At 39.2% G+C, this 123,596-nt stretch overlaps 3 protein-coding genes across 3 annotated transcripts; 1 reads left to right on the top strand and 2 right to left on the bottom strand.

Annotated features, from left to right (window-relative positions):
- Nucleotides 1-6,016: 6,016 nt before the first annotated feature.
- LOC103702696 (SUMO-conjugating enzyme SCE1-like) lies at nucleotides 6,017-18,047 on the bottom strand. Its single transcript, XM_008785232.3, has 5 exons — nucleotides 17,904-18,047; nucleotides 17,724-17,807; nucleotides 6,592-6,744; nucleotides 6,392-6,505; nucleotides 6,017-6,300 (listed from the first exon to the last, which is right to left on the bottom strand). Exons 1-5 carry the CDS (start codon nucleotides 17,970-17,972, stop codon nucleotides 6,238-6,240), a joined length of 483 nt encoding a protein of 160 aa, XP_008783454.1. The 5' UTR covers nucleotides 17,973-18,047; the 3' UTR covers nucleotides 6,017-6,237.
- Nucleotides 18,048-35,449: 17,402 nt separating this feature from the next.
- LOC103702697 (MADS-box transcription factor 50-like) lies at nucleotides 35,450-100,522 on the top strand. Its single transcript, XM_008785233.3, has 8 exons — nucleotides 35,450-35,596; nucleotides 35,699-35,915; nucleotides 98,724-98,805; nucleotides 99,340-99,401; nucleotides 99,526-99,631; nucleotides 99,712-99,753; nucleotides 99,852-99,893; nucleotides 100,195-100,522. Exons 2-8 carry the CDS (start codon nucleotides 35,734-35,736, stop codon nucleotides 100,336-100,338), a joined length of 660 nt encoding a protein of 219 aa, XP_008783455.1. The 5' UTR covers nucleotides 35,450-35,596; nucleotides 35,699-35,733; the 3' UTR covers nucleotides 100,339-100,522.
- A 2,834-nt stretch (nucleotides 100,523-103,356) lies between these two features.
- Nucleotides 103,357-104,232, bottom strand: LOC103702748. The gene has a single exon (XM_008785303.1). It carries the CDS (start codon nucleotides 104,230-104,232, stop codon nucleotides 103,357-103,359), a length of 876 nt encoding a protein of 291 aa, XP_008783525.1.
- Nucleotides 104,233-123,596: the final 19,364 nt, after the last annotated feature.

Below are 123,596 nucleotides of genomic sequence, written 5' to 3'. Positions count from 1 at the left end.
TGCGGACTGGGTCGCCTCCTATGCAGCCCACCATTCTGGTTTTATATTTTGGGGTCTCTCCGATCATGTGCCGCAGGCATTAGATCGTGTTTTACTTTGCGATAGTTCTGGGCTTTCTCATCGTCGTATGTAGTGAGAAGCCGGTTTACCAAAAAAAAAAAGGCATACACAAGAGACTCCTGATTTAATGTGGTTTGGCATATAGACTATATCCATGGGTCATGCTCCGATCAAACTTCTACTATAATAAACAAATTACAATCATTTCTACTCAAGTGTCAACATATATCACTTGAGCCAACACAACAAAAAAAAGAGGAGAAAGACAAGGGTTTCCTCATGAGCTTGAACAAGCCAACTCCAACACCAAATCTTTGAAACTACTTGTTGGAAGAAACTCCAATACACCCTTAAAAATATAAGCTTCAATGAGTATCAATGAATATAAGAGTAGGACCAACAAGCTCACCCCAAACTCTAGCTACTTTCCCACACAAAGAGCTCTCTCTCCTTTTTTTCTACTTGGATTTTCGTGCTTCTATTTCTTTCTAGAAAAATTCGGCGCCCAAGCTTTAAAGTTGGACTTAAAATGATTTAAAGAGCCCTTATGGGCTTGGACCAAAAGAAAAAAAGGCCCAAACCACATAACACTTTCGCACATAGCGAAAAAATCGCCAGTCGAGATAAGAGAACTCAAGTCGTCCTGAGGTAGGCACTGAGCTAGAAAAGTATCCACCCAAGTTGCATAACTTCATATCGGATGCAACCTCGGAGGTCTTCTAGTTTGTTTGTCTAGCTCCTCTTCATGATCGAGGTGAGTTTGATTCAACCATGCAGGGCTGGCTCGAGTATTAGTCAACTGAGGCAGTCGCCTAAGGCCCCCGGCCCAAGAAAGGCCCTGCTCTACCACGCTACATAGTGTTTTTTTTTTTTGCTTAACGCTGCACAGCTTTCACATCCAAAAGCTAGCAGGAGTGCAGGACAATGAGCTACCGCCGCTATAGTGCATCCCCGGCGGCTATAGGTGACTGAGGTGAGGTAACAGGGTTACAGGCGGGCAACGACTATGACAATTGACAAACAACGAACTTCTACTCCCTCCTTCTCTCCCCCCTTCTCTGTCGGTGTTTTTTTTTTTTTTGCTAAACCTTCTCGGCTTCTTTAGTGCTCCTCTCCCCCTAGACTCTAGTCAATTCTTCGGCCCTTCCTTCTCGAAATCCTGGCTCGACCGTTGACGACTTGAGGGCCGCCCCTGCTTAGAAGTCCGGATCTCCTCTCCAGCCCTCCTCGGCTCCTCCGACCTTCGGGCTCCGGCCTCCGCGGCTCCGCTCTAAAGTCTAATCCTCCTCTGCTCCTCTCGATCTCGTCAGCGGTCCACAGTCCACCGTCCTTCGGCTCTAAGAAGGCAAGAACCCGGCGACCCGCCGGCTGCCACCGTCCTTCTGGTTCTACCGAGTGCCGACTGCCATTCTGGACCTTGACGGCGGCGGGCGGCCACCTGGCCCACCTTCCGATTGACTGGACGGTCCGAACCACAGTCCACAGGTAGTTATGTCCAAGGCTCCAACAGTGCTGGTCTCTTTTCTTTTTTGATCTCTAATCTTGTTCTAGTTTTTTTGTTTGTTTGTTTGTGGTTGATTAGCTTTTCCTCTTTTTTTTTTTTATATTATATTGTGTGGTTTAATCTTGGCGTGGTAATGAGCGTTGGGCTGCCTGGTTCCACAAAGCCCAGCTAATCCAATTTTTTAGTTAATCTAAGCTTTGAAATATTTTTCAGTGAATATATTCGCCAATCCTTTCATTCTAGAATCTTTTACAAATATTTCTAGGCACAATAGCAATTTTTTTTTTTCTATTTTCATAGAGAGTTCGAGATGCATTTTCAAATAATTCAACTTCGAACCTCATGCTGCTGAGAAAAAAACAAAGTTGGTCTAGTCATGTTTTGTCATATTTTTATTCTCATTTGTCTAGTTCAAATCATATCCATCACACATACAAACATACTCTTAATTTTCACAGTTAATGGATTAGTATTAGTTGAAGCAAATAATTTGTGAGGTGATGCATGACAATGTACCTATGACCCTATCCTATGAAGATTTGACAAATGACTTTGATCACAGCAAGCTGGAAATTTCTCAAATATTGGAATAATTTCAGTACATAATGTTCATTCCAGTAATTTTAAGCCATGATCCTAGTTTTAACCCTGCACATGCTGCTGCTAAAATCACCTATATCCTACCAAATTGCTAAAGAAAAACTCTAAGATAATCATAGAGAAAGAAATTGCCAAGATAACATAGGCTACAAAAGAAAGTTAAGATGCTTCGGCTCATTAACTTTCAAAAAGTCCCGATATACCAATCACTTTGAGAATGAAAGTACTGACATCCACAGAATACAAATGAAGGTTGAGATGTTTTAGCTCATTAAATTTAAAAAAGTCTAGAATGTCAAATTGTCAATATAGCAATCACTTTGAGAATAAACATACTAAAAGACATTCCACTGAGAATTCTTTACTCATGTTACCATATGCTTGACTAGTACAGTACGCAGGGCATGGATTTGGCACAAACTATTCCAAGGAATGATTCCTAGAACTGATTTCACTAGTATTCAAAGTTCCTTACCTTCTCCGTGTCAAATTTTTTTTCTTCTTTTCTGTTTCTTCTCTATTGCTTAAATCTCATGCCTAACCATCTTTATCTACGGCCCCAAAAAATTAAAGTTAATAAAATCTTATTTACGATCAACTATGATACAAAAAAGATTAAATGAATTAGCTATACTATCGATTGAAAATAGTATTTTAATGGATCTTGGGTACAAAAGTTTAATTAGTAATTTTGCATCTCAAAAAACTAGACGGATTATTTTTAAATAAAATTATAAAGTATTTTATATTTATTAAAAAAAATTATCATTTAAATAAATAAAAAAAGTCTTTTCCAGTGAGTTCGTCTTAGGCCCCTAAATGTATTGGGCCGCCTTTACAACCATGTGGAACATCACATTAGCTTACTCAGTTCTGAGTTTGATCAATGAGGTTATGCTCTATCATTAGACTCATTTTTCACCCTAACAGTACTCATGATGCCTCTGGACGGCGTCCTTAACGAAGATGGGCTCATAGCAAAGTTTCGTTTTTTTCCTCCACGTACATAAAAGTTGGCATGAGTAGGAACGGAAAGTTCCCCAAGAGTCTGCAATGCTGATTTTTTTTTTTTCCTTTTCCTTTCACTCTCCTCGATATACATAAATAACAGTGCAGCTCTTGAGAGGTCTTCTATGAGATCGTCCTTTCAAATTGCCTACCTGGCCACGGCGATATCGGACCACAAGGAGGCGCAATACCAAAGCAGGAAGCCAGGGACCCATCCCTAATACGTGGCATGAGACCACATGTCACATCATATCTATTGAAGTCCTTTCACATCGACCGTTGGATCTCCCGTACCGTGTCGCCTATGGTTCGGATATCAGGCAGTCACTTTGTAAACCTAAAACAAGTGCTTGATGTTACAACTTGCAGGCGCCTTCCCCCTTTCCCGGCCATACGGCATGGATGCGGGCTACGTCTGACGTTCGGTAACGTCGCTCTTCGTAGATGCAGTCAATAGTCATGCGTCCAATGAACCGTTATGATAGAATGGTCGTGATGGACCCCTTTTTTTCAGCAAAAAAAGAAAAAAAGCAAAGAAGTACAAGGTTCCAGCTGTGTTATTGCAGGTTTTTGGGCTGCCAAGCTGCCATGCCATGGGGCATAATGGAAGGCTGGTGTCATACCGCAAAAGAATCTTACCACTTCAAAACAGTGCTACGTGGTAAGCCATCTGTACAGTGAAAGTTCAGTAATGTTTTAAAAAGCAACATATGCATTTATTCATTTATGATGATTTTATTCCTGCATAAATGGATGTTATAAACGACAGCAACATGTAAGCAGGAAATAAAGAGAGCAGTCCAAAAAAGAACAGAAGAAAAGTGCCCAATTTGAGCGAGAAATGAGAATCAAGGACTCGAAACTCTTGGAAATTTGTTGACAGCAAACATAAAGAAAACTAGAACTATAAGAAAGTTAATTTCTTTTCTTAAAAATGGGGTTAAGGGTCTAAGGGGCTTTCTTTGGTTTTTCTTTTGTCTTTTACGTTGTCCAAACTATTTTTCTTTTAAAAAAATCAAAAAATAAAACAATGGCGAAATCTATGTTTAGACCTTCTTTTCTTTCATCGATGAATAATCAAACAGAGTTACAAAATTTCTATTTATACAAGTAAGATCCGTCTTTACATAATTTAGCTAGATTTCTCTTCTAATTGAAAAAGAATACAATTATTATGACTAGTGGAAATAATTATGATAAGGCTAAAATTCCAAAATTCTATAGTTTTCGACTTTTACATCGATTTTGTTTTCAGCCTCTCCATCTAATTCTTTTTTGATGGGGTCATCTACTCGGTCAAAACCTAGAAAAAAAATTTTTGTCTTGATCGGCCTATTTTGAGGCTCAAATGATGGAATTTAACTCTGATCACTTGTTGTGCTACACCGTTAAAAGATGATGCCATATCATAAATCTCCAAAAGTTACATATTTTTTTTTAAAAAAAAGACCACCTTAGTTGAATATTGTACAAATAAGTTAAGACCTCAAAAATACCAGCATTTGGTTCGACTTTGACTTCCTGATGTGGTGGACTTTATTTGTGGACCCTATTTTTCAAGTTTTGCTATTGCCACCATGAAATTTTGATATTTGTAAAGCAGTGGCCATTACCATCAAACTCAAGATACTCGATAATTTGAGTATTCAACTTTTCAAAGACTAGCTATTCCTGCTACCTCCGTACCTTATATAACATGTTTGATTACGAGAGTCATCCTAAGAGGCACAGAATTGCCAAAAGTTAAACAAATATGCAACCACCGGCTCCAGTATTTCTTAATACGATATCAGAAAATATTGTGTTTTAATCCTGCTCAGAGGCTTAATGGAAGCTCCGCAAATACATGCGTGTATAGATGATATACAGGAGACAATATATTACGATGCATTCCAAACCCAAATCACTTTTTAGATGGATGACGTGTGTAAAATTTTGATATGTAGATTCTTAGCTGACGAGACATGTAGCTTATGTGACAGAGCAAATACTTGATATGGTAGAATCATGGCAACCACATATCTCTGAATGTTATTGTCTTAGCTTGGATTGGGGATTATCATTATGAGACCTTTCAAGAGATACGACTTGTATTAAATGACCCGATTGAATCATTGCTTGGAGCACCCCTAAGTTGCAAGAATGTCATCATATATGCATTTGGAATGTCACCAACAAACTTATTCCATAAAATATATAATCTAAGCAGCCTTTCACCAATTAGTGAACTTGCAGATGACTTTCACCAATCTATAGGAGAAACCTCATCAGATTGATTTCTTGGACTAGTAACCATTTCGACCTCCCCAAGTCTTCAAACTAGCTTTAAGAATACTTCGGTGCTCGAAATGGAAGTTTTGTAGCTGGCTTGGAAGGCTGACACTCCATTCTAAAGAAGGTTAAAGCAACCAGTAATCAACTTTAAATGCCAGAAACTTCATGAACTTAATTGACATTTCATCCTTGATGCCCCTTTTTTTTGGGGGGGGGGGGGGGGGGGGCTGTATGTCTAGATAACAGTGTCCATCTTGCTCCTGAACAGATGATATTTAATGCCTTGAAATCATTCAGCCCATTCCCAATGACCATGATGCTAACATCAACCGACAATCAGTGTACTATTTTCTGTGAACCGTCCAGGGCGATGACTTCGAAAGATGATTCTGTGAAAACAGGAATCAATGTCTAGGATAAAAGTCAAATTATCATATGGGTCATAGTTCAGCTAAGGGTACTGACTCCTGAGAGGGTGGTTCTCTAAATGTGGTTGCCAATTTCTTAATTCATTTTCCTAATCATCAATCCATAATGATGCCAACTAAAAAATGCAGCAAGCAAACCAACTGCATCAAAATAACATTAGAATCACAGATGAACCTCTTTATAAACACCATGAACAACGATATCAGTAAAAGTTTGAACCAAACCGAACAAGCAAGTTGATATAACAGAGGTGTTGGCAACCAAATTTAACATTTATGGTCCAGTCCAGACAGGCATAAACAAAAGAAAAGTATACGAGTATTGACAGATGCGCAACATCAACTCCCCACTTTAGGGCAATATTAGATCAGCGGGGGGTACTGCTTGGCCTGCTGTCGAACCCGTCTCTTATACTCTGCTGGATCCTGCAAATTCAATAGTTCATATAAATTGATGCATCAATAGAAACAATTGAAGCTGCCAATGTACTCAAAGATGAGTTATTAATCCACAGACCTGGATAAATAGGTGATAACCATCAGTCTGGGCAGGATCAGCAGGATTTGGCTGATCAAGTAAGTCCTGTATTCCCACAAGAATTTGTTTCACAGTGATGGCTGGTCTCCAACCCTGCAAATAACAATTGTGTGATCCAACACTGTGATCAAACTACATTGACAATGGTCTGAAGCTGGCTTCATGGCTTATTCACTTACACTGTCCTCATTAAGAATTGATAGGCATACTGTTCCAGAAGGGTAGACATTTGGATGGAAGAAACCTTGCGGGAACTTGCACTTGGGAGGTTTGCTGGGGTAGTCTTCACTGAAATGGAGTGTCAGAGGGAAGTAACCACCCTCCCAATCAGTCTGCAGCATCAAAAATTAGGGCATTCATGCTTCCATTTAATTCTCTCAATAAAGGTTCACAAAGCAGGAAGAAAGGTAGCAATGGCATCAGGTCCAATGGAAGTGTTAGGGGAGAGTTAACAATTAGAAAGCAGAAAGACCTACAATATCACTTGGTAGGAAGCAGAAGATTAAAATGCCATCAAAGCTATATCTCAAAAGCACTCTACATCCAGAAAAGGAACAAAAATATATGTTGTCAAAAGATCTTACTTAAGAAATAAAACAGTAGCATGGACACCTTAAAATGCCTCTCAACAGGAAGATCTAACAATTTGAAGAAGAAAACATAATTGATGCACCAGTAGTTATATTTCACCCACCCACTGTGAATCTTAAATGAATCCTTCCACATGCATAGACTATTCATTATTCCCACTCTTGGCAAAACATTGTAAAACTAACTCAGCATATTCCTGTTGACCCAACGACAGGCAGAGTTTCCACATTGATCTCTAACAGCCCCTTGCAAAAAATCTGCAACATCTTTCAGCTTAGAGGATAAACTCTTCCTCCTTCAGAGCATTTATTCTTCTTATTGCCATTAACTTCTGATATAAGAATTTTTCTGTGGCTCCAGCAAAGATTCCTCATCATTAGGGATTATAACGTCTGCTATTCAGATAATTGATTCTTCTATCAATCTTTCAATATCCTGGCAGGTCAGCCTGGTTAACCAGCCCAACTCATCACCCCTAGCTATTGAGGGTTGGGTCACCTCACAACTTTGACTCATGATAAATTTGTTCAAACAACTGAAGCAAGAGCTTCAACCTTCCAAACAGCCTTTGCTAGTGGCTTGTTGGACCATACAAAGTATATATGCACATACATATTTGCATAGTCGCATATGCATGCACGCATGATAAATTTTCATAATTTATCATTTTTGTCTTATAGATGATACATAAATATTTTTAGGATTTTTTACATGAATACCTCCTTATTATCAAATTTTGCATGAATACCCTCCCAAAATTGATATTTGCGTGTATACCCTCGGAAAACACTTGTTTTATTATTCTACCTTTTTTACCTTTGTTTTTGCATATGTACCCACACCATCTAATGCCATTAAAAAATTAACGGTTTTAAATTAAAATGACTAAAATATCCTTAATAGGTAGATGTACGAAAAGAAACATTTATAAGACGATCGCGATGGAGGACAAAAAAATAATTTAAAATTCTATTTTATTTTTAATTAAAATAAATATGGTTTTTACTAACGGTGTTAGAAGAACTGTTATATTAGGGGCATTTGTGCAAAAATAGTATTTTATGAGGGTACAGAAATAAATATAAATTTTAAGAGGGTATTCACGCAAATTTAAATTTTTAGAAGGATATTCATGCAAAAAAAATCCATATTTTTATTATTACAAAATTTCATCCAATTTTTACATTTTTTTAAGTTTTCCTACTATCATCCTATCTATTTATAGCTTCTTGCAATAATGGCTGACTGGCAATTCAATTTACAGCCTCAGACTTCTTTCATGTTCTTACCAATCTGGCGCTAGACCAGTCCTCTGACAACTTATAAGGTCTGTGTTTTCAGATCAGAAATGAAACATCAAGATAAGGTGCAGAAAAATCTGCATAACGGGAATGTAACACCCTAGATGCAAAAAACAAGCCTCGGGGTGAAGCAAACAACCAAAGGAAAAGAAATAAACTGGAAGGAATATAGAAACAAACTAGATTTTTTTTTTCCATAAAACTATGCACTACTGAACTCAGTTTACAACAAACCCTTCCTTTATAAAAGTTAGAATGCCTTAGTACTCCTAAAATAGGACTTCTAAAAGAACAAGAACTCTTCCCTACAATTTCCTAACAAACGCTTTCCTAAAACAATGAAATTTGTAACACAGTAGGACCCCACATAAAATTCCTGAAAATCTCTTCAAAACACAATCCTTATATATCTTAAAGTTTCCTAATCAAACTAGGATCCAAGTAGGACCCTTCCATGATAGTCCTACTCAAAAAATGGCTCCAAAACATATTACAAAATTAGGCCCAAAATTAAGTACGAAAATATCTAGAAAATAAGAAAATCTAGATTTCTCCTAATGACTTAGATACATGACTTCTACTAACTAAAAATCAAAATTCCTTTGCCCAAATTGCCTATGCTTCATCATGAATATCCTATCTTCAACTTGGACTATACAATCCCCTTATTTGACATTTTCAGGAAAAGATACCTCTCCTACCAGGAGGTTAGGGGCTACGGTGCGCATGTTTTGTATCAAGCAGCAAATGCTCAAATTTACTCCCCCAATCAACTGCTAAGTCTTGTGTGACTACACATAGTTCAAATAACTCTTGTTTGGTGGCATCCATACAACTAACGAGATTACTAATATGAACCCAAGAAGTGTATTTTTCATGTCTCTAGTTGTCAAGACTTAGACAATTATCAAAAAAAGTTCTTAGGAATGCCTATACTGCTTGTCTGCCACAAGGAAATAGTAACACATGCACTTAATCAAGAAAACTACAGTCAAATGACGCATTCAGTTGTAGTATGCTTCCATAACTGACAATTTATCTTGCAGTTTAGGGATATTTGCTGCAAGCTAATATCAGAATGCCGATTTTTGCATATTAATGCGCTCTGCTTGTGTTTGTTTCTCTGCCACATATTCGGAGTGTTTCCATCAATTCCCCATTAGAAAACCTACATTGAAATGTTTTTTCCCAGTCAGCTCTTACATCAGCTCCAGATGCATAGCAACACTTGGATCCATCTCCATGATCAAAGACCTGTCGCCCAAATGTCTGAACCAAAAAGGCTTCTATCTTCTGTCCATAGTGTTACATACATTTGTTTTACCAAGATAAACCATGCTACCAGGAACTTACAGTTTCCTTTACTCAATACACTTGCAATTTTGCAAGATATATATGCATGCATGTGACCATGTTCTCTGATCTTATTTTGGTCCATAAAATATGATACCACACACGTTGAAAACTAAAAACTCCAGTAAAAAAATAACTCAATGCTTCTGTACGGCAAAGGCTGCTTCCTGCTAACACTAAATGCCCAAAGGTGTTACCCCGTGAGTTCACTAGAATTGATCAATTTATAAGCAAGAAAAACTGGCAAGTGAGCAAGCGAGTGTACATGTATGTGTAGGTTGATAAGAAAAGAACATATATATATATATATATATAAGCTTTGAATGAGAATGTTTTCAGCTTACACCTGTTCTAGTAGGAACTCTAAAGGTGGTAAGCAGTTCACAAAATAGGTAAAGCACTGCTGATGCTCGTTTATGTAGAAAAGAAACCCGGTATAAATGCCGAGACATGTCCACCTTTGCCGGCAAAAATCAAAATTACTTAGGCCTTGTTTAGCATTGTTGTACGTAGTAAAGCTTTTACCTATAGAGCTTTAGATAAAAAGTTGCTTGCTACTTGGCAACTACACTTCTGAAGGCTATGAAACTTTAACATTTGTTTGGTAGCCAATCTTAAAAAAGTGCTTTTAGTATCAGTAGATGATAATAAAGGATATTATAGAGTGCTTTTAATTGTTTTACAATTTATAATATCAAATACTATTATTATAAAATATTCTTAATTTTTAAATTATTTATTCTGACATTTAAAATACATAATATAATAAATAATAATAATTTTTATTTACTATAAAAATATAACAATATTTTTATAATACTATTATGATACAACATGATATTATTATTTTACTATATAACAAAAGTACTATATTAAGATCTTATTATAGTATAAAATATTATATTATTATAATATGATTATTATGGTACAATAACAATGATGGTAATAATATGATATTAATATAATATCATTTTATAATAATATTATTATTATATCATTATTATGTTACACTATCAAAATCTGTTATTACAAAGTATTGTTAACTTATATGTTTTTTTAAATTATTTAAAAAAAAATTATTACCAAAACTCGAACCTAGGTCTCTTATCCAAAAAAACAACCTCCCAGTATATCTGAAGTAGAACTTTTGCCTAAAAGCTCAAAATTGGAGGAGCTGGAAAGCTATTTCAAATTTTTACCAAATATTTCAAAATCTTCCAAAAGAGCTTCTAACTCTCGAAGTACTTTTTAGCCCTTTAAAAGCAATACCAAGCGTGGCCCTACAATCAACATTCAAAATTTCAACTCACAAACATTCAAATTTCAAATTGTGTGCCACCATCTGCTGAAACATATCACAAGGATATACATGAGAGCATAGATTTAAATAACAACTAACATCAATGCGGTACTCATGGATATCATTCTAATATCTCTAGGATATTGAGGATATTTGTTAAACCCTAAAGACATGACTGTCCAACGGAAGAAGCAAAAAGGTTAACAAAATATTTTGACAATTCCATAGATTAAAATGCAATTGATTTTGAATTTTTGAGAAATCAGAAATGGCCAAATGTTAAAAACCAGATGCATTATCATTTTTATTTTACTAAGCCTTTCTTTTTGAGTGATCCAATATATGGCAAGAAATGTCTACAAGTTGACAATTCAAGTCTGAGTGTCATTGCATCAGGTGCCCAACACTGGATACCATGTCACAAGTTTCTAACAAACATCACTCATCCACATTATATTAAACAGGGTAAGCTGGGGCCTGTGGGTCTGCAAATTTGCCCTCCAAAGTAAAAACTATCTAGCTGGCATACAAGAACTTTATAGCATAACAACTTTAATCATGTGGAAACCTGGTAATAAAGAACTATATATTGCACCCACATCCGAATCTACAAAAGCCCTCTCTCGCTTTCTCTTCATGTTATCTGCAAAAGAGAGACCTTATTGTTGTCTCTCATTGTATCTCTTTCTCTATTCCCTTATTATCCCAATTAACATGGGATCAGATTCTCTCTTCCATTCATATCTTGATAACCCATTACCCAACCCACCAGCATATATTCTCTTTCTCCATCATATAAATGCCCCACTCTGTCTAATCACTCTCTTCTTTGCTTCTCTCATTCTATCCCTCCCCAATTCACTCTCCAACTTGCCCAATCTCCCTTCCATCAAAACCCTAATAAAATTCCCCTCATTGACTTTCAATTATAACCTCTCCCACAACTCCCTCTCTACCCATGGACTCTCTCTCTCTCTCTCTCTCTCTCTCTCTCTCTCTCTCTCTCTCTTCATGTTAGGAGAATGGCACAATTAAATCAGAAAGAGAAAACATTAATAACAAAAAGAAAAACATGATCAAGTAAAGGTACTCAATTTTTTCTTATAATATATTATTATTTTCCTATTAATCGGTGCATCTCTGCTATCTTATTCCCTGCATAGGAAATATTGATAGTATTCCAAGTAATTTACAAAGGTTCACTTATAATATATATATTCTGAACAATCTACCATGCCAGCAGGCTTCACAAATTGAATATTGAAATTTTCTTTCTTACTATTGACACATCCAAAAGATGCAGATTGCCAAATAAAAGTCCTGGCTATTAAACAAACCAAAAGACTAGGTGACCGATGGCTGTAACCAACATAGAAACTCCATTTAACTATGTATAGTCACTTAAGAAATATTGAAAAGTAGCTAAAATAAGAAAATGGTAGCACCCAATATATCACATTATGAAATAAGCATGTCCTTTGGCCAAGGCTCATGGTCCTTATCCTGTTTCGTTGGGGTAGCCATACAAATCCAACACCCTTCAAACCTTTCAACAGCCATATCCACTATCATAATCCTCTTTGATCAAATCAAAGGAAATAAATATTAAAATATTCAAAATGTTTGATCAGAAAGGAAGCTATGTTTATATACTTTCCCAAGAATGTCAGTTTTAAGTATAGGATGCAGATAATAATGATAAGAAATTTGTACATAATAGTGAAACATGTGAAAGTAACGTTGTAGTTCTAGACACCAATATGATGTCTATTAAGACAATTAGGGAAATGGTCGTAGCAGATGTAGCAAATGGAAAAAAATTAATGGAAAAACAAAAATATTTGACGATGGTGTTGTAAAGAATCTAGAGTGGAAAGAAAATCCAGCAACCACAAGACTAAAGGATGTCTACATTTTTAGTCGACATTATCAAAATAATGAAATGATCAGAACAGTAACCGACGCACACCTGAAGAGTACAACAAAGGAGAACAAGATTATCATGTTTGCCTCAAGTACTGAACTAAACAACTACTCATCAAGATAAAGTTAGACAATAAAAGAGCTCCAATCAAAAGGCTTTGCTAAGTAAATATTGAAAATATTATGATCAACTGTCAACATACTGTCTATCTCCAATGGATGGTGCATGGTGTCAACCCTCCAACAGATACTGTAGACATCCTTGGCTTATGCCAGATGGCTGGTAGAAGGGAGCTCCAAAAAAAGGAAAAATCCACGCATAACATGACTAAAGCTGAATTACTACAACTACACCTTACTGCTAAGTACTGCTGCAACATATACTCCATCACCAGCACAATTACATCAATTGTACACCAAAGGTTCTAGACTTGTCATATTAGGATCCTTCTGCACCATTTATTTCTACTAAAAGGCCAGGTTCACAATTAATTTGAGCAGCACGATACTTTCATCCAAATGATCTCGGGAAGTTAGGCATCCCCCCTTTCTGCCCTCCAAGTCTTAGGAAGCTTGAAGCATTGTAATTCTTCGTCAATTGAAGCTATATAGTTTAACTACAGTACAACCTTCCTCCACACTAATTACCTCTTGAGGTTTTAAAGACACCATAATCTTGCCACCAGTCTTGTTGGCCATATATCTGGTACGATTATTAGATTCTTTACAGACGCTTGTTGGCACCAAACAATAAAACTTAAAATACATAAGATCAAAATTCATCAAGCTTGGATATCTTCACACCAGATATCAATTTAAATTTATGTAGACAATTCAAGTTATATATTTTTATATATTTTTAACCACTTAATGCATAAAAAGTCATCCACATAGGACATGAACCATGCATATACTTTTGATAGGGGCCCCAGAAAGAATTTGAGGCAGCCACAATTCATAAAGCATGATAGTTTTCATATACATAAAAATGTAGGTCTAGCACTCCTCTAATAGATAGTTATACGCAAACTCACTCATAGTTGGAAGAAACCCATGCTGACCAGCATAATGCAAACATTTTTCTGTATTCTATGCAGCTTGCAGTTTCCCCAATATTGTCCCAAGTTACAGATAATGAGATCAAGCCACAACTTTAAGTTTTCATCTAATAATAGCCTTGCTGAACCAACAAATACAAACTGGGTCATGTAAATGCTCAGTGGATATTCTAGTGCTTAGAACACCCCAGTCCATCCTCAACATAATTCTAGATGGAAAGAACCATCCTACTATAGGGTTCAAGCAAATAAATAAGGAGGGAGAGCATAATGCTACTAGCACACTTACAAAACAAGGCCCACTAAAACATGCAACCAGGTCAACTTGACAACTCGCTTTAACTTTAACCAGACTACTATTCAATCATTTAAATATCATAGTCTGATCTGAGGGACAAGTCAACAACTCAGCCTCCTTAAAAAGATGTTAAGTGGTATATGCCTCCAAATCATTCCTTGCCTTCTTCACTCTTCATTTTGGTTCCTTCCTCGTATACAGTGGAAGGTTATACTCCACCATCCCTACTTGTCTGCTGGCTGCTTTATTACCTACAATTTGCCTTGATCAAAAAATTCAGCAATAGTTCACAAAGGGATGAATGTCACTTCAAGAGCCAGTATAGTAACCTACATGAGCCAACTACGTAATAGGCAAAATATCTATCAAAGAACTAGCTTTCTCTCATACAATGATAAAGTCTCTATCTTTCAACTCATACAAGCAGCCACAGAACACCCCCTACCAACTTTGCAGCTGCATATTCCCTAACACGACCATCAGCACATTATCATCAAACATTGCATTCTGAAGTTTATTGACACATATCTATAGACACATGAATTGATAAGCCACAACAAACCAAAACCTGTTTCAAATAGACAATAATAAAATAAAAGACAATAGCAGGCTAATAATATGAAAGCTAGATCTTCTTTACATGCATTATTAAGGCCTAAAACATATACCATCAGAAGATGCTTGCTCAGACCAGAATGATGTGAACTTCAATAGAAAAATAATTATTTCATTAAAGTTTATTGCCTAAAAGGATCATAAAATGCATTACTACAAGAGAATAAAGCAAGAAGAAATCCACTGAAGTTAAGATGCAATCCCACAGTTTACTTACATCTGCCATTAGCCTATGAAAAATATGCAACATTAGGACAAAGTGCTTTATATATATATAATTAAGGCTCATAAGAACTGACCAAATTGAACATCAATTTTATCTAACAAGAAGATAATGGCATGCTGAGCTTCATGGGAGTATCGGAGCATAACTTTGATAATGGATTAAAATTATTCATGAATTGAATATCTAGTAACACATTTGCTTGCAATATAAATGTTAATGTAAAAGAATTTTGTGAAATAATTGTTGCTGCATAATCATTGATAAGTAGTGAAAACATAAGGGATAATACTGAAAATTTGAATCTTACTAAGATAATTGTTTAGGTAGTAAAAACTTAAAGATCATATTATTTAACATTGGTTTTGAGGCATGTTGTTCGAGTAGTTGTTTCATATACTGGTAAAATGTAATTTAATTTGATAGTAGGCCTGCAGCTTTACTCGCATATTTCATCTATTCTGATGTTTGCTCCTTGTGCATCCCTCAACAGGTAGGCTAAGAGATTTTTCTCTTTATGCAACAAAAGTATACTAAATTTTTTTTTAAAAAAAAAAACAGAGAAATAGCATTAAGGAAGAACATCTATCTCATTAGCTGTGCAGCAATAAGATAGCTACTTCAAGAAAAGGAGGAAAATTAGGAGAAAGAGAAAAGATAGCATATACACAATACTCTAACCCCACCCTACCCCCCAACCAAAAATAAAAAATAAAAAAAATGTGTTAACCGAAGCTAGTCTAGAAGAATAACATACAAGCAATACTGATGAGTTAATAATCCAGAGTCTCTAAGTTTTGTTGAAAACCTCTCCAAATATATCCATCTGAACTAAAAGCTCTTAGCTTTAATACTCTGCAGAACTGTTAACTGCAGTGCTTGTATTGCAGTCCGTACAGCTACCCCATTATCTACTTCTAATAACAGACGACAATAGACTAGGCCCCTTAGCCCCCTGAGTTCCCAAAATCCCGTATCAAGCAACATCCTAGCCATCTCCTTAAGTTTATTTGTTCCTAATCCTTCCCTCCATGACCCTATCTTGCAAAAAATGCGGACCTGCTCTACCCAAGTCACATATAGACACAAAAAAAAAGTCTTACTGCTCTTCAATCTAATAACCAATAAAGCAAAGATCTTACAAACAGGAAAAATACCCCAAACTAAAGTATTTTCCCTCCTTGTAAACATAGCATGTCTTTTATAAGAGCATCCTAATCATGCTTGGTTGACTTAACCAGACCTACATTGTTCAAGTGTTTAATTGCAAAGGATCCCTAATCGACCAAGTTTTTTGGCAGCCAACAATAAGTTATCTCATCTACCAAAAGCCCATTAACAAAAACTTAATACTGTGCAACTTCTGCAGGACACACCAAAAGAGTTCTAATGGAGAAATATTGGAAGCTTAACTCTAGCAGGCATGCATACAATTTCACAAAGAAACAGCATTTTATGTTTATGCTTCAAATCATCTTGAGGACCTCAACTTTGGCTCTACATTCAATATAAAGGACTCGACTAGTTATTATGTTTATCACAAGGATAAGCAATTTATTTCATAAATAATATGCTTGCTTTCAAGTTTCCAATTTGCAAGAAGAAATAGAAGATGCCATGAGAGGCCATCTTGCAGTGGCAAATAACAGTAGCTATCACAAATTCTTAGAAATTTCATTTTCTTCCCACAATATATGGAATCTGGCTAATGATTTTGATCCATAGATTCAAAAATTTATGAAATAAATTGATCCATTCATTAGTGGAGCTAAGCTCTCCCAGGCCATGGAGAAACAATGCAAAAGTTGGCCACAGAATGCATCAGCCGAAGGAGAGAAAGATGTTGAAGGTGATGAAAATCAAGAAGATTGAAAGGAAAAAAAAAAGCGGGGGAATGGTTAAATTCCCATGGTTCAGTGACAATTAGCTAAATCACTTATCTGAGTAGGAGTAAACCCCTTATACTCCTATTGTTCTCATTAGGTCGATCGAATTAACTAGGTCTAGTTATGGGATCGGATCTGCTTGTCTGTGAAAAGCAACAGTTTTCCAGTAATATCTGACAGCTTCGGCATGTTCCCTCCATAGTCATGACTCCATAAACGCTGAATGGTCACTCCTAGAATCATTCGTGACAACGGTTCCTAAAAAAAAAATCCTTTCCACTTGATTTCTTGCTGGTTAGTGCATCGAACCTTCTCCTTTTGGCTTAGCCCATCCAAACAGTTTCCTGATCGACACCTCCAAAGAACCGCCACTCAAATCCCAAACCTCTAGAAACCTTCCGATTGTTTAAATTATTTCCCACCCAAAACTCAATTAAAACACCAAAAAATATATATAGATCAGCAAAAAAAAATCTCCGATGGCAGAAAAGCACGCACTTGCTATCTTACCAGTAAACCTAATCCGACCCATCAGTACCAGTAAAATATCACTAAAAACCACTCTCATCAGAAATTCAAGACAGCTGCAAAGCCAATTCGGTAAAGGCAACAAAAAAACCCCAATCACCACATAGGTAAAGACAACAAGAAACCCCGATCATAGCAACTGTAATATTAGCCAAAACAGTTCGAACTTCACAAAATCAGGAGAGAAAAAAAAGATCGAAGTATAACAATAAAACATGAGGAGGCGACTTCTTACCCCTTGCTTGCCGGGTATGGTGCAGTGCCAGATCATGAGGTTTACGGAGCCATCGGGCAAGGTCTCAGGCTTCGCCACAAAACCCTGTCAAGAACCCAAAGGAAGGGCGATCAAACACCGAAAGAAAGAGAAAGGGGAGTAAGAGAGAGAAATTCAGAGACAGAGGAAAAAGATACGGACGTGCGGATGGTTCCTCCGCCACGCTTTGCGCTCCTCCGCGAGGCGCCCGCGAGCTATCCCTCCCGACATTGCTTCTTTCCCCTTCTCGCCGACCCGGCTTCTCCTCCTTTTTTAAGGCTGCTGCGGGCCTTTTTTTTAATATTTTCTCCGGACTTTTTCGCTAGGGGTTCATAAATGACCGCAGTTAAAACACATATAAGTTTTTTTTAACGGTCAAGGATTGGCTTCCCAATTGGACCTTACTCTTCATGACGGTGTTCCGATTGGCTTGAGAATATGACATCATTCAAATTGATTGAAGGATGATTTGATAGCATGAGTTGATAGGGTTGGGGGTGAATCTTTTTTTTGTAATGCATGTTCCATGCGCATGGTTCTACACCATCGATCATTTGATGCTTCTCCATTCTTGAAGTGGAAATTTGCCCGCTGGTTACCTTCACAGCATTTTCTTTGTAAACGTTGGTCAGACTTTCTAAATATTGCAAATTGCGGCGCTCTCTTTTCTGAGCACTGCCTCTCTCTCTCGGATATGACAGAAGCGTCAACTTAGAGAGAGGAGGGAATTTGATCCTCCTTAAAACCTGAATGGTTTTAATTTGAGAATAGAAAAATAAGAACCATACTTACTCATCCCAGGATCTCGCAATTAAATTAAGATTTTCTTAATGCCCAAACACCATAAAGAAGTTGCCCAAATTTTGATACTATATGGAAGTTAAAATGTATTGCTAAAACTGATGGTGATATATAAGATGATAAAATAAAAGTTTAGAGCATAGTTGTTGGTGCCCAGTACTTCGACAGCTATGCCTTTTTATAAGAAGAATTTTTAGGATTTTGTAGTTGCAATAAGAGAGGGATGTAAAACTGAAATATATAGACTTCTATTTACTGTCCGCACCCATCATACAACTTGAACAATGTATTTATAACTTTATGCTATACCTACTAGCAACAGGACCCAAAGGTGACTGCGGACCGAGAAGGAGGAGCTCCGGCAGGAAATGTGACGGTGGACAGCTTTTTCGGAGGATCTGTAAGAAGCCGGTGGCCGGGGGCTCCGGCACCGGCCCTCCGATGCTTAAGTCGGAGGGGATTTTTTGGTGGAGCAAGTAGAGAGGTTACGTAAAAAAAAAGATCTCCCCCCAGAAGGAAGAAGACTCCCTTTTTATAAGAGGAGTGTAAGGGTTACTTGTGACATAACTATGCGAATTAATGAGTTACCGTAGTGATTGGCTGTGATCGTGTGAATTAATAAGTTACTGTGGATGGCCGGAGATTTTGGGCTGGCTGACAATCCGTTAAGATCATGTGCATTTAATTGTTGGCAGTCGTTGAGACGGAGATCGTGGGATTGGACTCCGGATGAGGAAGAGGGGGACTTGATTTTCGGTGGAGTGGAGGGGTCTGCTTCTTCCTTTGACTGGATCTCCTTTGGGCTTGAGGTCGATCGGGCTCAACTTAACCGAAATCAAGGCTGCAAGATCTGAGGCCGGGCGCTCTGAGGTTCGGCGCCTTGAGGGTTGCCGCCATCGCGCTCGCCATCAAGTACCGGCGATATATCCACGTGTTTTGAGCAATCCATTTTTCCTCCAACACCTACAACTAGACTTATGGATCTTATCTTTCTCAAATACTTGGTTTAATTAGCTATACCTACAACTAAGCCATACATACAATCCAAGTTGTAGAAGATGAGATATTGCTAGACCACTTAGTTCAAAAATTCAACAATCAATATGGTTTTTAGTTACGAAAAATTCGAGCATACAATTCTCTTGATAGAATTCAAGGGCAATTCATGTTGCACCTTCAACTTCTATATAGGATTTCAAATACTCAAGGAGTCAGAATCCTCCTATTTTGCATTACACATGATGATGCTTTTTCTTTTTTTTTTTTTTGCTGAGGCATGTGGGTCATACCGGCGAGTACAAATATACATAATAAAATAAAAAAAATACCTCGAAGTGTCGGGGTAACTCTCCATCGCCAATCTATAAGGTACTATCGGAGTGGCTAGCTAAATAACTAGCCACTCAGTCCGCAGCTTCATTAGTTTTATGAAAAATATGCTTGGCTTGGAAGGCCTCTCCGTCCCTCTAAAATGATGCATCTTTGGACGGCAATGCATTGCCTATCTCGAAAATGGAAAGCATTATCCATCTCTCAACTTGCCGTATTTGGTACGGAAGTTATATTCAGCATGCCAAAAGCTGTCTATTTTGAGATAGACAATGTGTTGTCGGTCAAAATATGCATTATTTTTTATAGTGCAAAACATGCATCCATGCTCAACAGCATAGGAAACAAAATGCAAAGAAAGGAACTTGGAAATTGGCTACTTTGACCAAACGTACATGCAGCCATTATCAATGTCAAGTTGGATCAGATGCTAGTAGTGGTCAGATTGGATTTTTCTTGGTTTTTTTTTCCAGTGCTTGCCCTATTAACTTTGACTCGGACTACCAAGGCCTAGAGCTGGGAATTGGTACATACGCCACAGCATCAATTCTTGTTACAAATCAACTCGCAATAAAACTCTAAACTGACTTTTGGGATTGTTCGCACCAGGTAATGTCGAATTAATGCCAGGAGTCTAAGTCCTATCTACTTCAGCGTTAGATCGCATTGCCTAGATTAGCATCATATCCCAAGTCTGCCCATAGTTCACGGCAAGCAGCATGACGGAAAAAGGGAGAGAGTTGCTAGAACACGGCATGGACTTGGAACATGAGAACTTGATGAAGGTTGAGTTAGTTTTAGAGTTTTAATTTATAAAAATTTTTATTTTATTTTTATAATTAAACTCTCTTATATCTTGGCTTGGTGGCAAAGAAAGATTGTCCCCATTTTGTGGATCTAGTTTTGGTTTTAGATTGAAACCCGAGAATTTATTTTACGAGACAATAACTATACTATATTATTTTAATTTTTTGAATAAATATATGCTATATGGGCAGGTAAATTGCCAAAAAAGTCACATCAGTTGTGGCTTTTTTTTTAAAAAAAAATGATTTTTTTTTACCCCAAACAGGCACAACCATTAAGGAAGTATCCTCATTATCATACTTGAGATTATCTGAAATCTTCTGAGAAATTAATCCCACCCCTGTGATTTAGACTTCCTTCATTGATGTTAGTTGGAAATTTTTTCTGCACTGGGGCCAGCAACGCAAGTGGGTTGGCTGGATCGGCATAGTTGCAGTCCAAGCATAATCCATATTTGAATAGGGTCGAAGTATCAAATTTAAACATAATCCAATTTCCACCGTGCTGGATAAAATATGATTAAATATCAATTCTATCAGATTTTCTGATCTAATTTAGCTTTAAATAATTTAAACACAAAGCATGACATATATATAATTATAGCATAAACAGGTTCGGCTATAAAATAATAGTAAGCAGTATGTATCAAAAACATATGCTACGTAAGTTTGATTCATAGCCATGCATAATTAAAATCAGCAATATAAATTATTGATAAATTATATTATTAGAAGAGGGCAAATATTTAAAAAAAGTTTTGAAATATATAGGATGCCATTTTCGAATCGATTTGGGCCGGTTTGGTAAAGCCAATCTATATATAAAACTATGTTGTGTTTTTGAATCCAAATCTAATCCAGCTGATTCTAATTCCAATTAGATTGGTTTAGCTTTGTATCAGTCTCATGGTCGATCTAATCTACTTTCGGTCCAAACTGTACAGCTTCTTTTGCTGTAACTGTGCTGTGTTGTCTGAATCAAAGGCTTGGGGGTTCTCCAAACTCCCCGATATTTTTAGTCACATCACCTTCCACTTTCTTTTTTTTTTGGTAACATCACCATCCACTTTGAATGACCACAAGAGTCCGGATTCGTTTAGCCTAGCATGCTGCTACCTAGTCCGTATGCCCCTCCCACCTCGGGAAAAAGAAAGAAAATTACTAGTACACGATCGATGGTGCAGAGTACCATAGAACAGGTGAAAAAAGTGAGTTATTTTTCCAATGCTCTTCTTTTTCTTGGATGCACCCACCTCACTGGCCCGGCCAAACTAAATTGCTACTTGCAGGACTGGGCCTTAATATGATGAGAGATCGAAGTAAGGGCTAACGCCTTGCAAAATCGAACCTTTACCGCTTGTCTGCCAAGCGCAGTAAGGACCATACCATCTAAATCAAAATTTTGGTGACATAAAAGGCTAGATCAACTGTCACAATGATATGCTGTATCGATTCGATCTGAACGATATGGAACGTATCGTATAATATCAGTTCGATACCGATATCTAATACATATGGTATATTGATACTTGGTATGTCTAAAAAATTTTGCACCGTACCGTATCGACATTATTCTAGTGTGACATCGGTATGGAGTCTGATATTGAGACGGCAAATCTTGACCACAATAGTTACAAAATAGATAGAAAGGGCAAATTAAAGCTTCCTCGAAGCATATAAAAGAGCATTCTATGATGCCTTATATTCAGACAATGGCAAGGAATAAGGTCTTCTTTTTTTTTTTTGGTCTGCATTTCTTATGGCTTTGCTTGTTCTAAATTTTTCAATATATTTGTATCTTCAATCATGACGTTTAGGGTAGAATTGATCGTGGACTAGGCACTGGATCGGGCCTATTTAAAATTTAATATTTATGTGCCCAAGCCTGTCTTATGATCAGCTTCGATCGCGAGACATTAGGATATCTTCTTTATATTTGGATTTCAGATAATGGTAAGCTAGTATTTGTCAGATATTAGAACACATATAATAGCATCAAACCCTTTGATTTATCTATTTGCTGCAACATGATAATTGACTCGTTAATTCATAATTAACCAAGATCTACCATTGCAAATTGCTTGGGAAAGTCTTCGACAAGTTGTACCTACAAAGTCTTTGTTTTTTTGGATACATGGTTCGACTGATGATGCTCAGCTCACGGCCCTCTCCTACTTGATAATTCGGTCGGCCAAAAGTACGTGCACCTCCAAAACATTTTGTCCCCTTAATGGATGCCAGCCGGGCTAATTGTACTTTTTTTTAGATACCAAACAAATGTGAGAACAGGCCTCCCTCCCCTCAACACCCCCACCCCCAACCCCACTCTTTTTTTTTTTTTTTTTTTTTTTTTGCTAAAACAGGTGTTTCATACAAGTCGGGTACGAATACACTCAGACGAATCTGCAAACAAAATGTCCCGGAATGCACCGGACAAGTCATCCTCACCAACCCATAGGGTGTCTCCCGAGTGGCTAGCCACATACGCCGCCACCCAGTCCGCGGCTCCGTTGGCCTCCCGATATGTATGCATAGCCCGAAAGGTGATCCCCTCCCTTACTATCGATCCTATATCACGAAACAAAGGATGCACTCCTCCTCCATCACTGTGGGGGCCCTGCTAGGCCCAGCTGATCACCGTGGACGAGTCGCCCTCCAGGAGGATAGAGCTCGCCCGAAGCACTCGTCGCACATGTCGCAATCCCAGCCAAACCGCTCGCAGCTCTGCCCTTGGGACCGAGGTGTCAAAGATCTGGCACCCCCCCCCCCCCCCGCTGCCACCATGGTAGAGCTCGGTCCCCTGATAACAAATCCTGCCCCTCCTCTCCTACCTCCATTCAGGACCAAACCATCAAAATTGACCTTGAGGAAACTCGGGGGTGGGGGCTTCCAGGTGAAAAACATCGTGTGAGGAGCTGCCAAAGCAGTATGGGGGCCCCAGATGTCCTGAGCTATCAAAGATCTATCATCCAACCCTGCATGAAGAAGCTCTGCTGCCTGTGTCCGAGCCCGCTCCATCACAAACCGTGGGGACGGATGGAGCTCGCCAAAAACTCGGGCGTTCCTGGCCAGCCATACATGGTACGCTGTGCAGGACGCTCGAATAGCCACAAGACGCATTTGAGGGGAGCTAGACCACCACCGAACCTCCTCCAAAAAACAGTCCCTCCGGCTCCAGGCACCCTCCGGGATTCCGGACAGCCTCCAAGTCCACCTCGCCCAAATGCACTGGAATAGTGCATGATCCACTGACTCGTCCACCTCACAAGACGGACACACAGAGGGGATGCTAACACCACGTCGGCTCAGCGCCCAGCTCGTCGGCAGACGGTCCCAGGCCACCTTCCAGAGAAAAAGTGCAACCCTTTGGTGTAGCCCAAATCTCCAGACCCAGCCACAGTCCCTGCCCAGCTCTGATCTCTGCTGGAGGATCCGAGAGACAGCACCCACCCTAACTCTGGCCCTGCAAGTGGTGCTCCATATCCTGACATCTGGCCTTGCTGATCTCGGAACAGGAAGAGCCCGTACTCGCTCAGCTAGGTGCTCCCCAAATAACTGGCCCAGTCTGTCCTCATCCCACTCTGCCTCCCCCGGCCTCATGAGGTCGCACACCCGTAGCCCCTCCGCCCCCTCATCGCTGATCATCGTCGGCCACAAACTCAACGGAAGTGCATCCACCCATGGATCCTCCATCACGTCAATGCTCCGACCGTCGCCAATCAACCATCTAGTGTGCGCCAGGGCCATAGGCAAATACCTCCCAACCTCCCGCCACATGAGGGAGGTCCTCCGTCTCCCCACCGCCGGGCCAGCAGGACCTGCCCGGCCATATCTCGCTATCATGACCTGACTCCAAAGTCCCTGGGGCTCCAGAACAATCTGCACTGCCCGCCGCGCCAGGAGCGCCTCCCGCCTCGCCAGAAGTAACTGCACCCCCAAGCCACCCTCGCCTAGGGGCAAACAAACTCTCCCCCAGGCCACCAGATGTACGCCGTGGCCTCTCCCTAAGGAGCCCCACAAGAAGCCACGCATAAGCCGCTCTATCCCCATCAAAATCGTCTTCGACACAACAGCATAGAGTCATAAGGTAAACAGGCATGGAAGAGAGAACAGACCTGACCAGCGTCAACCTACCCATCATAGAAAGTGATGAGGCCCTCCAGCCCTCAAGTCTACTCTGCATCCTCTGCACCAAAGTAGAGCACTCCACTACTCGCAATCTCCTCCTTGTGATTGGGACCCCAAGGTAGTCCAGTGCTCCCTCCTGCTCCTGCATCCCCAATATCGCCCTGATCTCTCGTCGCACCCTCCGCTCCGTGCACGGGCTAAAATGTATAGATGACTTTCGGAGATTAATCCTCTGTCCGGATGCCCCACAATACTCAGTCAACACTCTCAGGAGAGCTCGTGCGTCCCTCACCCTCGCCCTGGCAAGTAGCAGGCAATCATCTGCAAAACGCAAGTGAGAAATGGGACGAGCACCAGGGGTTGGACTATAGGCATCCAACTTCCGATTCTCGCAAGCTACACGTAGTGCACGAGAAAGGGCGTCAGAGCATAGGATGAAAAGGTATGGGGACAAAGGGCATCCCTGGCGGAGCCCCATAGTGGCTCGAAAAAAGGGCGAAGGCGTACCATTAACCAATATGGAGAAGCTAGGCCCCTGCACACAGCCAAAAACCCAGTCAATCTAGGTCGGATGGAAGCCAAAACTCTCCAGTGCCCATCTGAGAAAGGCCCAGCGGATCCGATCATAGGCACGCTCCATGTCCAATTTCACTGCCATCAAACACCTCCTCCTCGGGGCTCTCTGTAGGTCTCCCATCATCTCCTGCGCTAACAAGATGTTGTCTGATATGCTCCTCCCTCCCACAAATGCTCCCTACTCCTGACTAATAATGCTAGGCAGCAAAGTCTTCATTCTCCTAACCATGAGCCTCGTCACTATCTTATACAAAGTGGTACACAAGCTAATGGGCCTGTAGTGGCCCGGTTCCGATGCATCCTAACGCTTCGGTATCAGGGTGATATAAGTAGCCTGCCAGCCATCTGCCATCACCGCTCGACTGAAGAATAGCTGCACTGCCTCCACCACCGACCTCCTAATAATACTCCAATATCTCCAAAAAAAGATGGGTGGAAACCCGTCCGGACCTAGGGCCTTGTCCTCTGCTAGAGCCCATACCGCCTCCTGCACTTCTTTATCGAACACGGGTCGAATCAATGCTGCATTATCTGCCTCCTCAACTCTGACAGCCGACCTGGGGAGTCAGCCAAGCTCAAAGGGCTCCTCTACCTCCGTCCATCTAATCCTGAAGAAATCAAACAATACCCGTCTCACTGCAGAATCCTCCTCCACCCGCTGTCCCACCCCAACTCTTAGTGATCGTATCATATTCCTTTGCGTCCTGATGACCGTCGATCAGTGGAAAAAACTGGTGTTCCGATCTCCCTCTTTGACCCACTGTACCCTCGACGTCTGCTTCCAAAAAGTCTCCTGCTGATGCAACAATGAGTGATGGGAGGACAAGTATCGTCGTAGGTCTGCCATCTCATCCTCCTCAAGCTCCCCCTCATGGTCCTCCCTCCCTTGGAGATCCACAATCAACCCCTCCACCTCCTCCAGCCTCCGGAAAACGTTACCCACAACCTCCCGATTCCATCTGCAAAGGCGACGTTTAGTGAGCTCCAATCTGCGCGACACCCTCTGCATAGCGTTTTCCTATACTGGTACTCCCCAAGCCCCCCTGACCACTTCCCAAGATTGTGGGTATGACAACCACAGCTTCTCAAAACGGAATGGGCTATAATAACTGGAGCTCGAGGCTGTAGAAATCAAAAGAGGACAGTGATCTGAGGCAATTCGAGGAAGATGGCTAACCTGGTAAGATGGAAACCGCTGAATCCAATCCGGGGATGCAATAGCTCTGTCAAGCCGCTCCCACACCCTCGCTCGTCCAGACTGATTGTTGCACCAAGTGAAACGTGGTCCGGTGAAGCCAAGGTCCACTAGGCCGGTAACATCCAGAAACTTCCGAAACTCCCTTCTGTCCACTGAATCAGAGTAGATCCTCCCACCTCGTTTCTCATTGGGGCCAAGCACACAATTAAAATCACCCACTACCATTGTCGGCACCCTCTGAGTCAGTAAACATGACAGCTCACCCCAAAGTACTCTCCTTGTCCGGTAATCAGTGCTAGCATAGACCCCACACAAGACCCACGGGGGTTCATTTGGTTCCGAAATGACCATCACAACCTGCTGAGAATGGTGACGAAAGACATCTACAGAAGCAACGCCTCACTTCCACAACATCAAAATACCTCCAGACAAGCCCTGGGATTCAACTTCAAAAGATTCCCAATCAGCTGCTAAACGTCGTTGCACCCGACGTAGACCTTTTCCTGACACCCGTGTTTCACATAGAAAACAAATCTCAGGGCAATGAAGCTGAACTAATCTTTTGAAGGACGACAAAATGAAGGCTTAGCCGCCCCCCTACAATTCCATGCTATAATCTTCATTTAACACAATAAAGTGAGGTTTGGCCCGGACATCGTGGGCTGCTCACTAGCCTCTTCCCCTGACTTCTCCACCCCTCCCTGAATCACAGCCCGCAACAAATTCACAACTTTCCCATGATCCTGAATAGGGGAAATAGGTCCCTATCTCGAGCCTCTATCTCATCACCACCTTCGCTGGAACCGCTGGAGAGCTCCTAGCCGGCGCTGGCAGTGAGCCTTCCCCCATCTCAGATCTCCCCTTCCTTCTCTGGCCGGATGAGGAGTCCATCTCACTTGCCGAAGCTACCTCCCGCAGTTGAGAGCTAGCCGTCTGCGCCTCCTTCGGACCCTTCCCCTTGGCCAGAGCCGACTCGCCGCCGGTAGCCACGACCACCCACATCTGTGGAGCCGCGCCTTCCACCACTGGCCTGCACGACCGGCCTACATCGCCCTCAGCTCGCGGGGTCCCAGTCGTCCCGTCAGGAGCTTGGACACGGCCTGTCCCCGGTCGAGTGGGGATTCTCACCGGCGGCAGAGAGGCACTCCGGAAGTGCCGTCGTCCCTCCTCTCTCCGGCGTAGCTGCGGGTCTTCGAGCGAGGTCGACGATGCCGATTGGGGGAGCTGAGTCGGTTCAGTCACCCCCGAACCTCGTCTCGCCTTGGCCGGGCTTCTGGCCCTCTTCATCGGGCTAGGGCCCTATCCGTGGGCCACAGCCTGGACCATTCCCACCTGGCCTGGCCCGCCTTGGAGTAGTAGACTCGGGCATGGGCCCGAATCCATCCCGACCACCTTGGCCCGCCCTGGCTCGGCCCGGCCCCGCTGGCCCACCTGCACTGGATGGCCCATCTCTTCAGCAGACTCCGAGTCCGACCCGGTCCCTGCTCCGAGTTGAGCCTTCCCGGCATTCATCGCCGTTGCAGCTTTCTCCGGCGACCGCCTCCTAGCCAACTTGGTTGGCTTCTGCCATCCGTCCGTGTCCGTTGGCGACACGGAAGGATTTGTTGCTACCTTGGGGGACCGCGGCCCCGACCCGGAGGGCTCCTGCACCGGCGTGTGGTCGGCCTTCAGCTCGACCGGCTGCTTCACCGGCTTGTTCACCTTGGGCGGTCGTAGCTTGGTAGTCGACAACCACGGACCGAAAGGTAGCCGGCTCCCCGACTCATCCCCCTCCTCCGACTCAGTGGTCGGTTCTTGGGAAGACCCATCCACCTTGGTCCACTGGTCTCTCGGTTCTCCGGGCATCGCTGGAGTCGTAGGAAAGGGGCAGGCCCCCTCCCCGTGCCCCAGCCGAGCGCATTTGAAGCAGAATCCAGGTAGGTTCTCGTAGCGAAAGGCCTGCCAGTGAAGATCAGAACTTACCTGGATGAAGGTCCCAGGCCTGATCGGCATGCCAGCATCCAGCTCCACCTTGACGCGAGCGAATCCCAGCTTCCAGCCCTGGTCGGTGACCTTGTCCAAAGCCAGAGGTCGCCCAACTTTCGCTGCTATATCCCAGATCAACTCCTTTGTCCAGTATTCCGTCGGGAGACTGGGCAGCCTTAACCACACAACAGCCCGACATAGCTGGTTGGTCCCCGGAACAAAATTTGGCCGCCAGCGCTCCATGGCTAGGAGCTGACCAGCCACGGTCCAGCCTCCATTGCAGCCTCCCGATCCTTCTCACTCTGGAATCGAAACACGAAGGTCTCGTCTGCCATCAGGAAGTCCTCGACGTCGTAGTCGAGTTTTCCGGCCACCTGCAGCTCCCGCCTGATCCATTCCACCGGCACACGACGACCCAAGCTGCGCATGATCACTGTCGTGTCTCGCCACGCCGCCCTGGCCATCTTCATCTTCTCCGGCGAGAACTCCACCACGTCCGTGAACCGCCGCTTCAGGGCATCCAGCTCCGCTGCCGAGATCTGGTGATTAGTCCAGGTCGGCACCCTCGACGGGCCCTTTGCCACGTCCGCCCATGTCCGGGCCTTCTCGGCCGCCTTCGGGTGAGGTTGCGTCCCTTTATCACCCAAGCCCGCCTCCGACTTCTCCGGTTCAGCAAGACCCCATGTCGCCATCCTCCGCTACAGTCAAGTGTTCATTGAAATGCTCCACCAGTAACACAGGTAACAAAGTACCCACCCCAAGCGACGTGGACCCCCCTCCTCGCCCACCCCAGGTGTTTGGGGAAAAGCCCCACCCACCGCACGGAAGTTGGCGCACCTAGGTACGCATCCCGAGTCACTCCTTCTTTTCTTCTTCTCTCTTCTTTCCCCAAAAAAACCATAATTAAGATATTGTTTGACATTAATTTTATTTTTCTATTTTTCAAATAATAATAATAATAATTTTGTTTTATTAATTTTAAATTTTAAAAATATAAATGTGTATTGTACAATTAATTATTTTTGGAAATATAAGCATGACAATGGTAGATGGGGCAGTGTTTTGGTGACTGCGGTTATAGTGGTAGTGGCAACAATGGCAATAATAGTAGGAGTACCAACGATATAATTGTGGCAATGATAATAGTAGTAGTATGGCAAAGATTTGGTAGGAGCAAAAACGGTTGTGGAGAAAATAGCTACAAAAAAATGATGATGGTAGTGATGAGACCACGACGGTGGAGTGGTATCGATGGTGGCAATGTTGAAGGTAGTGTTACATGTAATGGTAAAAGACGTAGTTTTTTTAATTATTTTTAAAGTAATGAAAGTAAGAATTTCTTATCTTTCTTTTTAAAAAATTGATAAAAATGATAAACAGCTCTTACTCTCATTTTAAGAAAAAAAATATTTTTAAATATTAAACATAAAATAGTACTACCAAATTCATTTTTTTTGCTTCAAATGTTATAATTTATTTTTTAAAAATGGAAAGAAAGATTGGGTTTACTTTGGAGGGCAAATTGGGTTTGCGACCGATTTAAATAAGCTAAACAAAAGTTTTTGATAATATTCTGCCTCCATTTAAATCCAACAATCTAAGCAATTGCACTTGGGCCCAAATTACACACTCAATGGAAGTCTAAGACCTTTCTCGATTATGACAATTTCCTATGAGTAGTTTCAGAGGATTTGCATTCAACAATAATTAAATAGGCATCCTAAAATGAGTTGTTTCATTTTAACTTGCACCAAGTTATTTTGTAAGTCTTTGTAATCTTTTATTATGAATTGGATTATAATATATAAATAGGCAATTTTGTAAAAAAAAAGAAACATGGATGGTTTTACTGTTTGTAACTTCCGTAGTTGAAGAAAAACAGGAAGAATGGAATTCTTTTGCCAACTAATGAAAATGCTTTTGGCCACTCTTTCATTTGCTATGCATCCTATTATTAATAGTTTCAAAAAAGATATTGCATAAGTAAGGTTTGGGTTTTAAAGATTAATTACAAAAATTTGTGAGTACTACATAAAAGACAAATGCAAAAGTTCTAACTATTGTTTGCTCAAGGTTTGAAGATGCAAAAAAAACTTTCAACTAACAGACCAAGAGCATACATAGCTAAGCCAGTATAGAAAGTGCCAGGGCATTGCCATGTGACAGCAAAAATTGTCATATTCATCGACTCCTCATATCTCATAGATTGTTTATTTAGGAGTTCGATATGTATGCCTTTTATGTTTTTGAAGCACATTGTAAATATAAATTGATAATTTAAATATAATCATATTTGACAATACGAATATTTCGAATGATCCGTTTGATTGTGACATGTGACTTTTGTTATGTATGTGATTGTTGTTATGTATTTGTTGGGTAAACAATATATACATAATTTATTTTTTTAAATAATTTTTTGGTTAAAAAATAATTCAGTATTGCCGACGCTTAAAAATGTCGGCAATACCAAAATTTCTGACGCCTTTAAGGTCAGAAATGGCCAACGCTTTTGAGCGTCGGACGCTAATAAGCGCCAGCAAAGCATTCGTTATTGCCGATACTTTTTAAAAGCATCGACAAATAAAATTTCCATACCAACATTGCCGATGCTTTTGTGACACTTTAGAAAGCGTCATAAAAATACCGATGCTTATAAGCGTCGGTTTATGCATTAAGAAGCGTCGAAAATGATCTTTTTTCTGTAGTGTAGAGAAAATACATCCGTGTGAATCAGAAAATAAAATGAGTGAAAAATCAATGAAATGTCTAGCACGGCACAGTAGTCCACAAAGTAGTTCCAATATGATTAGCCACATATGTTGCCATTCAATTTGCAACGCTGTTAACTTCCTTGAAAATATGTATCATCTCATAAGAAAGTAGAGCAAAAGCCATTCTCCAATGGTTATATGGTAATGGATGAAATGTTTCAAAACTTAGTGGGTTTAATAACCATCTAGTCATTGTCGGTGAATTCTCTTCAAGAACAATGTGGGATGCCATAAAGTGCTTCGTCTCATACAACAGACCTTCCCAAGTAGTAAGCCCATTAGTACTGCAATATCAAAATGTTTAATTCCACCTGCTACCCCTAATGCACCACTTGAACCGATCTCTTCTTCAATATAACATCTATTTTCTGATAATCCAACATCTCAGTGAGTAACCAACTCGTAGCATAGACTTTTTAACAAAATATTATTAAGATAGAACTTGACCTAACCTAACCCGAACCAAATGTGTTTTAGGTTGAAAACTTTGCTTGTTTTGGACGTTGGGCTTATCCATAGGTTGGATATGTCACATATAGATGCATTGTTGGTTGAGATAAGTTTAGGTTGTGGTTAACCTAATTCAACTCGCCAAACTTGTTTATTCTAAGTTTCTAGCCTACACTCATTAGTGTTGCACTTGAATATTTCTAAATTTCCACACCATGATTCTGTGGATTTTCCTGATTTCAAAGACTTCTTAGAGTTGAGATTTCAGGCATTAATTTAGTGCTAAAAGGAGCATTCAATTAAAGGGAAAAGATAAACGTGATAACATTGACGCTATAAAAAACTATAGAAATTTTTGTATGAATACTCTCCTAAATATCAAATTTTGCATGAATACCCTTCCAAAATTTATATTTGCATGTATACCCTCGTAAATACTAGTTTTGCTATTCTACACTTTTTTTTTACCTTTGTTTTTGTATTTATACCCATACCATCTAACGCTGTTAAAAAGTTATGGTTTCAAATTAAAATGACTAAAAATACCCATAATGGATAGATGTGCAAAAAAAAATATATTTATAAGGCAATCATGATGAGGGATAAAAAAGTAATTTTAAAATTTTATTTTATTTTTAATTAAATTAAATATGATTTTTATTAATGGTGTTAGAAAAACCATTATATTATGATGCGCAAAAACAGTATTTTATAAGGGTATAGAATAAATATAAATTTTAAAAGAGTATTCACACAAATTTGAATTTTTAGAAGGATATTCATGCAAAACCTCCAAAACTATAATCAATGTCGACCTCATGGAGCAAGCTTTTCTATCTGATAAGAATGAGAAGAGGCTGTATTGAAAAAGAGAAACCATTGAATGAACACCACATCCAAGCCAAATTTCTTGGACTACCAATAGCTGACCATCCTTAGAAGAATTTAGGGTTTTGGGGTAATCCGGATTAACAACTTGAAGATTTTAGGGTTTTGGCGTAACCCGGATTAACAACTGCCACATGGGACAGTCAGTAATAGTATTCTAGTTGCATTCTAGGATACCTGAATTTTTAGGGGGCTGGGAAACCTTGCCCTCGGCGGTAAATCGGTGACAAGGACTTTGTTTCTACGGTGTCATGACTGCAAGTGGACTGCAGACATTAATGTGCGATATTTTTAATTTGTACATATGAAAAAAAAACTGTTAAACCAAGTTAAACTATATTCACTCATCAAGGGAAAATATGGAAGGACATAAAATTTACATGAAGGGGAAAGTTTTAATTTTGCTAATTACTAGTACACAACTTGCTCTTTACAGGACAAATCTAACAATATCGGTTAACCAAAAGTTATCACCTCAGGAAGTACGAGAAAGTTTGATACTTTGATTAATTCAAGGATATTTTTCTGCAGCCAAGTAGCCTGATTAAACGCATAATAATAGAGTAGGCTAGGATAACGACTGTATCGAATTTAATTGCTTGGTGCAATCGCGATCCCACGTGAGATGGGTATACATTAACTTCCACATGCATGCGGTACACGTGGTCAGACATTCTGCACGTGTGGGTGGCCAAAATTCAGCCGGACGTTCCATCACCCAAAGTGGTCCAGTGAGGGAGGAGTAATGATACACGGCTCCTACAGTTATGTATGCAGAAAGAATCCCCTTGCCGGGTGGCAGGATAGGAATAATTTAATTTACTAATTTTTTGCCAGACATAATGAGTTAGGTGATATAGAATTGTCAAACAGTGACGGTAGATTCATGGGTTTGATTTTTTTTTTTTTTTGTTGCTTATTGTGAGCATTACGGGTGCATAAGAGTTAGATCTTATTCACTCACCTTCCCTAGCTAGTTAAATCTCAATCATTCTGCTTCTGTTCCGTTGCAGCAAAAAATGATATTCATCTGTGCGAAAAGACAAGTTGTCAACTCCATGCTTACAAAACAGATCCTCCCCATGACTCGAATTCTCTCTGATACTAGGTTCTATTCGAGAGTTTAAAGCTTTTTTTCAAGAAAAATTGAGTTTACAAAAAAATAGTATAACCAAACTAAAAAAATATTTTTTTACTACAAAATAATAATAAAAGATATTGTACAATAAAGTATAATATTATGTAATATTACATATTATTATAATATAGTATAATATAATATCATATACTATAGCATAATATATAATAATATAATGTGATATAATGTAATATTATACTATAACATAATATTATTATAATATAGTATAATATAATATATCATAATATAATATAATATGATATGATGTAATATAATATTATATTTATAGGATGTTACATGATAGAATATATTATACTATAATATATTTATAATATAATACTATAATATGATGTGATATGCTGCTATAATATAATACTACATATAAAGTATAATAATATGATATGATATAATATAACTAATGTAATTATGAGATTTATTTATGGATACTTTGGTGCCATGAAAATTTTACGAAAGTCAAAATATTGTTTCGGTATCTGTAAGAACGTTTTTTTTTTTTGGAGGAAACTCTCAAATGAATTTTGGAGCTTCTTTCAAATTGATCTTTTTGGCAAAGTTAAAAGAATTATTTAATTCTTTACGAAACATTACTAGGCTATCCCAAAGTTCATCGGAAAGGTTTGCCCAACAGGGCCGTTATTCTTGCAGATGAAAGTCAAGGCCTACTTCCTCCACTGCCTCTTGTGATGGAGCATTCTGGTCGAGGGAAAAAAAAAAGGAAAAATCGAAGGCCAGCGGGTGGGGTGGCCGGGAAGAATCTAAGCGGACGACCAAAATGGCAAAAAAAGGGGCGAGAGAAAGAGATCCACGCCGTGTCAGATCGCAGCAGCGCCGAGAGATGCAGAGGGGCAAAAAGAGAGAGAGAGAAAGAGGACGCCGACCCACGCGGGGACCGCGATGAAGCCGGAAGATAAGCCTTAAAAAAGAAAGGAATATGAGACCACATATGGTGGCATGAGCCGGGGCCCGTTCCCTTCTGCCAATCGCCTCTACCAAGTCGCTTTCCGCGCGGTTCGTCGAGCCTATTACTACAAACCCAGTATAATAACATTGTGCTGACGTAGCACAATGTTATTGGCGCTCTGCCTGTGGGTTGGGCGATACTTATGTTGTATGGTTGCAGGGTCCGGGCCGGCGAGGTTTACGCTGGTTTTAAATGTGAAGGCATAGAGAGCAGCGGGAGGACGCGGGGCCACCCGAAGGTAAGCACGTGACGCGGTACGGCGGCACTGTGCGATTGGAGGGGTGACGACCCAAAGAAGGGATCCCGGACGAACGTGTCGAAATTCTAGAGGCGAAACCGTATTGGCGCGTACTAGGGACGCCGACACATTCCGCAGCCTCGTACAAAGTGGGGCCCAACGGGCGAGCAATACTATAAGGAAGGGAAGAAAATCTGCTACGCTTTTAAGAACAAATATGAGAAACGGTTCAAAACCTCACATCTGCGCCACCATCCGAAGGCCATATAACGCCGTTGACGCTGTTTGAGCTCGTGATATATCTGTTGTTTTTCTACCACAAATGATAAAGTTTCGCAGGATGTCTGATGGTTCGGTTTTTAACATTAACCGGAAAGGAATGGTTCCTCTTTTTTTTTTCCCATCATCTCCCCACTTTTATTTCTTTTGGGAGGGTCTGGGGCGACGAAAAAGTGGAGGTTGGGTGGGGGGCAGTCCTTTGTGGTTCGAAGCCGTCTCCTCCTTACAGAGAAGGGAAGGGGGCTCGCAGAAAACTCCACTCCGACTACTCCCCGTCTTCTTCTTTCCTTTTTTGGGTATCAGGTAACCCTATTTTTGATAGATCTCCTCCTCCTTCGATCTATTGTCCCGTTTCATATGTCCTCTACTTCTTTATTTTCTCCTTTCTATTTTTGCCAAACTTAGACTCCAGCCGAGGAGGAGGAGGAGGAGGAGGGGAGATGGTTAGGGGGAAGACGGAGATAAAGCGGATAGAGAACGCGACGAGCAGGCAGGTGACGTTCTCGAAGCGGAGGAATGGGCTTCTGAAGAAGGCGTTCGAGCTCTCGGTCCTCTGCGATGCCGAGGTCGCCCTCATCGTCTTCTCCTCCCGGGGGAAGCTCTACGAGTTCTCCAGCACCAGGTTCGGCACCCCTCTCTGTCTTTTTCCGATACCACTTCTCTTCTGTTCTTCCAACCTTTTTATGCTTTCTTGATGATGTCAAAAGCCAAAGAACGTTCTTGATGATTTGAAGACCAAAACTTAAAAAAAGAATCCGCTTACATCTCTCACCATCCTCGATCTCCGTGCGCCGTAATCTTTCAGGACTCGGTTCCTGAAAGGTTTGCTTTCTTTTCCTTCTTTCAGATCTCGCGGAACTCCAATCCAGATTGGAGATTATATATTCAAAACGATTCAAAAGGGGTTCTTGATTGTTTGCACCGCAATATGCTCGGTGGTTTTGTCATCAAGAACCATTATTCGGTGGTGTAATTCTTGTGATCTTGTTCCGGACTGGTCTGGAAGATGCATTAGGCGATCCCCTTATTTTGAATTTTGCACCTGATTCCTTTGGCGTCGATGGGCCTGGGGTGTTTTGTTTTCGTTCAATGAGTCAATCCTTTCTTTCTTTCCTTTTTCTTTTATCATGTAATATAGTACATAAATTTGTACTGGTTAGTGTTTTTCTTTTTGGTGGGTCTCTCCATTTCGGCTTAAACCTGAAAGATTATGCTACGGCAAACTATGGGCTTAGATACCTTCGTAAGGAAACAACAGTACAAAAGTCATCAATGGCCAAGGTATGGGTGGCCATTGCCGGTGGATTAGGTCCCCAAAATAGGAGACAAAATAGAAGGGAAGGAAAGAAAGGATAAAAGAGAGTGAAGCTATCAATGCAAGGAATGATATTGGAGCAGACAATTTGTCATCTTCTTTTGAGATTTGCTTCTCATTTTATTCCGTTTTGCTATTCAATCTGAGAACAATTTGTACAAGTCGAACAGACTTTTTCTTATTCTCCCTTCTTACCTTACTTTTCTTTTTTTTCGTTCCTGGCTGAAAGTAATCATATACTTGATGCATTAAATATAAAAAAGACATTACACTTAATTCAACACAAGACGAGGGTATACTTTTGTCTAAGTTAATTATGCATTCAAAGCATAAGATACTATACAAGGTGGATGCTGTTGCATATACTTAAGATATCCATGATTAACATGTACTTTTATGCTTCACACTATCATGCCGAAACCCAAATGAAGTTAGTAATCTGCATGAAAATATTACTGAAGGGATATACCTCTTCTTTAATCTAGAACAGGCTCCTAGAGAGACACCTTCTATCCACGAGACAATTTTTATCTGTATCAAAATATTAAATGCTGCATAATTGCAGTTTTCTTGTTATAACAGCATTAACATGATACTTGTGTTGTCTTAGGGAGTAAAAACACTAGTAAGAGAAGCTCCTTTAGTTTTTTCTACCCTATGCAACATTAGTTTATTTACTAACAAAAAAAATTCAAATAAACAACTATATTATTTTACATGAAATATTAATTTTAGATTAATTATTGCCCGATCTCTAGGTCCCAAATTGGAAAGTAAGAGTAGAGAAAAAGATTATGCATGATTTCTGCTCGTATCATGTAGAAATTAGAATAGAAGTGATGAATCTACCCCTTCGCTATGTTGTATAACAAAAGCCAATAGCTACATTCATATTATTGAAGAGATATACCTCTTCTTTATACAAATTTTCCACTCTCTGCATACCAATAGCTATCATATCATAATATTTTTTCCTAGATTCTTCTGTAAACCTTTAGTTATGTAAGTGCATTAATCTAGGACAGGCTCCTAGTGAAACAACTTTTATCTATATCAAAATACTAAATGCTGATGGTGTAATTGCAATTTTCTTGTTATAACAACATTAACATGATACTTGTATTGTCTTAGGTAGTAAAAACACTTGGAAGAGGAGTTGAACTTAGGTTTCCTTCACTAGTTCTAGATTTAAGCTGTCACAATTGTCTGAAATTAGGATATGGTAGTTTCACAATGGATTGAATTTTTATCCAAAACTTTTAAAAACTGTTCTTGTTACACACACACACACACACACACAAACATGCACATACACGATTTTGGTGATACAAACAGCTTTTATCATACAACAAAATCATCTAATTGCTAAATGTAAATAAGCTTGACAGCCAAAAAGAAGCCACTCAGATGTGTGTATAATTGTATGAAGTCAATCCATGAGCAAATGATGATGCATTTGAATAAAATTATACCATTTTGTATTCCACTTTATCCCTTGACTGGTAAAGTATTTGTTAATAAGCTGCTGGCAAGTTCACTTTCTTGCACGATGGAAATAGTTTTCTATTTTTTGCAGTGAGTGAATATTATTGTACTATGTTAATAAGAAAATGAACTGCATTAATAAGAAAGCCTGCACAATTGAACAGATTTGTTGATGTTAATTTTTTAGAAAAATATTATGCAAGCCTAAGAAATAATTACTTAATCCATTGATGCATGAGATCCTTTCACAAGCTATATTAACTGGGAAGATATATGTTTCTAATAATATGCTTGCCTAGAATTACTTCTGAGTCTTTCAGTTTTTTCATCTCTATATATAGATTTTTTTCTTCTTCTGATAATAAAGGATATCATAACTAGACATCTATATAGCAGTAAACAGACCAGCATAAAAGACAAACACTTGACTATAAGTCTGTCAAATATATATAGCCATCATATTCCGCCTCAAATAAGCACATCCTAGATTCAGGATGTTATCTTTATGCACTTCTGCTGACTGTGGTTTGATTCTATTTTTCAATTCCCTCAAAGTTCCCATCTTTGTCACTGATCCAATCTCTCTAATTGTTAAAACCTCTACGGGACCCAACCACTGATAGGAATATGATATGTGCACCAGCTTAGATAAGTAAAATACTTTTACCATGTAAAAGATGAATCTATTCCATTAATTACTTTACAGTAGTGTGCTCATGATATGGTTTATTGAAGTTAGGACATGAAAATTCTATAAGCATGCCTATCTTTATGATCTATGCTATCTATGTTAAATGATAGAAGCAAGTCATACTAGGTTTATCTTAGTTTAATAGTCTGCATGCCAAAGTGTAAAGCAAGGAGGTGTAGGATAACAAATGCGAATAAGGCTCAAAGACATAAATGTAACAATATCTTGGTAGACTTTAGCAAAATGGATCTACTAAATACATAGAATACTAGGCCCTACTAATCTATATCTATATACTTGATTTTTGAATGCTTCCAGTAATTTTAAAACAAAAATAGATTAATATGATAAACACTAGAGGAGTTCCATCCCTCTAATAATAGAAGAAAAATCTATCTAGGATTTTGCATAAGCATCCAAAAGGCATCACAGTCACAAGGATTTTTCTCATTAGAGTTTACCAACATTAAAACATTTGAACCACACTAAAAAGGTCACTCAATAACAGGCCTTGATGGTTTGCTAATACTCTTCTAAAGACCAATACACACAACTTACACTAAGGAAGACAAATCAATAAAATAACCAATCTTGATATTGCATTATTAGGAAAGGAAAATGCATCATCACGATTTTCATCTTTAGCGTCTAGTAGTTGTTTCTTGGAGATTTATTTCTGCTTAAAATTCAACTCACGTTTCCATCTCATTAGGCTATCTTTGATATCTCACATATGAACAACTCCCATTGTAAGACAACACTGTTATACAATTATGGTCTCCCAGATACTTAAGTATAATTGTCAAATCAAAGAAATGGCAAAAAACCAGGTTATTCCTAACGTAGAAGCTATTAGTGACCAATAATATCATTCATTTTATCTGAAATTATAGATGGAACTTGGTGCATAAAATAAGCTATGTTATTTGATAAAACTCCAAACCAGTCTTCATAAAGAATAAATAGACCTTATTTGTTTTCTACAAGGAAGGGTATTACAGGTGTAGATAATCTCAGCAATTCTAAAATGTATCAATCTTTCTGTTTCTACATTTTTTTTTTAAAAAGGAATGCCCTTTCCCATTCAGAGAAAATCCTTTAGTGTTTTCTACCCTATGCAACGGTGGTTTATTTACTCACAAAAAATTTCAAGTAAATAATTTTATTATTTTACATGAAATATTAATTTTAGATTGATTATGGCCTGATCTCTAAGTCCTGAATTGGAAAGTGCGAGTAGAGAAAGGATCATGCATAATTTCCGTTTGTATCGTGTAGAAATTAGAACATAGGAGTGATCAATCAATCCCTTCCCTATGTTATACGACAAAAGCCAATAGCTACATTAATGTCTATGAGCTTTCTTATCAAATAATTCATGTCAGTTAAATCAGAGTTAATAGTCCAAATTTGGGTTTAACGAATTAATGTTAGAAGCCAATAACTCCTCCTGGTCATGAAGATCGTTCTCAAGAAGAATATACTCTGAGTAAATAGAGTGAAACTATTTTAAGCAAAAAAAAAAAATAGAGTGAAACTATTATCTTCTTCTTCCTCTTTATTTTTTCCTTATTTTTTTCCTTTTTTTTTTCTTCTATTCTTATTCTTCATTTCTTCATCTTTTCAAATTCAACTACTAATATGTAACAACTGTTATGCTGAATAACAAATGGTCAATTTCAGACATGATCATGCTGAAAATGGATTGCGCTGGGATCATGTTTTGGTACTTAAAAGCAAACAGATTGCATGGGAGAGTTGTAGGATGGTGACTAGGAGAAGAGTTTTCTGCTCAAGTTTCTTGAACAATTCATATTACAATACCAATATATAAATGCTACCTATTTTTCTTTTAGCTATACTGTCATTCCCATGTAACTATTCTCAAACGCAATGGAGGTCTACTAGTAGAGGTGTTTCATTAATCTAGTCTCCATAATATAATCTTGGATTTTTGTCAATTATCATAATCAATATATCCACAAGATCTTGAGATGCATTAGCTTGCAAAGTTATTGTCAACCATGAGATCTCACTTTCTTCCTCAGCACTGAACGCTTTTCTTTAGGATATTATTTCTCCTAAAATCTTCTTTGTCATGATTATTGAAGTTTTATATATGTTGAAATGATGTTTAACCCCATCTTTTCATAGTTTGGGTCTTTAATCTTGTAAAGTGTCCAACAAAATCAATAGCTGGCCACTGTAGTAGATTACTGGCTATTTGGGAAAAACCAACGTCAAAATAATGCAGGACAAGAACAAGACTTTGAGTTTTAGCTCCAAATTATACTAAAAAATTTCTGCAAATCAATGGCAGTAGTAAAAAATTGATTTTCACCAATTATGAAGAACTCAACTTCCAAACCAGTCCTAACCATACATCAGAAAAGAAAAGATTGAAATGTTTAGTAATATGCCTCAGGGCCCTTACCTGACCTGTACTTCATAGAGCATTCTTGTGCAGCGTGTCACTGCCAGACACATAATAAGAATGTGGATCTTCTCTGGAAACCTTGTTTAGGTATAGCCATCTTCCAATGGGTTGATAAAGTGACCAAACAATATTAGTGGTTGTCAAGGCTGAAACAAAAAAGAGCAGTTGGGCTAATTACTTTGAATTAATACATTTAGACAACAACTTCTCAGCATATCAATTACTTGTGCAGAAGCTAAAGATACCTACCAAGATTATGCATTGCTTTGAGTCTTGACTTGTCTGTTGAACTTCACCAAATATCAGGTGACAAGGTTATGCACCCTTCTTAGCATTGGAATCATCAAAATATGTTCCAGAGTATGTACTCGACTCCTTAGGCATATGCAAAAACTGACAGTAGTCCAGTCGCTAATGGTTATAGTTCCATCAAAAATAGAACCATCCTCTAGGTGCAAATCACGGCCGCGAAGTTAGTTATTTCTGAACTATAATATGGTAGTCAAGACGAAGTGAATGAGAGAGCCCTCGAAGGCTCTTGAACCGTTGAATGCATGCCGGGGGGGGGGGATTTATAACTTTCTGGTCAGTTCGGTGATCACTGGTTTAGGCAATTTGATGCAATAGTGTCCAAATTCATTCAGCATGGAAGCATGATACATATGTCAAAAGTGGAATAATGTATTTTGGCATTATCGAGCTTCTTTCTAAAATTGGTGATAGGATATCTCACTTGACTAAGAACTCCCTCTAATTGCAACATGAGAATCATCACATGAAATCTCAAACCTCAAAATTAGGGAAGCATAAAATCAATGCCATATTTGTCCATAGGTCCGATCTTTGAATGCATTATTTAAGATCTTATTCCATGCAAACAAATGCAAAATTGCAAACATGTGGAAGTTGTAGGCTTAATGAATTTTTACTCTTGATGGTTTTCCACCATTATTTCAACACTTTGGGATTTCTGATCATATAATTTGACATTGGCGGGATCGGGTGTTGTAGATAGAAGGTAGGGAATTTCTAGCTTTCATCACATGCCCTCGGTTATGCCATGGAATATTGAGCAATATAGTATAATTTTAGTGTCTTTCATATAATAATTCTTTTCTTTTAGCACTTAAATAAGTTTGATTGTTAGAGATTTCTTGATTTTACAAGTTAATTGGTAACAGACTTTTGAGACGATTCAGCAGCTCGGGTTGGTTCAGCTATAGTATCACTCTCACCCTTGGTTCGATGATTTGAGAGCTTTCGAGGGCTCTCACATTTGCTCTCTCCCCTCTTCGCCGGTCACTACTCCCTCCTCTCCGATGCCATGAAGCTATTGTCGGTAAGCCTTCCCCCTTTCTTTCCTCTATCTCCCTCTTTTTTGAGGGCTAAGGTTTCTTTTCACTAAGCGATTATGGAGGAAAAATCCCTCTCGTTCTCCAATTCCCTATGGAGTGCTTGGAGGCCTCACTTGATCGAAGAGGAGCACCATGATTCATATTTGGATTCTTCACTATGTCGTACAAGGGGAAGAAGCTAATCAAATGGTTTGTCTCGATTTTTTTCTTGATTAACCCTAGTGCTTTCTTCAATTTCTCTCTCCCTCTCTCCCTCCTCTTTCTCTCCACCTGACGCTGCTCACTCCTTCGATATCGCAACTCTGTCATTGGTAAGCCTCCCTTGTCTCTCTTTCCCCTTTGTCCCTCTCTTCCTTTCCTTTCCTCTTTCTTTCTCCCCCTCCCTCTCTTTCTCCCTCTCCATATTTTGATACACCCCGACATGGTATAGTATGAATCCGTACCTTACTGAGCTAGTTGTCAGCTAGTACAAGCTATATATACCGGTCCAACATGCCTTGCTCTTAAGTCTATGAGAAGCTATGAACCTGCAAAAAATAATGAGTCCTATCATAGTCGGTGAATTTGAAAGGATCATTCCATAAATTAGTTGTGTATCGCATATCTATCGTAAAATTAATCTAAGAGGCGATTTGTAAGCCCACATTGATATGATGTAGTTAGCATGTAATTCAAGTAGGCTAACATAACCTTATACATACCCCTTATTTTTGGTACAAAGGGGGGGGTCATGGACCCCAAAAAACAAAAGGAAAAGTTATGAATTAAGATAGTGAACACCAGTTGCATTAGCCCATATTGCTGATTTGGTATCAAAAGGAAGTATAGATAAATCAAAGCACTCCTCGGATGTTCTTCTTGCCTCTAGCATGTGTGCTGGCTGGTTTGCCTTGGAAAGTATGAGAGAGAGAATGAGTTGCAAAATGATTGAAAGCAGGCGAAAGTCCCTGATGAGAGGATGTATAGAATCCATGAAAGATACTTTGAGGCACTGTCGAATCTAACATGCAATTGTGCTTGAATCCCCTTCTAGCCAAGTGTTCGTATATTTTAGTTTGTGGGTAGCAATTATAATACCCTCCTAGGCAGCTCTAAGCTCTGCTTCCGATACTGTTGGATTATGGAAATAGATGGGTTGCTACATATAGGAAGTGGCCCATATGATCTATGATAATAATTCCTGCTCTTGCTTCATCGTCCTTTCATGATGCATTCAAATTGACCTTTGCCAAGCCACGAGGTGGGGGTGCCCAAAGATTGTCTTGGGTGGTGAGTTGGAAGAGCTTTCCAAGCTGCCGAAAATCTAGTGGCATGGATTCGTGGTGTTGGTATAAGTTGAGGCAGCTTCAAGGAATTCGATGGCTAAGTGGTTGGCAAGAAGGGATGCTTCTTTTGGTTGATGTTGGCTGCCTTGGAACAAGCATTCATTTCTTTCCTAACATAGAACCCAACTAGTGTAACCCATCCATGATTTGTCATCCCTGGAAAGTGACGATGAGCCAACATATTGAACAAGCCCTGCATTGAGGTGGTGCCCCAGTATTGGGGGTGAAGGAGTTGCATTTCATTCCACACCGCCTTAGGAAATTAGCATTGTATGATGTGTTGAATGTCTTCCTCTTTGCATAGACAGAGGTTGCAAAAGGTATTAGGTGAGTGAATAATACCCTTGTTAGCTAGAAGGGTTTTGCAAGGTTGCCTTTCCTAAGCAGCCTTCCACCAAAAATTCCAAACATTAGGAGATGTCTTCATGCCCCAAATCCAAGGTAGCCTTCCCCAAATGTTTTTCTAGCTCGGCCCAAATGTTTCAACTGCTAGTCCTCTAACCACTTGCTAATTCTATTAGAAAGGAAGGTAAAGTCACTTGATTTTAGTCTATCTCCAGCTAGAGGAATGCCAAGATAGGTCCATGGTCCATGTTTAATGGGAATGTCCAAGATGTTGGTGATTTGGTGCTTGATTTTCAGATCAATGTGCTTATAACCAATCTGATAGTCTCTAACCAAGCAATGAGAGTAAATACTTCATCAAAATCAACTCGGCTTGTTGTTTATATTCTATTGCTACCAACCTTGCTTTGCATCTTTAAACTTCTTTCTTTGCATCTTTCTGTCTTGTACACCCACTTCACACCAATTGACTTTTTGCCTAATGGTAAGCTTGTCAAAGCCCAAGTATCATTTTTCGTAATTGTTTTGTTCTCTTCATCCATTGTTTTTTTCTATTTATCTTCTTGAATAGCCTTTCCAAAGTATATAGGATCACAATTCATAAAGAAATAATTCAATTTTAGGTTGCCATTTTGATTCCCTGTAGTTTCGTAGACTTCTTTTAAGCTTTTCATTTTAAGTGGTCTTTCACTAGAACTTTCTTCCGATGATGAGGATGATGATGAGGAGGAAGGGAATCATTGAGAAGGTGATTGTGGCTGATTCTCCACCTGTCTTGGTACTTTGTCTTGTTCAAGTTGTAGCTTAACTAGAGTTGTCTCATTTTGATTCCAATCCTACATTCCTCCTCCTTCAAACACAACATCTCTACTCATGAACACATTTTTGGTAATTAGATTGTACAACTTGTACCCCATTACTTGCCCATTATAGCCAAGAAAGATGCATTTTTTATCCTTGTTATCAAGCTTTATCCTTCTAGCCTCCGAAATTTTAGCATAAGCACTACACCCAAAAACTCTAAAATAAAACATATTTGGCTTGAAAGAGCTCCAAGCGTCTTCCAGTGTCGTTAAGTGAACACTTTTGTAGGTTATCTATTCAATAAGTAGATGCCACATGCAACTGCTTTGCCCCAAAATTCACTAAGCATCGTTTTCCTATCAACATACTTCTTGCCATATCCAAGATTGTCCAATTTTTCATTTCGGCTATACTATTAAGGTGAGACATGTAGGATTGAGTCACTTGATGCATAATCCCACACTCTTTACAATAATCTTCAAAGAGATCGGATGTATATTCTCCGCCTTTTTCAGACCTTCAATGGGTAGCCAATTTTCTTCTCAACAAAAGCTTTAAACTCATGCAACATATCCAATACATCGGATTTTCTCTTCAAAAAATACATCCAAGTATTTTCGCTAAAGTCATCAATGAAAGTAAGAAAGTATCGATTCTTGTCATTTGACATGGGCCTCGAAGGGCCACAAATATCGGTGTGCACAAGATCCAATGATTTGATGCTCTCCACCTTATTTCTTTAGTGAATATTGATATTTGATACTTACTAAGCATGCACCTCTCACGCACTTGTTGTGGATGATCAATGAGTGGGAATCCTTCACCATATTCTGTAGCCAAGAGCTTCAAGCCTCCAAAGTTAAGATGTCCAAATCTCGAATGCCACAACCAAAAATTGTCATGTATAATGGAGCTAAAATATTCGAGTACATTAAGTTGAATATGCTAAGAAAATATTCTACTATGTGGCATATTTATATGAGTAATCATATTTCGATGGCTATCCCTGAAAGTAAGAGAGCGTTTTCATATTCATATTATAATTTTTCTCCAAAAGTTGATCCAAGTTCAAAAGATTTTTATGCAAATTTCGAACATAATAGATATTGAAAATAAAATCATGATTGTCTTTCTTGAGCTTGATGGGAATATCACCTTTGCCTTACACCGAAATTTTGAAGTTGTCACCAAAAGTAATATAGGCTTGCACACTTTAATTCAAATCAACAAATAATTTCTTCTTTCCTGTCATATGGTTGCTTGCATTGGTATCAAGAAACAATGTATTGTTCTCATTCTCTTTATTTTCATTATGAACTAACAATAAAGTAGAAGTCATCCCATCAATACTCTTTTTCTCAACGATATTAGCTTCCTTTGCAACTTCATTGCCTTGCTTTGCCCAATATTCATTACCACAGTGCTCATACTTGTGACAATTGAAGCATTACATATTTTTCTTGTCAAAGTCTTGTTGATTGCAATGATGATTGAAATCGCCTCTTGACCTTCTTCTTGGAGGGAATGATAGTTGGCCTCGTTCACCATGCCTTCTATCTCTTTCTCAATAGCCAGACCTTCTTCTTTGATTCTAAAAGCTTCTTCTTTAGTTTCTATAACCTCTCCCACAGACTCTATAACTTCTTCCTTAGTTCTTATAGCTACCTTGGCCTCTTTGAGTATTAGCAACATAGCATTCTTCCTTGAAATCTTGCAAAGAGAGCTTGGATTGGAGAGCTTGTTCTAAAGAACTAGTGTTCTTACTCAATCTATGCTCATGAAGTTGTAGCATTCTCATCAAATAATCAATTATCAGGGTGCTCAAGTCTTTAGCTTCTTCAATGACTACCACCACATGCTCAAATTTTGGAGTCAACAAGCACAAAATTTTCTCTATCACTCTAACATCATCAATCTCTTCATCGTTTTCTTTTCATTTCACTCACAATTGATAACACTCTTGAAAAATAATCCAAAATGGACTCTGTCTCATTGTAACTCCTCAAATTCTCTTTTCAAAATTTGGAGTGTCACTTTCACAACTTTGTTAACACACCTATAAGCATTTTTGAAAATTTTCAATGACTCTTTTGAAGTTTTGGCATTAGAAATTTTCTCAAAATTAGCTTCATCAATGACTTAGTAGGGGGCAAATAAAGCTTTTTTATCTCTCTTCTTTGACTTTTGAAAATATTTCTTTGACATGTGGCGAGTCTCTTTTCTTGTGGTGAGCTAGGTTCTTTAAATTCTTTCTCAACTATCTCCTATAAATCTTGAGATTCCAACAAAACTTTGATTTGAATACTCCAATAATTATAGTGCCCCTTATTTAATTTAGGAAGTCGAATTGGAAACATTTTATTCTCCATTTTAATTAAAATTGCACCAATATCATGTTCAAACTCAATAATCTTCAAGAAAATCTAATTTCAAACTCCAGATGCAAGCAAAACACATAGCGACTACCAAATCATCACACGAAGCTTCGATACCAATTTTGTTGAAGCTAAATAGATGCTAAAACCTGCAAATCATACCAAATAAATAATGAAAAATAAAGCTGATCAATGGGAAACAAGAAAGGCTCAATTTCACTTTAAAAAATTCTTCATTTTAAGCATGAAAAATCTGAAAATATAATTTACGAATGTGCAGAAAATCAGCAACTAGAAAAATAATTTTTCTTCTTGTGTTGTTCTTTCTTTTTTTTTTTTAATACAAAAATTTGCTTTTTGGATTTCTCCTACCAAACCCTCACCACTCCCTTCTTTTCAAAGAGAAACTCAAAAGACACACCCTCATACCCATGGGCTGATTTTCTCTCTTCTTTTACATAAAGCGTGATCCAAACTAAGAGATTATTAACTACACAAAAAAATAGAAAATTACATAGAAGGCCATAAAGTAAAAGGACAAAAAACCCCCATTAAATTGGGTTTACATTTGCAACAATCCTTAATCCACTTGTCATTGGAGCAAACCACTGTCCATGTTAATGAAGATCCTTCCTCACTTCGAAACTCTCCCACTCCGTGAATTTGTAACTTGTTCCCATCACTTTTCTCCATAAGGAATCCTTGTCAGGGATCAAATGACTAGCTACCTTGCTCATGAATGCTTCTTTCCAAAGGGATAGTCGTTGTAGGTCCAAACCACCATTGCTCTTGGTGCAGAATATGCTCTCCAAAGCTACCAGGTGAAGCTTCAATTGTCCCATTTTATGACCCTATAAGAAAGCTTTAAACACGATCTCAACTTGTGTAAAACAGAGTATGGGGCGGCACAGCTAGCCATAAGATCAATAGGGGATGAGACTGGTATTGATTGGAGGAGTGCAATTCTTCTAGCATGGGCAAATGTTCTCACTTCTAGCCCTCTAACCACTTGTTCATTCTATCCGGAAGGAAGCTAAAGTCACTTGATTTTAGTCTATCTCTAGCTAGAGGAATGCCAAGATAGGTCCATGTTCCATGTTTAATGGGAATGTCCAAGATGTTGGTGATTTGGTGCTTGATATTTAGATCAATGTGCTTATAACCAATCTGATAGTTTCTATCCAAGCAATGAGAGAAAATACTTCATCAAAATCAACTCAGCTTGTCGCTTATAATCTGTTGCTATTGACCTTGCTTTGTATCTTTGAACTTCTCTCTTTGCATCTTTCTTTGTCTTGTACACCTACTTCATACCAAATAACTTTTTGCCTTATGGTAAGCTTGTCAAAGCCCAAGTATCATTATTCTCAATTGCCCAGGTTCCATGTCGAAAGCTAGATTGGATACTATATTATCGATTTCCTTCTCTGAAACCTCATGAACAAGAGCTAAATTTTGCCGATTATTAAGGCTGTTTTGCACGAGAGGGAGGTTAATAGGAACATGCTAATCCTGGTGGTTCGTTTGGCTGTGGAAATGTTGAACCAAGATTTGTCTAATCTCTACCTCATCTTGCGTGCAAGATCCATTATGCTGATTGATTGCGAGGATGTGATTCTTTCAGCCACTTACTCCAAGATTTTTGCCACCAAAGGATTTCCTATAGGTTTAATATCTTTTTATGTTCTCTAATTTTTTGATTCAGCAGGTCATGGGATTGCAGATCTAAGCCGCCGCAATTCACATCCAGTTACAGATTAGGCCACGTGGCCTTCCACTGCACCCTCCATACCCGCGTTTTTGGGTTTCTAGCATCTTGTTTTGCTGTCTCGAGAATGTTGTACTTGCCCACCTCATCGTTGCTCGTGTTAGAGAGTGCCTCTCCCATACTCCTACCTTCCTCCTTTTGCTTAAGTCTAAGATGACCGTATGCCACACATCTGTACCTTTCTTCTGTCCGAGATTAGTTTGGCTGCAGGACCAGTTTGGCTGCTGGACCGGCTCTCTACCTTGGTTCTCTGCCCTGGTTCTCTTCCACTATTGTCAAAACTCCTGAGGCCACCATTCGAGGTCGAAATAATTGTTTCTCCTTTTTCTTGATTATTTCTGCCTCCTTATTTGGAACATGCATTCGCCTTCAGAGTGGCCAACCCTTCCGTAGAGGAAGCATAGGGATATTTTTGTATTGAAATGGCTGCTATCTCTTCCTTCCCTTTGCAACAATTTTAATTCTTAGTTGCAGAGAGTTTATTAGGTTTACTTGGACACAAACTTTTGTTGGCGCTGTGCGGAAGCGTGTGGATCCCTGATATCCACTAACCTAGGGCGTCCCCTAGGGCGTCAGGCCGTGTAGTAAAAGAAGAAAGAGGAGATGAAGAATCACAATCACAAACTAGAGTTTTTGTGGAGAAGAAGAGGAAGAGAAGAGTGAATGTGGGAGAAAGTTTTCTGGCGGCTCCTTTATTGCTCAAGCAATAATCCAAGTGATAATCCTAAAACTGATTACATCAAGCCTTTATATAGGCACCCAATTTTAGTCTAATCATACACCAACTCAATCTCTCCCTAAGCCACATTAGAAAGCATTCAACCCAAGTCTATGACTTACATGCTCTCCCTCTTTGAGCCTAAACCTAGCCCAAGAATGACTTAGACCTTTTGAGACTTGAAAAACTTTGACTTGGCCCGCTTCACGCCTGAAAATCCCGTGAAAGCAGTGCTCGGATCGACCCCTGCAGTCCTGGGATCGACCCCTGCAGTCCTGGGGTTGACCCCTGAAGCTGTCCCAGAAAAGAGCTCTTGGACTTTTTTCTGTCGCTCTTAAGGAGTCGACCCCTGAAGTCCTGGGGTCGACCCCTGCACTATGCCAAGTCTTCCCGTGAAAGCAGTGCTCGGGTTGACTCCTGCAGTCCTGGGATCGACCCCTGCAGTCCTGGGGTCGACCCCTGAAGCTGTCCCAGAAAAGAGCTCTCGGACTTTTTCCTGTCGCTCTTAAGGAGTCGACCCCTGAAGTCCTGGGGTCGACCCCTGCACTGTGCCAAGTCTTCATAGTGTGCCAGAGTCGACTCCAAGTCTTCAGGAGTCGACTCCAATACTGTTCACAGCCTAGAAACTTGTTGTTTTTCTTTGGATGCGCCACACTTGAGCCTACAATCTCCATTTTGGCATTCCAAAGCCTCCGCAAGCTTCTCCTGGTCCATCAATCCCATCAGCGCCACACACCTGAGGAAGCCATCCCTTGGAAGAGACTTGGTCAGTGCATCTGCTAGGTTCTCCTTCGTATGAACTTTGGCAAGCTCCACTTCACGTTCTTCCACCAATTTTCTAATCCTGTGGTACCTGATGTCAATGTGTTTGGTCCTTGCATGATGACCGAGTTCTGAACCAAACACAATGCACTCTGGCTATCACAACGCACCCTGACAGCCCCCTGTGCAAATTTCATTTCCAGTGCCAATCCTTTCGGCCATAGAGCTTCCTTGGTAGCTTCTGTGATGCTAGTATACTCCGCTTCCGTTGAAGACAATGCCGTGATTGGTTGCAAGCTTGATCTCCATGACACTGGACCTCTGTTCAAGCAAAACACATAACCTGTGGTAGAACGCCGTGTGTCCATATCTCCTCCGTAATCAGCATCCACAAAATCAATCATCCGGCTCTGGTTCTCCTTGGTCATGTTGGAATTCTTCTCCTTACTACCTTCCAGTCCATAGCAAATGCCAACTCCAACTGTGCCCACCAAGTATCTGAAAACACCTTTCAGTGCTCTCCAATGCTCCTTGCCAGGGTTAGCCATGAACCTGCTGACTTGGCTAACTGCATGTGCAAGATCTGGTCTACAATAGACCATGGCATACATCAAACTCCCAACTCCTGAAGCATATGGAATTCTCTTCATATCTCAGCCTCCATCTCAGTCTGTGGTGACATTGTCTTCGAAAGACTGACATGACCAGCTATTGGTAATGCCGCCGGTTTCGTTCCATCCATGCCATATCTCCGTAAGATCTTTCTGATGTAACCTTCCTGAGATAAATGCAGCACCTTCCTGGTTCTATCCCTGAGAATCTCCATGCCTAGAATCTTCGTGGCTAGACCCAAATCCTTCATCTCAAATTTTTGAGATAAGGCTACGTTTAAGTCTTCCACAATTCCTCTACTCTTGCAAGCAATCAGCATGTCATCTACATACAAGAGTAGATATAATCTAGACTCATCCTTAAGAGCCTTCACATAGACACAAGGGTCATACTCACATCTGGTCATGCCAATACTCCTCACATATGTGTCGAACCGCAAGTACCCTTGCCTTGATGATTGCTTCAACCCATAGAGTGATCTCTGCAGCAAACAGACCTTTCCTTCTGACCCTGGCTCACCAAATCCCTTTGGCTGCTCCATATAAATCTTCTCCTCCAAATTCCTATGGAGGAAGGCTGTTTTAACATCCATTTGCTCCAACTCCAAATTTTGGATGGCAACAATGCTCAACAGCATCCGAATAGAAGTATGTCAAACAACTGGGGAGAATACTTCATTATAATCAATGCCCTCCTTCTGGGAGTATCCCTTAGCCACTAACCTGGCCTTGTATCTGATGCCTTCTCTATCTGAAAGTCCTTCCTTGCATTGGAACACCCACTTACATCCAATGGGCTTCTTTCCACTTGGCAACTACACCAACCGCCAAGTCTGATTTTTCTGAAGAGACTGCATTTCTTCTGCCATAGCTTGGACCCGCCTATCGCTATCCTGGCGTGCCAATGCCTCCTCATAGGTCTTCGGGTCTCCATTTACAGCAACCAATGCATAAGATATAGTTTTGCCAAAACCATACCTCTCCGGCTGCCTCACAATCCGCTTAGGCTTGTATAGTGCAACTCCGATGCTTCTGCTGGGATCTTGTTCCTCCCTTTGCACATCTCGTCTCCGAGTTAGCATCTCGCTCCTCTCCACATGTGGAGGTACGTCTGACTGGTGCTCCATTTGAATTTCATGTCCTTCTGGTGCACCTGCAAAAGGTAAAACTGAATAAGAAGTTAGCTGTCCAACCCTGTCTTGTTGCATCTTTAGGACTGAATTCTCATCAAAGACCACATCCCTACTGATAGTAGTCTTCTTCTTCAAGGGATCCCACAACCGATAACCCTTGACTCCACGCGGATATCCTATGAACACCATCTTTCGTAACTTGGCATCCAACTTGCTCCGCTCACTGGGATCAATATGCACAAATGCCGTGCACCCAAATACTCTAAGATGGCCAACCTCCACCTTCTTTTCAGACCATAGCTCCTCTGGAATCCTTCCATTTAGCTTTGTATGAGGAGATCGATTCACCAAGTAGCAGGCTGTGTCTATTGTATCCTCCCAAAACACCTTGGAAAGCCCTGCCTGCAATCTCATACATCTAGCTTTCTCTATGAGAGTCCTGTTCATCCTTTTGGCCTCCCCATTCTATTGAGGAGTCTTCCTTACTGAAAATTACCTCTTGATCCCACAATCTTCGCAAAATTTTAGAAACTCCTTACTTGTGAATTCGCCACCATTGTCGGACCTCACACACTTCACGCAGCATTCCTTCTCTTTCTCTACCTCTGCCCTCCAGGCTTTGAACTTAGAGAAGATCTCTAACTTTTTCCTCAAGAAGTACACCCAAACTCTCCTTGAAAAGTCATTAATAAGGGTTAGAAAATATCTTGCCCCATTTCTGACTGTGATCGGGGCCGGTCCTCAACATCTGTGTGCACTAGCTCCAGGGGGACCACCGCTCCTTGTAATACTGGTAGCAACTTTTATCCTGTGTTGCTTTTCCAACTGGCAAGGCTCGCACACCTCTGGAACTCCTGTATCCAGATCTGATATCAGTCCATCTTTGCTCAGCATCTTCATACCACGATCTCCCATGTGGCCCAAGTGGTAATGCCACAAACGATATGCTCCTGCTGGCCCTGTGCCACTGCTGCTGTTTCGGATCCCCCACACACCACGGACCTTTCCATCCTGTACAAATTATTCTCCAACCTCCTCCCCTTCATCACAACTATTGCTCCTGTGGATATATTCAAAATATCACTCCTGAAACGGCAACTAAAGCTGTAACCGTTCTTCTCCAAGTAGCCAAGTGACACTAGATTCTTTTTCAGATCCGGGACGTGCTTTACATTGGTAAGAGTCTGCACCATCCCATCAAACATCCTCACCTTAATGGTCCCAATGTCGGCCACCTTGTAAGGATGATCATCTCCTAATGTCATACTTCTCTCATTGATTTTGGTGTATGTAGCAAAGCAAAACCGATTTGGTGTGTAGTGATGAGAGCAGGCTGAATCCATTGTCCAGATATCCGTATTGTTCCTGTGATCATCCGAAACTACCAAAAGGTCATCCTCCACCTTGAGATCAGCCACGACACTGACTGAATCCTTGCCATTCTTCTCTCCCTGAAGCTTCTTCCAAAGCGGGCAATTCCGCTTCAAGCGTCTTGCTTCATTGCACTTGTAGCATCTGAACTCTTTCTTGCCTTTCTTGGACTTTGATTGTTCCCTTTGCTTGCTCTATTCCTTCCCTCTCCCAGGCCTCTCTCCAACAGTAAAACCTTTCTGAGGAACTTCATCTTTTGTCAATCTTTCTCTTTGCTCATTGGACTTTAGCACAGAAATTATGTCTTCACAATTCAGCGTCTCCTTCCCATACAGCAAAGTAGTAACCAAAGGATCATAAGAACCTCGCAGCGAGCAAAGCAAGAGTAGAGATCTATCCTCCTCTTCCATCTTTGCCCCAAGGGTCTGCAAGTCATTGCAAACCTGGTCAAACCTCTGAATATGAAGAACAATATCTCCACCTTCATGCATCCGAAGGCTGTACAATTGTTTCTTCAACATCAACTTGTTGCACATATTCTTCCCCATATACATGGTATGCAACTTTGTCCATAATCCCTTGGGTGTCTTCTCCTCTAGGATGCTGTACAATGCTGAATCCATCAAGCATCCTTTGATGGCAGCGCAAGCCCTTTTCTCCAAAGAAAACCATTTCTTATCTATCATACCCTCCGGCCTGTCCTCCAAGGCCGAATCCAGATAGTTCTGCACCTAGAGATCCTCCACCCAAACCTTCCACATAGAGAAGCTTCCCTTTTCATTAAACTTCTCAAACTCTACCTTCATGTTATTGTTCATGGTTGGCCAGACCACAATCACAAATAAACACAAATCTGATTTGAAAAATTACCTGAAGGGAGATGAGTGGACTGCTTTCCTCTTGATGTTTTTCCTTCGTTTCTTCTTTCCTACGCCAAAACCTCGCTCTGATACCAATTGTTGGTGCTGTGCGGAAGCGTGTGGATCCCTGATATCTGCTAACCTAGGGCGTCAGGCCGCGTGGTAAAAGAAGAAAGAGGAGATGAAGAATCACAATCACAAACTAGGATTTTCGTGGAGAAGAAGAGGAAGAGAAGAGAGAACGTGGGAGAAAGTTTTCTGGCGGCTCCTTTATTGCTCAAGCAATAATTTAAGCGATAACCCTAAAACTGATTACATCAAGCCTTTATATAGGCACCCAATTTTAGTCTAATCATACACCAACTCAATCTCTCCCTAAGTCACATTAGAAGGCATTCAACCCAAGTCTATGACTTACATGCTCTCCCCCTTTGAGCCTAAACCTAGCCCAAGAATGACTTAGACCTTTTGAGACTTGAAAAACCTTGACTTGGCTCGCTTCACGCCTGAAAATCCCGTGAAAACAGTGCTCGGGTTGACTCCTGCAGTTCTGGGGTCGACCCCTGAAGCTGTCCCAGAAAACAGCTCTCGGACTTTTTCCTGTCGCTCTTAAGGAGTCGACCCTTGAAGTCCTGGGGTTGACCCCTGCACTGTGCCAAGTCTTCACAGCGTGCCGGAGTCAACTCCAAGTCTCCAGGCGTCGATTCCAATACTGTTCACAGCCCAAAAACTTGTTTTCTTTTGGATGCGCCACACTTGAGCCTACAACTTTAGCATACCCGCCTTTGAGAGCCTCCTCCGTACAGGTGTCTATGAACTGTAGAGGTGTCTATGAACTGTAGGGAACCAGTGGTTGCCGCTATTCTTAGTAACATGCCATGGTCCCATAGCTCTATTGGGAGGTTTTGAAACCGCACCTATATGGTAGGTTTGCTTACAAAGTCTTCCCCGACGCTATAGTTTGGGTGCTACCACTCAAGTGCTAGGACCTACCCTACGATAACCTAAGGACCATTCACCATAACCCAATCTTTGTCTTCCTCTATTTTAAACCAAAATAGCAGGTGGCCAGCTGAGTGAGGAATGTCTTTGAATTTTCTATGGCTCATCCACCTGGTCTTTAGTTCCCTGATTAGAAATTTTTTTAGTAGACTCCTTCCCAGAAGCTTACCAATAAGGGAGTTCGTCCATTGCCTCCTAGCCCCTTTAGTCTCCGAGTCGGAGAAGACTACGACTTCTGTAAACATCCCCTGAAGTTTAGCTATTTCCTCCTCAGTTACCTTTTGGGTATGCCACTTGTAATGTAGTTTTCTTTAAAGGACTTGTGCCTAGGACCATATCGAGTCTTCGTCCTTCCTCTCACTCTTATCCCCGTCAGCATGCTTCTCTCCTTGAGAAGCAAAGATAACTTCCTCAAGATTGAGCATATCCATATCTTGGATCATTGGCACAATGTCTCGCCCACATTCTCCACCATTCTTGCTAGCGGTCCCCTGGGTCCAACCTTATGCATACCCTTAAAATTGCCAAATTGTGTATGTCAATTACTATGTTTGGTTTAAAGTGTTTTTTTGAGCTTTATATGAAATTTGTTATGACACTGGATCTTTTTACTTAGATTTGTCTAATAATTTTGAACCTTTACCATTCTTTTGTATGTTTCTGCAACTTTTTGTAAGCTCTATGCCGAAGAAGGAAGGGTGGACTAGACACCCTATCTACAAGTACCTTAGAATGTTCATTATGGCAACAATACTTGCATTCTCATTCTCAGGATTCAAGCGTACTCCTTTCACACCACTGGCTAATTCCACCATTTCTCTAGCTTGAATCAAATAAGTTCCATTCTCTTTCATCATCATTCTATTCTACTTTACTTCGATGAAAGCTCCTCCTACTTTTTCTCATCCTCGTAGATCATTGTTGGTTATCTATCATCTCTTTGGTCATTGATTGTTTATAACTGCGAGAAATTGGCCCTCTTTTTTCTTTTGGTTAGGCAGATATATATTGCAACTCTAGTATAGACATTCATGTGATTCTTCAATCTCAATTGACTCTGCTGGTGTGATTAGCCACATGGGTGACTACCCAATTAGTTGTGCATTTAATTCTCCTTAAAATTGGGTGGCCTCAAAGGAGCTTAGAGCGTGCCATCCTTCAGATGTCATGAACTACTAGATGAGCATCGCTAACGTGGGATTTTAAGTTAGAAACCAATTAACCATTGTTTTTGAATTATCCTTCAACATGATGTGGATTGCCTGAAGCACCATAGTAGCATAGATGAGCCCTTCCCACACCCCAAATAGCTTTGTCATTAGGACCGTAGTATTAAATAACTAAGCACCACCGATAGCCACAAAGAGCAAGTTGGACTCTCGATGATGAAACATGCTTCTTAACTAGATCCATTGTCGATTACATTGTCATTAACGTTAGTTTTGAGAAAACAAGAGGCTGGTGGCTCTCAAGTGGAGTGGATTACATGGGTAGATGCAAAAGCTACAGAATAGGAGCCATAGATTTTCCTTGACTCCTTGGTGGTAATTGCTTGAATGAATTTTGAAGCTTGAAGAGAAGCTTTCATTAGAGTCAGTTGAGGGCACCAATAATAGCCCTAAAATATGTTTAATTCTTGGCTAGACAAATATTGTAGGCAGTAAAGCACATAAGAATTGCCTGATTTCTGCCCTTGCCTGTTGAGGATCTCTCCTTTGAGTAAAGAAGAAAGGTATCTAATGAGAAGGATGAGATAGTGGTTGCACTGGAGATAGGAGCCAACCTCCACACTTGTACTGCTTGGACATTCAAGGAGGACATTTGCAATCGGTTCCTCTACACTAGGACAAAGATCACAATGAGGGGATATGTGAAGGACAAGGAAGATGATTTCATGCAACTTTCTAAAGAAATAGTGCAGCCATTGGGTGATATCAATCTTCCAAACCTAGGTGACACTCTGGATTGAGAAAGGGCTAGTTTGAAAGAAATTGTATAAATCTCTTGCTTTAATAATAGAGCAGGAGGAAGCACCCCACCCAAGTTTTTTTTACAGATGTTGAAAACTGGAATCACCATTGACAGAATTTTACCTGATAGTTTTTTACCAAAAGCTTTAAGAATGAAGATAGTGTTCCACTTCCTTTCCCTTGTACTTAATAGGTCTTTGACCGATAAGTTTTCTAGGGTGTCGATGTCCACCATTATAGGATTGCAAACAGGTGGAATGGAGGAAATCCATGGGTCATAGAGAACATTTATAGAACTCCTATCTCCTATAGACCATTTGTGATTAGATAGAATGACAAAAGCATAAGAACAAATTGCTTTTCGCAAAGGGGAGTTACTTTAAGCTAGGGTTGGAAGAGAGGATGTGGACCAAGAGCCATATTTCGACCTCATGAGCACCAAAAGTTATCAGTTTCTGGAACAAACTGACTACATGTTTAGCCAACAAGGCCTCATATCTCGTTGCCAATGAAGCTTGGCCTCGAAGCTGCATTGGTTGATAAACTTTATCCCAAGCTAGCAGATGAATTCTCTTGCAATTAGGGTAGTCCCATAGAAAGTTTTCATGACTTGGTCAATCTTCTGGAGAACACTTTTAGGTATAATACAATTAGCCATCATATAGGCGGTAACATAGAAAGCACTGACCCAATAAGAATAATTCTTTCCATCATTGATAACGCTTTTTATTTTCAACCTTTAAGTTTTGTCGAGAACCTTCTACATTAGTGGATGGTAATCATATGCGGTTGGCCTCTTCTCGGTAATAGAGACTCCTAGGTATTGCCATGTGTCATTGGATTCCACAATATTCAAGTAATCCTTTATCCGGTGTTTCTCCATTAGATTTATCCTTGGACTAGGTCTCATTGCAAATTTGCTAAAGTTCATCTGCAGACCAAAAGTTTCACGTTAATCCTAGATTATATCCATTAGCACCATGGCATTAGACAAAGTGGCTTGGGCAATCAACACAGAATCTAGAAATTGTAGGTGTGAGAGTAAAGGAGTTCAGGGAGTTGGTTGATAAACAATCAAAGTAGTACCACTTATAGGGTCCCTTCTTTGATGTCTGTTTACATCTCTGTGGGTGCGGATAGCTCTTCTTTCCATGAACCCTTATGCCATAATAATAAGTGGGGGCCAACCATACTAGAACTTGATTGAACTAAATTAGCATCTTTTACCACAATGGGAAAAACTTTCCTCCTTCAGGATGGCAAGTGGATTGGATTGACTTGCTTCCAATTTAGAGTCGACCTGAAATGAACCTTGACCACCATGAACCAAAGCTATTTGGATTAAGCTTGGATTTGAAAACATGGCTTTTTACGGATGTGGATTGGGTTGGAATCCTAAAATTTTGAATCCAAACTAGAACTGGCCTAAATCGTCCAAGATTTTTACATGATATATCTTATCCCTCATTGAATATAAGAAATTAGTATTTTTCTTGTGATATAATTTGTCAACAATTTAAGTTGATTATAATCGGGCATGGTTATTAATCAAATTTTATCTATAATATGTTTTTGAAAATGTTTACGTATTGTTTATTATTATTTATTGCATAATATGTTTATGATATGATTATGCAATCAATTTATATATGTTTATTATGATCGGTGTTTGGATTATTTTTTGACCCTATTTGACTTGAAAAATCAATGGATTGTTAAAATTAATCTCAATGTGATCTGATCCGATGGATCCTGGATCCAACTGGAGTTGCTTGCAGCGCACTAATCGCAAGAAGCATATCTTTTATGCATGCCTAGTTCATTTTTACAAAACTTCTTATATTCAATGATGAAAGAATTAGATGAAATAGTTGCTTTAATCTTAGAACTGATTGGAGGACACGAATGAGTGCAATGAGCATTTAAAACAGAACGAAGTATAGAATATTGGGAAATTATCAACTATTGTTAGAGACTTTCATGCACATTTTTGCTTCAAATATGACTAGAATCTTCAATGGCAGGATTTTTTAAGATAGATATTTATTTTGGGTAAACTAAGATACTTCTTATACTTCTACATGTTATTTAGTAATGGTTTGAGGAGGTCTAGAAATTAGGATAAATAGCTTAACATGGAAAAGAAAAATGGATGAGATCGAATACCTCTATGAACCGATGTTGGTTAAATAACTTGAACAATCCTTTTTTTTTTGGGTATAGCAGGAGGGATACCCTAAAAGAAGTTAAGATCTTATAAAATGTACACCCTGGCTATCAGCTAATTAATAAATGTTGCAGCAAATATGGGATTCACTCCCCAATATACATATCGATACTGAGATCCCATGCATGCACAGCAACCCAGTCTGCCATGTGGTTAGCCTCGCCATTGACACGAGTTGTGTGAACACAGACCAGGTCCTTTTTCATTGGAGGATATCTTTAAGTGATAGGTAACCTGCACATTTAGGTGACGGGGTTATTCATCCAACCAATAACCATAGACAAGTCACCCTTAAGCCAAACCTGCTATCCATTAAGATGAAACACTGCTTTATGCATTCCCGCCCAAATGCCTACAAGCTCAACCACTGGCATTGTACACCGGTTTAACCTCAATCTAGCTGCTCTAATCAACAAACCTTGAGTATCTCTGATACAAAAAGCAGCCGCTGAATAAGCATTAGATGTAGAATCATTGAAATTCACCTCAACAACAACTAGGGGAGGGGGTACCCAGCAGGCATATATCGGAGAAGTAGAAGGATGAGAAGAAATAGGCAACATACCCCAGTTCCCTAACTATGTTGAAAGGCCCGATTGCCACTGTCTTGAATAGAGATCAACTGTAAAGCATACCACCGACCTTACCAGTTGTAGAGGGCTTACCTTTCATGTTCAAGCAGCTTTGATTCCTTGCTTTTCACAGTGACCACAGAACAATAAAGCATAGAGCTTTACTGCCCCTCTCTACCAAGGCACTGATGAGAATATTTTGCAGTGTCAGCAAAGAGGTAGGCACTGGCAAATGCATGCAATTGTGAATGAGTGACCAATAAGTTTGTGCAAAGACACAGCGAATAGAAACATGCTCAATATCCTCCTGCTGATCAGGACATAGATCACAGAATCCATCATCTAGCCTGATAATCCCCTTGCTCACTAGGAGCTGCTTGCAAGGTAACTCCATCCAAAGCCACTTCCAGCTTAAAAATTTGATTTTCATGGGAAGTTGGAGTTTCCTCAGCCACTTAAAGGCTAGAGAATTTGCAGATGATGAGAGAATATATGATGAATATCATGAAAAGAAACCTGATTAGACGCGATAGTGCACCAACCAAGGTGGTCTAACCACATTCCTAGCACTTTGGGGATATTTAATACTTGGGTCATCATCTCAGGTGGAAATAGAGAAGCCAAGGCCTGCCTATTCCATGTTTGGTCTGAAGATTATTAATCTGACAGCTTCACATTTGTCACATCCACATCTATATTGAAATTTGTAGGCCAAGCATCCAAAGGAAGAGGAGACAACGATATTTACCCGAGTACCATCTGCAATATCCCAAATGAATTGATATTTGAAATCAGGAGTAGCAGTACAAATCGGGCGCCAGATAGGAGAGCAAACTTGTGGCCAATGATAGTTAGCCCACTGCCCTGTGAATCTATATTTAGATTTAACCACCTGAGTCCATAAGGAATGAGGTTGTAGCACCAGCTGGGCTGCCAATTTGTAGAACATAGCATGCTGCCTAGAGGGCAAGGATTGTATACCCAAATCTCCATGTGATTTGGGGGTGCACACCGTGTTCGATGAGATACGATAAAGCCTCTTGTGGCCCATGGAATGTCCCCATGAAAATGCCGAATCTCCTCCATTTGGCACAATACCGGGGCTGGCATAAGCATGCATGGCATGACATAGAGAGGTATGAAGGCAAAAAGATTGTAACAAGGTTGCTCTCCCAGCTAAGGAGAGAGCCTTCTATTGCCATGCATCGATTCTAGCCCCCACCTTCTTGACCACATATGTGAAGTCGGCCTTTTTTTAATCTAGTACTTGATAATGGCACCCACAAATAGTGCCAGATGCCTTTTTGAATTGGTACTTGCATTATCCTCCTAATTAGAGTTTTCACCGATGAGGAAGTCGAGAGCTGAAGGTAATATGGGACTTTGTCTCATTGATTTTCTGGCCCGACATTATACAGTAAAGATCGGTTAAAAGTTTAAGACATAAGCCATCCTGTGTTGTAACTCTTGCAACTAACATGTCATCTTCAAAAAAAAATGTGAGTGATGAAGGGTCCCTGCCTTCTAGGTTTAAATGCCCGGACAGCTTGGTACTCCATTGCCAGCTGCAACGTTCTAGAAAAGATATCAGAACATAAGATGAAGAGGTAAGGTGATAATAGGCATCCTTGTTGTAATCCCATGGAAGGTTCAAACCATGCAATCTATGTGCCATTAACTAATAATGCAAAATTAGGTATAAGTATGTATGCATGATTCCATCTTATAAGCCTAGGATGCAGCCCAATGTGTGCAAGTACTCGAAACAAAAATTTCCAATTAACCTTATCATATGCCTTTTCTATGTCTACCTTGATCGCCATTGGACATTTGGTTCTAGAAGCATGTATTAATGAGTGCATTATTTCTTGGGCCAATAATATATTATCGGTGATTTTACGTCCTTGGACAAATGCACCTTGGGTTGGGGATATCGAAATTGGTAGAATAGGTTTTAATCTGCTAACCAGATTTTTTGCTGCTATTTTTTATATAGTATTGCATAGACTAATTGGGTGAAAATTGGTTACTTGTAATGGATTCAATTTTTTGGGGATAAGTGCGATAAAAGTTCTCTTCCAGGAATTAGGCATATAATTATACCTAAATACATCTTTAACCATTGCTAGGACATCAGGTTGGATGATGTTCCAAAAGTATATGAAGAAGGAGGGAATCCATTAGGTTCAAGGGCTTTGTCTGGATGCATTTGGCTGATGGCCAACTTGATCTTATCTTCGGCTACTGTTTCTATCGATTTGTCATTCTGTTCGACTGTGATCGAAGTAGGGATCAGAGGTAGCCAATCTATGAGCTTCAGAGATTATTGAAGCCAGTGATGTAAAAAGTGTTGAAGCAACATCACCTTGATAGCACCCTCATCTTCAACCCTCTCACCCTGAGCATCCCATGGCACATTTATTCGATTGTGTCTTCTGCATATGATTGTGGATCCATGGAAGAACTTTATGTTTGGATCACCCTCTTTGATCCGCGTAATCCATAATTTTTTTCTTTAAAAAATTTCCTGCATCCTGAGATTACAGTTAGAGGCCCTAAGGGTATACGTAGGCTCACTATGGTCACGCTCTGATAATCTCCCATTCTAAGCTTCTATAGTCTAAAGCTAAAGCAGCTTCACATTTAGTAATTCATCCTTCTGAAATATGTTCCCCACATATTTGTGGTTCCATCTTTTGAGGGTGAGGTTTGTATTATGAAGTAAGATAGATCGTCAAATCCCTTAGGAGAATGATGTCTTTAATAGTGCTAAGTCTGGCGGATATATCATGCGCTCGCCGATCAAAGACCCGGAATTTCTCAAACAGGAAGGGATTAAACCTTGGTTCATAGTGAGCCGAGACTGAGAGTAGTAATGGATAATGGTTTGATGCAAACCTAGCCAAGCTGGATCTTGGAATCTAGGAAACGATCTAGACGCTTGGCATTTGCTAATGCATGATCGAGCCTCTCCTAGACTCTAGCTGGCATGAACTAGTTATTACACCAAGTATATGGTGGCCCCTAAAACCCTAAATCAATGATCCCTTGTGTTTTGAGTAGCAACCTGAGTTCACGTATATCCCGATTGAGTCGGAATGGTCAACCCCCCTTCCTGTCTTTAGAATGAAGAATACAATTAAAATCTTCCACCAATAAGGTAGGGAGACCCATGCCTTGGATTGCTATCATAGAATCCCATAGCACCCAATGGTGTATTTCATTGGTGCTAGCATATACAAGCCTTAACACCCTTGTAGGGTCCAAGGTTTTGAAGACAATACCATAGGCTACTTGATGGCCAGAGTCAACATCGGTGGAACCGTCTTAAACTACCTAATTTAGGCATATCGAGCCGTATCATCAGCGGATCGGAATGGTTCTAGGTTTCACATCAAGAAATCGGCGAGGGCGGGGGAGAGGGAGAAGAAAATAGGAAAAGAGAGAGGGGGGGAGGGAGAGTAGGAAGGAGGAAAAGAGAGAGAGGGTGGTGGAGGGCCGAGGAGGGAATGAAATAGGGATCCAGAAGGGGCCACTTTTTTTATTTTGAAGAATTTAGGTGAAGTCGACAACCTCCTTCTGACATAATTTGTAAAGGAGCATTTTGCGGCGCCCCGGCAATTCCATGATAGGAGTCTCATTGAGTAGGATGTTCGTCAAGGTCCACCCCTTTTGGTTCCTCTTGGCTAGACTCCTCAACATGATTCTCCTTCCTCCCTACCCGGAGTCCGCCATCCTCTCGAACCCCTTTAGTCTGAGGTAGTTGAGAGACACCACCTCCATTTGTGGTTGCCCAAAATAAATGATGCAAGGATCAAAATTGTTACCTTAGGGTGGAGGGATATGCGATGATAAGTTGGTAGCAAACCTAGTAGACTCGGACTGATGAGATTGGGCATTGTCCATCTTGCTTTTAGCTTATGGTATCTGGTGGATCTTGTCCTCCCTGTGGTGGTCCTCCATCTGAGGAGGCACTTGCATGGTGGATACTATATGTATCTTGGTGGTCTATTCTTCTCAACCACAAGAACTTTAGCCTGCGATGGAGACTTTGATCCCCTGGTCCGGCTAGTCCCCTATGGTTTTGGAGGAGACCGTTGGTGCATCTCTTTTTGGGGCCGTCGCCATAAATAGTAGGCCTGTCGCTGATGAAGGCTCAACCTCCATGGGTCGAGAATCAGAGTATATTTCTAATTCAAAGGTCTCCAAAAGAGCAAAACAAGATCCCTTGCCATTAGAGGTTCCCATCATCGACATCGAAGGTGATGAAGATTTGATAGGTTTCTTAGGTGGGGTCCATCTAGTTGATTTGAAGATTGATGTTGAGGTGCTAGCTGAAGAGGATGTTGATGCAGCAGCTGGTGACTCTAGCATTGGAACCTTAGCCGCCTGGATCAACATCCAAACAGCTTGGAATTAGGTGCCTAGTTCAGAGGTAGAGCATTACATATAGAGTAGAGGTGCCCCAACCTTCCATAGAAGTAACAAATCGGGCAATTCCTCATATATGAACTCTTTCTATGTACCTCCATCCTTCATCTTAATGGTGGTTCCTGGATAGAATATTGGTTGAAGATTCCAACTACATACAAATGTGGGTAAACCCAACGCTTGATGTTGTGGCCCTCTAGTCGTCGAGAAACATGAGTTTTCCAACTAGGAAGGCTATTTGAAGTTTTTTTCTTGATGCCGCAACTTAATTGGAAGGTCAGGCATTTCCATCCAAACAGACACACATCGGATTGAGTCCCTCCCTAGCTTGAAATTCGGTCACCACTTTTCTACGGCAAGAAGTTGGCCAGCTAGGTAACATGGTCCCACAGCCAAGATTTGTCCCTAACCTCCTCAGATGGAAGCTTGAAAATAAAGAGCTCCTCGGAGAGTGGCACAACTTGAAGGATGCCCCCCATGCCCCACCTTGCTTCGAGCACTTTTTGTAGGAACTTAATAGCTAATCTGTGACCAAGAAGCTTACCGATTAGGATCACCTTTCATTTGGAGCATGCCGAGTCAATATCGGTGTCAAAGAAAGCCAACACCTTTTTAAACCGCTGCTGGAGGGCAGCTCCCAAGGCTTTAGACATCTCCTGTGGAAAGCGCCATCTGCCTTAAATAACTTGGGACCAAGAACGAGCAGGTTCCGTCGACGTAGAGCTTAGACGATCATGGTCTTCTCGAGAGGAGGGAGGCCGGAGCCTCTATATTAGGTGAATTTGGATCCACCTCCATCTTCTCCAAAGCTTTCTTGCTCAAATCGATGGTGTCGAGGTCCATGGGGGCCCTTAATCCACCTCCCTGGCCCTTTGAGGAGGGCTCCAAGACTCCACAATTTTTCCCCTTTTTGGACACCTCTCTCTCGCAAGATGCTAACATTACACCTTCACAATCCTCTTTGAGTGCAATAATGTATAACATCAAAAACATTAGTTATTAATAGAGTGATGCTGGTCATCATATATTCTTCTCCACTATTTATGTAGATTTTGATTAGAAAAGAGCTTTAATAAGTTCCTTTTGTTCAAAGGAGACGAAGAGGGTAGACACTCCTTATATTTCTAAAGTGACATCCGTTGGGACATCATGTAATTTTTGGAGCTAAAATGGGCAATAGATGCAATATGGATGACATAAACCATACGATGGAGCATTCTATGATAAGTTTGAATCTTAACGAACAAGTGAGATCATTGGATTGACATTCAAAAAATCTCATTGAAGTGGAAATTTTCTTGTATCACAAAGCATAAAACACAAGTTTTGACATTTATCTTGTTTTTTTCCTCGTAAAAGTGGCAATATGCTGTTCGTCTGTAGATAGTGGTGCCTAGAAAATGATTGATTATCTTAACCATCATGGAGCAGTTTGAAAGTGACAAGTTAGGGTTGATGCCAATCTTACTGGAAAGAGAAAACTAAGACTACAAGCTTGAGAAGCACAGAACTTCTGATAGACAATTGAAAATAATTTCATAAGTTTTCAACCAATGAAGAGTTCCTTCAAATGGGTATCGTGATGGATGTCGAATTCTATAACCCCACATAGTCGATTATATGTCACATTTGACTGGGTTTTATACGGTTAAATAGTTCTAGGGTGCCAAATGGTCAAGCTAAAGTCACTAGCTGTTGAATTCATGATGGGGTTGAATTGGACAGATCCAGTCCCATAGTCATGGCTGGTCTATGTGTTGTATGATGGCTTGTGACTGCATGAGACCTATGCTAAATTACCCAATGACCTACTCACTTATATTTCCTTCTCGTTTCAAATAACGATATGGATGGATGTATTTAATAAGAAAATGGTAGTTTCCTTAAAGGAAAATATAAATTTTTCTTCAAGCAATATGAATTTGGTTACTCAAACAGGTTACATCTGTTGGTGTAAAAGGAAGGAAAGAAAGAAAGAAAATTTAAGAGGCAAGGCTTCTTCTGCCTTATTTAAGGAGTAACCAAATGCCTTTCTTTGAAACACAAGGCTTCATGTAGAATGTGGTGAAAAAATCTGACTCAAAGTTTTCCAAAGACAGTTTGATATGGACCGTAAAGGAGATACCAAACTCAAAAATTCAAAATCGTAAGCTTAGTTGGTGAAATTGGCTTAGGTTTGAGAGATGAAAATCTCCTGAAGAAGAAAAACTAAATAGTTCCATTGGAACAGCTAGAGCATACAATGAATCAAGGGGAGCAACACATAATATAGAGACTGGGCTGGAGGCAATAGAAAGAGAGAGAATGGTGCATATGTCATGGACATGATCGGATGACTATCAAAAGTTGACTAAAAGAGCAAAGGGCTTGGATATTGGTTAGGATCTAAGTCAATTTAGAAAGTTGTTGCAGAAAATTTTGGAGATGTAGTCACATAAGGATAACATCATTAAAGGACTCTTATCAAAAGAATCTAAGATCCCATCCAATCACAAGATTATTTCTGCAACTAATTTTGAGATCTATATCAAATTAAGTCCATGGAGATTATGGGTGAGATTTTATTCCATGGTTATTTTCATGGTTGAGAAGATTTCTTATCTATTTAGCAAGAAATGAACATGGGCAGATTTATGGCTTGGTCCAAGGGTTTCTGTAACTATATATAGAGAGGTCCCTAGCCGTTAAAAATGTCATCTTGAATTGATTTAAATTTTTGTTTCTCTTCTCCACAGTTTTGTGTGTTTTGGAGTACTTTTTGTTATTGCATCCTTCTATCCTGCTGTTACATTATTGATTATATCTTGCTCCTTAAGAAGAAAGATCACTATGTGCACTATTTTGGCATCAAAGCATTTCTGATTTGCTAGTGGTAATCTATATGGACATTAAAGCATTGGTTTGCTGGAGCACCCCTAATGCCTCAATTTTGGAGATCAATCAAGAGATGTAGAGAACTAATGGTTGTGAGAAAAATAGTGCAACTACAGATGGAGCATCGTCATATGGTAGGTCACACCACCTTATATGATTGAATTGAGAGGACAATGTGTCATTGGTCACCCATCGTCACCTCAAGTTTATGCATACAAAGATGAAGAAGAGGATAAGGATAGAAGAAGAACAAGAGAAGGAGAAGGCTAAGAAGAACTAGAGAAGAAAAGGCAAAGATGCAGAACTGATAAGGGTTGGAGAACCAATGCTCCTCCAGCGAGGAGGATGGTGACTACTACTTTCCTCTCTCGTTGCCCATCGATTCTTTCTGCCAAAAAATCGAAGTGTAATAGGCTCTAATTTCGAGCTAGACACCCAAACACAAGATCAAAAATATTTTTTTCTATTTTGTTTATGTTTGGTGGTAAGGTGTGGGATGATAGATAGGAGGTGGCAATGGAATCTTCGCCTGGTTCATAGCAATTGGTGTCAAGGGTTGGCTTCAGTGAGTCCACGATTTGGCCAGGAAGGGTTGGGAGCCCTACGATGGGGGGCTCTTGTATATTCTTTCCATGGGATTGAGAGAAAGGAGAGAGGCGGAACATATTTGAACCCTCGTCATCGCCTCTTATTGCAAACCTAACCGCTTTTAGTATTAGATCTGGACTGTGGATGTTTGAACAGATAAGGTGACACTAAAGGACATTGGTTATACTTAGTCCCACATCGGCTATCTACATAGGACTCTCCCTTTGAAATGAAATCTTGACTAATAATAGCGAAGCTAGCGAAGGCATTTGATGTGGTCATGTTATTGGTTTAACTCAGTCGTGTTTGTGGATTTTGGTGTGACTTATGCACCAGGCTGCCTAACCTATTCCATGTTAGGTAGTAGATATGCTGGTCGCTTTGGTTTAAGATATTTTTTAAAAACTTGAACTGAAACTAAACCAGATTTTTTGGTTCCAAAAATTTCATATTGAAACCAAACTGAATGTGGAAAAATCAGATCCAAATAGAACCGTCCAAACTAATTTGGGTTGGATTTGCGGTTCCCCCGATTTTTTTGCACATGCCTAATCAAAGCACAGCCACAACATATGTTACACCTTCCTCCTCTAAGGGCGCTACAGTCATCCAATTTAGTGTTGCCAGGAGAACACTACTACCCATCCAAGTGTCATGTTATGGTTTTGGGCAAGGCAAGTCCTCACAAGTATGCTACATGAAATATGATTTCTCCATCTATACTTACGGAGGTCTAGGATACGTGCTCTCAAGTGTGCTTGTCGACATCCTACTGTCGAAGTCCACCTCACTGATGCAAATGATGAATGGGATGGTGAGTATGAAGAGTATGACAAAAGTTGGTTGAAATTAGTTGGTGAGCCTATCTATGACCATTTCCGAGATTGTAATGGATTAGGATCAAAGCCTTGTCATATAGTATATGATTTATGCACCTAAAGCCAAAGAAGAGGATTGGCTTCGAATGAACATTTTTTTCACCTGCTACATCACTGGTGGGCATGTTTGTGAAGTATTCATTGATAGTGGGTTGTGTGATAATGTTGTATCTTAAGAAATCATCGATCATGTCAATCTAAAGATGGAAAAGAATCTCGACCATATAAAATTGCTTGGTTTGAAAAAGGTAATGAGGTTAACATCCTCCAAACTTTGTCTTGTTAATTTCTCTATTGGCTATACTTATATTGATGATATATGGTGCGTTGTAATATAATGGATGCTTATATTATTAGGTTTCTCTTGGCAATATGATCGATCGGTGACTCATGCTAGAAGATGCAACACCTAGAACTTCCTTAAAGATAGCATGATAATTATGCTCAAAACCATAAAGGAAGATTCTTGATCAAAATTTGGTCATCCCATATCAAGCATTAATAGCCTTATAAACTTTTATTTGAAAAGAAATTAATATGCCAAATTTGATCAAATTGATGTTAGAAAAGATAGCAGATAGTATGCTGGACCCTAAGCATGATACTAATTTTTGGAATCAAACCTCTTCTTTATCTTTTATTATTTTTTAGTCAAAAATATATTTTTAATGAAAATAATTATCAAAAATAAAAAAATATAGCACTGCATAGACTTAACTAAGATTTATGTATATTATAAAATCATGCCAAAGTACCCAATTGGGCATGATTTTTCATATGTGATGTAATGCAAAAAAGAAAAGGAAAATGGAAATGCCTAGATGAAGTGTTAGATGAATTTGTTGTTGGTTGCCAAGTGCCAGATGAAGTTACTCAATCTCCATTTTGGTTTTGTGCTTTCATATGTTAAGAATTATGTAATAAATTACCATTTTGGTTTTGGTTGTTTTTATCTTCTATGTTTTTAATTGGAAAAAAACTATTATTTTTCACCAATTAATTGGTGAAAAGTATTGTTTATTCTAAAAACTATAATAATTATGTCTTACGTATCAAATAGATTGGTTGTATTATTTTTCACTTTTTTCTATGATTTAGGTGGCACTTGGATGAATTTTATTGATTTTTGTCAATGTTAAGAAAGGTTTGCTATACATGTACCAGGCTCAGTCAAGTACTAGGTTAGTATGTTGCTTGTATGGTACTGTAACGATATATGTTATAGTGGGCTATGTTGGCTAGGTACTATAATCTCAAGATTTGATTACCTTTGAGCATTCTAGTGGTGATTCATGGCGTAAGGGGATTTTATATGTTGTTTTTTCAATTTTTTATGATTTGAGGAGTTCTGAAATCTAGATATAGGTTTTAGGGTTTAAAGATGAGAGGACAATGCTCATGGTTTATGAAATGAACTAATAAATTATAGTTTAAAAAGGACTATATCAAATTAATGTAAATTGCAACATGTTAATAAAGCAATAATATCCACTCACATTTAGTCTCATACCTAGTGCCTATATCCCTTGGAGTCATCCGGGTCTTGTTAATAATCGGGTCTTGCTACTGTAAATTTGATCATTTTGCCCTAGATAGCTACCCTAATACTGATACATTATCAGATATTAGACTTGCCATCCCAAGGAAATAAAAGGTAACATATTTTGCTAGTAACGAGGGTATGGTTGCGAAGGATTGTACTTGCCTAGTTATGAAGTTTACAAATTAAGGATGTGCCTGTAGGTCATATGATGCTGTGTAGCCATGATACCTACCCTAGTTTATAGAGGTATATATAAATTTGATATATGATGATCATGAGTGCCAAATTTACTCTAGGTGCGAAATCATGGGTATCAATGCGGCATCCTAGACTAGGTTTCTAGCTGCTCTTACTATATGCTATCATATCTTTCTCCCTTTACATCGTTCCTATGCCCCATTGACGTATCTATCAATTGTGCCGAATACCCCCTCATCGTGAGGGTTCAGTTCATTAAATAGAAAGCTGTATACAGAGGATTGCAGCCATAGAAGGCTGTATACAGAGGATCTCCAGTTATAGAAAGCTGTATAAAGGATCTATAGCCATAGAAGGCTGTATACAGAAGATCTGCAGCCATAGAAGGCTGTATATGGAGGATCTCCAGCTATAAAAAACTGTACAAAGGATCTATAGCCATAAAAGGTTGTATACAGAAGATCTGCAGCCATAGAAGGCTGTATCCAGAGGATCTCTAGCTAACATATTTTTCTACATATGGCAAGATATCTACATTAGTTATGATACAATTTATATATAGCTAAGACCCTAATGGGCTGGGCTAGTATAAACGCTATCACACTGACATCCCCCCTCAAATTGATGGTAGTCGATCAAGAAGTATTAATTTGCTCACAAGAAACTGATGTCGTTGCCGAGTCATAGCCTTGGTAAACACATCAACTATCTGAAGATCGGTGGAAACATGCAGAAGAGAAATGACACGAGTATCTACGGTTTTCCGAATAGAATGACAATCCACTTCGATATGCTTCGTACGTTCATGATAAATAGGATTAGCAGCAATATAAATGGCACTCGTGTTGTCAGCATGGAGAGGACTTGGATCAGACTGAGAAAAGCCATGCTCAGCCAGAAGGACACGAGTCAAATAATCTTGGAGCAAGCAGCAGACATGGAACGATATTCTGACTCAATCAAAGATTTGGAAATACGATCCTGCTTCTTACTCTTCCAAAATATTATAGAATCTCTAAGAAACATACACCAACCCATGACAGAGCGACGAGTATCGGTACATCTGGCCCAATCAGCATCACTAAAAGCAATAAGACGAAGAGCAGAACCAGCAGAAAAGAACAAGCCACGCCTAAGAGAGCCTCGGAGATAACAAATGATACGATGAACAACAGCCAAATGTAGATGCCGTGGGGATTGCATAAACTGATTAACTTGCTGGACAGTGAAAGAGATATCCAGTCGTGTAATAGTCAGGTAGTTTAAGCTACCAACTAACTATCGAAACAGAGTAGGATTAGGAAGAAGATCGCCCTCCTCATGACGATACCTAACATTTACTTCCAGAGGAGTATCCACAGAGGAAGAATCCTGAAGACCAGCCAAATCAATCAAATCCTGCATATATTTGTGTTCATTCAAGAACACACCCGAAGGATCAGTATGAACCTCCAATCCCAAGAAGTACTGAAGAGGACCAAGATCCTTCATATGAAAAGAATCCTAGAGAAACTGCTGAAGTTGTGTAATCAATAAGGAATCCGTTCCCGTAATAACAATATCATCTACATATACAAGGAGTAGAACAATACTAGTAGCTGTCTTGCGAAGAAACAAAGAGTCATATTGGCTTCGCACAAAAGAGAATTGAAGCAAGGTAGATCGGAACTTTTCAAACTACACCCGGGGAGCCTGTTTCAACCTATACAAAGACCGCTTCAACTTACACACGTCTGAAGTAGATGAGGAGAACAAGCCAGGTGGAGGTGCCATGTAAATATCCTCTTTGAGATCACCATGGAGAAAAACAATTTTGATGTCCATTTGATGAAGTGGCCAACCCTATGAAGCAGCAATGGCAATAACTGTACGCACCGTAGTCATTTTGGCCATTAATTTACTCGGTTAAACTTCTCATCTGAGAGAAGTTTAACCGAGTAAATTAATTTACACCCAATGGGTTTAACATTACAAGGACAAAGAACGATGTCCTATGTATGATTTTCCTGAAGAGATCGAAATTCCTCTTGCATTGCCTTCTGCCAACACTCATGCTTGACAACCTGTGAGTAGCACGATGGAACCGAAATAGTAAATAGAGTAGCATTGAGGGATGTATGAGGAAAACCATACCGATCAGGAGGATGAGAGACTCTGGTAGATCGTCGAGGAGCAGTCTGAATAGTCTTAGGTGGTGGATCAGTCTCAGAAAGGGGTGAAGTTGGTCGATGTCTGTCATACACAAATCTAGGCTTAAACTGCTCAGGAGGGGGATGGGCCAAATCATCAAAACTAGGAAGGATTGTAACCGCAGGTGATGACTCAACATAAGTAGGAAAGAAGTATTGATTCTCAAAGAACACAACATTGCGAGAAATCCGAAGTCTGTTAGAGCATGGGTCATAGTAAACAAAACCTTTTTGAGAAACACTATAACCCATAAAAGCGTATTTAACAGATTGAGCAGAAAGTTTGTGACATTCATAAGAAGGCAAATGCACAAAGCATACACAACCGAAAGTATGCAAATCATGATAGCTAGGATGCTGACGGTAAAGACGATAATATAGAGAGTCGAGATTTAACACCTGAGATGACAGTCAATTAATTAAATAAACTGTAGTAGACAAAGCCTCAACCCAGAAGTTAGATGGAATAGAGGATTCAAGTAATAAGTTCGAACAACATCCAAAAGATGATGGTTCTTTCGTTCAGCAACGCTATTTTGCTGTGGCGTATAAGGGCAGGAGTGTTGTGAGACAATACCTTTCGGATGCAGAAAATCATGAAACTCGTGAGACATATTTTCCACCAGAATCAGATATTAACATTTTAATACCAGTAGAAAATTGTATCTCAACATACGCCAGAAAGGTCTTGAAAATAGAAAAGATTTCAGATTTGGAACATAGAAAATATACCCAGGTAAATCGACTGTGATCATCAATGATCGTCCCAAAGTACTTATAGTGAGCATGAGAAAAAATAGGTGTAATGCCCCAAACATCACTATGAATATTATCAAAGCACTTTTTTGCACAACTACTCTGAGAAGAAAAAGGAAGAATCTTACTCTTGCCTAATTTACATGTAGAGCTTGCCTAATTTACATGTAGAGCAATCAAAGGAAAGGCTATAAGAAAGAAATTGATCTTTATTGTCCAACAAACCAGAGTTCAACAAATGAGACAAAATAATAGAATTTGGATGGCCTAAACGTTTATGCCATACTTTACTCTTATTTTTAATAGTGGTACAAGCCAAAGATACGAAACTAGGAATGAAAAAGTGTTGTGGAAACAGTCGTCCAACTTTAGGCTCCTTCGCGATTATCATCCCCGACACCTGATCTTGCACAAGACAACTATCATGAGAAAAATGGACATTACAATTGTTATCCACCAACTGTGCCACCAAAATAAGGCTAGTAGAAAGTCCAGGTGATATAAAGACATTCTTGAAAGATGATAGGTAAATTACTTCCATTAGCAATCTGAATATGTGATGAACCATGATAATGACACATTTCTAAGTATAGCAGATGAACTTGTTATATGATTTGATGCACCAGAATTGACAAACTAAGGCTAAGATATAGTACAATTACCTTGCAGCCCTAAGGCTGAAAAGGCCGAAACAATCATCTGCTGCACCATTTGAGGAGTAAGAATAGCCGGTCCAGCAACCGTAGAAGTTCTTAGAGACACCGTTGGAGCAGAAAACAAATTGTTGGTCCCTGCTGTAGATTGATCACTTGAAGAAGAAACGCTAACTGCAGCTTGAAAAGCATTGGTTCGGCGGTTCTGAGGAGACTGGGACACTCCTTAATGATATAACCAGATTTCCTACAGTAATTGTAGAATTTCTTTGAGCAGTTTGCAGCAAGGTACCCATACGCCTTACAACTGTAGCACTGCACATTCTGCATATCCTTACCCCGAGTTTTGCCTTGGGCTGCATAAGCAACATTAACGGGGTTAGAAGGAATCCTTTCATGTTCCAAAACACCTTGAGTGAACCTCCTTTGTTCTTCATGAAGTAGCTCTCCCAAACAAACATCCAATGAAGGAAGAGGATCTCGGTTCAGCTAGGATGACCGAGTAACTTCAAACTCTGATCGAAGCTTCATCAGAAATTGATCACGTTGGGTGGTTTCATGGACCTTCTGAATACCCGAGAGAGCTTCTATAGGCACTTTGGAATGTACTATGTCTGAATACTCGGTCCAAAGGTTCAAGAATTCCGAGTAATACTCTTGGATGGATTGATTGCCTTGAGCATAATTGTTGATTTCCAACTCCAACTGAAATCTCCTAGCGTTGTTGTCTTGATTCTAAATACGCTTCAAATAATACCACATTCCCTTAGCAGTGCGATAAGGTCGATGATTGAAGACAATATGCTGCTCAACAGACCCCAAAATCCAGGTCATAATTTGAGCATCTTTGACCTCCCATTGAGAAAGCTTCGCAGGTTCAGAGGGTGCTTTGTTTGTCCCATCAACATGGCCCCATAACTCCTTGCCTTTTAGAAACAATTGGAATTGAAATTTCCACGAAGAATAATTTTTTCCGTGAATCGAACATAAGAGTTATCATTCTTTTCAAAAGACATGATGACAATCAGTAAAGAAATCTATTTCGGAGAAAGAAAACCAACAAACAACCATCAAGACGAATGCCGAGAGTCTAGAAACAGATTGATCTCAACCAGAAAAAAAACACACTATCAGAAAATCAACAAAGGGCCAAGAGAATCACAAACACATCAGAAAATCCAGAGAGGGCCGAAAACCCAGAAATATCAGGGAACTGAGAGGAACAAGGGTGGAGATAATCTTGTTCACGTGAAAAATTTTCTAGTTCAAAAATCTTGCTCTTATACTATGTCAATTGTGCTGAATACCCCCTCATCGTGAGGGTTCAGTTTATTAAATAGAAAGCTATATACAGAGGGTTGCAAAGGATCTACAGCCATAGAAGGCTGTATATAGAAAATTTACAGCCATAGAAGGCTGTATATAGAAAATTTACAGCCATAGAAGGCTATATACAGAAGATCTGCAGCCATAGAAGGCTGTATACAGAGGATCTCCAGCTGACATATTTGTCTAAATATGGCAAGATATCTCCATTAGTTATGATACAACTTATATATAGTGAAGACCCTAATGGGCTGGGCTAGTATAAACGCTATCTCACTGACAGTATCCTATGTGCCATGATCAAACTGGTACTTGAATTTGAAAGGATTGAGATCACATGATTTGAGTCGCCCACAGTCACTCTATCCACTATTCTCACCCTTGCTAGGAGACCCATCTTTGAATTGTCATTATCGTTATTATTGTTATCACGAGATGATCTACGCAAATGATCACAAGGGGACTTACTAATCTCATTATCTATGCCAAGTGGCTGCCTTTGGGAGATTTGTGGCCTTCATTCCCTTCTTGCTCATGGTTTCGGTGGATATCTAGGGCACTGCCTTCTTATCTTTGTTGGCTTCACCTTTTTAACTCCCCTAGGTGGCACTCGATTATCCCCACACTCTAATTGGCCTTGCCTCCTTAACTAGCCCCACCATTTTGGCTTCTCTCGAGATCGATGTGTCATGACGACCACCCCTTCTAAATATCTCCTTGTCATAGCGCTCATTCGAGGTCCTTAACCCTATGTTACTTGCTGATCCTCCTTAACCTTGCCTCTTGTTGTTAGGTGCCAACTGGTAGTGAGGATGGCAAGTTTTACTATGCCCATTAATGTACAACCATACCTGCTAGCTTCTTTAAGAGACTGGCTGGTCTAGGAGGATCACTAAACTCATCCAAGTGTGATTGATCCTAGGCCTCTACTTAGCCTTTTCTAGGGTTTTTGTTATAAATGATATCATCACTCAATAGGTCCCCATGCTTCTGATCCACCTCTCACTCAATATATTTCAACCTCGAATCGTGAATTGTAGTGCACATAAACTGATACCTCCAATCTTTCCTCAGTAAAATGATTCTTTAGGTTGCTATGGATAAGAACTGGATTAGTTGTACTCATAGCCACTGGAGGAGATTGTTTGTAATAGTATTTGAACCACAGTCATCCTCAAGTGTGTTTGAATTGTCATAATGGAGCCACTACTTGGTTGCAACTAAAATATATTTTATAGAAGACATCAATTGCATAAAACACTAGGTGGATTAGGCCTAATACAAAAGAATACCTTGATCTTGTTTTAATTTGATTGCAATATCTCTAGGCTTAGTAAAGCTATTAGGGATTTTCCTAAATGCATTCATATTGGAAACATACATCATTTAGGGCATTATATTGTACTAGATTCCCTCACGTGCAATACACTTGCACATGACTCTCCTAGCATTTTTCACTAAGTGGACTTGATTTATTTTTTTTTAAGAGGTGGCATCACAGGCTTTGGAGTCTAGCAAGCATTAGATTCATGTTCTTTTTCTTTTGAGGTGTTCATTGGGGAGGCCACAGAGTTTAACTTATGCAGGACTCTATGACTTTCCCATTATGTATGTATAGATAAAAGATGTTTGACAAATCAAAATGTTAGTTCCTCGTTGCTTACTTTTTGTAATTCAACTTACCTCGTCTATGCAAATTGGCAACAACAATTGGATCAAGCTCTACTTTATATATTACATTCCTCAGCACATAGAGGAAGTTTTTATCCAAAGCCATGCTTGCGATTATATTCCGATATCAAGTTGCATGGTAGTAAGCTACAAAGAAATGTGTGATCAATTAGAAAAAGCTTGTTGCTTTATGTATTACAATTGCATTGATATTGAAGATTGGAGTTTGTATTTGGTTTACTTGCCAGATATAAATCACTTCATGTTTGAGTATCACATTTCTTATTGATTTTGATATATAAGTCATCATGTTGTGGTATAGCCTTTCTACTCTCCTCCTTTATTGCTTCCATTAGATGATATAAGAAGCCCATTTGAGGAAATTTTTCACTATAAACTACCCTTAGCATTAATATAAATCTGTGATAGCCTTCACTATTTTTTGACCCATTTCTAGAATTGCAACTATCACTTTTACTTTACTCATTTGTATTTCAGTTAGTTATAACCTGCAGCATGATCTTCGACCCTGCCTTCCTAATGTAGTATGTGGCTGAATAGGTTACAACCGACCTCAATATCTCCTCCAATAACCACCTTATCAATGCTAGCATCCAATATAAGTTGTATATAAATTTATTGATAGACTGAACTGTCTGCACGACTTGTTTTATTTTATGAATATTACTTATTTCCTTCAAAATAAGATCAATGAGGTGAACGACACAGGGTCTAGAAAATGTGGGATCCCCTAAATATGAACTCCTCTTTGACCTTTTTTTGGTGCTCCACAATCTATAATCACTGGCATGACATTATTTACCCTATATTTTCAATCAACCCTCTATTAAGCCTAGGATGTAGTCACTAATGTGTGCCTTTGAGAAGCATCAACTGTCTTTTAAAAGAATATTTTTCTAGCTAGCATACAAGAAAATTGATGATGTTTCACTCACTTGGCTTAGACCATCAGTCACATATCACAATCATGTTATATGTTGGTTATTTCTCTTGGTATGAAATAATCCACTCCTTAGGGTCAAACAAACTCCTTAGAGGTAGGTCACCATGTATGTTGTGAGACCTTAGGAGGATCAACATCAAGATTGGCTTTTATTGGGGCACCAATCATTTTGCAGTTGCAGGTACGTCCCTAAAATGAAACCATTCTTGGAATGCCCACCACATAGCTTCCTTCACGTCTCTCTTAAGAACTGTATCAATTCTAAGTTGCTTTGCATCCTTGCTTGGATAGGGTTGTATATCTATGTCATAGATGGTCAACCTTGACATTTCTCTTTTATTAACCTTCTTTTAAATTTCCTAACATAAATATAAGCATGAAAGAGATTTCCTTAAGAGTCAGACTATGATTGATAAAGGGAAAGGCATTGTGAGAGTACCGTCCGACCCTCCCTAGAGGGGCAAGGAGAGCCAATGGGGGCAATTATGGACCTCAATTAGACCAATAAAGAGATGGCTTTTGTGCCACCTTGGAGTGTTCCAGAACATAATGGGACAAAGACAGAGAGAGCTCACTCCTAGTCCCAAGTGGTCCAAGGGGTTGTCGCTTCCGGTGGGAAACTTCTAGGGCAATGACAGAGGACATTGTAGCTTTGGAAGAAAGGTTACACAAAAGTTATTGCCTTCACCAATGAGGAGATTGATCAAGCATGTAATTGGCGAAAGGTGGCCCTCATCAGTAAATTTCTCGGTCGTGGTGTCCCCATCGAGTTTGTTCAAAAGAAATGAGATCTAGATGGAACATGGATGGTGGGTTTCACATAGCTGCTCTTGGAGGGGCTTTTCCTTTTCACCCTCTTGTCAGAGGAGGCCAAGGCCCAAATCTTAGCAAGGAGACCCTTGTATTTGGTTGGGCAACTGCTTACCCTTGAGAGTTGGAGGCCAAACTTTAAGCTGGGTAGCATCTCCATCCGCTGTCTTGATATGGATTTGGCTTCCAGACCTACCACTAGAACTATGGGAAAGAGAGAAGATACTAAAGATCATCTCTATGGTGGGGAAGCCTCTATTTCTCGACAAGTGGATGAAGTCTTCTATCAGGATGGGCTTTACCAAGGTATGCGTTCGAAGCAATGTCACGTAGAGCATTTACCTTGGGGCTAAGGTTCGGGTTAAGGGTAATACGATCTGGTAAGGGTTCATCTATGAGGAACTACTAGAGATCTGCTGCCATTGTGGTACAATTGGCAAGCCAATGGAAGATTGTGGATGCGCCAGAAAAACCCCTCTATAGGCCTAGGATTTGGTAGCTAGTGTCTCGCTTCCACCACCCTCTACTCTAGAGTCCAGAAGATCTATGATACTGACTCCTCTAGAGGGCTCAATTTTTTGTGGCTCGGGCACAATTGAGGAAAGCATCCAAGCGGTCTCCACCGAAGACCCCTGCTAAGTTTGAGTCACATCCTTCTACAATGACTAGTTCAAGGTTTGCTCCACTAGTGCATGATGAGTTAGAGGAGTTGGTTGCACCTTAGGCTATCGAACCAAGTTCTTCAACCTTTTCTAGGAGTGAGCCATCATCACAAGCAGTGCTAAAGGAGAAGAGGAAGAGGTATGTGCGAAAGAATCAAGGCCTTGGTCGATCTCCAAGGTCTAGGTATCCACCTCAAACCAAGGTTCTTGTTGTGGAGGAAAATTGCAACGACACAGCAACACAAAGATTCCTTTCCTTCATGGAGCACTAGCTGCCACACTTTTGGTAAGGAGGTATGGTGGGTCATAATGACCAACCCCAGTAGCTCATCTGTTTCCTAGGAGGAGGGGATGCTTGTTGATGCTCAACAGACAGGTGTAGTACTGGAGGTGGCTCCATGACAACCTTCTGGTAATGATTCTACTTATGTTGCATACTTTCAAATGTTATAGAAGCCCTTAGTGGGTATGTATATCCATCAGAAGTCTGAGGCCAATTAGATGCCTCGACACCCTATTGAAGGGTCTTCTTTGGACATGAGTGGTGTGGACTCTGAAGGTCCTATGTCTATGGAGTAGGGGACGGGTGATGGGAGTTCACCCAATTCCACTTCTTTTTTATAATGAAAATATTAATGTAGAACTATAGGGGAGTAGTAAAGCCTCCTTTTGTTAATTATACTAAGACTATGATTCGTTTGTATGCTCTGGACTTTTGTGGCTTTCTTGAGACAACACTCTCAAAGGGGCCTTTGCCTCAAATTCAAAGAATGACATGTCCTCTTTGGAGTCTGTATATGGTTCCTACTGCGGGTCTCTCTGGTGGTATCATAGTGGCCTAGCGCAAGGTCGGTCATGTCAGTTTTACTCATATAAATAGGCAAGTGGTCTTCGGAGTTATTACTCCACATTTTGGTCCTATGTGGATCTTGGGGATAGTCTATTGTAGTACTTATGGGATACAACAAAGGATCATCTGGAATTCGGTCTCCACTGTCTTGACTTATAAGGTTAGCTTTATTACTTCCTGGAGACTTCAAATGCATTCTACATGTGAAAGACAAGATGGAGGGCAAAGAATTCAAAATTGATCGGGATATTCGAGAATTTCGGGCTTTATCTTAAATCTCCAGGCTAATTGACCTTGGCTATGAAGGACCTAGGTATACCTGGTGTAATAATAGGCTGGATCTGGCTTAGGTATGGGAAAGGTTGGATCGTGCCTTTGCTTGGAATACATTGCTAGATTTATTTTTTGAAGAAAAGGTACACCACTTGATGGTTTGCTTCTAATGACTGTCCTATCCTTTGTATGATTGATAAGAGACCTAGAGGCCTAAATTTGTTTTGATTTGAGAAGTTCTAGTGATCGTGTGATCGTGTCCATAAGGTGGTGCAATAGGCATAAAAATGCAATGAAAACTACTTTCCTTGATAGATTGTCCTTGCTACTCCACCACCAAAAAAGCCATTAGGAGTTGGAATAAGAGGAATGTGGGTAATATATTTTGGAAAGGGGAAGCAATTAATAATGAATTTTCTGGAGCTTCAAACACTTGATGCCAGGTGGGGGGGTCTTAGCACTAAGGAACATTTGTGTCTCTTATATCTCCCGTGGTCCTATCATAAAAACATTCATTTACAAGAATTGTTTTGGAGGCAAAAATCCTAGATTACATGGCTTAAAAAAGGGGGCATGAACAATAAGTTTTTCTATCAATCAACAATGCTTAGAAGGAGACGGAATAGAATCACTGCCTTGCATAATGAGGCATAGGAGAGGGTGGATGATGAGGATAGGCTTCGGGCCTTGCTCTTCAACCATTTCAAGCATAGATGGGAGGTGCAGATGTAGAGTGATGATATATGGCTGCCTTTTATCTTGTCTACAGTCAATGAAAATCAGAATGAGTTGCTAATTACTGTTGTCGCTAAGAATGAGATTGATGAGACTGTGAGAAGTAGGAACCCTGATAAAGCACATGAACTAGATGGATTTCAGCCTTTCTTTTTCAAGAAATTTTGGCACATCATCAAACGTGAGGTGACTCTTGCAGCTAAATATTTTTCCACGTATTCATCAATGCCAAATTCTTGAAGGCGTACTTATATCATTCGAATTCCAAAGAAGGCCAGCCCATCAAATGTTATATTTATAAATTTTATGTGCCAAGTTTTCTAGAACCTTACATGCAGTTGTATAAAGTAATATGCTCTGGGGGTATTGAACAAGCTCTTTGGGGCCTGCTATATCACGTGTTGTTTGCTGATGATTGCTTGCTGGTGGCTAGGGCTACAACCAGGGATAGCTTGTGCTTGAAACTCATTGTTGATACTTGTTGTTCTTTCTTTAGACAAACCATCAATTTGTCGAGGTTCCACATTATTTTTAGGCCAACTACATTGACATCTGTCCAAACTCAAGTTAGAAGAATTTTTCAGATGTCAGCAAATAGGAGGGTTTGGAAATATATGGGGATCCCATTATAAAGTACGAACTTTGTGGCTTCAAATTTTAAATTTTTGTTCGATAAACTGGCTACCAAGATTGCAAGCTTAATGTGGAAGGTGCTACCCTTTATGGGTAGAGCAACCCTAATCCAATCGATGCTATCGTCTCCCGTATATTGTATGTCGTGCTCTTGTGCCTTCTTCGGCTCTTAAAGCATTGGAAAAAAAATTAGAGCCTTCTTGTGGGGGCATTTTACTGATTATAAAGGTCTTCATCTTATTTATTGGATGACTATCTGTGCGCTAAAGCATATTGTGCTATGTGCTTGAGCATATGACCTTTTTGCCATTTCTCGTTCAAACTTTCAGTATAGTAGCTTGAATTTGGGCGTCCTCCATGTCATCTAGGTCCGATTGATATGGATATGGATCCCTCATATGATAGGTTGGTGGCTATGAGACTTGTTGATCTATCTTTGCATATTTCATCAACTTCCCGAAGATGCTTCTTTATTAAGTGGCAGATCTTGTTCATGACCTTATAGTCCATGACATCAAGGTAAACGCCAGCTAGATACTGCCTAAGCTTGGTGATCATGGTTTGCTGTATCATATGGATAGGCAAGTGGTCTTCGGAGTTATTACTCCACATTTTGGTCCTATGTGGATCTTGGGGATAGTCTATTGTAGTACTTGTGAGATACAACAAAGGATCATCTGGGATTCAGTCTCCACTGTCTTGACTTTAAAGGTTAGCTTTATTACTTCCTGGAGACTTCAAATGCATTCTACATGTGAAGGATAAGATGGAGGGCAAAGAATTCAAAATTGATCGGGATATTCGAGAATTTCGGGCTTTATCTTAAAGCTTCAGGCTAATTGACCTTGGCTATGAAGGACCTAGGTATACCCGGTGTAATAATAGGCTGGATCTGGCTTAGGTATGGGAAAGGTTGGATCGTGCCTTTGCTTGGAATATATGGCTAGATTTATTTTCTAGAAGAAAAGGTACGCCACTTGATGGTTTGCTTCTAATGACTGTCCTATCCTTTGTATGATTGATAAGAGACCTAGAGGCCTAAATTTGTTTTGATTTGAGAAGTTCTAGTGATCGTGTCCGTAAGGTGGTGCAACAAGCATAAAAATGCAACGAAAACTACTCTCCTAGATAGATTGTCCTTGCTACTCCACAACACCAAAAAAGCCATTAGCAGTTGGAATAAGAGGAATGTGGGTAATATATTTTGGAAAGGGGAAGCAATTAATAATGAATTTCTGGAGCTTCAAACGCTTGATGCCAGGTGGGGGGGGGGGGGTCTTAGCACTAAGCAACATTTGTGTCTCTTATATCTCCCGTGGTCCTATCATAAAAACCTTCATTTACAAGAATTGTTTTGGAGGCAAAAATCCTAGATTACATGGCTTAAAAAAGGGGACATGAACAATAAGTTTTTCCATCAATCAACAATGCTTAGAAGGAGACGGAATAGAATCACTGCCTTGCATAATGAGGTAGAGGAGAGGGTGGATGATGTGGATAGGCTTCGGGCCTTGCTCTTCAACCATGTCAAGCATAGACAGGAGGTGCAGATGGAGAGTGATGATATATGGCTGCCTTTTATCTTGTCTACAGTCAAAGAAAATCAAAATGAGTTTCTAATTACTGTTGTCGCTAAGAATGAGATTGATGAGACTGTGAAAAGTAGGAACCCTAATAAAGCACTTGAACCAGATGGATTTCAACCTTTCTTTTTCAAGAAATTTTGGCACATCATCAAACGTGAGGGGATTCTTGCAGCTAAATATTTTTCCAGGTATTCATCATTGCCAAATTCTTGAAGGCGTACTTGTATCATTCGAATTCCAAAGAAGGTCAGCCCATCAAATGTTATTAATCTTCGACCCATTAGTCTGTGCAACTATGTACAAGATTGTCTCACAAATTCTAGTAAATAGATTGAAATTGATCCTTCTTTGATATCATTGGCTCCGGGGGCTTTTGTTCAGGGTCGCAACATCACCAATAATATATTATTGGCTTAAGAAATAATGCATTCCTTAATGATGGCCCGCCTAATGAGAAGTTTGATGGTAGTTAAAGTGGATATGGAGAAACCATATGATTGGATTCATTGGCACTACCTTCTAAACGTGCTTTCTTATTTGGATTTCATGCAAGATTCATCTAGTGGGTCATGGCCTATGTCAACAATCCCCAATTCATATTGTTAATTAATGGCACATCCACTGAATGGTTTGCATCTTTATACGACTTGAGATAGGGGTGTTTTCTATCTCCATATTTATTTATTTTACGTGCCAAGTTTACATGCAGTTGTATAAAGTAATATGCTCTGGGTGTATCGACCAAGCTCTTTGAGGCCTGCTATATCACGTGTTGTTTGCTGATGATTGCTTGCTGGTGGCTAGGGCTACAACCAGGGATAGCTTGTGCTTGAAACTCATTGTTGATACTTGTTGTTCTTTCTTTGGACAAACCATCAATTTGTCGAGGTTCCACATTATTTTCAGCCTAACTACATTGACATCTGTCCAAACTCAAGTTAGAAGAATTTTTCAGTTGTCAGCAAATAGGGGAGTTTGGAAATATATGGGGATCCCATTATAAAGTACGAACCTTGTGGCCTCAAATTTTAAATTTTTGTTGGATAAACTGGCCACCAAGATTGCAAGCTTGATGTGGAAGGCGCTATCCTTTATGGGTAGAGCAATCCTAATCGAATCAATGCTATCGTTTTCCATATATTGTATGTCGTGTTCTTGTGCCTTCTTCAGCTCTTAAACCGTTGGAAAAAAAAGGTCTTCATCTTATTTATTGGATGACTGTCTGTGCGCTAAAGCATATTGTGCTATGTGCTTGAGCATATGACCTCTTTGCCATTTCTCATAGAAACTTTCAGCATAGTAGCTTGAATTTGGGCATCCTTCATGTCATCTAGGTCCGATTGATATGGATATGGATCCCTCATATGATAGGTTGGTGGCTATGAGACTTGTTGATCTATCTTTGCATATTTCATCAACATACCGAAGATGCTTCTTTATTAAGTGACAAATCTTGTTCATGACCTTATAGTCCATGACATCAAGGTAAACGCCGGCTAGATACTGCTTAAGCTTGGTGATCATGGTTTGCCGTATCAAACCATATCATCCTATACCAGGCATTCCAAAGTGTATCGGAGATACTATAACTTTGTAGGAGCATATTGAATGTCGGTACCATGAATCGACCTGTATTTATATTATACTAACGTGGTACCAGTATAGGTACCAATATTGGTAGGATGAACAAGGCTAGTGGCTCTAACCCCTTGTACCCCATGTCACACCGACATGCTTCGTTTGTAACTTTCTATTGTATAGAAAATTACTGCATTTTTTTAATACCTAAAATATCATTATACATTTTTAATTTAATTGATAAATCATTAAATAACTATGTCATCTATATAGCTAGGTAAAAAATAGTTTAATTGCTCCAGAAAATGTCTCTATTATGTTTATACCCTACCATTTTTCATGATTTTTAGTTTTTTAATGATTTTTAATTTTAAATCACTAAATAATTATGGTATACAATTATCCAAAAATATGCAAGATGCTCTAGATAATGTCTTAGTTATCTTTGCAGACTACATTTTTTGTGATTTTTATATTTAATAATTATATTTAATTAAATTTAACTAAAAATTATAATAATTGGAAAGTTTGAAAACTATATTAGTTTGGTTTTCTTATCTACCTATAGGGGCACTCTTATATTTTTTCAGCCCATGGGAAGGATTACTTTTCGTACTCCTTTAATTTTGGGTATAAATTCGGGTGGCCTTTGACATGCCAAAATAGCTAATGTAAATGTTGCCAAAGAAAGTCAACAGGTGCACAAGTTCCCATAACATGCTAGCATTTTTTGTTCTTGACTAGCATTCATATTATTACTTTTCCAAATTTTACTTTTTAGAAAAAATTAGCGAAGTACTGAAACAAAAAAGTTCTCCCAACATGTAGATTTGAGTTAGAACTACAATATACCATGAAATCATGTCAAACTACAACATTTTAGTATGATTTTTTTTTTTCATTTAACCATTTTTGGCTTGAAAAATAAAGAAAAAGGATGAATGAGGAGATTTTAACTTCAAAGGCTGGAACGAGGCATGAATAGCAGAAGGAGCCCCTAGATTACCCTCTTCCTCTCTCCTCTTTCCCACCAGCTTGAAAGCCAAAATTGAGAAGCAAAGGGGTCAGCAGATGCTTTCATCTATGGTTAAGCATGGTTCAAATAGGGAATAGGCAAGCGTCGATCACAACTAACCGGTATTGATCCAGATTTGGATGCTCAAGTGGAATTTGGAATATTTCAAAAAATTGGGGATCAATACTAGGTAGAACTGGTCGGTACCTATCAGTTCGCCAGTTTGGACTTGGGACCAAACTGAAATATATTTCAGTCTCAGTTCTCTACTTGCTCGAGTCGGTATGGGACTATCGCTTGATGTGGCACGGTATCATGAATGGTGTTTTTATGTACCATAGTCTATCGAATAGTCCATGGTAGACCATATCAGCTGGTAGTCTATTGGTATTAATATGGGGCTTGGCACACCTCCGGTATTGCAACATGGTACTATTGGTCATGCCTTTGCCAATAATGTACCATGTGTGGGTATGAGAGCGTGCATATTAGGATGCAATGTATTGATACCCTATGATGGCCAAGTATTGCGACTTAATACATCGATCTTGGGTGTTTCATGTACCTTGTCGATTCCATATTAATGAACCAGTATGGTTTTGCCGAACTCTTCACATTTGATAAGTTTCTCAAGAGACAAATTAGATAGGAAAAATTAAAAATGACTAAAAAGTAGTCAAATATTGGGAATGTTTGGATATTGAACAATGGCAAAGTCAAGGAGCATAGCAATTTCAACAAAACAACCAGTCATGTGAAATAACAATAGTTTTTCATCCAAACACCAGCTTCTGTGATTCAAAAGAGTTTTGATTGTAAAATTTCTTTCGATAGATCAATGCTTGCAAAGAACAAGTAATTCTATGAATATATATATATATATATATATATATATATATATATATATTTTTTTTTTTTTTTTCCTAGTAAAGCTTTCTTTGTACTAATATCGCATGCTTCCAGATCTTAGCTTTCAAATGTAGCTGCATTAAACTATAATTCTAAATTTCTAAATTATCCTTTGGTATGAAGACAAACAATAAAATATTAACCAAGTAGTATTCTAACACCAAGTTAATTGTTATGGATGTTTTACACCTCCTTTCTAGCCTTATGTGCATCTGTGCCATTTATAGTTTGCCATTAGGTCTTGTAGTTGAAGGGATTATATCCTTGAACATGGGGATGTTAATAGCCAATATTGCTTTCTTCTAGACTTTCAAATCTTTTTTGAGGCTGGGTTATTTATAATCTAGAAAACATCGGGAGGGAGGGGTCATTTCTTTTCATCAGAAAAAAATACTAGAAATTGTACCCTACTACTTACAAAAAAAATAATCCTTTGTTCCTATCATGCCAAATTCATTACTAGCTCTACATTAGATAAGTTTTATGTAGATCTGTGATGCCATATCCATGAAAATGAGCCCCTACTTGGAAAACCATGGATGTTTGAGTAAAACATGATTCACAAGGGCAAGAAAATACACATGCTTTCTCAACTATTAAGGGATGAGTATTATTGTGAAATACAAGAGTTATAACCATGTGTCAAGGGGAATCCACTTCAAAAAGAGGAGCAAATAAAATGAACAATTCTTTTTGATACATAATTGATTGATACATTTGTGGTTCAAGATGCTTTTTTAGACAAAAAAAACTTTTAGACATAGAAGACTTAGTTCTAAATAATCTGCTAGATGGTTTTTTCATCTTATTTGGGATTAAAACCCTATATAGGCGAACTGATGAACAACATTTATTTAACTTTGGTTTGAACTGCATCTTTAGTTTCATGATTGTTAACTTAAGATTTGAGTTTATTTTCATAACCAATCATATTTAGTAGATTTTAGGGTGCTTTAATAGCATCTTTTGCAAGGTATTAGGTGCATCCTTAGTTGCCAAAATCGAGAGCAGGTGCAGGATCAAATCTTGGTGTGGATGTAGGGAAGCACATATTTTAGAGATACTATTATTAAGGAAGTGGGATCATGTTCAAGATTTCAAGCCAAAGTGTGTGCATTACCCTAGGTAGAAAATTCAGGCTGCTATGGGTGCATTAAATTGGTTAATATAGACAAATTAGCATGACTTAAAGGCGTTAGCATAGGACTAGGGACATAATCAACATTTTCTTGAGGATTGGTGTTAATTTTGTTAATTATTAGATTGTTTCTATGGTTTTTAAGATTTTAAAAAATATTTTTACTTTTTCTTTTAATACATTGGTACATTTGATATTTAGATTAATTGCAAGAACTTGACGAGTTAATTCCTATCTTAAGCTTCAATCATCATAGTGAATTCTTGAAGTTACTTGACATAGTAGGAAGGTGCCAACATGAGCTTTAGAGTGATTTAGTGGAAGTAAAATACAAACTAAGTAGAATAATTGATCTAGAGACTAGAAGCAAAACTAGAAGATAAAAGGGAACTAGAGGGTAAATAGAACTAGATCCAAAGGATAGAAGGATAAATAATAACTTTATCTTGCTACCATGATCTTCATCAACTGCTAGAATCTATCAGAAGCTTTGAAGGTTCTCGTGACTCTACAAAATCCACCAACTTGCCATCGATGTTCTCTAGAATCCATCAAGGATTACTCTGAAATCCATTAGAGCATGTGTAAAATCCACCATGCAAAGAGGAATACACTATTTTTGATTAGATGAAGGGGTATTTACAATGATGGGGCTCCCAATGGTCGTCGAATTTCTAGTTCTACAAGGATACAATTATTTTAAAAACATAAGAGATGATAATAAAAAAATACTGTTCTTAAGGCTATTAAGTTATACAACACAATTAGCAAGTGTTTCAAGAAGGAAAAATTAGGAAAACTTGACCAAAGACTGAAAAAAAAATCTTTACTTTGGGTGGCTATGGAGTGGTATATTAGTAATTATTATTAATTTTGTTAAAAGTGACAGGTCTTCATTAAGATGTCGATATCTTCCTCACCCAATCTCTAGTTAAGGCGATTAAAGATGGTTAGAAACTTTCTTTGATGATGCGTGAGGTGGAAATAATTTGAAGTTCAAATTCCATGCGTGCTGAATCTTTTGAGCGGATGTGCACTGGATTGTTTCTGCATTGCAACTTGATCTATTCTACAAAACTTGAGCCTATTAGACAGTTTTGAGTCAAGTGTCATCTTATATTCTCCCTTCAATAAGTCTTGGTTTGGTCTTGAGGTTGCTCGAGAACCTTGTTACGGTTACAGGTGAAATTTCGACCTTCATTTTGTTTTAGCAAACTTTTTTATGCATCCATGAAAACTTTTGATCTTTGATGAACTTTGGCCATTTATATTGGTCTTTTGAAGCATTTGTAAGAGAATGCAAAGTAGTCCAGGATCATGCATCTAGGAGGAAGGGAGAACCTGCATCAATGCCTCTCACGTTAGATAGTTTCCTTGATGGTAATTTAGTTCCATGGCTTCCTTTTCATAGCCTTAAGCCATCCCATGGAAGTCATAAAGAGAGCAAGTAGATGAATTGCAAGGTGGTAGGGCAACTAAGGAAAATGGAGAAGGCCTCAATTCATAGAGTTGCAAATTTGCTTACGTGGATAAGCATATCACTTGACTATATTGCTGTCATAGTTACTAATGAGATAAGCATGAGTGAAATGGAAATTTCCAAAAGCAAGCCTTGATGTTCTATTATTTGAGCTTTCTAGACTGGCTGCCAATTTTTGGATTAAGTCATGGAATCTGATCTTTGGGCTAAGTCAAAGTAGGTAATGAACTAAAAATGGGAGAACTCCAAGAAAGGTTTGTATAAGTGGTTCATCATTTTGATGTGACATTGATCTAAAAAATAAGGTCGAAGAAGCCCTAAAATTGAGGTATAATAAGTGGACATCTGTGGACCCAAGATTCAAATGGTAAAGAAAACTTGTCCTTAAGTTGGATGCACAACTTCTATAGTACGCTCTGAAGTTGCCATAGCTCTTCTAAATTGATCCCACCTACCTTGGGGTTAGCTTTGTTCTTACATGAAATAGTGTGTTGGGTGAAAACCCATGCTTTGCTATTGTTCGCTTGTGAATGACATCAATATTGCTAAACAACTTGATTGGAAGAATTTTTAGATCAAAAATTTTTGATATGGTTTGATAAAGATTACCATGGAATAAATGTTGGTCCAGTGTGTAGAAAATAGGACTAAAGCCCATTCCTTTTGGCACCTTAACTTGATAAGAATTTGGATCAAACTTGCTAGGCAATGCAACACAGTCTTAATAGCTATTAGTGGTAAAAACACTCCCGATATAGATATGTATCCATTACAACTTGCAGCAATTACATTGATTTGAAGATTTTCTCACTTTCTTTTAAATTTCTTGTAGATCTCCTTATGTGGCTTCTGTTCTAACTTTTCTAGGATATGGGATGATACATGGTCCAAAACACGACTCAGGCTTCTTCTATACAAGACTTCAACGGAAGTCTTTCTTTTTTCTTAAAAAGCAAATAGATATTATTGTTAAAAAGCATAAGGGTACAAAAATTCATTCTTTCTAGTATTCTCTCTTGAAAATGCAACCAACTGCCCTTGTTAGAATAGACAAGTCCAAGTAGGTGACTATGAGATCTTTTGTTGAATTATTTGGTGGAACAATTCATCTTCTTTTCTTACAACCTTCAATACAGATTAAAGTACCTCTTCTTATAGGAGTCCTCTTAAATCTTTGTTGTACATATTTAAATAATCTTAATCGATTTCCAATCCACTTTGTCCTTAACTTGGGCAAATTTTACAAGACTTCTAGTGTATTCATATCTTGATCTATTCTTCCTAGTTTTACCTCATATCCATCTTAGCATTCCCATTTCCGCCTCACGATCCCCCCCCCCCTCTCTCTCTCTCTCTCTCTCTCTCTCTCTCTCCATTCATGTGTGACACAATAATAATCAATTCCTTAATTTGTAGAGGTAGAGAACATGCAAGGTAATTTCCATTTCTTATTGGTTGTCTTTGAGTCCATTTCAATTCATAATTTGACATGGTTCCTTTCAGCTTTATGGTTCAACATATGATGATAAGGTTTAATATGCCCAATTGGTCATTTGCTTTTGCAAAAGTGTCAGTTAGGATCCACTGACAGAGTCTTGTCTCCTCCAACCTCACATCATATATTGTCATCAAGACACTAGATTATAATTGGAAGCCTTAAAGATACCTCATGATGAAAAGCTGGTTTTCTCGGAATAGATGCCTTTCGACAATATCAAGAAATCATTTTTTTTTTTATCATTACCATCATCATGAAGTTTAGCAAAGTGAGGTCATCCTTAATCCTTATTATGTTCATGTTATAAATCAAAATTTTCCACCTTAAAAGATAGTCTTTTAATGATCTAAGACGATCATCACACTTGTCATTGACTACTTTGGCCGCTTTAGGTGGGATTATACTGGGTTTGGAAGCAAGATCTTTTACATCTAAGACTCGATAATGAATTGAAACTTCCAGAAGCCAATAACTTCTAATTCAAGAGGAATTTGATTGATGAAGTTGATGCAGGTGTCGGAATCTAGATTTTGTTTAAATCTGAAATTTTTTATAATTTTTATTTTAGAAAAATTTAACCCTAACTAGGAGAGGAATCCATCCAAATTCTAAAAAGAAAGAGACCACTAGTATAAATAGAGATCCTATACCATAACTGTATTCACAGAAATTAGAAGAAAGCAAAAATATTTTTACCCTACATTTTATTTAATTCCTCTTGTAACTAGAAGAGGAATTCAATTTAAATTTGGAGACTCGAACATTACTAGTATAAATTAAGGACATGTGTATTTGTTTTATCATCTTCACTAATAGTAATGGGCTTAGAACCTTGCTTTTGAAGTTTTTTAATTTATTATTACTTTTTGAGAGGTTTGAGTTGAGCAACCCAAAAGAAAATTTTTCTTCCGAATAGATCAAACTAGTATCAGAGTCTAGGGTCCTAACTCTATAGAGCCTTAGTATATGCAACCACATATAAGAATAATTTTGGTATTTGTAGTACATCGAAGGATAAAAAGGGAGAATACTGGTGCTTTTCCCTGAGCAGATAATGTTGCAAAGGAACACTTTACACAACTATGCAGATTGCACATCTTAGCTAACTTGTGCACCTTTTGATGTTTGTTAGCTTCAACACCTACAACTTCTATCACAGAAGTATCTCACATGTCTAAGAATGATAGCTTGTGAACTAGCAAAGAAAAACATCAACCCACAAGAACTCAAAATCCTCCAATTTAGCCTTTCAAAGATGAAGCATGAATTGAGCTACTCGTGTATGATCTATCAATGTTGTGAAGATGGATGAATGGATAGATCAATTAGAAACTTATTTTATCATTAATGGATAGATGAATTTTTAGAAAGTTACTTTTACCTATCTAAAGCTTTCTAGCCATGACGTTACTTTATGGAATTCCTATATATCAAATAATGATGCTTTGATATGACCTAAAAGAAATTCAAAATTTGAACAGAAAGTATTTTTATCCTTTCAGCTAAAAAATGATGTATTAACTTGTAGTATGTTAGGCAGAAATATGATCAATCTGTGCATGACTACACCATTGAATTTCACAAGCATGCTATCTTTCTAGAGATATCTTTTAATGGTTTTGCAGTCTTCATAAAGTATATTGGAGTTCTTAGTAAGAAGATCTAGAAGAAGCTGAAGCTTTTCAAATATAGCATGAAGGCTATAGGGATCAAGAGAAAATAAATAGAAAGAAGGAAAGAAAGGTGATAAGTCAAAGATCTTGGGTAAAAATGATGAAACTTTTGATAGAAAGGAGGGTAAAAGCAAGCCAATATTCATAGAAAAAATACTATGAGATTAATGGTCATGCAAAAGAGAAGTGTTGGAAGCTACAAGTAGAGTTGTGTGCTTGAAGGAGAAGCAGAATATGGAGGATGATCAGAATCAAGTAAAGTTGGTTTCAACATGATGAAGTTGAGGAGCTACTTGAGTTTTAGTAAACAAACTTTAGTTGAGCATGATGCCCCGAGGCAATGCCTAGAGTGGACATAGAAGAAATGCACAAATAACTCCTCTATTAAAATATCAAGGTGAACCAGAACATTATTGGTACTAATGGTACTGCTACTGACTACAAAAGAGAAGTGTTGAAAGCTACAAGGTTGTGTGCTTGAAGGAGAAGCAAAATAAGGTGGATGCTCAAAATCAAGTAAAGTTGGTTTTAACATGATGAAGTTGAGGAGCTACTTGAGTTTTAGTAAACAAACTTTAGCTGAGCATGATGCCTCGAGGCAATGACTGGAGTGGACATAGAAGAGATGCACAAATAACTCCTCTATTTAAGTATCAAGGTGAACTAGAACATTATTGGTGCTACTACTGACTTTGGAAGCCAGAAGAAATTTTATCTCTGAAAGTCTAGCTTGGAAGTTGAGGCTGCAAGCTACTCTACATCCATGTCCCTATTCTCTTGGCTATATCCATGGATATCAAGCTGAAGTCCACCAAGTAGTGTTCCTTCAAGTTTGTAATAAGTAAGAAGTACATCAACGGAATGATCTATGAGGTAGTTCTATAGGTGGCAATGGAAGTTTTGGTCATGAAGAATGAAGAAGAATTCTTGATTAGCACTATAAGATATAAGGATGCATTGAGTTTGTGACTATTTCACAAGCAACAAAGCTAGTTAATGCTAGTAGGAAGTTTATCCTATTGTTGCCAAAAGAGGCAGATATGTCATAATAGAGGATGAATTCATTGACAAATTATAAAGCTAAGAGGTTTAGTGATCGGGAGGAGAAGCAACATTTCTTCATATCCAACTTTTATTGAGCCGCAGCCAAATTTTGCAAACAAAGGGAGCCTTGATCCAAGAGGATCATCAAACCTATCTTGGACTACTCTTTTTTTTTGAGGGGTACAACTGTCTTGGACCACTCGGTCCACTTCAAGTAGGACTGGATGGGGTTTGGAAGTAAGATTTGCCACATCTAATACTTGATCATGAACTTAAACTTTGGAAAGTTATAACTTCTAATCCAAGAGAAATTTTGCAATGGACAGAATATGAAGTTGATTTAGAAGTCAACATCTAACTTCTACCTAAATCTGAAAAATTTTATGATATTTTTATTTTTATAAACTAGGAAAGGAATCCATTCCAAATTCTCTAAGGGAATATTTCACTATTATAAATAGAGGCTTTGCACCATAATTTTATACATCTTGATTGTTGAAAAGTAAAAATTATTTTATCCTACTTTATATCTGATGTCTCTTTTAATTAGAAGAAAAATTTGACTTGGTTCAGGGACTAGTATAAAAAGAGGATCATTTATCATCTTTTCATCCTTAACGAAAGTAAAAAGCATAGTACCCCAATTTCAAAATTCTTTTAATTTTCTATTATTTTTTTTAAGAAGTCATAGTTAAGTGGGTTGAAGAGAAACTTTTCTTCTCCCTGAATAGAATATTTAAGAGTGATAAAGTTTTTGAGTAAGTTCATCCACTACTTTGTGATATGTGATTTATAATGATAAGAAAAGTGTTTTTTGAAGCCATAAAACCACTTTAGCATGTCTCAAATTTACTTTCTTTAGGACATTAAAAGAATGAACAGTCTCATGATTGAAATGTAGTAGAAATTCTTTATGTATCAAGTGATATCACCAAAAGCACAAGCCTTTCTCGTCTATAATTGATTTTATTCGTGCTAAATTTAAATTGCAACCTTATATCATCCTAGAACTAGATTGTCACGAGTTGCCAGATTATGAAGAAAGTTGCTAGATGTTGTCTAGAAGATTTCAGAAGTTTCAACTGCAATTAAGTATGAAAATGGTTGGTTCAATTTCAACAATTAGTAGTTTTTTTGTGGTAGTTAGGACTTCAAATTTTTGCCTGTACATATCAAGGATGGCTAGAATAGGTAAAAGGGTTAAACATTATTACGAATTTTAGTTTGAAGCTTGTATCATAGAGTGCTTCCTCCTTGTTGGGTAAGTATTCAATCCCTATCTATGTCATGTTCTATCATATTCTCAATTAAACAAAGTTCCCGTTTTTATCTCTCTCTCTCTCTCTCTCTCTCTCAATTTTCTTGTAGTAAATTGGTTCTAAAGCAGGCTTCCTTGCAAATATCCTTTCAGCTCTGAGTGGTTGTTCACTACAACAACATGTTTTTCATATCAGTTTGATGATTTGACTAAAGATTTATTATGGCAGTTGAAGAACAATTTGATGAGGAACTTATGAAGACTCTATTGGGAAGATGAGGAGTCTAAGCAGGAGGCCTTGATACATATATTGGAAACAAAATTGATCTAAAATCTTAAGCCATTAGGTTTTGGACCTAATTTATTTCATACGAGATTAAACCTCGCACATGATTCTCGACAATCTTTCCCTTTACATATGAGCTGACTTGACTCCTTGATTCCTATCTAGCACTCTAATCAAGCCTTGAACCGAATTATTGTTTGAGTGTAGCACATTTTACCCCACTAGTCCAAGAGCCCCTAGCCTCTAAGAGCAACACTCCACCAAGATGCGTTACCGATCCAGTCCAAGAACCACCCCCTTTCCAAGAGCCACGTCCCACCATGCTTTTACAAGTGTCCACTCTTTCCTGAACCATACTTGAGCGACCCCAAAAACTCCACTTTAGCAAATCATATGTTTCCATTCTTTGTAAGATCTACCAATTTTGGTGCCTTTATAGGTTGGAGAATTTGCTCAGAATCTTTAACCATTGGCTTTGATTAGAGTTACAAATGGGTCAAACTTGGGTTAAATCCATGATGTATCTGCAACCAAACTCGATGAGACAAAATTTAGGTTCGGATCCATTAAAATGTATAAAGTCCAAACTCGAAAACAGACAAAATTAATTGTCAAATTGGAGTGTGGATATGGGTTTTTCTAGGTTTCAATTCAATGCATGATTTTATTTTATGTTTCTTCATGCTGTTGTTTTTTGTTTTTCTTCTCCATCCACCATTTATTAGAAAATAATAGTTAAATGAAACTCTGACTTCACAATATATTAAACACAACAAGCATAACAACTAATATACTCCTATAAAATAATAAAAGGCCAACTGAATATAAACAAATAAAGTTTAACATGTATTTTGAAAAAAAAACAGAAACAGACCACCAAAATAGCAAATGTTTCACTAATTTTGAAAAAATAACATGATAATCACTAAAGAGGAAAGGAACCAATGCAAGTACGTCCATACATACATACCTAGATGCATACATAGGCATATGCATATCTATCACATAAATATGCTGTATAGCAGTATGTGTATAAATATTTGGGTCATGGGTTTTCAGATTGGAATGTAGCTATATCTGAGTGCAACTTGATCAGAAATCAGATTTTATATATGTGAAATCTGACTTTGATCCGACAAGGTTATTAGAAACATAAATTGGACCTATACTGAATTATTATCAGATAATTGGATTGAGCTGTCGGATTTACAACCCTAGCACTGATAACACTTGTTTGGGAGATTAACAAGGCTAGGCAGGAGGCCTTGATAAATGTGCTGGGACTCAACTTGATCTAAAAGCTTCTTGTTAGGTTTTGGGCCCAATTATACATATCAATCCTTTACTCTTCCCAAATTCATTCCATATGGGATTAGACCTCTCAAATAATCTTTAACAGGCTTGTTTAGTTGTGTAATTGATCAAATGGTTGTGCTTGTGCTGCAACCTTATATCATTTGCATTACAATGATCATAGACATCTCATGGCGCACTTATCCTTGACATGATTAAATTTGTTAAAAAATAAGTATGGGCATTTGAAATATGAGTGATCGAATTGCTCTTCACTTTTAAACTCAAAGACGAGTGTTTGATTTTAATGAACAAGGGGAGAGTGATGATAGCTAACAATCCATAGATATTGATGCCCATAATATTTATGAAACACCATGGTTATGTGTCATAATTATCCAATTAATATTTAATATCTAGAATTTTATTACTAATACGTTTGGAAAAAATGGCATATTGAAAAAGTTCCTATTAAATGTCACCAGGAAAAAGGATTTTATTTTGGATGCATTGGACATTTAATCGGTTTCCTTTTTTCACATTCCAAAATATTACCTAACATGAAAACAACTAATAACTTCAGGTGGTATTTGGCCTTATTAATATTTCAAGTTATGAAATGATTTCAGTAAATGTCATTCTTTAGTAAGAAAAAGATGGAAATCATTAATATCATGTTAACATCATGTTAAATAGCTTATGAAGCATGATTTGAGGGTTGAGAAGAGAAGTTTCTCCCATGTGAGTTTGTGTTCCAGACACTAATATATTTTATTTTGTTGTATCTTCGATCTGCAAGTTTTCATTCACAATATTTCTTTTTTATTCTTTTCTTTTTCTCTCAACTTTTCATTTCTTTTATAGAACACTTTTGCATCATATTCTTTATAATCCTAGAGAAAATCTATATGTGCCAGCTGTTTTGGCACAAGAATCGTGCAGCCTAGTTGCCCTGCTCCTTCACTTTGGTTGCTATGAAATTTGAATAGCTTAGGCCTTTAAATATCTCATCCTGCTAGCTAGGTTAGGATTTCAACCAAGGTGCTGATCATGGTCTCAGATCCCGCTCCTACAGGATGTCGGGATGGGGTATTGTCCCAACTCCCAAGTGTTGGGATGGGACCATCCTGCAATCATTCTAGCATCATGATCGGCATATTCTGGGCCATCATCCATCTCAAGTAGATGAGATGGGGATGGCTCCTCCACATGAAAACTGAGATGATCCTATCCCACGGGATTTAAAACCTAGGTGCTGATTATAAAATATTTCTGATTTTTGTGTTAGATCTGCAAGGATACTCTGATCAACAAGAAGCCAGATAAGGATCAACATTAATATCTTATTTTCATTATTGTGAATAAGACCAGTGTATGCAGATATTGATTATTTAAAGTAATGATATTTCTATGGGGTAATTTTTCTGATCTTTGATTTGTATCAGTTTCATCTTTCCATTCCCAGATTTGTGTTACAAACTGATAGATTTTGTTATACTTGGGAGTTTGTAGCATGCAGAAAACAATCGATCGCTATAGAATGCATGCAAAAAATGGCATCAACAACAATGAAGTAACGGAACAAAATATTCAGGTGCAAATTTTTTGGTCATTTGATTTTTCTCATATAGCTGCTTCAGTTGCTTCCTGAATTCGATCTGTGTAAGAAATGATCAGGTACTGATTCTCTCTCTCAAAAAAAAAAAAGCATTTTGAATTTATAGTAAGATTCTCTACAACACAAGAAGTCCAATGTAAATTTTCTTGGCAGTGTTTCAATGTGCTTTTTTTTACATGCTCAGATTGTGATCTTGAAAAGTAGTCATTCATGAGATAGAACTGCAGCAAAAAAAAAAAGTATAATGAAAAGGTGTTTAGAATGCTTTTATTGGCAAGTTCACATTATAAAACGTATACACAAGTTCCCATTATAAAGCCCTATGAAGTGGTGGTATGAATGATGAACCTGTAAAAAATTGAAAAAGATTAAAAAGAAATTGCATCATCAAACTTGTTACAGGGTTCCTAAGTCACATCTACAATGATCCTAAACAATTCAAAATAGTCAAGTTACGGTTGTAAGATTCATAGATTCTACTATACCTAAATTTCTTTAAATTGTCTGCAGCAATGGAAGTTTGAAGCTGCTGGCATGTCAAGAAAGATTGAATTCCTTGAATCCTCCAAACGGTGAGTGAACTTGGAATTGATACTCTAGTTTTCTCTCCTTTCTCCTCATCAGATGTACCAACTTCACACTTGAGAAGTACATGAGTTATGCCACTTAATCTTGAGAGTATTATGTACGCTGCAGGAAACTGTTAGGTGAAAGTATAGAATTAGAATCAAGCTCTGTTGAAGAACTGCATGAAATAGAGTACAAGCTTGAGCAAAGCCTACGCGTCATCAGAGGGAGGAAGGTAACTTGTGAAAAAAATTAGGTCAATTTTCTTGAGCCATCAACAAAAGCTTTTCTTTTTGACTCTTATGTAAATTCCAGAATCAGTTACTGTGTGAGCAGATTGCACAGCTTAAAGAAAAGGTAGATTACTTGCTTCTTTATGATAGCTGTGCTACTTTTTGCTAAAGAATTTGATGGATACTGTAATTTTATATGTTCTTTTTGTTCACCAAATTCAGGAGCAGACCCTCATGAAGGAGAACGCATTACTACGAGAGAAGGTAAGAAGATGGTCATCTAAATCCTGTCTTTAATCAGTCAATATATTAAAAGTTCAGTTCCTATCAGTAATTATGGCTGATCAACTACCTTGGCAAAATTAATTTTTGTCTCTGCCTTGTCATTTTCACGCCCGAGTCACTATATGAAGCAGTCTTATATCACATGGAAGTAATTGAGGGTGTCCTATAATAATAAATGATAACATCAAATGTGCAACTAATATGAATTATTTGATCTGTCAATAAAGAATAATGAACAAGACAAATGTGTAACTACCCTGATTTTTTGATATGTCTGAAGTGCAAGCTACAATCTCAGCCACCACTAGCTTCTCTGGAGGAAGCTGTTCCTCACGAGCAAGTTAATCAGCAAAACGTGGTGGAGACAGAGCTGTACATTGGATGCCCAGGAAGAGGAAGGATCAATTGCACGTCTCAATGTTGAACCGACGCTCTTCAGTTCACCAAGGAGCATGTATAGTTGTTAATAGTATATATTGGCTATGCATACCTATCGACAATAAATACTATGTTGATATGCTGAATTTGACTGTTATGCGGGACTATTGCAAGCTTCAGTCAGGATGAAATGAAGAATTGAATAATGAATGGAATAGCTTGAGGAGGCAGATTTTATCTAGCAGAACATAAGCGATTTAATTTTACCTTCACCTGAATCTCAGCTGGGATTTCTCCCATTCTAGTTCCTTTAAAACAACGAGACTTATTTTATCCCAATTGTGATTAGAATAATGGTTAGAAGAGCTAGCGTCTTTGGTTTGAAACATCTGTTTCAGTAATCTCTAGGCAGTCAGGACCATTGCACCCAACTTGATTCAGCAGTCTCATGACGCAACATTTATGAAGGATAGAAGAGCACCAGTTTTTCTAATCCAGCCGATATGCTGGAATAAACCAAGATGTTATCAGGGATTAGCCGGGAAACTTTGCTATTCTATATTGTACATTATGTGATCGACTCGATTCAAGAGCCTCCCTAATGTTACAGTTAGGAAAGATAGAAGAGAGAGCATGGAAAAGCTGTTTTTCTAATCCAGCCCGACTAAATTTGGGGTCTCAGGTTCCAATCCACTTGCTCAAAGCTATCACTTTTCTGTGGTGGGTGGGATTCAGCAGGCCCTCTGAATCGTGCTGCAATCATTCATGGGGGCATGGAATCTGATCCATGGCATCTAATGCATGTAATCCTCTGCTACCGCCTGGTTTCTTGCAAGCTAAACCGAAACCGTCTATAGAATTTAGTCGGGCTAAGTTGGTTGTCAAGGAGAGGGAACAAAATAAAAGTTACGGTTAACAAAAAGGTTATTCATTATTCCGTTAACAAAAAGGTGTTTAAAATGAAGTTGTGAAGTCAATACTACGAAGCGGGTTTATTGCCATGAGAATTTTAATGGGCCTTTTTTTTTCGTCGCTATTACAACCATGCAGGATTTGAGGGCGCCAGGTAGTGGAGTTAATGAAGTCTGAGGTTGGTGCTGAGAATCTAGATTCCTGTCTCTCCCTCATTCAGTTAAATCATGTACTGATTCTAAATAAGTAAGTAAATAAATAAATGTATAAATAAAATATACTAAAGGGGTTTTAGTTTGAAAAATAACTTAGGGCCTAGTCTCCCGCCACATCCACGATACTGAAAGTAGCTGCTCCACTTTTCTTCTCGAAGTATAGTAGTACTCTTGAAAGAAAATCTCAACAAGTTAATAGTGCTCTTAATGGATTTTTTATTTTATTCAGGTATCACATATTTACTACAGAAAAGTTAATAGTACTGCTGACCGGATGAGGAGCTATGTGGCCAGTCCTATATGTTTGTATACTCGTATTAATATCAAAAAAATCTCAACTACCTAAGGAAAGAAAAAAATCTAAGCTGATGTACCTGGGACATGAAGCTGTTGTTTTTGGATTTCAACCAAATATCTTCTTTCCTCCCCCAGCCTCGCTTTTATCTCTAAGTCAAGGAGCAGGATGTTAGAGGAGCTGCATGGGCCGTTTTAACGCTTTCTTTGGGCAGCAGAAGTGGACTTCTGCGCCATTAAAATGCTCATCTTTCCGTCCGTTAAGTGGCTCTAGAGGCTTGCTACTGGGAATGAAGAGGATAGAGGATCAATCTAGGCGCATTCATTGAAGATAGCAGTCATCCCATTGACATTTTATTGCGCTTGGCCCAAGTTTTCAGCTCCTGTGGGCATATATATATATATGGGAGCACCTCCCTAAGCCTCGCCTGCACCACTTATGAATTCCATGTTGAGGCGATGTTGGGCGTCTTGTATTCCCATTGGGGGCCCTTTCACCAAATATAAGGAAACAACCAAACACACACAGAACACAAAAACAAACAAATGGATTAGAAGAAAATGGAGGAGGTTTTGCTGTCTTTCTCAAAACAAAAAGGAAAATCCTATATGTGCCGTCAAAATAGAATAAATATCCCATAATGTAATTCAATGTTTAATAACTTCACGATGAATATTGATCCCCGCTTATTCAAGTTGAAGTTGAGCACAACGTTCTTGAGTCTCACTTTCATGTCCAACAAGTGTTGTTAAACTAAAAACCACCTAAGAAGAGTTCTACACTAATACATATTTCAATTAGCAAGATTGAAGTTGACACCCAAAGAAGGGACGAAAACTGAAGTAAAACAAAATATACAAGACTTTTTTTTCCCTCCATAACGTTAGCTTAGAAATATCCAAAAAAGGTTGAATTGCTTGGTAAAGTTATACCCTCATAAAGTTATTTATTACAACAGCAAAGATGATTCTAAGATGAGCAGGGTTTCATAAATTTGGACAGAGTACAACAATATTGAGAGGGAAGCCATGCTGGTGACATGCTCCTACTTTATCACAATACAACTCTTCTAAATCTACATAAATCCTCACACGGTAGACCCAACTCCAAATGCCATCATTTGCATGCCATCCGAGTTCCGACCATGCTCGGTCTACCTTGTGCTTGCGAGCCCTTTAAACGAGTGCATGCACACGGTGGCCCGAACACCCGGAGCAAAAACATCTAAATATGCCAATAAGAAGCAAACATAATAATGTTGTTGCCTCTTCTTGTCGTCGGAATATCAGTACAAGGAATCACGCCTACCCACTCCCACCAGCCCTCATTTGATGATGAACTGCAAAGAGGCAGCGCCTCATGCTCCCGGAAATCCAACTTCAGGATTCACTGCATTCTCTCTGTCTCACAAAGAATCAAAACTACTTCTCAGAATAAAAAGAAGAGAGAAACTTGAACAAAGAATTTTATGAACTATGATCGACGGATGAACAAATACTGACATCTACAGTGGCCAGTCTAGTTTGAACTTTCTTCTTTCTTGATGAATGTCCTTATCAGAAGACAAACCTAAATGAATCGAATCAGTGTAATACACCCTGATAACAAGTCAAGAACTCTCCTTCTCAGCCTCAATTACCAATCACGAGGAAGATGGTGCGTAGTCATTCTCCAGAGCGGGCGCGGTACGAGCGACCGCCGCTGTGGGCGCTCTCACGTGGCCCACCATCGAGATCTGCAGCGCCTCCTCCTCGTATGCCCTCCGCTCCATCTCCTCCCTCCGATACCTCTTCCTCCTCGCACTCGCCACCGCCACCACCATGAGCCCCAGAAGCACCGCTCCGAACGCTCCCGCAACCACGCTCACCACCGCAACCTTCCATTTACTCACCTTCGCCTTCTCCTCGATGCCATTACTCTTAGCTGACTCGATCACCAGAGCAAAGTGGCCCTGCCGTCGCGACGCGCATTTGTGGCTTGCCGTTTGATTTGATAAGCTCACGTTGCCGTCCAACTCGAACACCGCACAGAGTGGTCTCAGACGCTGTGGATCTCCAACAACGCTGGAAAAATCCACTGTAATGGGTCTCCTAGCAACCGAGATATCGATCTCGGATAAATTCTTGGAGGAAGAGTTATGGAGACTAGCTGCATTGTAGAAAAGAAGGCCCAGGACCGGAGACACGAGCTGCAACCCAGCGATATTTCCGGAAGCGTTATACATGGAGGAGAGATTGCCCAAGTTTTGGCGCACAACAATGAGCCTTTTGATGTGGGGGTGAACGAAGACACCAGGTGCAACCCGGAATTCTTTGATGGCTGCGCCGTATCTTCTTAGGCTCCCAGCTCGATACCGGACGGTCTCTGCGGCGGCACCGGAGAGTCTCGAAGGGAGCGGCAGCGTATAAATTATGGCCGTCTTTCGGTGCCTGGTGTGGTAGGATTGGAAGGCAGAGTCTCTTACAATGCGGTCGATGAGGCGAGGGTCTTGGGCTTGATGTGAAGTGGATGGCACCATGATTATAGGGAGGAGGAGCAGGAGGAGGAGGAGATGAGGTTTGGAAGGGAGAGCCATGGGAAAGAAAGAAACAAAGAGAGGCTTTCTTCTGCTGTTCTGCAGTTTGATTATAAGTTAGACGAACACTGGCTCTGGTCCACTGGAAGATGCAATGAGAGCTTTCACCATGTTGCCTTTCTTCCCATTTTCCGGCTTCGAAAGGCAGGAAGGAGGACTAAGGAGTATGGGAACCAGGGAAATAATGGAAGGTAGTTAGTGTATCCTGTTTCTTGATGAATTCCATCTAGTTTGCTATGGTTCTTCTAGATGACTTCTAAGTTCCGCATTAATATACTTGTATAGCTGAGTTCTGGTTGAGTAAGGGGATTATGGGTTGGTGGGCCTGAGAAATATGATGATGAGTGGGGATGGGTGTTAGGATTACTTTCGTGAAGGAGAATGGTTGGTAGTGGAGGTGGGTGATTTGGGGGTCACGTGTTTAGGTTCTTTGACAATTGATTAATGGGAGGTAGAGGGGGCATAAAAGCGTTTTGGTATGAATGAGTTTCAGGCGAGCCTGCTCTTCTTTTACAGAGAGAATGTGACCCTGGGTGATGGGAATGATGGTGGGAATGGCATGCCTGGAATTGTGTGTGTTATGGGTCGACTTGGATGCCCATAATAATGAATTCTTGGGCCTCAACATGCATGCACTTAAAGTGGGTTGACCTGCCACAAATCAAAATTTCGGCCGCCTCCTATTGAAAGCCGAGCTAAGAAGATGAGCAACACAGCAAGTATATAATAAGCCCAAACTAGTCCAATTTGTCATTAGTGATTTGATTATATTTTACTCAGATCACCGAGCACTTATGCTCGGATGGTATTATCCCTTGCCTGCAAGGGCAACGGGGTAGGGATTTGATTTTGGTTAGAGTTGGTCTTTAAGGGTAGGAGGGATATAAAATAGAAAAGATGAAGATTAGAATCTACTAATCGTAAGAAAAAAAAATAGGGTCTTATCTTGAATATTAAATTTATGGATAGAATGGGATAGAATGTAAAGTACTAGTAGAACTAGGTACTTCCCGACTGTTTTACTTTAAGTTATTTTAGAGGAGTAAAAGAATATGGTTACTATTTTGTGTTGGACCAAATTAGCAAGCGGCATTGAAAGGTAATATCTGACATCAGGTCGGGGCTACTATTGCACGGACACAACCGCCACTCAAAGGTAGAAGGCTGTTTCTTATCTCGGCAACCTGCCATGGTTGGCACCCCAATGGGACGGTCTCTATTCATGATATAAGCAATAGTCTTTTATCTCCGAGATGGATAATGTGGCGGCTATTCAAGCATGTACAACCCTCAACAGAGCAAAGCAGACGCAACAAAAGGTCCATACCAGTTGCAGTCGCCTCTATCGATGCAAATAGCTAGACCTAGAGTAGAAAATTGCTTTTGGGTTCTCGGTGGGATCAGATTTGATGATGGGGGCATCAAATCTCATTCCAAGCACGTCTGGTGCACATTTGTACCTACTTACAAGTAGCTACAACTTAAATTGATTCTCTAAATATGAGGTTAAAACTTGGTAAACTAGGTATGAAAGTTTTCAATTTTATAGGGAAATGAATCTGGTAGTCCAGAGGATAGGTGCTCGCATTCATGTCGATCCCATTTAAAGTTTTGAATATTCTTGCCCTGGGCGAGAGCCCATTTGCATGCTTATCGTGGAGGTTCGTTTATTTTACTACAACTCCAGAGAGAATATTCTGGTGAAGTGTTGTTGCACTGTAGTTTGTCACCCACGTACATCGAGCTAAATAGCTAGAGAGAAACATCAACGAGACATCACAAGTAGAGCTAACAAACATCGGGCCAGGTTCTATAATAGAAATGAGAACTGATTTTATCCCAGGCCCAGCTTGGTGCGGACATTAGGCCTCCATTTTTAATCCACGCTCAGCCCAATCCTGAAAGGTGAATACCGGGGCAGCCCAATAGACCCGATTTTGATATATTCATTAACATATACTACAAGATTTCACTGTTATAATATGTAACTAGTTGATATAATTAACATATAAAATATATATGTTAAATATATATTTATCTCGGGCCGAGCTGATTTTCAATGCCCAGGCCTATCCGACGGGTCTAACTTTAGTATCCAAGCCCGCAAAACTTCAGTCTGGGCTGGGCTGGGCTGGGCAGTCTGGGAAGGCCATGAGACTCGCGATTGGCCATAATAATGAGCTGTAAACAATTGACTGACTTCGTTTTTTTCAAAAAAAATAAGAAAAAACGTCCGATTTTCAGTAAGCATTTGGGCCGACCTTGGGCCTGGCATCTGAACTTTAATTCAGGACCCAGCTGGGCTTAATGCTGCTTTCCCAGGCCTGGGCTAGGGCCTAGGGGTTGTTTGTCATCTAAACAATGGGTCGAGTGCCCAGCTGTCCGCAGCTCATCTCGCTCAACGGTCAACAGCTCGGTAGCTTTCCAATGCAAAAGTAACTGAGGTGGCATCACGTTTCTGGAACCGAAATAAAGGTACAAGATGATCGATTTCCTGAAATCCAATCACAGGATGCCATGTCAACATATAAAAAGTTACACAGCGGGTTCATTGCTTTTAGAAAGACTCGTTGATTCCATACTTTCCGGCTTCTCCTCCCACCCTCTTCCACATCTTTCAGGCGACCCCTCGCACCTCCCGGAAAACATGGAGCCACGCGTTCCAATGATAGTGGTGGGTAAATTAAACCGATTTAATCTTGCAAGGTTAAAATTTTTAAAAAAGTACCGTCACATGACACCTGTCCCATCCTGCCAGATGCCAGTGCACGAGACTTGTTTCAGCGACCGCCCGCCGATTTTGCTTTGAAATTTTTAAATGTGAAAGTTGCAAAGCACGAGAGCGGGAGGAAGATGCCGTGGAGGGGTCCCCATTGATTGATTTGGATTTTGGAGACGACGGACACCGCCTTGGAAGATGGAGAGGCAGGGGGGAGTATTTTGACCATGTCGTCAGCCTTAGTAGAAGGCTTTCTTCTCGGAGGCTTCCTCTCGGTCACGACTCACGAGACTTTCTTGGGCGAGTTCTTTCCCCTTTCTCCGTTTCTCCAAGGTTAAAGCAATATACAGTCACCATGGATGTGTACTCGCCTTCCACTGTTGATTGAGTTTATCATGTCAGCCATTGTTATGTTTGTGGAAAGCATAAGCAACATCGGCTCTATCAAAAAAAATTAGTTTAAAAATGCTGGTGGGCGAATGAAAAGCTGCTTTAAGTATGATGACCCGGCATAAGTAGTAGATGGATCCACCCATGTCTTGCACATGATGCTGTAGAAACAGAAGAAAGAAAAAAAATCTCATGCAGTTCGCTCGGAAAAGCAAACGCACTACAAGAATAATGGTCATTAGCGACGCATTTTTTGGCCTTTAACGACGCTTTTAAGCGTCGCTAAAAACCATCCCGACGCTTTCGTAAGCGTCGGCAAAGCGTCGCCTATGCTACAGTGGAGAAAATGTTTTCCGACGCATCGAAAAGCGTCGAAGGCTTTCTCGACGCTTCTTTGCGTCGGCAATTTCAAACTTAGCGACGCTTTAAAGCGTCGCTAGCTGTAATGTAACGACGCTTTAAAGCGTCGGTAGCTAGCGACGCTTTAAAGCGTCGCTAATTGATTTCTGGTCGACATTTTAGCGACGCTTTAAAGCGTCGCTAATTGATTTCTGGTCGCAATTTTAGCGACGCTTTAAAGCGTCGTTAGAATATTAATTTTTTTTTAAAAATAATTTTTGAAATTTCTAAACCCTGTTTAAAAATACTACACATTACAGTTTTTTTAACCAAATGAAAAAAAGCCGGTCTTTCAAAGAGTACAAACTAAGCCAATCTACTGGTTCAGCGCGTAGCATCAGTGTTTCAATTGCAGTTCTATTCTGGTTAGCTAGGGAGAAACAGAAAGCAGTAAACATCCATATCCTGAGTGTCTTCATTTGTAGTAGGTTCTTGTCAGTGACTAGTAACTGATACAACAACAGAAGCAACAATGCCTGCATTTCTCACCCTGGAACGAACCAAATACCTGAATTTATTGCTGCAGAATCTAGCAATAAAAAAATACATATAAACTCCAAAATAAATGCTTCAGGGGTCGCTAGCATCACCATCTCTACGTGCAGATGAACTATCAGGAACCTGTAATAAAAAAACTAAAGCAGTTAAGAATACGAAAATTATTAAACTCTTTAAGAAAAATATGATACTTATGCAAAATGTTCAAGTAGATGTAGTAATTTACCTGAGGAGGGACAAACTGATGCAACAAAGATGTAATCTGATTAATCTGAGCCCTCAAAGATTGCATCTCTGTCTGGTGGCTCTGCTTCAACTCTTTTATCTCTGCCTTCAGATCATTAACCTCTGCAGTGCTACTACTCTGTCTAACATCTTGAGTATATCTACCCACTGCAGACAACTGAGTGGGGGTAACTCCAACGCCATAACCCCTCACTCGACCATAACGCTCCGAGCCCATCAACTCGGTAAACACCTGAGCTTCGACACCTCTGGTGTTGCCGATTGAAGATGACTCTCCGATACGCTCTGAAATAAGGGATGTAGCTCTGTCCTATATCTCTCAAAAACAATCAAATTAATTTTTAAAAAATTAAAATATATAAAAAATTATTGCAGAAATTATTAATAAATACATACAACTATATCTCTCGACTCCTCTCGAGATCCCACCTTAAATTAAATTACCTTGGATATGCAAGTCATCCATAACCTCCTGGCCTGGATGTTGCTGAGACTGGAACTCATGCTGAGACTCGGACTTGTGCTGCTGGGGCTGCTGGGATCGCATGGACTGAGCAGAAGAAGATCCCACCTGAGACTGCTGAATCGTTTTCCTCGGTGCATTTTGTTACCTAAGCAAGTACTTAAGCAATTGAAATCTGTTTTAAAATGCAAGAGTAACTAATTTATTTCTGCAAGTAATTTATTTGGCATCAATATTTAAAAATGCAAGAGTAAATAATTATTTCTAATTATTTTCCAGGTAATAAAAATGCAAGTAAAAATGCTTGGGGCCATGAGTGTCAAATGAAGGAAAGAGAACAAGATTTCCAGGTCTGCATCAATATTTCTGTGTATTATGGCATGCCTTCAAGAGTACGTTAACAGCATAATCATCCCATATCTCTCACTGCAAACTAAAACTATCTGAGAAAGAAGAAGCCATTATTATTAATGGAGAAAGAAACGATACCTGTGGCGAAGATAATAGGATAATGTTCTTGAAATTCTCTAATGTCTTCAAAATTCATGACATCAAATTTGGCTATAGTGATTTCAAGAGGCAAAGCAAGAAGAGAAGACCACTGTGGATATTAAACGAATAGAAGTATCTGCCACACAACAGCTGTATTTCATCTCAATATGTAATTATATCATGATCACAACCATAACCATAGAAATCATAACTACAGTCAAACACAGAGATCAGACGCCTGGGCCAAATAAAAACAGAACCGGAAATACAAAACCAATAAATTAATAGAGAACAGCAACCGAACAAGACCAATGTTCATCGATGCTCAGGATCACAAAACAAAAATGACAATTGCATGCAATATTGGTATTACTACAGCCCCATGTTCTCTAATTCATCTACTTTTAAGACTTACAATGAGTAATAGACATCGATCATGCCTGACCAGTCCAAATTCAAAACTCCATGACTGTTAAAATGTTTTAAAAACATAACAATGCTGTGATAGTATATATGTGGATGCAAAGTGAAAATAAGCACATAAATCACAATCCATAAAAAAAGAATAAGCAGATTAGGCCAGAGCAGACAGAAAATTTCAAGCATCTAATTGCAAACAGTGGATGAAGCACAAACCTTTTCTCCAACTAGACATTGAGGTGTAGAAGAATGAAGTTTCAACAACTACTAATAAGTTACCCATGAGATTTGCAAGCTGCATTAAGCTCCCGACCTCCTCTCTTCTCTTGTTGCATGCAGAGTATGAAGTTCCTTACCATCTATAATCACTGAAGGCTAATTTATATTTCAAGAACAAATTTAAATATGAAGGTTAAATTCTATAATACTACTAATAGTTCATGTCCGGCTAATTTGAATGATTGGTGTTCACTGTTTGTGTCCACAGTCTGATAGGCAGAACTTGTACAATAAGAGCCGGTGCCTCCACCAAAATAATTCCAAGATCAAAGATCATTCATTACACATGACAACATAATATTCTTGTAATTATGAAAGGAGAGAATCCAAAATAACATACTGCAAAGCATAGGGAATGACAACATAATATTCATACGCTACTAGTAGAAAAGTCAGTATCGGTAACAGCTTACAAAGATACTCAAATGGAAAGAGCTATAAACAATGGTGCAAAAAATGTACACCTATTGAGAGCATTGTAAATAAAATAGTTCATGTATCTATTTTCTGTAATAAAAGTTCCAACACAATTGTCATTATAGGGGGTAGCCTCTTATTTGAAAGGAGCAATTTTCGTAAAATTACTTCTGATGGTCACAAATGTGTGGAAACAATGCAAAAGTAATGGTGATGATCTTATTCTAAAAAAAAAAAGAATAATCAGAGTTGCTGCATATATTAGGTTGCTATAATATATTTTTTTTTTCTTGGTTGTCGTATTACAAATAATGAGTTTCGCAGATTACTGCCTAAAGTGAATTATGGAGGGGGTAAGTTTCTTCTCAATCAGATCTTCTATTTAGGGCAACACCAACTTCAAATTCTTGCTATAGGACATGAGTACCTATCATGAACAATTGTAATTTAGAACATCTTTATGCTTAAAATAATTTATAGATAAAAAGATTAGTTAGTTTAGTTTTATGTTTTGTGTTTATTTACGTCAGAATAAAATTGCTTTTTAGGTCTGGCAGTCATTTATTTATGCCAAAATAAAAGTGTATTTTAGTCACTACTAAATGCTACTTAAAGTTCTATATATATATATATATATATATATAGAATTATTGTGAAGATGCAAATATAAGGAGTTGGCACGGAAGGGGAGGAATTGGGACACATCACCTTTCCTTAAAAACCCGGAAAAGTGAATAAAGAGACTAGGTTATGTGATATGTCTAAAGCTATAAGCATATGTAGGAGAAATAATAAAAAGGAGGAAAAACTATATCCTCACTCCTATCTTTTATGTGTATAGAGCCAAAGCAGACACTGCTCACCAAACAAGGTCACTTATCCAAGGATAAGAAATGTCCTACAACCTACTAATCCCTATTTAAGGTAATCGTTGGAATATAATTAAGCCTTCAAAATTCATGGCTTCCTTATGGTATCCATACCATAAATCCTAAATTCTGTAACGATAACATGGTCAAGACATTTTTTCGGTAGGCTGGAAGCTCATCTTGCCTCATGCCTTGAGGCAAAGTTCTTTGAAAATGCCTTGAGGCTCATGGGGGAGGCTACATATAATGTGACACCTAGATCCAATGGAAGTCTCAATGATGGTCGACTTATCCTTCAAAATGATGGAAAAGTACTTTGAAAGTGCCATCAGTGCCAGCTAAACCAGGTATTTTATCTTAGAATATGCCCTTCACCACAAAGTGCAAAAGGTGAAAGCAAAAGATTTCCATCAATAAAAAAAGTATAGCCTATGACAATGATATGTTTTTGATATTTTGTTCTTGTAATTGTGCTGCTTTCTTTTGAGTATGAAATCATTTTACTAAATGAAAATGGTGAACACAGAGAAAAATATCCATCGTTGGAGCTATGAGAGTGTGAAATGCAGCCTATGAGAATAGTCATTGCCACACCGATGTTTAGAAGTGTAGAACTCTAAGAATATCTGATTGGTGGTAATAAGGAATCAAAAGTTCGGCACAAGCATTAGCAGCAAACCTTGTAAAATTATCATTTAAACATGGAACCACTGACATAACATAAATTGTGTCTGTCTACTCACTGAATGTGTAACGACATTCTCTGAGCATCAATAGTTTAGGAGCTGGCAGACCAGCTGATTAAATCAGGTCTGATTGGAACCACCAGGACATTGTTTGGCAAGGTTGGTTCTTCTAGTAATCCATATGAACAGATCAAACCAGCAAGTTCCAAGCAGATAGGCCAGGTTGCATATCAGTGGCATGTTTGATTTATTAAAAGACTGTGCTGAAAGCATCAGCCAAGGTTCAAGCGAATGACATTAATTTGGCATAGAATCACTCAATCACCAAACAATAAATCTAATTGCAACCACTAGGGCATTTAAATGTAGTAAAACTTTAATATTAAAGCACCATCAGCTAACAAAAACTATAGCAGCATTGTTTAATTCAACTAAAATGGAGCAGACAATTAGAACATTTTGGACTGGACATAAACCTATCAATTCAATGCCTATCCCAGATTGACAACATTGGGCACGTGTTCAAGCCAAAATATTGCACAAGCATGGGGATGCTTGCAGATGTGTTAGGCTGTGAGCTCCTAACACCTATGTTAGGACTCAAGATCTACAAGGGAAAAAGAAAAATGAACAAAGAAACCCTAGATCTACGACAGGCGATCATTACCTTCTTTCTGAGGCCCGAAGTCCCGGGCTTCTGCCCCTCAAAAGGAGACGTCTCCTTCCGAGTCACCGTAAACATCACCATTTTCTCCTTCTTTTTGTCGAGATTGCGATCAAGATCGACAGAGCGGGCGAGAGGTGGGGAAAGAAAGGAAAGATAGACACGGGAGCAACGACGGAGGACGTGTGGTGACGAGAAGCGAGCACGGATTTAAAGATCCAGAACATCTAGAATTTAAAGATCGAAGCAAGAGAAGAAGATCCCAAACCTGGCCTTGTCCCTGTCCTTGCCGGCTCCAAACTTCAAACGCCGCGGAGGAGAGATGCGAGAGGCGGGAGATATCCACAGAGAGGAGGCCAACGGAGAGGGGGAGGAGGGGAAGGAGATACGGCGGAGGAACGCGATTTGGGGTCGCTCGAAGGAGGGGAATGGCTGAGATCGGCGGAGGGAGGGGGGAGTCGGTCGGCGTAAGCTAGCTAGGGATAAGGGATTTAAGGCGGGGGAGGGAGAGGGTCGATCAGGTTTTGTCGTGGGAGATATGAAGTCCGACGACGCTTATAAGCGTCGTCGCATTTCTCCCTTATGCCGACGCTTATAAGCGTCGGTGATTCCATAAAAAGCGTCGGCGGAAGATTTGTTACCGACGCTTTCTCAAAGCGTCGGCATTTACTGTTGCAAGAAAAAAAATTGCCGACGCTTTTATCTAGCGTCGGCAATTTAAAGTCAGCAAACAGCTTTTTTGTTGTAGTGTCCTAATAAAAGTCCTGTCTTTTTTCTCAACCATATTGAGAATCATATATTTTTTCCTCTAAATCCTCTCTTTGGTCTATAAAAGTAACCACTGCCTCCTTCATAGTATCCATCTTCGAGAATTCTTAATTAGAATGGTTAATCGAACTCTTCTGAAATTTTTTTTTTTGCTATTTTTAGCCACAAAATCTTGTCGGAGTCGAGGAGAGCAACCATCTTGGCAAGAAGATATTGAATAGGACACTCTATCCCAAAGTTCATAAATTGAGGAGTTGATTGGTGTTCTTGTACTTAAGTTTGAGACTGATAGAGATAAGAAGTCCGGTACACAATCACCTATATAGATGATATTTATTTATAACATGTATCGATAATTTTATGATTTGCACTATTTGTTGTGTGACTGCTGATTGATTTTTGACTTAACTATATCAATATAAATTTATTTATTATATAGATATATCAAATCAGTGATTATGGTTGCTTGGATTATTTTTTTGGTTGTTTGAAAAATGATGTTGATTATTTTGGCATTTGGGCATGAAATATAATAAAAAAATATATTTTTTTGGTATGAATAAAATTGAATGATTTGATTGTAAAATGAATGAATTTGGACAAGACATGTTATGGATTGCTAGTCATATGCTGAATCGTGACACATTGGTTTACCACCTCGGGCTGAAGTATGGATATTCTGGTTTGCCATTGTGGATCGAAATATAGATATTTTGATTTGCCATCGCGGGCCGAAGCATGGATATTTTAATTTGCCACTCCAGCCGAAGTGCGGATATTATGATTTGCCACTATGGGCCAAAGCATAGAATTTTGGTTTGCTAGTCACAGGCTAAAGCGTGACCATGAATTGTACAAATCGGAAAGATAATGATTGATCAAAAATCTAAATAAAAATAAAAGATTAAAAATATAAAACCACTGTATAATAATATCTTAAATATTTTTTTTGAAATGAGTTGTATGTTTGATGACGTATATTTATGGATACATATGTATATAAATTTATTCGAGTTAGTCTGAATAATCGGTATAAAATTTTATGAGTTTGCATGTATGTTAATATGATTTATAGTTAATTTTTATTTTAAATTTACTATGCTTATATTGGTGTGAGTGTGTGAGATTCTTACTAGGCTGTAAAGCTTACACCACCATTTTTCTTTTTCTTTTAGCATCCTAGGATGTGTAGTTTCGGATGGTTGAGTATGGAGTTCGAGTAATGAAGTTATTAGTTAGTTAGTTATTTTTCTGATACCAAATAATATTTAAAAATTTTATGCACTACAAAAAGACTTGTCTTTTCCGGCGGTTTTTAGAGCCTATACCGATGCTTATAAGTGTCGGTAATTTTGGCGTCGACGTTTTTCTAAAGTATTGCAAAAGCAACGGCAATAACGGAAGCTTTACCGATGCTTTAAAGCATCGACAATATTTATTCTAATAACGCTTTAAAGCATCATTAGAGTTATTTTTAAAAAAGATATTTAAAAAACCTAATTAATTTTTCTGGGGGCTGAAAAAAAAGCTTGAATCTAGTTGGAGAGAGATATTAACAAACATTCTAACTTCTGCTTCTCCATTACTAGTTCGTTCTGATTCTTCTTATTCTAATAGCACAAGATAGATAACCCCAGAAGTTAGAATAAAAAAATAAAATTAGAAAAGGAATAACACAATAAGAACAACAAATGCCCAATTTATATGATGTTTCTTTTACAAATTACAATTTATATGATGTTTCTTTTATAAATTACAATCGGAGAGACCGATCAATGGGTTCTTTCGAATTTCATTTCCATCTCCATCACATTCTCGTTTTTGTTTCTTTTCTTCTTCTATTCCGTCCATCGCAGTCACAGCAGGGGACTCCGCTTGACGTCTCTACCCTGGCGCCCTCACCGATGCCATTGCAGTCTAATGCCTTCCGCCCTGGATTGCAACGACGACCTCCTGACCTATGACTTCCAGCGCAGGCAGCAGCTCTGGCCCTTCGTCCAAGATCCCAAAGAGCAAACCTGAGCCTTCAATGCCACTGCCACCATCCTCAACTCCGGTACCGCGACCCCGACGCCTAGGAGCTCTTCATGGGCTTCTGCCACCGAGAGATCCTTGTCTCCGCATCATCTATTGTCCACACCGATGGCTCCTCCTTCCCCTACTCCACCCCCAACAACTCCGCCACCTCCTTCTCCAGCTTTTCCAATCCCAACCTCAAGTACCCCATCGAGGTCGTCGGCGACCTCTCCCAGATCAACATCTAGATCTCCACCGGTGGTGCTTTCTTCGGCTCCCCTCCTCCTCTCTCTCTCTCTCTCTCTCTCTCTGACTGTGGCTAGGGTTTCGTCGCCTTGGGGGATTGGCATTTTATAGGGGGACTTGGCAGTTGAGCATCAAGCTTGGACCATTGGATTCCAACGACGCCTTTAAGCATCGTCTAGCCAAGTGTTCCACCTAGGGGAGTGCGTAGGTGTCAGATGACGCTTATAAGCACCGTCTTAGGTTAGTTTTTAAGGAGTTTAAGAAGAAAGTTGGTGTTAAGTAGGGGGTTTAGTGAGTAGGACTCCGACGATGCTTTTAAGCGTCGTCTGCTCATTTCTCTCTTTGGCCTCCGACGAAGTTTAGAAGTGTCGTCTTACAATTTGTTTTAGACAACGCTAATTAGCAACGTCTTAGTTTAATCCCTGCCGACGTTACTTAGAAGCGTCGGCAAATTTTGGCGTCGGAGCCAAACTTACCGACATTTCTACCTACCGTCGGCATGTATATGTTGACATTGCTCCTTTCTTCTATAGTGATAATTGAACAAGTATAATTATTTGATTACAATGGATCTATTTAGTTGGATATTCGATTATTCACTATTGATTTAATTTTTTAAAATTATTAAAGATTATTTATTTTAAATTTTGTATGATTTTTAAGGAATTGCACTTTGATATGGCCACGCATGTGTTTGGGGCGTGACATTAAGCTCGAGAAGTCACGCTAGACTGTTCTCTCTGTCGATCACACTAATTCTTGCAAGGGGTGGCAATTTTCTAATGCTAGATGATAATAGTGATGAAGCTGGTGCTCCCATCATTACCCTTCATTAATGCCGTCATAATATCATATTGTGCAACGAAACAATCACTATACTATTAACGACGGCTGAGTTTCCCTCTCAAGGATTTAAGCTGGACGGAGCATGAAATTTTGTCATTTCTTAAGAAACTTGTTCTCGATATATGTGGTCGCCATCCCTGTACCTTCTTTTTTTGTTTCGCCATCCCCTCATGGCCTCCTGGCTCTCTCTTCGGCAACAATTTACCAACAGTGCCACCAAGTAACCAATTTTCTAGTGATGGCGGCACCAGCGGATGTAGAATATTATTCTATTCTATATACATACGGTGAGTCCTTGATAGATAGCGAATATGAAAGTTGTCTTGTCACCAATGGTCAGCATAACCGCCCCATGAAAGGTGATTACTGGTTGCGTTTTCCATGCATCGCACCCCGCAACCACCGTATGCATGGTGTTGTGCTCGCCATCAATGGCAAGGTAAATCTATTCTCATTGAGCTATAATAGCTTCTTCTTTTTTTATTCTTCTATTCTCTCTCTCTCTCTCTCTCTCTTTCTTTTCTGGCTTACAGCCTCTGAACCAGGATTTCTTTTTATCCCCCGGCCCCTACCCGGGTCTGCCTCACCCTCATTTGGTGGGATGTGTTCTCTAAATCATCAACATAATGAAGCATAATCTGTGCTTTGTTGACTTTACAAAATATCTTATCTCCTTAGAGGCATCTTATGAAATTGGAATAATATTGCAAAGTACTTTCATAGTCACATTCTTTTTTGATAAGTTATAGTCATATTCTTTCATGTATCCATCTATCACTTATGGTAGTTCAATATTACTTGCACATGTTCATAGATTATGCAAGGCTTTGCCCAAAAATTAACATAATTTCCTAGGCTTAAGCCTGCCTCGGGCTTGCTGAATATTTATTCCAATTTTAAAAATTACTTAAAATGCTTAAAAATGCTGAGTATGACCGACAACAAATAGCAATTTCAACACTCAATAACTAAAATAAGATACTCTAAGATTCTAGATCTTCTCCCTTAAGTTTACATATTAACAAAATCTCAGAGCTAATCATAAAAAATAAGGATTAAAATGTTTCAGGCCGGGTCGGGCTAGGCTTTAATCTCCATGCCCAAGGACGGTCCGTTTATCATGTAGCCTTATTTTTCAGGCCTGGCCAAGCCTGACGAATCTAAAACCTTGTCCCAAGCCCGCCCAAAAGGCTTCCAGCTTGAGCGGGCCACCATTTGTCTATGTATAAGCTGCCATAGAAAATTAATAGCTGCCATGGTAGACAAACTATTTTGGCAGATGATTGAGATCAGTTTTATGTGAGATTCATGAAACAAATCAGGTCCATCTTCAACATTGTCAAGTAGATAACAACCATCAACATGATTGTTGTAGGATAGAGGAGTTACAATTACATCCCTCTTTCAATGCAATCTTTGGATTATCGGTTATCGTAAACTATAATCTATTGATTGAACATTAGAACCCAAGTGCACTCGAAGAGTTAAAATCCAATATATTAGATTTACCAATTGTAACTTATGAAAATACGAAAGAGTATGTCACACTTTGAAATAAATATCTTTAATCATAATTGTTGTGGTTCAAATTTGGCCCGAGAGTGACCATGCCGGTGGAGTCGAGGGAGCCGCCGATAATTGGAAGGAAAAGACGGGAGCCACCTCCTGTGCAACAGCCGCGGACCTGCACAAAGCCTCACCGGTGTTTCCGGTGAGGGCCCTTCGACAATCAAGTTAAAGTGGGGTAAGTTTGGTCTAGCCAAAAGTCCATTCGAAGTTATCAGATCGAGCTATTTATAATCTCGGTAGAGTGGCCCAGGTGGCAGAGGCACTGTTAGCCCTCATCATGAGACAGCATGGCTCTGAGCCGGATGCCGCACAGCTTAAACTGGCTGGTGGCGTGCAGTACTGCCCGTTCTTAAGAACAATAGGGTGTTGACAGTTACGACAGGGTATGGCCGGAGTAGTCAAGGTGTCATCTGATTGATGAAGGCCGGTTATGAAGATGTGACACGGTAGTGTCGTGAAGTACGGCTGCGTAGGTTGGTGTAGGCCCGCACATGGGTGCGGTCGTTGGCGAGGCCGAGCTCATTAAGTAGTCGCGTCATGCGTTTGACGAGGTCGGCTTGGCGGGGGCTGAAAGTAGCTCGGCTTTTCGGGTTCCGAGACGTGCTTGGTGGAGCGCCCCAAGCTCGAGGGTCGGGGCGTACAGCTGGAATAGGCGCCCCGAGCTTGGTCGGGGTGGGCGGCGAATGTTTGGAGGTACTCGAGCTTGGTCGGGGTAGTCGGCGAATATCTGAAGTTGGTGGAGCTTTTGGCAGAGTCCCGAAGTCGAGCTGATTCTGGGCCGAAGTAAAGATTCAGCTGATTGTCGTTGACGTTTACTGGGCCGAAACTGGACAGCCTTTTAGTTGTGGGCTGGACGATCCATTTTTCTCCCTATCAATAATGTTTAGAACTAAGTTATGTTGCTATGCCCATATGGCCAATTCTTAGCTCATGAATTGATGTGTGAGGATTCATGTGGACATATATTTAGTCCCACTCAGAAGATTTTGGATGCTAATATAAAGTTAAAGAACCCAAATAATACCTTATGGTTAGCATTCTTGGGAGAGATTTTGAGTCGTTATAAATGGTATTAGAGTAGATTTAGCCCATGGTCTATGTGAATTAGGAGACACTAGCACGGGTCCATTGAGGCTAAAGATAGACAAGACATGATGCTTGTGATTGAATTTGAATGAATTTGGATCCTTAACATGGCGAGGACGCCAGAGCTTAAACGAAAAAAGTATACTATGATCCGTATGTATATATATTTAGTCTCACATCAATTGTGTATTGAATGAATCTTGGATACTTATAAAGAACCAAGAAACTTAAATAGTATATTCCAGCTAGCCTTTTTGGGTGAGATCTTAAGTTGTTACATGATAGAAACAAATTTAGTTACAGCAAATCATGGTGTTTAGATGTATTGCATGTTAAGATTAGAACTACAATTAAGTTTGCCTGCATATGCAATTGCACACATGAACAAGAGGGAGCTAATTAGAAAGGGTTTGATGAAAACATGGGAACTTTAGATATATAGAGAGAGAGGGGAGAGAGAGATCCTCTCTCCTTCAACATAAAAGAAAAGATAACTTGCTTAGTCATAGATTGCCCTATCATGCAGTTATGCAAGGGTTATAGGAGCACCAAGCGATGATAAAAGAGGAAATTCATAAGGTTTGTAAAGCAGGTTTTGCTTCTTGGTCTTGTTCTTCATTTGCCGGCTTTGCTAGAAATGGGGATAGATAAATAACTTCTATTAATTTTTCTCCTTTTTAATTTTTTTGAAAAAAAAGAGAGAGATGAGGGAAAAAGAAGCAAGAATGTAGCTTGGGGTCTCAGGAATCTGTGGGAAAAGAATCCCCCTTTGCATACCTTGGGATCTAAAATTTTATTTTATTCTTTTGGATAAAAAATAAAAGTGATACAACACAAGGACATCCCAGGCTCTCGCACTACCATGCTTTATTATGTCGTTATGATTGAATCTGATGTTCTAGTTTTGATATGATAAGACTACTAAATTGAAAAAATTAACGTATTGTAAAAATAAAAGAACTCCTTTTCTTTTCCTCTCATCTTGGCTTAGTAATATGGAAAGAAGAAAAGATAGATCGAATGTAAGAATATATAAGAGATGCAAATCATGAAAGATAATATAATTGTTTTTAAGTTGGACAAGGGTGATGGTTGACAAAGATGCATGTAATCTCCTACAAGCTATATCATTTCACTCAAAAGTAGTTCAAAGTGTCAATTGACAGTTTTGCTATTATAGTAGTTCTCTTGTGTACAAATATATGCATGCCTTTCATGTTAAAGTATATATGAACCTTTTATTAAATATTGTAAATAGACATTGCTTCTTCTTTTTTTTTTCCTTTTTTTTTTAATCAACACCCAGGATTTGAACTTTGGACCACATGGACATCACTAGTTGTTATCAATACTAACAAGTGTCGTACCCATTAAGATGTTCGTTGCCTCCTATATAATGCATGAAAAACATGAGATCCATAAGGAACTACCTTCTTCAGTGATTCTAATGTCCTTAAAGTTATTTTTTTTTTTTATCATATGAGATGTTGTCTAGTATCTTGGTGTGACATGACCTTTTCTCTGAGAAGTCCATGAAAACTGAGTAGACCAATGCATGAATATGTATATGTATATGTGTGTGTATGTGTGTCTATATATATATATATATATATATATATATATATATATATATATATATATATATATATATATATATATATATATATAACTTCATGATTTTCTTAATTTATTTTGTGCTAATTATTTAAATTCACAAGGTTGTAGAAATCCCAATAATTGGTAGAAGGTAGTGAAGGCTATGATAACAAGAGCTAAATTGCCTATGGAAGGAGATGGGGGTGCAAAAAAGTCTCCTAGTGCTTCTTATTTGTTATGGTTTGTTATTAACAACAATTTGTAACTGCTATTCCCAATGCCTAGTTCTCTCAACCCAGCTAAGCCATAATCCCAAACTAGTTAGGGTTGGCTAATGATTAGTTGTAATAACCAACTAATTGTAAATGGGTTCCCAATTCATTATTTTTTATAATGTCCAATGATTAATGGTCGTAATTAAACAGCTGGCTATGACAATCCCATCTCGAAATGTCTTGATTTCTAAGAAAAAAAAAGAGAAGCCATATAGTCACAATGCTAATAACAGCCAATTGTCATGAAATGAGATTTTTATGTAGAATTTTATGAATATCTAAGCACATAATTCTAGAGTAAGCTTTTACTAAAAATTTTTCCTGATGCGTAATTTTGCCACTGTATTTATCTTTGATCTTCTAGTAATTTTCTTCAAGCACGCCGAAACAAGTTCTTATCATGAATTTGAATAGAGCCAGTGTTGATCTCCCATTTTAGAGTATTTTGTGTGTCAAGCTTAGATAAGTGACAATTAACTCAACCAGCCTGTTAGCCTTTATTTGACACAATGACTGGCATTTTGATTTTAAAAAAAACTTATTTTATATATATATATATATATATATATATATTCTTAATTATGTACCGCCTATAAAACATAAGTATTTGTATCAGTTATCTAGAGATAAATAAGTGTTTTAAAGCGACAAAATACTATGGTTGTCTTCTTTTAGATCCTCAAAGGAACATTCAATAGTTTCAGATGTTCGGAGGGGCATACATGCAATTTCCAAACTTTTCTTAAATGGATATAAATGTACATTAATCTTTTGTAAATAGAAGACAAATAAATACTTTTTGAAAGCAATATATACAAAAGTAATTGAATCATCAAAAATCTCTTGTTTGTTCTTCATAGCCTCCATACAAACTTCTTGCTCATGATGTTGTAGACTTAAAGTACACGTACACTTGGTAATGGACATGTACAGTCGGCCAATGTCTCGGTAACACCAAAATCCCCAAACAATAGATCAACAACTATTGTCATTTATGCTTATAAAGAATAGTGACCATTCACTACAAGAAAAAGGAGCATTAGCGACGCTTTTTAAGATCTTTATCGTCGTTTATAAGCGTCGGTAAAGATTCGTCCGACGCTACCAAAAGCGTCGCCGAAGCGTCGGCGATACCTGAGTAGAAAAAATTTTTTCCGACGCTTTAGAAAAGCGTCGTAAAAAGTCAGTTTTTAGCGACGGTTAAAAACATCGCTAAAAGCCTCAAATTTTTTAAAAAAAATATTTTCTTCAGAAGACGAGCCACCAGCGAGGACGAAGATGAGCCGGAGCTCGATCCCTTAGCAGCTGCCCTAACCTCGGCGTCGAAGCCAAGAAAGTGGATTACTCGGGAGGCTACAACTCACCATGCGATTGTTATCAAGAAACTACAAGAACCTCAACTCACCATGGATTATTTGGGAGGCTGCAACACCAGAGTCTCCTTCTTGCCGCCTCTCTTCCGCTATAGCCACCGCCGCTGCTCGTGTCTCCTTCCCGTGCTCGAAGGCCCTCCTCCGCCTGATTCAATCATGGCCGAGCAAACCGAGAAGGCATTTCTGAAGCAACCGAAGGTGTTTCTCTACTCAAAGAAGGCTGGAAAGGGAAAGAGGCCTGGTAAGGGTGGGAACAGATTTTGATAGAGGGAGGAGTTTGGAGAGAGGACCGGAGGAGACCTGTAAGCTATTGGAAGCTCCTGATCAAGCCCCATCCATGGGAACCACCACTTGCATAGATGGGACTTGACCCATGTACGGGAAAGAGGAATATTCTTTCCAAACACTATCATAACAAATCTAGAATGAAGAACAAGAACAGGTTGCTCACCCAAAAGAAGGAAGGCCCCAGTGACGACGGCATCTCGAAGAGCACCATACGAACCCTGTGGACGGCCCCAATGACGACCTCGGAGCCATCGCCAAAGTACGCCCTCTTCCTGACAGAGTTGCCGAGGCCGACGACGCCGTCGGCGAAGCTCCAAGGGGAGCGGGCGGCTGGAGGGTCGGCAGGGTCACCAACGACGAAGAGGGAGAGCTTAAGGAGGGAGGAATCGGGCATGGCGGCTGGGACTGAGAGGGAAGAGATCTGACAATGAGAGGAGAAGAGGAGAGGAGAGATTTTAAGGGATTGATGTTGGCGCAGGGGGTAGCTAGGGCATCGATCGAGAGGGGGGTGAGCGGTTGTGAAGGGAGTTGGCCTCCGACGATGCTTTTAAGCGTCATCTTAGGTCCAGACTTTCGGCGATGCTTTTAAGTATCGTCTTAGGTCCCGATTTACCGACGCTTCTAAAAAGTATCGGCAAATTTTGGCGCTGAACCAAAATTTTCCGACGCTTCCTCATAGTGTCGGAAAAAAAGCGTCGGAAA

The sequence above is a fragment of the Phoenix dactylifera genome, chromosome 2 (genome assembly GCF_009389715.1).
Source record: "Phoenix dactylifera cultivar Barhee BC4 chromosome 2, palm_55x_up_171113_PBpolish2nd_filt_p, whole genome shotgun sequence".
NCBI lineage: Eukaryota > Viridiplantae > Streptophyta > Magnoliopsida > Arecales > Arecaceae > Phoenix > Phoenix dactylifera.
This window is presented reverse-complemented; position numbering and strand designations above follow the sequence as displayed.

Coding starts and splice junctions, on each gene's coding strand:
- LOC103702696 (XM_008785232.3), bottom strand. CDS start 17,972: ATGTCGGGAGGGATAGCTCGCGGGCGCCTCGCGGAGGAGCGCAAAGCG. Junction 6,745..17,723: donor CCATACCCGGCAAGCAAGGG/GTAAGAAGTCGC, acceptor TTGATGCTGCAG/ACTGATTGGGAGGGTGGTTA. Junction 6,301..6,391: donor GTTATCACCTATTTATCCAG/GTCTGTGGATTA, acceptor TTGAATTTGCAG/GATCCAGCAGAGTATAAGAG.
- LOC103702697 (XM_008785233.3), top strand. CDS start 35,734: ATGGTTAGGGGGAAGACGGAGATAAAGCGGATAGAGAACGCGACGAGC. Junction 98,806..99,339: donor TAACGGAACAAAATATTCAG/GTGCAAATTTTT, acceptor AATTGTCTGCAG/CAATGGAAGTTTGAAGCTGC. Junction 99,632..99,711: donor GCGTCATCAGAGGGAGGAAG/GTAACTTGTGAA, acceptor TGTAAATTCCAG/AATCAGTTACTGTGTGAGCA.
- LOC103702748 (XM_008785303.1), bottom strand. CDS start 104,232: ATGGTGCCATCCACTTCACATCAAGCCCAAGACCCTCGCCTCATCGAC.